The sequence below is a fragment of the Leptodactylus fuscus genome, unplaced genomic scaffold, assembly GCF_031893055.1.
Source record: "Leptodactylus fuscus isolate aLepFus1 unplaced genomic scaffold, aLepFus1.hap2 HAP2_SCAFFOLD_66, whole genome shotgun sequence".
In the NCBI taxonomy this organism is placed as follows: domain Eukaryota; kingdom Metazoa; phylum Chordata; class Amphibia; order Anura; family Leptodactylidae; genus Leptodactylus; species Leptodactylus fuscus.
Genome location: NW_027440693.1, coordinates 69,604 through 213,782, shown reverse-complemented (window position 1 = coordinate 213,782; position 144,179 = coordinate 69,604). Strand labels below are relative to the sequence as shown.

At 47.0% G+C, this 144,179-nt stretch overlaps 3 protein-coding genes across 3 annotated transcripts in view; 2 read left to right on the top strand and 1 right to left on the bottom strand.

Annotated features, from left to right (window-relative positions):
- Positions 1-56,833, top strand: part of PPP3R1 (protein phosphatase 3 regulatory subunit B, alpha) — a 58,851-nt gene extending 2,018 nt beyond the window's left edge. Inside the window, exons 2-6 of the mRNA XM_075261937.1 lie at positions 35,391-35,430; positions 44,471-44,647; positions 46,626-46,685; positions 52,510-52,694; positions 54,915-56,833. Of these exons, the coding sequence (XP_075118038.1) occupies positions 35,391-35,430; positions 44,471-44,647; positions 46,626-46,685; positions 52,510-52,694; positions 54,915-54,962 (510 nt within the window). The 3' untranslated portion in view covers positions 54,963-56,833. The remainder of the gene's footprint in view (positions 1-35,390; positions 35,431-44,470; positions 44,648-46,625; positions 46,686-52,509; positions 52,695-54,914) is intronic.
- A 3,878-nt stretch (positions 56,834-60,711) lies between these two features.
- On the bottom strand, positions 60,712-85,431 carry PNO1 (partner of NOB1 homolog). Its single transcript, XM_075261939.1, has 7 exons — positions 85,198-85,431; positions 73,745-73,894; positions 72,179-72,262; positions 65,298-65,358; positions 64,515-64,632; positions 62,413-62,483; positions 60,712-61,190 (listed from the first exon to the last, which is right to left on the bottom strand). The coding sequence occupies exons 1-7, from the start codon at positions 85,354-85,356 to the stop codon at positions 61,123-61,125; spliced, it is 711 nt and encodes a 236-aa protein (XP_075118040.1). The 5' UTR covers positions 85,357-85,431; the 3' UTR covers positions 60,712-61,122.
- A 317-nt stretch (positions 85,432-85,748) lies between these two features.
- DNAAF10 (dynein axonemal assembly factor 10) lies at positions 85,749-112,427 on the top strand. Its single transcript, XM_075261942.1, has 8 exons — positions 85,749-85,971; positions 96,216-96,316; positions 97,843-97,973; positions 106,988-107,089; positions 107,175-107,290; positions 108,304-108,438; positions 108,774-108,871; positions 110,233-112,427. The coding sequence occupies exons 1-8, from the start codon at positions 85,786-85,788 to the stop codon at positions 110,438-110,440; spliced, it is 1,077 nt and encodes a 358-aa protein (XP_075118043.1). The 5' UTR covers positions 85,749-85,785; the 3' UTR covers positions 110,441-112,427.
- The last annotated feature ends 31,752 nt before the right edge of the window (positions 112,428-144,179 follow it).

Below are 144,179 nucleotides of genomic sequence, written 5' to 3'. Positions count from 1 at the left end.
GTCAGTGTACACGAGACATTATATAATCTATCCTGACTCCCCCAGCCGAGTGTGCATGTGTGTGTGTGTGTATATATATATATATCTCTCTCTCTCCCTCTCTATCTATCTATCTATCTATCTATCTATCTATATATATGAGAGAGAATGTAATGATATCTATCCTCCTGCAGCGCGTCAGTGTACACGAGACATTATATAATCTATCCTGACTCCCCCAGCCGAGTGTGCATGTGTGCTGCCATAGGGAGAGCGATAGAACAGGCCGCCGCCGGCACTCAATGTTGCTTGGTACGTTACGTGCCCAGATCTAATGTCCCGCTCGCTAGTTTTGGGGACCCATTGACTGTTGTCACATTTTTGATATGAGGATCAGACCTGTTGAGTTTTGCTATGTTGGACCCTACAGTTGCACCTTGTCACCTCCTTACCCCCTACACACTTGACCTTGCATATGTCCCTCACAGGGGAATATTCTGCTGCCAGACACCTCTGAGAACTGAAGGATTGGACATGTTGAAATCCGTGTGCCTGATCCTTCTCTCTCCCATTAGCTGCACTTGGGGGACTCTCACATTTCATGGTCTGCCAGTCTTGCCAAAGTCTACGAGTTCAGCCAATGTTGTCCCACTAATGAAGGTAGAGATGACAAATCTAGGGGTCCTGAGCCCCTTCCCCTTTAGGGTAAAGTGGTGGTTGTGCATGCGCGGTTGCTTCATTCATCCCTATAGGACTGCCGAAGAGAAGCCGAGTCCACGCGACCTCCTGTGAATAAAGGGGGGCGGGGGGGGTTAATTTGTGCTGTAACCCTTTAATGGCCTTGTCCCTGCAGTGTTTAGGCTTTATGGCTAAGAGTTGGGCAGCCTGCAGAGGAGGGGGAGAGATTCGGCCTCGCCAGCTGTCTTACACGTAATGGGGTGTACGTTAGTAATAAGACGGGGGGGTGCACTGGCGAGCTTTATTACTCCCTGGGGGTAGGAGGAGGATTGGGATTTTGTGACCTATTGTGTACGGTCTCGCCATACTGCAGGCCTTCGGAGAGATCCTGGCTTAGCATTGGCTTTGACTGACAGGTCTCCCTATTTGTATAGAAGGAAAGACCTGTCAGCCATGTTGGGGTGTCCAGGGGACAGGTCGCCCAGGGCCCGCACTTGCCTGCATGGTGCACTGCATTATTTTGCAGGCCATGTGTCTGCATTTCTATACCGCAGCAAGTAAATCACTACTGAGGGGGGCGGGGAGCGCTCGTCTCGGGAATAAGGGAATCTTTTTTTTTTTTTTCTGCCTCTTTTGGATAATTGGAGAATATAACTGTCCCTGTAATATTCGGCCTCTTATATGGGGTAAAGATTCCCAATGAGGTGGTGACTGCACAACCATCGGGGCCGCCATTGTCATCACTTACATTATTGCTTGTCTCCCTGCTAACAGCTGATACAGAGCATTAGTTAAAGGAGATGGCCTGGATTAAAGGGGTGCACAAAGCATGGAGTGCAAGTTTAAGATTGCTGCTATGGGGCGACTGGGATTGTAATCTCTGGCAGCCCCATAGGAAGTGAATGGAGCTCTTGTTATGCAAGTGGTGCTACAGTCACAATGAGGCTTTAGGGGGGGGGGGGGGGGGGTCCGGCAGTCGGACCCTCAGCGATCTGACCCTTCTCTTGTGGCTTGGGTACAAGTGGTGCTACAGTCACAATGAGGCTTTAGGGGGGTCCGGCAGTCGGACCCTCAGCGATCTGACCCTTCTCTTGTGGCTTGGGTACAAGTGGTGCTACAGTCACAATGAGGCTTTAGGGGGGTCCGGCAGTCGGACCCTCAGCGATCTGACCCTTCTCTTGTGGCTTGGGTACAAGTGGTGCTACAGTCACAATGAGGCTTTAGGGGGGTCCGGCAGTCGGACCCTCAGCCATCTGACCCTTCTCTTGTGGCTTGGGTACAAGTGGTGCTACAGTCACAATGAGGCTTTAGGGGGGTCCGGCAGTCGGACCCTCAGCCATCTGACCCTTCTCTTGTGGCTTGGGTACAAGTGGTGCTACAGTCACAATGAGGCTTTAGGGGGGGGGGGGGGGGTCCGGCAGTCGGACCCTCAGCGATCTGACCCTTCTCTTGTGGCTTGGGTACAAGTGGTGCTACAGTCACAATGAGGCTTTAGGGGGGTCCGGCAGTCGGACCCTCAGCGATCTGACCCTTCTCTTGTGGCTTGGGTACAAGTGGTGCTACAGTCACAATGAGGCTTTAGGGGGGTCCGGCAGTCGGACCCTCAGCCATCTGACCCTTCTCTTGTGGCTTGGGTACAAGTGGTGCTACAGTCACAATGAGGCTTTAGGGGGGTCCGGCAGTCGGACCCTCAGCCATCTGACCCTTCTCTTGTGGCTTGGGTACAAGTGTTCTTAATGGCACAACCCATATAATAACTTTATAGCCCAGCCTTAGGCAGAACGTGCTGTTTCATCACATATCCTCACCAAAAATGGTTGCTCAGCATTAGAAATCCAGACTGCAATCCTCCTGGAGCAGCGCCACTCCTGTCCTTAGCTTGTGTCTGGTATTGCAGCTGAATGTGGCAGAACTGCAATACTAAACATAATGGGGCAGTTTATTACCCCACCCGGCCAGTTTTCTGGTGTAGAGGGGTGACATGGGTGCACATGACCCTTTCTTGTACCAAATCTGCGACACCTGCCCTGTTTTCCTCATTCTGCAGATGTGAGTGGCCAAGGCCAGGGAACATCTCGTCCTGACATTTATTATATCTTGCACCAGTATTAATACATCTGCCCCATCTGTGCACCAGGTTTGGCGCTGTTTTTCTAACCCTGGACAACCTGAAAGGGGCGGCTTTAGTATATGGCTGTATGGAGAGTTACATTGTGAAGGATTTGCCTAGTAAATAATTCTGCTCTCTATTGTGCAGGAGGTTTATAGCGGTGGCTTTTTATGGAAATTTGCTGATGCCGTCGCTCTTTCTACATTGTGTGTAATATCTTTATCTTACTATGTGGTGATAATGTACCGGCCTCAGGCCCGAGCGCTCACTCCTAGGTGCACCCTTGTATACATGTAGTATTGTATATATACTCCATATACCTACTCCTCCATAGTATACATGTGTATTGTATATATATACTCCATATACCTACTCCTCCTATAGTATACATGTGTATTGTGTGTGTGTGTATATATACTCCATATACCTACTTACTCCTCCTATAGTATACATGTGTATTGTATATACTCCATATACCTACTTACTCCTCCTATAGTATACATGTGTATTGTATATATACTCCATATACCTACTCCTCCTATAGTATACATGTGTATTGTGTGTGTATATATACTCCATATACCTACTTACTCCTCCTATAGTATACATGTATATTGTATATACTCCATATACCTACTTACTCTTCCTATAGTATACATGTATATTGTATATACTCCATATACCTACTTACTCCTCCTATAGTATACATGTGTATTGTGTGTGTATATATACTCCATATACCTACTTACTCCTCCTATAGTATACATGTATATTGTATATACTCCATATACCTACTTACTCTTCCTATAGTATACATGTATATTGTATATACTCCATATACCTACTTACTCCTCCTATAGTATACATGTATATTGTATATACTCCATATACCTACTTACTCCTCCTATAGTATACATGTGTATTGTATATATACACCATATACCTACCTACTCCTCCTATAGTATACTTTTATATTGTACATACACCATATACCTACTTACTCTTCCTATAGTATACATGTATATTGTGTATATACTCCATATACCTACTTACTCCTCCTATAGTGTACATGTATATTGTATATATACTCCATATACCTACTTACTCCTCCTATAGTATACATGTATATTGTGTATATATACACCATATACCTACCTACTTACTCTTCCTATAGTATACATGTGTATTGTATATATACACCATATACCTACTTACTCCTCCTATAGTATACATGTATATTGTATATACTCCATATACCTACTTACTCCTCCTATAGTGTACATGTATATTGTATATACTCCATATACCTACTTACTCCTCCTATAGTATACATGTATATTGTGTATATACTCCATATACCTACTTACTCCTCCTATAGTGTACATGTATATTGTATATACTCCATATACCTACTTGCTCCTCCTATAGTATACATGTATATTGTATATACTCCATATACCTACCTACTCCTCCTATAGTATACATGTATATTGTGTATATACTCCATATACCTACTTACTCCTCCTATAGTATACATGTATATTGTATATACTCCATATACCTACTTACTCCTCCTATAGTGTACATGTATATTGTATATACTCCATATACCTACTTACTCCTCCTATAGTATACATGTATATTGTGTATATACTCCATATACCTACTTACTCCTCCTATAGTGTACATGTATATTGTATATACTCCATATACCTACTTGCTCCTCCTATAGTATACATGTATATTGTATATACTCCATATACCTACCTACTCCTCCTATAGTATACATGTATATTGTGTATATACTCCATATACCTACTTACTCCTCCTATAGTATACATGTATATTGTGTATATACTCCATATACCTACTTACTCCTCCTATAGTATACATGTGTATTGTATATATACTCCATATACCTACTTACTCCTCCTATAGTATACATGTATATTGTGTATATATACACCATATACCTACCTACTTACTCCTCCTATAGTATACATGTATATTGTATATATACTCCATATACCTACTTACTCCTCCTATAGTATACATGTATATTGTATATATACTCCATATACCTACTTACTCCTCCTATAGTATACATGTATATTGTGTATATACTCCATATACCTACTTACTCCTCCTATAGTATACATGTATATTGTATATATACTCCATATACCTACCTACTTACTCCTCCTATAGTATATTGTATATACTCCATATACCTACTTACTCCTCCTATAGTATACATGTATATTGTATATACTCCACATACCTACTTACTCCTCCTATAGTATACATGTATATTGTATATACTCCATATACCGACTTACTCCTCCTATAGTATACATGTATATTGTATATACTCCATATACCTACTTGCTCCTCCTATAGTATACATGTATATTGTGTATATACTCCACATACCTACTTACTCCTCCTATAGTATACATGTATATTGTATATACTCCATATACCGACTTACTCCTCCTATAGTATACATGTATATTGTATATATACTCCATATACCTACTTACTCCTCCTATAGTATACATGTATATTGTATATATACTCCACATACCTACTTACTCCTCCTATAGTATACATGTATATTGTATATACTCCATATACCTACTTACTCCTCCTATAGTATACATGTATATTGTATATACTCCATATACCTACCTACTCCTCCTATAGTATACATGTATATTGTATATCAATCAAATCAAAAATGCTTTATTGGCACGTCCGAATAGGTATTTGGCATTGCCAAAGCTAGTAAAGTGGGTGGGTGGGGGGTGGGGGGAGTTGGGGTGGGTGGGTGGTGGGAATGGGGGGGGGGGGTTCGGTTATAACAGTCCATGGAGTCTCATCTTCCTCTTCGTTGGTGACTGCTATATGGGGAGGTGGGGGTGGGGGTGGGTGGGGCGGGTGTTTTGGGATAAATATAACAGTCCATGGAGTCTCATCTTCCTCTGGTTTGGTGACAGCTGGACACGTATTGGGCAGCGATCTCCACAGTGGCCTCTTCTTCTCCCAGTAGGATGTAGAGTTTCCTCTTCTCCCAGTCTGGGATGTGGGCAGAGAGTCTTTGGTAGTAGACGGCCCTCACAGCTGAGTATTTGGTGCAGTGTAGCAGGAAGTGGGTCTGGTCTTCTAGGGCCCCCTGGTCACAGTGCTGGCACAGTCTCTTCTCCCGTGGCTTGTACGTCTGCCTGTATCGCCCCGTCTCTATCTCTAGGTTGTGGGCGCTCAGTCTGTACCGGCTCAGGGTCTGTCTGTGCTTGGGGTGGCGTATTCTCTCCAGGTAGGTGGCCATGGTGTAGTCCCTTTGTAGGGATTGGTACACATTGGTGAGTTTCTTGGAGTTATTTATTTCATTTCTCCATTCTTCAATGTACCGCTCTCTGTTTGCCTCTGTGGTCACCTTTATTTCGGCCTTGGTTATCATCTGTTGGTGTTTTTGGTTTGGTGGTTGGCTGCTGTTTGGTTGTTGAATGTCTGGTTTGCTCAGGTGGCTTAGCCATGCTTGGTGGTGGTAGGAGTCGCTCCCCTGGATGTGTGCCTGGAAAGCTAGCGCCCTCTTCTGTATGGTGAGCCATAGGGGGAGTCTGCCTAGCTCTGCCCTGCAGGCTATGTTGGTGGTGTTGCGATGGACATGGAGCAGGTATTTGCAGAACTCCAGGTGGAAGTTCTCTGTTGGGCTGGAATCCCACCTTGACTGGTCTGGGTAGGTGGCTGGGCCCCAAACCTCGCTGCCATAGAGAAGGATCGGGGTGATGACTGCGTCAAATATCTTCAGCCAGACCCTCACCGGTGGTTTGAGGTGGTACAGTTGTCTTCTGATGGCGTAGAAGGTTCTGCAGGCTTTTGCTTTCAGGGTTTCTATTGCTGCTTTGAAGCTTCCTGATTGGCTGAGCTCCAGCCCCAGGTAGGTGTAGCTGTTGGTTTTCTCCAGTGTGGAGCCGTTCAGTGTGAATTGTGGGGTGGTGGAGGCTTTATTGTGGCCCTTCTTCTGGAATACCATGATTTTGGTCTTCTTCTGGTTGATGGGTAGGGCCCATGTGGTGCTGAATTTTTCCAGCACTGACAGGCTTTCTTGGAGGTCTTTCTCGGTGGGGGCCAGGAGTAGGAGGTCATCGGCGTATAGCAGGAACTTCACCTCTCGATTGTTCAGGGTGAGGCCTGGAGTTGGTGAGGCCTCCAGGGCTGTAGCCAGTTCATTGATATAGATGTTGAAGAGCGTTGGGCTCAGGCTACAGCCTTGTCTGACCCCTCGGGCCTGTTGGAAGTATGCGGTCCTTTTCCCATTCACCTTCACACTGCACTGGTTTCCGGTGTAGGAGCTCTTGATGACGTCGTACGTTCTTCCTCCTATTCCACTCTCTAGGAGTTTTAGAAGTAGGCCTGGGTGCCATACTGAATCAAACGCCTTCTTAAAGTCCACGAAGCAGGCACAGAGTTAGACTACCTGCCTCCTGACGACAACCCACATATGCACAGTAGTGAGATCCACCACCCAGTACCCACACAGACAAGAAGAAACAGCCAAGACAGAATTGTCAACAAGAGTGGGAGACAACTGCTGAACATGTGCCGAAGCCTAGGACTGTACATAATAAACGGACGTACCACAGGCGATCCCAGAGGACGCTTCACACTAAACTCTCAAGTGGGCAACAGCGTGGTGGACTATGCCATTACAGACGCAGACCTGTCAGACATTGAAGACTTCACAATCGCACCTGACTCCCATCTATCAGACCACAACCAGATCCTACTATACATGAGAACCAGGAACAAAACACCCACACATGAGCCCCAACAGTCCGGCCTCTACAACCTACCAAGACATTTCAAATGGGCCAACCAACAGGCGATAGAATATAGCAACGCAACCAACCGACCCGAAATCAAGACACTGCTCACAAACTTCCATACAAACACCTATCAGCCAGACCAACAGGGAGTCACCAGAGCTGTGAAGGATCTCAAGTACATCCTACAGACCACAGCAGAACTAGCAGGCCTGAAACCAACCATACCCATAAGACAAACCAACAAACAGTCCCACAAATGGTTCGACAGCGACTGCAAAGCACTACGCCATACCCTAAGAACAGCCTCCAACCAAAAACACAGGGACCCCAACAACAAGGAGGTGAGGGAAGCCTACAGCAATCTATGCAAGAAATACAAGGGCACCCTCAGAGAGAAGAAACAGAGATACCTCTCCCACAAAATCGAGCAACTAGAGGACTCCCTCCAGGACAGCTCATTCTGGGAGACCTGGCACCACATGGGCACAAAGCCCAAGAAAAACTCTCTCCACATCCAAAATGGCAATATCTGGCTCAACTACTTCAGAGGTCTCTACAAAAACATCCCAGAAGAAGAACTAACTCCAGAACAGCAACAGATAATCACCAAACTGAGGGACATGGAGAAAGTCATCAAAGACTTCCAGAACCCTCTGGACTCACCAATCACCATAAAAGATATACAGGAAAGAATTGTCCTGCTGAAAGGCAAAAAGGCCAGTGGCCCTGACGGCATCCTACCAGAGATGATCAAATACAGCCCTCCAGCAATACACACGGCACTGGCAAAGCTATTCACCCTCGTGCTCAATGCTGGACACTTCCCCGAAGACTGGAACAAAGGGCTCATAACCCCCATCTACAAGAATGGGGACCAATATGACCCCAACAACTACAGAGGGATCTGCGTCAGCAGCACATAGCTGGGGAAACTGTTCAACAGCATCATCAATAACAGAATCCTCACCTTCCTCACACAACACGGGGTCCTCAGCAAGAACCAAGCAGGGTTCATGCCAAACCACCGCACCACAGACCATATCTACACCCTGCACAGCCTCATCAAGACGCACGTCCACAACACCAGAAGAGGCAAGATATTCGCATGTATATTGTGTATATACTCCATATACCTACTTACTCCTCCTATAGTATACATGTATATTGTATATACTCCATATACCTACTTACTCCTCCTATAGTATACATGTATATTGTATATACTCCATATACCTACTTACTCCTCCTATAGTATACATGTGTATTGTATATATACTCCATATACCTACTTACTCCTCCTATAGTATACATGTATATTGTATATACTCCATATACCTACTTACTCCTCCTATAGTATACATGTGTATTGTATATATACACCATATACCTACCTACTTACTCCTCCTATAGTATACATGTATATCCTATCCTATTAATATTATAAATGTGAAAGTTTGTGGGTTTGTGAGTTTGGATGTTCGGATGTTTGTTCCTCAATCACGGAAAAACCGCTCGACCGATTTGGCTGAAATTTTCCACAAACATAGTTAATACACCCGATTGCGCAATAGGCTACTTTTTGTCACAATAGCGCACATACGTTTGTGCCAGGACCCCCACAAAACCCAAACTCACACCACCATCTCTGCAATCTAACACACTTTGGACCATAGCAAGCCACAAAATTCCTATTGCCCTCTTCAGCCTCGCCCCTGACCCCACACAATCACATATACATAGACTTTACCACTTTGCCCCTCACCTTAACGATTCTCCAGGAGGTTCTCTTTAACGCTCCGGAGCAGCCATGTTTGCCGACCCCCACCGCTCTGACAATCCGCGACACCGCCCACCCATGTCAATACCCCTAGGAGGTCTAATAAATGCAAAAAAAAAAGTTTATAAAAAGTAAAAAAATAAAAATAAAAAGGATTAAAAATTCAAATCACCCCCCTTTCCCTTGAACACATATAAAAGTAGTTAAATACTGTGAAACACATACATGTTAGGTATCCCCACGTCCGAAATCGCCCGCTCTACAAAGATATACAAATATTTTTCCTGTTCGGTAAACGCCGTAGCGGGAAAAATGGTCAAAATTGCCAAACCGCCATTTTTTCACTGTTTTGATTCTGATAAAAAATTTAATAAAAAGTGATCAAAGCAATAACATTTCCCGAAAATGGTAGAACTACAAAGTGCACCCTGTCCCGCAAAAAAAGACGCCCTATACATCCCCGTATACGCACGTATAAAAAAGTTACGGCTGTCGGAATATGGCGACTTTTCAAAAAATAATTTTTTAACACAGTTTGGGATTTTTTTAAGGGGTCAAAATGTAAATAAAACCATATAAATTTGGTATCCCCGGAATCATAACGAAGCACAGAATACAGGGGACATGTCATTTTGGTTGCACAGTGAACGCTGTAAAACCAAAGCCCGTAAGAAAGTCGCAGAACTGCATTTTTTCATCAAATCCACCCCATTCAGAATTTTTTCCCTGCTTCCCAGTACATTATATAGAATAAATAATGGCGGCATCATGAAGAAAAATTTGTCCCAGGAAAAATTAAGACCTCATATGGCTCTGGGAGCGGAGAAATAAAAAAGTTATGGGGTTTAGAAGGAGGGGAGTGAAAAACGAAAATCAAAAAAATGCCATCGGCGGGAAAGGGTTAACTTCAAATACTTCTGTCCCAAAGTCACTATGTAAAGTTTCTCACAACACCGTATATATAGCAGCTCTAATACAAAGTAACTGCAACACAAAAGTCTCACGGATTCTCTGAATTACAGCAACAACAAGATACAAAGTTACATTTCATATCCCAGACCTTATACACAGTACGAAATCCTTACCCGCGCCTGTATATACCCACTGCTACAATCACCGCAGACCAAGTCACGGGTAACAGCTAGTACTCCATATACCTACTTACTCCTCCTATAGTATACATGTATATTGTATATATACTCCACATACCTTCTTACCCTTCCTATAGTATACATGTGTATTGTGTGTGTATATATACACCATATACCTACCTACTTACTCTTCCTATAGTATACATGTATATTGTATATATACTCCTCATACCTACTTACTCCTCCTATAGTATACATGTATAATGTGTATACTCCCACCTTCTTACTCTTCCTATAGTATACATGTATATTGTATATATACTCCATATACCTACTTACTCCTCCTATAGCATATTGTATATACTCCCACCTTCTTACCCTTCCTATAGTATACATGTATCCTTCCTATCCTTCCTACTTACTAATACTGAGTGGATTTGAATGAAATTAGCACATAGATTGTAACCTTGATTAAAATATAGGCTACTTTGTATCCTGGTAAATGACATGGCTTCACTACTGTTATGAATTTATGTTCACATACTATATTACACTGCTCTTCTCTCCGCTTCTGAGAAAGTCAGGGCTGTTATCTCTCTGTGTAAACACACACTAACCCTCAGTCCATTGTGTACATTGTGAGATGCCGGAACAATCACAGGCACAGTGCAAGAAAAGGTTCAGCGGTAGGCCAGCTTGAGCTGCCAAAACGCCGGAGCCTGTGGATCATTAGCGCCAACAGCACGCTCATTATATGACGTCCCAGCCAGCTGCTGACATGCTGGAACAATCACCGGCACAGTGTGAGGAACAAGTTCAGCAGCAGGACAGCTTGAGAGCTGCCGAAGCAGGCAAACCATCGACGGCAGCAATTTGCTGAATATAGGTGGATCATCGGCGCCAACAAGCCGGAGACGAGGCCGCAGGCAGAGGCTAGTATTGTGTATATACTCCCCTCATATGGCTGGGTCTTGTAGTTCCACAGCTGTGATTTGTAGGGTGGAGGAGCCTATGTAAAGTCAGCTTATAAGAAGCGCTCCTGCTGCTGGTTAACAGGCAACCAATGCGGCCTAGGCAAATGTTGCGTTCCCCTGAAGCGCTGCGAGCGATCATCCATCGTGCACAGTCCTGGGGACGCTACATCTAAGCTTGCAAAAGGTTTTTTGGGGCTGTAAACTGGAGGACACGTAATAAAGTCCCTGCTCCCCATCTAAACCCCCTCCCTGGTCTCATGACGCTCCTCTGGTTCCTATAAACCCCCCCCCCCCCCCCGCAGAGCAGACATTTATCTAGAGCTGCTGGGGTGGCGAGCAGGGAATCCTTTACACGTCTGCGGGCTGTGCCTTTAAGGTGTGTGTGTGTGTGTGTGTGTATATACAGTATATGTGTGTGTGTATGTATATATATGTGTATGTATATATAATCTATATCCATCACTGCCAGGCCTCCAGGTATTTCCCACCTCCAATAACACTTGGGTAACTGTAATGGGGCCAGATTTTGGCCTGCTCCTCACACTGTTATTTGGAAGGTTTTATGTGTGTGTGCACAGGCCTCTAGGGCACGTCACGTCTTACCATAATTGGTGGCGCGTCGCTTTGCCGTATAATTGTACGTTTTGCTGCCTTGTTAGAACTTGCAGATAAACATGTTAGTGCCCTGCAGTAACCCCGGGCCTTGTGTGTACATTGTGTGCTCTGCCATAGCCGGCCGGCGCTACCAGGACTTACAGCTCTGGATATAAAGCAAACCTGTCCGGTAAACCTGTAAGGTACGAGGTAACGTTATCTGAGCGCAGGATGTGATGGGGGGGAAAGCAGTCAGCCATCGTGTAGCTGGAGGAAGCAGCATGTGCACTGTGTTCTAGCCAAATCCTTCCCCAAATCACACCAACCCCTACATCAGAGCTCAGCTTCTCTCCTCTATCATATACCCCTATATATCACACAGCTCAGCTTCTCTCCTCTATCCTATACCCCTATATATCACACAGCTCAGCTTCTCTCCTCTATCCTATACCCCTATATATCACACAGCTCAGCTTCTCTCCTCTATCCTATACCCCCTATATATCACACAGCTCAGCTTCTCTCCTCTATCCTATACCCCTATATATCACACAGCTTAGCTTCTCTCCTCTATCCTATACCCCTATATATCACACAGCTCAGCTTCTCTCCTCTATCCTATACCCCTATATATCACACAGCTCAGCTTCTCTCCTCTATCACATACCCCTATATATCACACAGCTCAGCTTCTCTCCTATACCCCTATATATCACACAGCTCAGCTTCTCTCCTCTATCCTATACCCCTATATATCACACAGCTCAGCTTCTCTCCTCTATCCTATACCCCTATATATCACACAGCTCAGCTTCTCTCCTCTACCCCTATATATCACACAGCTCAGCTTCTCTCCTCTATCCTATACCCCTATATATCACACAGCTCAGCTTCTCTCCTCTATCCTATACCCCTATATATCACACAGCTCAGCTTCTCTCCTCTATCCTATACCCCTATATATCACACAGCTCAGCTTCTCTCCTCTACCCCTATATATCACACAGCTCAGCTTCTCTCCTCTATCCTATACCCCTATATATCACACAGCTCAGCTTCTCTCCTCTATCCTATAACCCTATATATCACACAGCTCAGCTTCTCTCCTCTATCACATACCCCTATATATCACACAGCTCAGCTTCTCTCCTCTATCCTATACCCCTATATATCACACAGCTCAGCTTCTCTCCTCTATCCTATACCCCTATATATCACACAGCTCAGCTTCTCTCCTCTATCCTATACCCCTATATATCACACAGCTCAGCTTCTCTCCTCTATCCTATACCCCTATATATCACACAGCTCAGCTTCTCTCCTCTATCCTATACCCCTATATATCACACAGCTCAGCTTCTCTCCTCTATCCTATACCCCTATATATCACACAGCTCAGCTTCTCTCCTCTATCCTATAACCCTATATATCACACAGCTCAGCTTCTCTCCTCTATCCTATACCCCTATATATCACACAGCTCAGCTTCTCTCCTCTATCCTATACCCCTATATATCACACAGCTCAGCTTCTCTCCTCTATCCTATACCCCTATATATCACACAGCTCAGCTTCTCTCCTCTATCACATAACCCTATATATCACACAGCTCAGCTTCTCTCCTCTATCACATACCCCTATATATCACACAGCTCAGCTTCTCTCCTCTATCATATAACCCTATATATCACACAGCTCAGCTTCTCTCCTCTATCCTATACCCCTATATATCACACAGCTCAGCTTCTCTCCTCTATCCTATACCCCTATATATCACACAGCTCAGCTTCTCTCCTCTATCCTATACCCCTATATATCACACAGCTCAGCTTCTCTCCTCTATCACATACCCCTATATATCACACAGCTCAGCTTCTCTCCTCTATCCTATACCCCTATATATCACACAGCTCAGCTTCTCTCCTATACCCCTATATATCACACAGCTCAGCTTCTCTCCTCTATCCTATACCCCTATATATCACACAGCTCAGCTTCTCTCCTCTATCCTATACCCCTATATATCACACAGCTCAGCTTCTCTCCTCTATCCGATACCCCTATATATCACACAGCTCAGCTTCTCTCCTCTATCCTATACCCCTATATATCACACAGCTCAGCTTCTCTCCTCTATCATATACCCCTATATATCACACAGCTCAGCTTCTCTCTCTTACATGCCTATATATTTGCTCTCAGATAGGACAGCAAGTTTGGTGATTGCCTGTTAGGTTTGTTTTAAAGGGTTCTTCCCATCTTGGCAGCGCTTGACCTTATTGGAGCCCTGCTGCTCTGCGCTGTCCATAGAACTGCCATGGAGAAGAGTGGGAGGTGCAGAAGGAACGTAGCAGGATTGAGCTTCACTCTTTGCGTTGCTCCTATTCTCCGTTATGGGGACGGTGTAGCAGTGCTCTGCTGTTACTATGAGTTTTGCTAGTAGGGGTCAGTTATTTAATCTGGGCCTCAATTTGCCAAGACCCTTTAGGACCACACAGACTCCCCAGAGATGAAGTTCAGTGGCACTTGGAGTCATATCTTAGAGGACTTTTAGATGTCCAATAATGTTATTAATGTCTGTATATTCTAACCAGGATTCCCAGAATTCCTTCAAAACCTTCACATGAAAACCTCAACATGTAAACACACCCTAAAAGGGTTCTTCAGTTCTTTATAAGATAGACCATCATCTTTCTGACTCTTGGCACAATCCATAATCGGCTGTTTGCCTAGACCGCAGCCCCATTAGTCCCAGTTAAATGGGAACTAAACCGTATTATCAGCCCTAGTAATGGAGTGCTGCGCCTCTGCACCCCGGGACCTGGTTGAGCATCAGAATCATAAATCCAGGCTTACAGATTGCATGGTTGCGGGTTGTTGGCGTCGATGATCCGCCTAGATTCAGCAAATTGCTGCCGTCAATGGTTTGTCTGTTTTGGCAGCTCTTGCGCTGTCCTGCTGCTGAACTTGTTCCTCACAGCATGCCTGTGATTGCTCCGGCAGCTCGCTGGGACGCCATATAATGAACGTGGTGTTTGTGCCTATGATCCCCGTCAGCTCCGCTTGAGGAGAACTCTGTGACTTCTGGCTACGTTCATAGCTGTCGTTTTAGAATTTTGCAACACATTTTCTTTCCCACCATGTTTAAAAGTAGCAAACTGCCAATGTGGAGTAAAGGTGTTTTCCCCTCCAGTGTGTCAGCACTGCCTGGAGCAGATCAGATAATATGCAGATGCTTGTACACAATGGACTGGGGGTTAGCTGAGTGTTACATAGAGATAACAGACCTGGGACCTGAGATAAGCGGCTGCAGGAGCAGTGTAATATAGTATGTGACCATCAATCCAGAACAGTAGTGAAGCCATGTTATTTACCTGGATACAAAGTAGCCGATGTGTTACTCCAGGTTACAGAGTATCTATGGGACATGTAATATAGTATGTGACCATAAATCCAGAACAGTAGTGAAGCCATGTCATTTACCGGGATACAAAGTAGCCGATGTGTTACTCCAGGTTACAGAGTATCTATGGGACATGTAATATAGTATGTGACCATCAATCCAGAACAGTAGTGAAGCCATGTTATTTACCTGGATACAAAGTAGCCGATGTGTTACTCCAGGTTACAGAGTATCTATGGGACATGTAATATAGTATGTGACCATCAATCCAGAACAGTAGTGAAGCCATGTTATTTACCTGGATACAAAGTAGCCGATGTGTTACTCCAGGTTACAGAGTATCTATGGGACATGTAATATAGTATGTGACCATCAATCCAGAACAGTAGTGAAGCCATGTTATTTACCTGGATACAAAGTAGCCGATGTGTTACTCCAGGTTACAGAGTATCTATGGGACAAATCTCATCCAAATCCGCTCAGTGGTTTATGTGATTGAGGAACAAACATCCAAACTGTCACATGTATAATATTAGTAAGATATGGGTAAGTACTGGCAATGTTCTGCCACCCTACATAATTGGGAAATTCATCATTCTCTCTCTGCCGGGATAATATTGAGGTGCAGCTTCGGTACAAGCCCCTTCCCCTGCCATCCACATTGGTGTAGATTACCATGCAAGGATATCCAACAGATGTATGCCGCAGCCTCTTCATTAATCTCTTCTTCTCCAGTTGGGACCTTTATTTAGGGGCTTGGCATATGATCTGCCCCAGTGTGTGGTTGGCATTTATTGACGTAGAGGTAGATGGGACAACAATCTACTTAATGTTGTGTGGTTGCATTGGGGGAGAACTATTACATTTCTGCCCTTGTTTTACTGGCGTGGTTGTGCACCTATAGGCCGCCATGAGTAGTTGGGGCTTTGGTTGTGTCCTTAAAGGGATTGTGGGTAAGACGTCGGAGTAGCCTTTAGAAAGGCTATTCGTCTCTTACCATTAGATGTGATCTCCGCTGCGCCGTTCCTTAGAAATACCGTTTTTTACGGTACGCAAAGGAGTTCTCTCGCAGCGATGGGGATGTCCTCGCCGCTGCCAGAGAAGTGTCTCCATGCGCCGCCTCCTTCTTTGTCCGCAGAGTCATCTTCAATGTCTTCTTCTGGCGCAGGCTTGTAACTTCTAGTCCTTGGGCAGACCAGGCGCACAGGTCACGGGATAATGGCCGCTTGCACAGTATTGTTAACGGCCATTTTCCCGTGGCCTGTGCGCCTGCCCAGTCTGCTCTGCTAGAAGTTATGAGCCTGCGCCGGAAGAAGACATTGAAGATGACTCTGCGGACAAAGGAGGCGGCTCTGGAGACAGTTCTCTGGCAGCGGTGGGGACGCCCCATCGCTGCGAAAGAACTCATTTGCATATCGGTAAAAAAAACGGTATTTCTAAGGAATGGCGCAGCGGAGACCACGTCTAAAGGTAAGAGACGAATAGCCTTTCTAAAGGCTACTCCGACGTCTTACCCACAAAAAAAAAAAAAAAAAACGGTTTTAATGGTAGAATCCCTTTAAAGCTATTGCATTGAAAACGTTGAACTTGTAGCAGCCAGTCAGATATCAATGTTCCCTGGTCTAGAGACTGCGCCCGTCCAGCGTCCATCTGCAGCCCACGTTCCAGGTTATTCTGGGCGCTCAGGTGTGATGGGTTTCCCACATTACTAGTTGGCTCGGCTCTGCGCTTTCATGCTCAGTTTCCTAGGTAGAATATCTAGGAACAGAATGGAAACAGAGCTGTGGCCATACTTGTGCTCATGGCGTCCTGCCAGGAAACAATTAGTGGCGGCCATTGTTATCTCGCACACCTTTCCAGTGTGTATGAATGGTAAGCACAAACATCCCAAGGCTCGGGCTCTGCCGCTTCCTACACTGTTTACATTGCCGGGATAATCCCAAGGTCAGCGCGCTCACATTTCCCTACACAAACAAGGCTGGATGTGCGCAGCAGATGGAGCGGCCTCTACACTTCTCATCATTGGGTCGCCCCTTTTGTATACTGTTTATTGCTGTCTATCCTCTTGTGTAACCCATGTAGTATTAAGATCTTCCATTTTCAGGCCTCTTTAGAACCTGTCACATAGAAACTGCAGACAATGGTTCTCAACCTGCAGCATGCAGACCCCGCCATGGCTAAGAACCTTTAGTCTATATTACATGCTGCATCCTTACTTTAGAAGCAGGGTGAGCGCTGCTGTCACTACTGATTGTAGTCCCAGGCGCCATGGGATGGGGAGCTGCATTCATCACTGCTCCCTATTTCCCCAAGTGCCAGTGTTAGAGCCTAGTAATGAATGCAGCCCACCACTCGCCCCTAGGATGCCGGTGACCACAATGAGCATCTCTGTCAGTTGTGATAGAAGTGCACGTTGCTCTTCTAAAGTAAGGATTGTGGCCGTGGCTGTGCACTGATATCTGGCCTTGGCAGGGGACCTGCAAAATGGGATCTAAGCTGCAGTGACTCAGTTCAGGCACTACAGAGAACAGCGCTGTCTGCTGACTGGTGGGGACGCTATACCAGGAGCCAGACTTAGAATAGGCCCTCAAACCAGAAAATCCCTTAGTGTGCGGGGCCGCTCTTAGTCTCTGTCCAAGTTGCCTTTAGGAGTCTCCACCAGCTATTTTACAAGATGGGGAAGAATACCATTACATATGCTGCTGTCTTCCCCAAATTAATATTTGATACAATGAGAGCGCTCCAGGCCCTATTGTAGATCAGCGGGTTATGTCGTGATGGATCCACCAAAGCCTTGTGACGTATGTGTGTGTGTGTGTGTGTGTGTATATATATATATATATATATATATATATATATATATATATATATATTCACAAAGTGTGAACGTGGCCTTATAATGACTATTTATCTTTTTTGCTTGGCTTGCTGTCTGTTCCCATCCTAGAACACCATACTATACGTCCACTAATATGTATACTGATATACTCATTCTGGGAGACCTGGCACCACATGGGCACAAAGCCCAAGAAAAACTCTCTCCACATCCAAAATGGCAATATCTGGCTCAACTACTTCAGAGGTCTCTACAAAAACATCCCAGAAGAAGAACTAACTCCAGAACAGCAACAGATAATCACCAAACTGAGGGACATGGAGAAAGTCATCAAAGACTTCCAGAACCCTCTGGACTCACCAATCACCATAAAAGATATACAGGAAAGAATTGCCGTGCTGAAAGGCAAAAAGGCCAGTGGCCCTGACGGCATCCTACCAGAGATGATCAAATACAGCCCTCCAGCAATACACGCGGCACTGGCAAAGCTATTCACCCTCGTGCTCAATGCTGGACACTTCCCCGAAGACTGGAACAAAGGGCTCATAACCCCCATCTACAAGAATGGGGACCAATATGACCCCAACAACTACAGAGGGATCTGCGTCAGCAGCACGCTGGGGAAACTGTTCAACAGCATCATCAATAACAGAATCCTCACCTTCCTCACACAACACGGGGTCCTCAGCAAGAGCCAAGCAGGGTTCATGCCAAACCACCGCACCACAGACCATATCTACACCCTGCACAGCCTCATCAAGACGCACGTCCACAACACCAGAAGAGGCAAGATATTCGCCTGCTTCGTGGACTTTAAGAAGGCGTTCGACTCAGTATGGCACCCAGGCCTACTTCTAAAACTCCTAGAGAGTGGAATAGGAGGAAGAACGTACGACGTCATCAAGAGCTCCTACACCGGAAACCAGTGCAGTGTGAAGGTGAATGGGAAAAGGACCGCATACTTCCAACAGGCCCGAGGGGTCAGACAAGGCTGTAGCCTGAGCCCAACGCTCTTCAACATCTATATCAATGAACTGGCTACAGCCCTGGAGGCCTCACCAACTCCAGGCCTCACCCTGAACAATCGAGAGGTGAAGTTCCTGCTATACGCCGATGACCTCCTACTCCTGGCCCCCACCGAGAAAGACCTCCAAGAAAGCCTGTCAGTGCTGGAAAAATTCAGCACCACATGGGCCCTACCCATCAACCAGAAGAAGACCAAAGTCATGGTATTTCAGAAGAAGGGCCACAATAAAGCCTCCACCACCCCACAATTCACACTGAACGGCTCCACACTGGAGAAAACCAACAGCTACACCTACCTGGGGCTGGAGCTCAGCCAATCAGGAAGCTTCAAAGCAGCAATAGAAACCCTGAAAGCAAAAGCCTGCAGAACCTTCTACGCCATCAGAAGACAACTGTACCACCTCAAACCACCGGTGAGGGTCTGGCTGAAGATATTTGACGCAGTCATCACCCCGATCCTTCTCTATGGCAGCGAGGTTTGGGGCCCAGCCACCTACCCAGACCAGTCAAGGTGGGATTCCAGCCCAACAGAGAACTATTTATTGCGCTTCCCACTAATATGTATACTGATTTATATACGTCCACTAATATGTATACTAAAATATATATATATATATATAATATATGAGAGATATGTATACTGATATATAGATATACCCCAAACCACCTCCCCATATAGCGGTCACCAACTAAGAGGAAGATGAGACTCCATGGACTGATACCAAATATCCATTCGGACGTGCCAATAAACCCTATTTGATTTGAGATATATGTATACTGATGGATAGACTAATAGATGTCCACTAATATATATATATATATATATATATATATATATATATATATATATATATATATATATATATATATATATATATAGGCTCTCCCATACTTGCACTGTATTACTTGCTGACATGACATCCTATACGTTCCTTCACTGCACACTGTCTCCCATTGACTGTAATGGTGACCCAATTATGTCTTTGGTTCTAATGTCAGATTTGGACCATTGGTTATAATCCGTCTCTCTCCATTTCGGTGCGCTGCTCAGATCTGCGTATAGAAGTGCTCGCTGCCCCCTTGCTTGACTGCCTGGGGTTATGGACGGACATTGTATATTCACAGACTGTGGTTAAACTGCTTGTGATGTATAGTATGGTGTGTGTGTTTATAGTGTGTGTGTGTGTGTGTGTGTGTGTGTGTATATAGTATGTAGTGTGTGTGTGTGTGTGTGTGTGTGTGTGTGTGTGTGTATATAGTATGTAGTGTGTGTGTGTGTATATAGCGCAGCCTCTAAAGATATGTCTATAGGTAAGTGTTACCCTCCCCCTCTCCTGAAGCTATAATCTGAATTGTAATGTAAGGTGTATCCAGACAAGACGACGCTCAGGTCACACATTGTCAAAGTTTTTTTTTTTTTTTTTTTCTGCTCCTGGCACAGAAAGATCTGCAACCAAAAAGTGCAGCTTTTCCACAAGATGGTGCCTTGGCCTCGGGGTAGGTCTGCGTGCAGGGATATCTGCAGTGTATGTCACTACTAACAATGTGGTTGAGGTTCCCAGGTTTCATCCACATATTGTCCTCTATGGAATCTGACCCGTCATTATAGCATTACAATTTATGAGGCGACTTTCTCAGAATTTGACACTTTGCTATGTATGAGGTAAAGTCTACGAGGCCACCGCTAAATCCCTGACAAGTCTGACAGGAAACCTGTACGAGTGGATGTAAGGTTACGGCCGGCGCTCGCTTAGTGTCAGGCGCTCTCGATGTCTGAAGTGATAAGTCCACAAGGTAGGTTACCTCATACAGGGCTGGGCACCATTAAAGAGCCACTCGCCTTTAAAGGGGTTGTTCCAAAAACTCGCTTTATTACAGTGTTGGCCAAAAGTATTGCAGTTCTGTCAGATAATCCTCGCTGTCCCCCAGATAATGATTACACAGAACAGACTCTTATATAGTATATAAGTGACACAGGGTATATACAGTATAAGTATCGCCCCCTGCAGTCCTGTCAGATAATCCTCGCTGTCCCCCAGATAATGATTACACAGCACAGACTCTTATATAGTATATAAGTGACACAGGGTATATACAGTATAAGTATCGCCCCCTGCAGTCCTGTCAGATAATCCTCGCTGTCCCCCAGATAATGATTACACAGCACAGACTCTTATATAGTATATAAGTGACACAGGGTATATACAGTATAAGTATCGCCCCCTGCAGTCCTGTCAGATAATCCTCGCTGTCCCCCAGATAATGATTACAAGCACAAACTCTTTGGTAATATCTTCATTTATTTTGCTTGCAATGAAAAAACACAAAAGAGAATGAAAAAAAAAAAGTCACATCATTGATCATTTTACCAAAAACTCCAGAACTGGTGCGGACAGAAGTATTGGCGCCCTCAGCCTAATACTTGGTAGCACAACCTTTAGACACAATAACTGCGCACAACCGCTTCCGCTAACCAGCAATGAGTTTCTTACAAGGCTCTGCTGGAATCTTAGACCCTTCTTCTGTGGCAAACTGCTCGCGGTCCCCCCTGAGATGTGAAGGGGGCCTTCTCCAAACTGCCCCCAAGAGATCTCTCCTCCCCCACAGGTGTTCTATGGGATTCAGGGCTGGACTCATTGCTGCCACTTTACAAGTCTCCAGGGCTTTCTCTCACCACCATTTTCTAGTGCTGACCTGAAGTGTGTTTTGGGTCCTTGTCCTGCTGGAAGAGCCCTGACCTCTGAGGGAGACCCCGCTTTCTCACACTGGGCCCTACATGATGCTGCACAATGTGTTGTTCGTCTTCAGACTTCATAATGCCATGCACACGGTCAAGCAGTCCAGTGCCAGAGGCAGCAAAGCAACCCCAAACCATCAGGGACCTCCGCCCTGTCTGACTGTAGGGGGCGTCTTCTTCTCTTTTTTCCTGTAATCTCTATGTTGAGGCCTTCTCCTACTTTTGTCTCCTCTGACCAGAGAACATTCTTCCAGAACGGTTTTGGCTTTCTCGGGTAAGTTTTGGCAAACTCCAGCCTGGCTTCTGTCTGTGGGTAAGAAGTGGGGTCTTCCTGGGTCTCCTACCATACAGTCCCTTCTCATTCAGACGCTGACGCTGGATAGTACGGGGTGACACTGTTGTACCCTCGCACTGCAGGGCAGCTTGGACTTGTTTGGATGTTAGTCGAGGTTCTTTATCCGCCATCTGCACAATCTTGCGGTGAAATCTCTGGTCAATGTTTCTTTTGCATCCACATCTAGGGAGGTTAGCCACAGGGCCATGGGCTTTACACTTCTGGATGACACTGCGCACGGTAGACACAGGAACATTCAGGGCTTTGGAGATGGACTTGTAGCCTTGAGATTGCTCATGCTTCCTCACAATTTTGCTTCTCAAGTCCTCAGACAGTTCTTTGGTCTTCTTTCTTTTCTCCATGCTCAATGTGGTCACACAAGGACACAGGACAGAGGTGGAGTCAACTTTAATCCATTTCAACTGGCTGCAAGTGTGATTTAGTTATTGCCACCACCTGTTAGGTGCCTCAGGTAAGTAACAGGTGCTGTTAATTACACAAATTAGAGAAGCATCACATGATTTTTCAAACCGTGCCAATACTTTTGTCCACCCCCTTTTTTATGTTTGCTGTGGAATTGTATCCAATTTGGCTTTTTGACAATTCTCTTTGTGGTTTTCCATTGAAGACAAATTAAATGAAGAAAATACCAAAGAATTTGTGACTGTAATCATTATCTGGAAGAACACGAGGATTATCTGACAGAATTGCAGGGGAGGGCAATACTTTTGGCCAACACTGTGTGTGTGTGTGTGTGTGTGTGTGTGTATGTATGTGTATATATATATATATATATATATATATATATTTAATTTAATTTGTTTTTATTTTTGTGCAAATATAAATTAAATTTTACAGACCTTTTATAGATTTTTTTGTAACCATCTTAGTGGTGACCTCTCTTGTCCTGGATGGTTACCAATAGATACAACCATGAATGTGTGAACTTTCTATAACCTGAAACCCAGCTATGACTTCTTTGTATTATCTTCTCATACATGTAGTGTCCTCTCCTGATAACCAGCCATGATGTCCTTATTGTGGTCAGGTTATCTTCTCATACATGTAGTGTCCTCCTGATAACCAGCCATGATGTCCTTATTGTGGTCGGGTTATCTTCTCATACATGTAGTGTCCTCCTGATAACCAGCCATGATGTCCTTATTGTGGTCGGGTTATCTTCTCATACATGTAGTGTCCCCTCCTGATAACCAGCCATGATGTCCTTATTGTGGTCAGGTTATCTTCTCATACATGTAGTGTCCCCTCCTGATAACCAGCCATGATGTCCTTATTGTGGTCGGGTTATCTTCTCATACATGTAGTGTCCCCTCCTGATAACCAGCCATGATGTCCTTATTGTGGTCAGGTTATCTTCTCATACATGTAGTGTCCTCTCCTGATAACCAGCCATGATGTCCTTATTGTGGTCGGGTTATCTTCTCATACATGTAGTGTCCTCCTGATAACCAGCCATGATGTCCTTATTGTGGTCGGGTTATCTTCTCATACATGTAGTGTCCTTTCCTGATAACCAGCCATGATGTCCTTATTGTGTCCAGGTTATCTTCTCATACATGTAGTGTCCTCCTGATAACCAGCCATGATGTCCTTATTGTGGTCGGGTTATCTTCTCATACATGTAGTGTCCTTTCCTGATAACCAGCCATGATGTCCTTATTGTGGTCAGGTTATCTTCTCATACATGTAGTGTCCCCTCCTGATAACCAGCCATGATGTCCTTATTGTGGTCAGGTTATCTTCTCATACATGTAGTGTCCCCTCCTGATAACCAGCCATGATGTCCTTATTGTGGTCGGGTTATCTTCTCATACATGTAGTGTCCCCTCCTGATAACCAGCCATGATGTCCTTATTGTGGTCGGGTTATCTTCTCATACATGTAGTGTCCCCTCCTGATAACCAGCCATGATGTCCTTATTGTGGTCAGGTTATCTTCTCATACATGTAGTGTCCTCCTGATAACCAGCCATGATGTCCTTATTGTGGTCGGGTTATCTTCTCATACATGTAGTGTCCTCCTGATAACCAGCCATGATGTCCTTATTGTGGTCGGGTTATCTTCTCATACATGTAGTGTCCTCCTGATAACCAGCCATGATGTCCTTATTGTGGTCGGGTTATCTTCTCATACATGTAGTGTCCTCCTGATAACCAGCCATGATGTCCTTATTGTGGTCGGGTTATCTTCTCATACATGTAGTGTCCTCCTGATAACCAGCCATGATGTCCTTATTGTGGTCGGGTTATCTTCTCATACATGTAGTGTCCTCTTGATAACCAGCCATGATGTCCTTATTGTGGTCAGGTTATCTTCTCATACATGTAGTGTCCTCTCCTGATAACCAGCCATGATGTCCTTATTGTGGTCAGGTTATCTTCTCATACATGTAGTGTCCTCTCCTGATAACCAGCCATGATGTCCTTATTGTGGTCAGGTTATCAGGAGGACACTACATGTATGAGAAGATAACCCGACCACAATAAGGACATCATTGCTGGGTTTCTGACAAGTGGTGGAAAGTTCCGGCATTCTTGGTCATATCCGTTGGCAAGCGATCAGGACAGCAGATGTCACCACTAAGATGTGCAGAGAAAATCTGTCACTTTGCAAGATTTTTTTTTTTTTTTTTTTTTAGCTTCATTGGCCACAAATCTAAATGGTCGTATTTGTGGGAATCCCTTTAAATTGGTTGTCCCATTTAAGACACTTCTGCCCCATCCACAGAACAGGAGAGAAGTGTCTGACCTGGTTTTTTGTTGGGAGCCTGTCCGCTAAAGAAGCGGTTACCAGCAGACCTCATAGACTATGGTGGAACGTCCAGTGCTCTGCTCTCGGCTGGTTTTGGGCAGAGTCTCCTACAGGTGTGAACCTAGCCTTAGGTAATACTTTATATATTCCGGTGTCTGCCGCCTGGACCTCCGAGGACCACAGAGTAAGACCAGCATAGTAGCCGCAGTTTTTAATGTTTGTCCCTCTTGCACTTTAGGTTTTGTCCCCCTTTAGTCCTCTTGGGATAGTTTAATGTTCTCTCCGCTGGAGATTGCCTGTTGCTTTTAGCTGTGTTCTCACATACTACAAGCCCCCTCCCTTCTTTATTTTTGCTGCCCCCATATTTGGCCATATAATGCTGCAGTCTTAGATTGAGCGTGCTGTTCCGTCAGTCGTGTGCGTTGGTGGCACGCTTCCTCTGCGCTGTTCACACAGGCTGCAGTTTATTTTCTCTCCTCCCACCTGCAGGACGGTAACAATAAACTTTGCCCAATGGAGCCGCAGACTGTGTGAAGGAACGCTGAGAACATAAGATGCTTTACAAGGGATGTCATTGGAAATATCCAGATTTTATTTTTTTTTATTCAAATTTTATTCATATTTTCCATAAGAACATAGAAGTACATGACGGCATAAAGAAAAGAGTAAATTACATGTAGAAACCAAATCTCACAACATCGGTATTGGGGTACGGGGGAAACGCCCTCAATCACATCATCGATTACATATGAATCAAAGCTAGAAGAAAAGAGGGGGAGGGGTAAGGCCGAATCCGTCACAATTAGAGGTACTGTGAAGGCAATATCCCCATTTTCAGGCTTATTTTTATTTAAACAATAAGGGTTAACTTTTTTTTTTTTTTCTCTTTTATTGCCAAAATCTTTTAGAAATGTGAGTAAGTTTAGTACATTGCATTATCCCCAGTGACAAGATGGATTGTGGGCCGCTCTCTGTCACCCTGCTGGTCCCCGCTGGCCGAGCCTGTAACCCAAGTCTTCTTCTGACGACCGTTCTCACTTGTTTGACTTTTACACTAAATACAGACAATGTCCCAGCCTAAGGTTTTCTTTCTTTGGGCTTATTTTGTCTCCTCTTACGGCTCCTCATCCACCCACACAGTAAACTCCTTACTTCAGGCACTTCGCGAGGTTTCCACATACTGTTTGTGCAATTTAAAGTGCGCCTCCAATTATAAAACCAGTTTCCGTGACTGAATAGCACAGGTGTAGATAAGAAACTTTGTAATATATCTTAAGAAAATCTGTTTCCTTCTCCACATTTAGGGCTCGTTCTCACGAAGTAACATGGCGCTCATTCTGACACGTAAACACGTCTGAGTGAGCGCTTCAAAACAGAATCCCATTGACTTCAATGGGTGCCGTCTTACACGCGCTACACATTGAAATCAATAGGAGGCTTTTTAACCCATTGAGTTCAATGTGCAGCGCGCATAAGACGGCACCCATTGACGTCGATGGGATTCTGTTTTGAAGTGCTCACTCTGACACGTGTTTACATGTCAGAATGAGCACCTCGTTACTTCTTGGGAATGGGCCCTTAGAGTGCTCTTCTCATCTTCCTCCAAGAGAATCCGTACTCTGCTTCATCCAGAAGTCTATGGAGGAGGCAGCTGTTGGTGTCGCTGCATTCTGAGTGGTGCAATCCTTATTTTGCAGTGTTAGAAGGGCTCTTTCACTAAGGTGACATGCCAACCACCACACGCATGTTGCCAGGCCATGATTAATTGGCACAGATGGCATCCGTGTTTTGCCTGTGCCTCTGTGGCCCCTTCACTGACCGGAACGGACAGGAATAGGACTTGTCCTGAGTTTTGCTCATGGCCTCATAGAGGAGACTGTGAAAATACACGTTTGTGTGTATGGGGCCATAGAGATGAATGGGTCAGCCATTAAAACCCACGGCTGGCACACAGTCATTTGCACGAGACCTTCCAGTTTAGCCGCTTCAGTTATTTGTATGTCTTTTCTTGCAGCCGCCGCCTCCCTCTCTCCTCTCCATAGACTTCCATGTAAAAAGTGACTAGGCCTTATAAATGGAGAAGCAGACGGATTTCTTGTAATAGTCATTTATGGAGTGGAGGTAGGCTTTAAGGTTTGTGTTTATGCAGACTAGCCTCTTGGCACACGGCATGTGATGGCGCAGCTCCTGGTGCACTTGGTGTGCCGCTAACCTCCAGCCAATGTCACATTTACAACACTCTCACGTGTTTCCTACGGTTATGTCTGGAGACGACATGGCTGCTCCTTCTGTAAAATCTCCTGCTTGCTATAGCCAATGTAAGTCTGCCATGTTGAGCAGTATTCTATACTGTGTATGGACAGAAGTGATGTCTTTGTAACGCTCATCTATGTGAGTACCGACACATCTGTACTTCAGGCAATGTCAAGCCGTACTATGAACAAATCCTTATTTGCAGGGTTTCTTATTGTGGCTTGGGCTTTGCATCATGGTTACGATCTCGCTCTGCCCATTGCTATTGTCCAGCTGATTATCTTGTGGTTTTTGTAGACTCTTTTGTACCTTATGTAATATGGAGACATTACAGCATGCTCGGAGAATCTTCCCTGACCGTATAACGCGTGTTACAGATACTCTGCTCTGAAAGGGATACTTAAGAATAGCATGGGGAACCCTGAACGTCTCGCACGCCACAGCTTTCGTATGCTCATTTCTTATGTATTGGACTCTCTGCGTTCCTCAGATTTCAGATGCAAAAGTATTCTCGTGGCTTGGGTGTTATTGTGTAGCTGTATTAAATAACGGCGGCTTCAGCGAGACTTCTCGTTACCTTTCTTCCTTCTCATAGACTTGGAAGGGCGGCAGGGTGCATGCGCAGGACTCCTGTGGTGGTTGGGGGTCCTGTTGGTTGGAGCCCCCTGATCAGATGTCTATGGCTGCACTCGAAATCAATATGGAGCCTCTATTACAAACGCTGTTGCTTTTCATGGTGTCCATTATGTTGGAGACACGGCACAGTATCATGGTCTAATTATTATATATAAACCATGATCCAAATGGAAATGAACCCGAATATGGGAATCGCTCACAGATCTGCTTTATATAGGGAATATGCTCTGCCATTGTTCAGACTTGTCCTAATATTGAATGTCTTGTGTGGATAGCTCATCAGTATTCTAATCCTGTTAAACACTTGCCTGTGCGCCTGCTGGTTTTAAGGGGGTCTCTAGGACATGAATTTTGACAATCAGGAACATATTGGAGGTTGTCTAACTCTTTGCACCCCACTAGTCCGCTCAATGATGCGGCCATGTTGCTTGGGGCACTGCTATCGTCTTTGTTGCCACCTTACATTCTGGCTATGCCTGGGTGTTACATGTGACTCTGTTGCATTCACTGGAATGGGAAGGAACGTAGAGAATGCACAGCTCTGTGCCTGGTGAAAGGGAAGGCTTGTCCGAGCACCGCTGGCCCTTCTAGTGGCTCGTTTAGAAGGTGCCAATTGTTAGAGCCCCGCTGATATCTTAGGTTGTTGAGCAATACGAAGGATAGGCAGTGAATATTCAGGAAATCTCCTTTTGGCTATGGCCACACGTGGCGTCTGCTGTGGGAACCGGCTGGTTTGGGTTGTGGGTTTCATCCCTACAGGGCTTTGTACAGGTTGGAAACCAGAGTGGAATCTGAACCTGCAGCACAAACCTCCTTGTCTTGTGGGATTTGCCATATTCCCATCCATTTCACTGCCATTGTAATTCTCAGCAGGTCTTTCCACCAGTAACTCCAAACCTTTGACCTCCGCCTTAAGTAGCAGGTTGTCTGGCTAGAAGTCTTTGCTTTCTTGTAGGCCTCAGCATGTTTTAACCTTTGGCATAACTTCTAGCATCTAAGGAGGAAGTGTCTGCAAATCTATAGAAAATTCTAACCCAAGATAGCCGTGTATTACTTCAAGGACCTTCCACTCCCCAGCTAGTAATGGTAGTAGATTGCTTTTGTCTTCACATTACTACAGGCTTAGGCCCAGTTCACATCTGCGTGTGGGTTTCCATTGGGGGGGGGGGTGTCTTCCTGAATTGAAACCTAATCCGCGTAAAAAAGCAGTTACCTTAGGCAGCCCACAGACTATAATGGGTGTGCATGTGGTTTCTGCACGAAAAATGCGAAAGAAAGGTTCTACTTGCAGGACGGGGAGCGGAATGGCCTGAACGCTGATGTGACTCGGGCCTTAAAGAGAATATGACATGAGGTTTATGCTGCCTGAACTCTGGGCATTATCAAATCCTGACCAAGAAAGAGGTTTTACTCTACAGCTTTGTGGCCTTTCAAGCAAACATTGGGGTACTGGGGGGGGACATACTAAGGATAGGTCATCTGTATTCAGAGAATGGAACAAGAAGCAGACAGCGCCGTTCTGTGTAGTGGTCAAACCAGGTTACTGCAGCTTCAAATGAATGGGAAAGAGCTGCAATAACCTGATCTGACCACTGAATGGAGAACAGCGCTGTCTGCTTCCTGCTCCAGCAATTATCAGCAATTAAATGGTTGTGCCAGGTGTCAGACCCAACTCGCCTGATATTGCCGACCTCATAATAATTAATAAATTTTATTTCTATAGCGCCAACATATTCCGCAGTGCTGTACAATTTGTAGGGTTCAAGTACAGACAGAGATGCATTACAAAGAGTCATTTCCCAATCTGAGGTAGAGGGGGTGACACGAGGTGAGGGGATCAGTACTATGATAGGTGATGGGATCAGTACTATGGTAGGTGAGGGGGGATCAGTACTATGGTAGGTGAGGGGATCAGTACTATGGTAGGTGAGGGGGGATCAGTACTATGGTAGGTGAGGGGGGATCAGTACTATGGTAGGTGAGGGGATCAGTACTATGGTACGTGGGGGGATCAGTACTATGGTAGGTGAGGGGGGATCAGTACTATGGTAGGTGAGGGGATCAGTACTATGGTAGGTGAGGGGGGGATCAGTACTATGGTAGGTGAGGGGGGATCAGTACTATGGTAGGTGAGGGGGGATCAGTACTATGGTAGGTGAGGGGGGATCAGTACTATGGTAGGTGAGGGGGGGATCAGTACTATGGTAGGTGAGGGGGGATCAGTACTATGGTAGGTGAGGGGGGATCAGTACTATGGTAGGTGAGGGGATCAGTACTATGGTAGGTGAGGGGGGATCAGTACTATGGTAGGTGAGGGGGGATCAGTACTATGGTAGGTGAGGGGATCAGTACTATGGTAGGTGAGGGGGGATCAGTACTATGGTAGGTGGGGGGGGATCAGTACTATGGTAGGTGATGGGATCAGTACTATGGTAGGTGAGGGGATCAGTACTATGGTAGGTGATGGGATCAGTACTATGGTAGGTGAGGGGATCAGTACTATGGTAGGTGAGGGGGGATCAGTACTATGGTAGGTGAGGGGATCAGTACTATGGTAGGTGAGGGGGGATCAGTACTATGGTAGGTGATGGGATCAGTACTATGGTAGGTGAGGGGATCAGTACTATGGTAGGTGAGGGGGGATCAGTACTATGGTAGGTGAGGGGGGATCAGTACTATGGTAGGTGAGGGGGGATCAGTACTATGGTAGGTGAGGGGGGATCAGTACTATGGTAGGTGAGGGGGGATCAGTACTATGGTAGGTGAGGGGATCAGTACTATGGTAGGTGAGGGGGGATCAGTACTATGGTAGGTGAGGGGGGATCAGTACTATGGTAGGTGAGGGGGGATCAGTACTATGGTAGGTGAGGGGGGATCAGTACTATGGTAGGTGAGGGGGGATCAGTACTATGGTAGGTGAGGGGGGGATCAGTACTATGGTAGGTGAGGGGGGATCAGTACTATGGTAGGTGAGGGGGGATCAGTACTATGGTAGGTGAGGGGGGATCAGTACTATGGTAGGTGAGGGGGGATCAGTACTATGGTAGGTGAGGGGGGATCAGTACTATGGTAGGTGAGGGGGGATCAGTACTATGGTAGGTGATGGGATCAGTACTATGGTAGGTGAGGGGGGATCAGTACTATGGTAGGTGAGGGGGGATCAGTACTATGGTAGGTGAGGGGGGATCAGTACTATGGTAGGTGAGGGGGGGATCAGTACTATGGTAGGTGAGGGGGGATCAGTACTATGGTAGGTGAGGGGATCAGTACTATGGTAGGTGAGGGGGGATCAGTACTATGGTAGGTGAGGGGGGATCAGTACTATGGTAGGTGAGGGGGGATCAGTACTATGGTAGGTGAGGGGGGATCAGTACTATGGTAGGTGAGGGGATCAGTACTATGGTAGGTGAGGGGATCAGTACTATGGTAGGTGAGGGGGGATCAGTACTATGGTAGGTGAGGGGATCAGTACTATGGTAGGTGAGGGGATCAGTACTATGGTAGGTGAGGGGATCAGTACTATGGTAGGTGAGGGGGATCAGTACTATGGTAGGTGAGGGGGATCAGTACTATGGTAGGTGAGGGGATCAGTACTATGGTAGGTGAGGGGGGGATCAGTACTATGGTAGGTGAGGGGGGATCAGTACTATGGTAGGTGAGGGGATCAGTACTATGGTAGGTGAGGGGGGATCAGTACTATGGTAGGTGAGGGGGGATCAGTACTATGGTAGGTGAGGGGATCAGTACTATGGTAGGTGAGGGGATCAGTACTATGGTAGGTGAGGGGGGATCAGTACTATGGTAGGTGAGGGGGGGATCAGTACTATGGTAGGTGAGGGGGGGATCAGTACTATGGTAGGTGAGGGGGGATCAGTACTATGGTAGGTGAGGGGATCAGTACTATGGTAGGTGAGGGGATCAGTACTATGGTAGGTGAGGGGGGATCAGTACTACGGTAGGTGAGGGGGGATCAGTACTATGGTAGGTGAGGGGGGATCAGTACTATGGTAGGTGAGGGGGGGTCAGTACTATGGTAGGTGAGGGGGGATCAGTACTATGGTAGGTGAGGGGGGATCAGTACTATGGTAGGTGAGGGGGGATCAGTACTATGGTAGGTGAGGGGGGATCAGTACTATGGTAGGTGAGGGGGGATCAGTACTATGGTAGGTGAGGGGGGATCAGTACTATGGTAGGTGAGGGGGGATCAGTACTATGGTAGGTGAGGGGGGATCAGTACTATGGTAGGTGAGGGGGGATCAGTACTATGGTAGGTGAGGGGGGATCAGTACTATGGTAGGTGAGGGGGGATCAGTACTATGGTAGGTGAGGGGATCAGTACTATGGTAGGTGAGGGGGGATCAGTACTATGGTAGGTGAGGGGGGATCAGTACTATGGTAGGTGAGGGGGGATCAGTACTATGGTAGGTGTGGGAGTCAATGCCACCTGGGGCTTGGGCAGTTATTTCCTGACGGATCTTATCAATGTTATCTTGGAAATACGTGGCCAGGTCATCAGCACTAAGGTCTGTGAATGGCGTCTGCACCTTGGGTGTGAGTAAGGAGTGAAAGGTTTCAAAAAGCCTTTTAGGGTTGCTGGAGAGAGAAGAGATGAGGGCGGTGAAATAGTCTTGTTTGGCGAGGTAAAGGGCAGAGCTATATATTTTAAGCATAAATTTGAAGTGGAGGAAATCTGCAGGTGAACACGATTTTCTCCACAGACGTTCGGCAGACCTAGAGCAGCGCTGGAGAAATCGTGTCTGTGGCGTGTGCCAGGGCTGCTGCCTCCTATGTGGGACTTCACGAGTGGAGGGGGGGGGGGGGGGGCACCTCATCCAATGCATTATTAAGGGTTTCATTATAGTGACTGGTGGCCAGATTGGGACAGGAGATTGAGGAGATGGGGGACAGAGAGGACTGTAGAGTATCTGAGAGGTGCTGGGTGTCGATAGCATGTAAGTTCCTATATGTGTGTTGGGTAGGGGTATCTTGTGAAGGGGAGAGGGCACTGATGGTGAGAGACAGAAGGTTGTGGTCAGAGAGCAGCAGAGAAGAGTTAGAAAATTTAGAAACTGTGAGGCGTCGATGGAAGACGAGATCAATAGTGTTTCCACCTACATGTGTGGCAGAAGAAGAACATTGTGAAAGACCAAGAGAAGTGAGAAACTGAGGCAGCCGGGGAGTGAGGGGGGCAATAGGGATGTTAGTCACCAATGATGAGGGTAGGAATAGACCAGGATAGTAAGAGGGGAAGCCAAGAAGCAAAGTGGTCCAAAAATTGGTAGGGTGAGCCAGGTGGGCGGTAGATCACGGCTACACGTAAGGAGAGTGGGCGGAAAAGTCTGATAGCATGGACTGCAAATGAGGGGAATGTGAGTGAGGGGACCGGGGGAATGGACTGAAAAATGCACTGTGGTGACAGAAGTAATCCTACCCCACCACCCTGCCTGTTGTCAGGCCTAGAGGGATGTGAGAATTGTAGGCCACCATGAGACAGAGGGCTATGGCCCCGCAGATTTTGCTGCAGTTTTATTAGCTAACACCAGGAGTGGATTCAGCAGAAGGTTAGACGTAGAAGAACTTCCTAGATTTCCCATTCCTTTTGCAGCCATTCTTGGTTTTGGTTCCAAAAAACGCAGCAAAATCTGCAACAAAAAAAGCTGCAACGTGGGCCTCAGCCTTGGGCCTTTATGCATGTTTTTGAGCTAGCCACGCTTTCCGCATCGTTTTTTCCCGAAAGGTGGGAGTGATATTAAATCTCATTCACTTTACTGTAAGACGCAGTGGTGTTTGTTTTGTTTTTTTCTGCTGCGCCAGACATTGTGATTCTGCAGTGTGTGGCCTTGGGGGGTTAAGTAAAACCGTGTGCACACGTTGGCCTTCATGTTGAGGTGTGTTTTTGCCGCTATCTTTGTGCAGACATTTTACATGAAAACAATAAAAACCTTCTTGCCTTCCATATTTTGTCTTGTACGTAATGTGAATGGTCAGCAGCGTCGGCTTTAAATAGTCCTGTGATTCACCCGCGGCCGTGTTTATGAAGAGCTTCCATATAGGTGCGGGTCATGTGTCAGGCCCCAGAACTTGCTGTGTATGTGCAATCCCTTGGCCTTTTGCACACATCTGAAAAGTGATCTGCGGAGGGGAATCCTTCACATAAGAGGATCAGTCCTGGCTCTGGGGTGGGGGCGTCTGCTCAGACATCTGTTAAGTCACTTACACAGACGTTACATAGCACAGTCTGGTTCCTGCACGCCTAAGCACAAAGTGGAATCTCGGCCTCCAGATGCAATAGGTCGCCGCAGGTAGAAGCGTAAGCAGCTGACGGGCACAAAGACAATAAGGAGTATGAGAAAACCTTCTAGAATCGCCCCAAGTCCCGCTGATGAGACCCCCCCAGCAGGGGAAGTATTATATGGCGCTCGTGTGATACAGAATGAGCTGCTTTCCATTTTGACTCTCATAGGAGAAATCCTGTGCTATGATGAGCCCTGATAGGTTCTGTTAGAGCGTGCGGTCACGCCTGGGCCCCGGAGCTTTAGGGGACCCATAAGGTGTGTCGCTCTCATAGGAGTAAACCACGACACCTTATAATTGGGCCTGGATCATGTTCTGCACTGGGGCATATAAATGGGGGGTCCTCATGAAACGGCCCTTATGGAATCTAAAAAGGCTGCCCTAACATTCATTAGTATTGTCATCATTTGGTTAAGTGACATGAGAAAATAAAGATCAGGAAATCTGAAGATGTCTTCTCTAAAAAAGGACCCGCTGGTCATCTCCTCTAAGTGCAGCTGTGAATGGCCTACAAAGCTGCAGTGACTTTACATGGTGGCCAATCAGATGAATACCTCATCTCTATGCAAAAAAGCTAGTGCAGGAGCCAGTGATTTTATAGGGGGTTTCCAGGCTAAAAATATCAGATTGGTGGAGTCCTGGATGTCAGACCCCCACAAATCAGCTGTGCTCTGTGAGAATGGAGCAGGAAGCAGACAGCGCTGTTCTCTGTAGTGGCCAGACCAGGTACTGCAGACCTCTATTTGGCCAGTTTTTGTCTGTACATATCGTGTGTGTTGTCTTGTAAAGTCACTTACTAATATTCTCCCAATATGGCTGCTACCATCTGCTAGTGGTCATATCTGGACTGCAGCAATGCACAGCAACAATATATTTAAGACTCCCGCACTGCCCTCCTGCGACAGGATCCAAGATGATGTTTATTTGTCCTTCTAGTCATTTGATGCGATCGCGCAGCGTTTAGGATCGTGGGCCCGGCCTCACAGGGACTTCTAGTTCTTGAAAATTTTTCTTTTGATCAAAATAAATCTTTCAATCTTGACCATTTATTTTTTCTTTTTTTTCAGGGAAATGAAGCAAGCTACCCGTTGGAGATGTGCTCACACTGTAAGTAGTCTTCCTCTTCTCCCAGTCTGGGATGTGGGCAGAGAGTCTTTGGTAGTAGACGGCCCTCACAGCTGAGTATTTGGTGCAGTGTAGCAGGAAGTGGGTCTGGTCTTCTAGGGCCCCCTGGTCACAGTGCTGGCACAGTCTCTTCTCCCGTGGCTTGTACGTCTGCCTGTATCGCCCCGTCTCTATCTCTAGGTTGTGGGCGCTCAGTCTGTATCGGCTCAGGGTCTGTCTGTGCTTGGGGTGGCGTATTCTCTCCAGGTAGGTGGCCATGGTGTAGTCCCTTTGTAGGGATTGGTACACATTGGTGAGTTTCTTGGAGTTATTTATTTCGTTTCTCCATTCTTCAATGTACCGCTCTCTGTTTGCCTCTGTGGTCGCCTTTATTTCGGCCTTGGTTATCATCTGTTGGTGTTTTTGGTTTGGTGGTTGGCTGTTGTTTGGTTGGTGAGTGTCTGGTTTGCTTGGGTGGCTTAGCCAGGCTTGGTGGTGGTAGGAGTCGCTCCCCTGGATGTGTGCCTGGAAAGCTAGCGCCCTCTTCTGTATGGTGAGCCATAGGGGGAGTCTGCCTAGCTCTGCCCTGCAGGCTATGTTGGTGGTGTTGCGATGGACATGGAGCAGGTATTTGCAGAACTCCAGGTGGAAGTTCTCTGTTGGGCTGGAATCCCACCTTGACTGGTCTGGGTAGGTGGCTGGGCCCCAAACTTCACTGCCATAGAGAAGGATCGGGGAGATGACAGCGTCAAATATCTTCATCCAGACCCTCACCGGTGGTTTGAGGTGGTACAGTTGTCTTCTGATGGCGTAGAAGGTTCTGCAGGCTTTTGCTTTCAGGGTTTCTATTGCTGCTTTGAAGCTTCCTGATTGGCTGAGCTCCAGCCCCAGGTCGGTGTAGCTGTTGGTTTTCTCCAGTGTGGAGCCGTTCAGTGTGAATTGTGGGGTGGTGGAGGCTTTATTGTGGCCCTTCTTCTGAAATACCAACTGTAGTGGATGGGGTGATGGTATCTGTACTGTAAAGGTGTTATCTTCTATTGTAATACAGTCTGTGATGTAAATAAGGTGACTGCTACAAGGTAAACCCCTACAGAATCTGTAATTTTTACTTGCTGATTTGGTTTAGTGGCCACAGTGAAAACTGCAGGATGAAGTACTTAGAAAATTGGTTTCAAGTATAGTTCATTTTCCGGTGACACACTTGAGGATTAGCATTATTAACACCAGTCTTCATTTTCACATCTCTGCTAAATTTCTGAAGGGGCCACAGCACTGCCCAACCCCCCCTATGTTCCCTTTCCAGGGAGGTGGAGCACAAGAAAACTGTCCAGAGGGCCGGTATAGGAGGTGTAATGTGCGCCTTTGTCTTTACCAGTGTTGTCACACCTCCTGGAGACCATTGTAACGACCCATCAGCTGAGTGTAGGACGAGCTATGTCACCATGTGCAACCTGTGAATGGGGATGTGGAGATTTTCCAGAATCAGGAGCTGAGCGGTGAAATCTTGGCCCCCTGCCCTTAAGCTATTTGAAGGGACTTGTAGCATTTGGGCAAGCCTTATTACCCCTTTGTTTCCGTTGGTTTCTGCCTGCACTTAGTAGCTGCGGTGCAGAGCATTGCTCAAGTGAACAGGATGAAGCTGCAATATCCTGCACCCGCGCTAACCAGCACAGGACTTACAGGTAGATGGATTGATGATGTGTAAGGACCTCATGTCTGTGACCTATCCTAGACACCAAGCACCTTCAGGCTCGCCATGTTCATTAGTCGGAGGTTAGCCATGTCTTCCTTCCCAGAGTAAAGGTTTCAGTTTCCTTTCACTGCCAGTACAGGGAAGTGGAGAATTGCTCAGTTCTCATTGAAATCTGTGGCCTGTAATGCCTTGACATTTTGGGTTTTATTTATACCTGCTCCCCACTGTAGCTGATGGATAAGAGTCCCGAACAGGACCCCAATACATGATCTGAAAATGGGTCGGCTAATCCAGGCGGCTTCTGGTCCTCGGCTATGTCATGTGACCTCTCATTGTCCAATAGACCCAATGTTGCAGATTTATCATTGAAAACTTACCTGAATTCTAGTTCCGTTTGAGCCCCCCCCCCCCCCCCCCCAAAAAAAAAAAAAAAAACTCATGTTCTATATACGTTTGGGCAGTTTCTGCACTTTTACAACTGGTTGGTGGGACAGAAACTAAGCCGAGTCTTCAGGGCCTTCGCCTTGGCCTAGGAAGTTCACCAATGTGTCAGACTTACCGTTCCTCAGTCGCTGTGAATAATCTGGCACATTATAAAACATATAAGACTAGGTTCACATTGCATCGATGCATCCAGCGCAGATTCTGCTGTAAATTAGTGGAGAGATCCTGTGCAGAGGTTTTAGTATAACCCGGTGGTCACCGCTGTTTTAATGGACTGTCTGTCATTTGGATCCTCTGGAGGACTCTGAGCCCTGCGCAAGTGTGAACCTAGCCTGAACCGTATTCGTAAATGTGCTGCGGTGTCTCGTCCTGACGTGGTCATTTTCTCTCTCCGTTCCTATGCGAGTCTTACACACAGAGAAGTGACTATCTGAGCACAAGATGGTGTCAGGTGGAGTGCGGGTCACATGACACAGCGGAGGACCTTTCGTCACCAGCCAGAGCTCTCTTCAATAGCTGCAAATCCACTGATTTCCCCACAGTTGGAGCTTTTTCTCTTGCCCCCACCACTCGTGAGCAATCAATGAAGTTTGTGTTGCTGGATTATGCCAACTAGAGTCTCAATTGGGCGATGTCAGAGGCAAGTGGGTGTAATAGTGAGCTCTGACCCTCTCACCTCTGGTTGTAGCTCGGAGTTACACTCTTGACATTATCAGGCTCGTAACAGCATTGATTGCTCAGGAACGGTGGGGACTAGAGAAAAATCTCCAACTGTGCCAGAATCGGTGGAGCTGAGACTATTGCCAGATGCTAAGAACTGTAGGTGAAAGGTCTCAAGTACAGCCGCCTTCACTACAGTCATGTCATTTACTTTATTTAAAGGGCCGGTATATAGATTTTTTTTCCTTTACTACTATAAACTTAGTTAGAAACTTTCTTCCAAGTTTCCGCTTTGGTTTGGTTCCTTTTAAGGTTTTATTATGTTCCTATTAATGTTGTTCTTGTCCTTGAGAAATGGTTTTCCGAGGGAAATCCTCATCAACATGGCAGAATGTAAAAGTGTGTCCTTGTCTCTGATTTTGTAGCGTACGCTGAACACAAGTGTCTATGAATATCTTCAAGGGCATTGCCTGTGTAATGTGAGCCGCCCCCCGCAGATGGAAATAGATGCCTTCAGCGTTCAGTGCTGTGCTTATGAATCAGACGTTTCGGCAGCCATCTCTGAGTTGCTCCTCAGCGTCTTACACTTGGACGGTGAGAGCAGAAGGCGCCTTGTACTCGGAATGGCTTCTGGAGGATTTTATTCCTTCTGCAGGATTTATTTCTTTTGCGTCACTGCTGCCGGAACGTTATGTCTGACGCGTGCGGACTAGGTAGCTATTGTCCACTGTTATCAGCCATTACAGTGAAGCTTTAGTGTCTATTAATATGATTGTATAGAGATGTATGCCCCTTACTACTTGGTACACACGTGTCCAGATCTTAGGTGTCACCTCCCCCTCCTGCCAAAAGAAAAGGGAGGGGGGGGACTTTAAAAAGTCAAACAATTCAAGGGGTTTTGTGGAACTTCCTAATTTATGACTTGTCCTTAGAAGATTTGTCAAGATCCAACTACCAGGACTCCCATTTACACGGTGCGCTTCCTTAGCAACAGGTCATGTGAAGGCCCTGACATCAGTCACAGCTCAGTCCCATTCAAGTGATAGGACTGAGCTACAATAGCAAGTGCAGCTGATGCACAAATACGGCTCTGTGCTTGGAGAGGGTAAGTTCATACGGGGTTTTATGGTCTGGAACCTCAGGTGGAGGCCACATCAGCTTCTGGACCAAAAAACGAGTAGCCGCAACTGAAAGCCGGTGCACTGCAGCAGCATCCAGGCGCTCACTCCGCTCCGGGTTACACCCAATGAATGGGCTTAGTCAGGAGGTGGGAGTGTCTTCAGGCTGAATCACGAGGCGAAACAACCTGAAGGAGCATGTCGCTTCTTTTTCCAGGAGCCGGAACAAAGACCTGAGCGGCTTCCATTGATTTCAGTGGGAGCCCTCTGTTTGGTCAGGATTTAGAGGCAGATACGGCTTGCATGATGGCGGTCCTTTGTATAAAAAAGTTTGGAGTACCGCGTCTCGGGTCGTCCTTACAAGCCTCGGTACGTGTGGTATGATGTCTGTACTTCTTGATATCAGGAGTAACATCGTGGTAATCTGCCGTCTTTATTCACGACCATCACCCCCATATACCTCGCTATACGTCCTTGTTAGCTGTCTATTCCACCTTCTCCCCGTATACTGTTGTGTCCGTTTTGTATACTCCTTTTAATGGATACTAATTGTTTTATTATATCTTCTTCTGTGTGGATATTTTTCTCTGTGCATTGGAGTTGGTGGCAGATTACCTGCAGGCGTGTTACCTTCCATACATGACACTCCTGTATACGCCTATATTTACTTCTATGTCTCTATATACCTGCCGGCGGTCTTCACAATTAGTCCTGTAGGTGTATGAGGTGTGTATGTGCTGCCGTGTACAGAGCCAGAAGGTTACAGACGTGTGCACTGCCGGATCGCTCCGCTGCTTGTGGTCCTATATCTTGTATCCAGCTTCTGGCTGATCAGTGCAGCTCCACGTGCCTGTGGTTAGGTTATCAATGTACAGTGCTATAGGCTCTGCTGTGGAGAAGGATGTTCCTCCCCGCTCACACTGTACAGCGCTATAGGCACTGCTGTGGAGAAGGACGTTCCTCCCCGCTCACACTGTGCAGCGCTATAGGCTCTGCTGTGGAGAAGGACATTCCTCCCCGCTCACACTGTACAGCGCTATAGGCACTGCTGTGGAGAAGGACGTTCCTCCCCGCTCACACTGTACAGCGCTATAGGCTCTGCTGTGGAGAAGGACGTTCCTCCCCGCTCACACTGTATAGCGCTATAGGCTCTGCTGTGGAGAAGGACGTTCCTCCCCGCTCACACTGTGCAGCGCTATAGGCTCTGCTGTGGAGAAGGACGTTCCTCCCCGCTCACACTGTACAGCGCTATAGGCTCTGCTGTGGAGAAGGACGTTCCTCCCCGCTCACACTGTACAGCGCTATAGGCTCTGCTGTGGAGAAGGACGTTCCTCCCCGCTCACACTGTACAGCGCGATAGGCTCTGCTGTGGAGAAGTACATTCCTCCCCGCTCACACTGTACAGCGCTATAGGCTCTGCTGTGGAGAAGGACGTTTGGGTCTCAAACAACCCTTTAAAGAGGACCTTTCACCGGTTTGGGCACAGGCAGTTCTATATACGGCTGAATTCAGCATCGGCTTTCTGATCTGTGCCCCGGGTGAAGAGCTATTGGTGCTGGTATTGTAGCTCTTTACAGTCAGTCAGTCAGGAACGTCCTTCTCCACAGCAGCGCCTATCGCGCTGTACAGTGTGAGCGGGGAGGAACGTCCTTCTTCCCAGCAGAGCCTATAGCGCTGTACAGTGTGAGCGGGGAGGAACGTCCTTCTTCCCAGCAGAGCCTATAGCGCTGTACTGTGTGAGCGGGGAGGAACGTCCTTCTTCCCAGCAGAGCCTATAGCGCTGTACAGTGTGAGCGGGGAGGAACGTCCTTCTCCACAGCAGAGCCTATAGCGCTGTACAGTGTGAGCGGGGAGGAACGTCCTTCTCCACAGCAGAGCCTATAGCGCTGTACAGTGTGAGCGGGGGAGGAACGTCCTTCTTCCCAGCAGAGCCTATAGCGCTGTACAGTGTGAGCGGGGAGGAACGTCCTTCTTCCCAGCAGAGCCTATAGCGCTGTACAGTGTGAGCGGGGAGGAACGTCCTTCTTCCCAGCAGTGCCTATAGCGCTGTACAGTGTGAGCGGGGAGGAACGTCCTTCTCCACAGCAGAGCCTATAGCGCTGTACAGTGTGAGCGGGGAGGAACGTCCTTCTTCCCAGCAGTGCCTATTGCGCTGTACAGTGTGAGCGGGGAGGAACGTCCTTCTTCCCAGCAGTGCCTATAGCGCTGTACAGTGTGAGCGGGGAGGAACGTCCTTCTCCACAGCAGAGCCTATAGCGCTGTACAGTGTGAGCGGGGAGGAACGTCCTTCTTCCCAGCAGTGCCTATTGCGCTGTACAGTGTGAGCGGGGAGGAACGTCCTTCTTCCCAGCAGAGCCTATAGCGCTGTACTGTGTGAGCGGGGAGGAACGTCCTTCTTCCCAGCAGAGCCTATAGCGCTGTACAGTGTGAGCGGGGAGGAACGTCCTTCTTCCCAGCAGAGCCTATAGCGCTGTACTGTGTGAGCGGGGAGGAACGTCCTTCTTCCCAGCAGAGCCTATAGCGCTGTACAGTGTGAGCGGGGAGGAACGTCCTTCTTCCCAGCAGTGCCTATTGCGCTGTACAGTGTGAGCGGGGAGGAACGTCCTTCTTCCCAGCAGAGCCTATAGCGCTGTACTGTGTGAGCGGGGAGGAACGTCCTTCTTCCCAGCAGAGCCTATAGCGCTGTACAGTGTGAGCGGGGAGGAACGTCCTTCTTCCCAGCAGAGCCTATAGCGCTGTACTGTGTGAGCGGGGAGGAACGTCCTTCTTCCCAGCAGAGCCTATAGCGCTGTACAGTGTGAGCGGGGAGGAACGTCCTTCTCCACAGCAGAGCCTATAGCGCTGTACAGTGTGAGCGGGGAGGAACGTCCTTCTTCCCAGCAGTGCCTATTGCGCTGTACAGTGTGAGCGGGGAGGAACGTCCTTCTTCCCAGCAGTGCCTATAGCGCTGTACAGTGTGAGCGGGGAGGAACGTCCTTCTCCACAGCAGTGCCTATAGCGCTGTACAGTGTGAGCGGGGAGGAACGTCCTTCTTCCCAGCAGTGCCTATAGCGCTGTACAGTGTGAGCGGGGAGGAACGTCCTTCTTCTCAGCAGTGCCTATAGCGCTGTACAGTGTGAGCGGGGAGGAACGTCCTTCTTCCCAGCAGAGCCTATAGCGCTGTACAGTGTTAGCGGGGAGGAACGTCCTTCTTCCCAGCAGTGCCTATAGCGCTGTACAGTGTGAGCGGGGAGGAACGTCCTTCTTCCCAGCAGAGCCTATAGCGCTGTACAGTGTGAGCGGGGAGGAACGGTTATGGTCCGGGGCACAGGCAGTTCTATATACGGCTGAATTCAGCGCACTGTCGGCTTTCACAATCTGTGCCCGGGTGAAGAGCTATCTGTCCTGGTACCGTAGCGCTTCACAGTCAGTCAGGAACGTCCTTCTTCCCAGCAGTGCCTATAGCGCTGTACAGTGTGAGCGGGGAGGAACGTCCTTCTTCCCAGCAGTGCCTATAGCGCTGTACAGTGTGAGCGGGGAGGAACGTCCTTCTTCCCAGCAGTGCCTATAGCGCTGTACAGTGTGAGCGGGGAGGAACGTCCTTCTTCCCAGCAGTGCCTATAGCGCTGTACAGTGTGAGCGGGGAGGAACGTCCCCCTCCCTCTGCTCACAGTGCTCGTTCATAGACCAGTATTATCAGGAGGGGAGGGCGCGTTCCTCCCCGCACACACTGTACAGCCCTATAGGAGAAGGACGTTCCTGACTGACTGTGAAGAGCTACGGTCCCGAGACAGCCCTTCACCCGGGCACAGATCAGAAAGCCGACAGCGCGCTGAATTCAGCCGTATATAGAACTGCCCCGGGCCATGAAAGGTCCTCTTTAAATGTAGATAGAAAGACAGCGAGAACCTTTTTATTTTCACTAAAGCGGCAGCACTCTAATATGATGCCCATTGGTATAACTCTAGGGGTGGCATCTGCAACCAAGCCCTGAAGCCAGCGGGGCCCACGGGTCACTCCATAGACTAGGGCTGGATAAACTCCTGATTTCCTTTGCTGCCTGTGTCATAAATGTTTTACCTCTGGTGCATTGGGGCAATAAGATTTATGATCCGTGGCATTCCACTGTCAGAAAGGAGCAAATAACCCAATTTAGTGTATTGGGGGATTCTATGGCTATTGGCTGATCGGAAGCTGGAGTGCACAGACTTGTGAATGTCGTGGCGAGAAGGAAAGGGAAATGGCGATACTTCTACAATGTGTGCGTGGGAGGCCCGCGAGCCTTTAGTGACCCCCCAGGGTGATACGAGGCCATACTGTATATCTAAACACACAAGTCTCTCCTTGTGGATTCTTACAGAATTGTTGTGAAAGAGATTGCGGTATGTTTCCTGATATTCTGTAGATATGGCGCCCTTCTCCCAGCGAACCCCTTACCCGTGGCTTATGGAGTGGGGAGGCTTCCATTTTCCTTTGAACCCTTTTCGGTGTCTGATCCAGATTTTGTGTGAGATGTATAAACCCCAATTGTGCCCCTCCCTGCTGTGGAGCAGAATATGTGAGGACCCCGCTGATGCCGCCCAGTTGGTGTCATATTTACCAGGTCCAGCCGTGCGTCTTCTAGAAGCTTCTGCTCATCTTACATCTCCTGTCCTGACTCGTCTAACATTTGGGAGGGCGATGGTCACTTGGAGCCCGTGGGTGTGCGGCCAGCTTAGGGTTAGCTTGACGTGCCAGATCTTGATAGCACTGCTTTTTTTTTTTGTAGGTCACAGATTTTCATTTTGCCATTTTGTAGGTCTTTTATTTTGGGCTGTGCGCTTGTCTCCAGCTGCGTTTTCCCTTTGGGCATGGAATAGATGAGTTTCTGCTGCACTCCTTCACTACCGTGTGCGTGAAGTGACCGGTGATCTGCTTAGCGTGTCCACATTAGTGATGCCATGTGATGGGGCGGCATTAGGCGAGCATTAGCAGCTCCTTTCTGCTTAGTTTGGGATTCAGCAGCCTCACATTGGACGGTGATGGCGACTGCTGGCAGAAAGCTGGGTAACCGCACGCGTTAGTTCACATTTTCTCTGCACAGGACTCTCCAGAATTGGCCTCATTTCTTCTTGTGCTCCTCCTAATAATTGTCTCCTTTTCCTTCCAGTTGATGCGGATGAGATCAAAAGACTGGGGAAAAGGTTTAAGAAACTCGATTTGGACAATTCCGGCTCTCTGAGCGTGGAGGAATTCATGTCGTTACCCGAGCTGCAGCAGAATCCTCTGGTCCAGCGAGTAATAGACATATTTGATACTGATGGGAACGGAGAGGTTGACTTTAAAGGTAAGAATACTGCCGGCGTCCTTATATGACATTGATGCACACGTGTCATCCTAGAATCCCATTAGTCTTATGTACTAGGTTCTCTTTACGTGCTGGGATTTTGGTTTTCCCTGATGTCTGTGCCCTATTAATAAGCATTGGCAGCTAAACGGAGCAAATAAGTGTCACGACCTCCTTCAGATTAAGTTGGAGGAAAAGGGCCAAGGTGATTTGCAGCTTTAAGACTCTTTAGACATAAGACCTATTTGCTACTTTGAATGCGTCCATCTTGGTTATGACATCTGCCTGTAAACACGAAAAACCTGGAACCAAGTCCTCGGCATTTATAGAAACCAATAAGTCCAAATGTTATTAATCAATAAATACGAGCGAGGACACCCAGACCAAAAGGGAGGTGCGGACATTAGTAAGATGTGTATTCCAATGGGACGCACGAAATCTGACACAAGGGTGAACATAGAAATAAAGGCAATGGTAAAATGCCCCCCGGAAGACTGCACGGTGCTGAAACACGCGTTGGGGTGCGCCATCTGAGTCAGCTGTAGATCGTATTGTTACACTATGGGTATGTTCCTTATATGGTTGCACATTTTACTTACCGATCCTCTAGTTGCTAACCTATCATTAATTCAGCGTTCTGTACGGACCAATTTATTTTGAGTCCATTTTAGTTAGGTCCTCGTTGTTCTGTTACTCGGCAGCATTTACTGATTTCTATCCTATCCTACTAATATATTTATATTATTATATTATAAATTATTATAGATTGTGGGTTTGGAGGTTTGTTCCTCAATCACGCAAAAACGGCTGAACGGATTTGCATGAAATTTGCCACATACATAGATAGGAACCCCGATTAAAACATAGGCTACTTTTTATCCCAGTAAATGACGTCACTGCACGACCCCAGTGAAGGAATAATAATACATTTTATTTCTATAGCGCCAACATATTCCGCAGCGCTGTACAATTTGTAGAGTTCAAATACAGACCGAAAGACTCTTTACAAAGAAAGTCATTTCACACAATGGGACTGACAACACTAAAGGACCTGTGATGACATCATTATGTGCGTGGACTAGTGAGAACCTGGACGTCCTTGTCAGGAGATTTAGGCTCAACGTGAAGGCTCATGTAGTGTCTAACCATGAAAGGAACACTCCAGGCCCATCTCAGACTAGGTTATAGGCCTAGCGCCATCTTAGAACCTGCGACGGGGTTTTCGGGGTGTCCTGTTTATGAAGTTGTTGTACATTTTGGAAGTGAAATTTCACGCGCGTTAGATGGAATATCTCGCCTTGTAAATATTGTGTGATCCTCTATTGGCAGATTGAGATCTAGTTGTGTGGGAAAAGACTCCATAGAACAGACTGAAATCTCTGCTCATTCTTTGCTTCGGAGTCCAGTGGGCGGTCCTGCTCTGTGACAGACACTTCAGTATGACCATACATACACCTGGCTGTGCTTCACCGCACAGGACGGGGATTTCATTCACTTATACGGAGTCCTTTCCCACTTCTCAATAAAAGTCTGTCCAGCAACCATTGAATAAAATAGAACTTTTACTATATCAAAAAATAAAAAGGAAACCTCTTACCTGCTCCAGGAACAAGACAGAAGAAAAAATATCTGCTTACGCGTTTCGGGCCATGTTGTTGCGTCCCTTAGTCATAGCACACTAAAGTATCTGACTACCCATATATAGTGTGTAACCACAGCCGCAACAATTAACCCCGTCACTACCTCCAAGAAAAGGAAGCCGATATGTGAAAAACCACTACATGTGAATACAGCCCTAACATATATACTACGGTCACAGTTCTCAAATACAAATATATGCCTGACCAAATTCCATAATACAGGAACACAGATACATATGTGGAAACCGTGGCAGGCTGGTGTCCGGGATTATTATGTGGTGCGTGGCTGGGACTTCCAGATCTTACTAACTTGTCGTCTTGTTTTTCTCTTTGTGCAGAATTCATTGAAGGAGTGTCACAGTTCAGTGTTAAAGGTGACAAAGAACAGAAACTGAGGTGTAAGTGTTCTTCACGTAATATGTTGGTCTCACCCCAGACCCCCCATAAGAGGAGCGGACTCCCTGCACCACTGTAGCACATTGTCCTGGCACATGGTCTGAACTTCGTCAGGTTAGAGTCCCTTAAAATGGCCTGTCCAGGAACCGATCGGAGGATGTGCCCTCTTTTCGTTACATTCGCCCTCCAGCATTGGCGCTCCCGGTGTCCCCGGCAGGGCGTTATATGGCAGCTGTTGTATAGGCACAGGCCTCTCTATGGCCGCCTAGGACACAGCACTGTCATTGACTCCATGGTAAGGGTTTGAGATCACTTAGAAATGTTTGGCCTGGTGTACGAGCAGCAATGACTCCGACCTGCCATGTTCTGGGGAAGCCCCTGTACAAAGAGGTTCCTTAATGTGCGCAAGACCTTTACCGTATGTGTCCGACCTGTACGAGAGTCCTGGAAACATCAGGGTGTAGAGGTGGCTGTAAAATGGACAAAATAGGAGAACAGGGGAGCTCTGTCTCCTGCTGGATAAACTCCTTCAAAATACCGATCAGTCAATTTTTGCAAAAACTGCTCCTCAAAAAAAATCCAAAGTCTTGAAAAGGCCACTGCTGGGTGTTTTTTTTTTTTTTTTTTTTTCCCTCCCATTAACTTCAATGGGGTTTGCAAGGTGGGATCTACCCAAAGATCCTGCCACGTCATTATTTATTTGCTGATCTATCGCCATCATATACCGCAGCACTTCAGACATCCGTCACTGTCCCATATGGGGCTCACAATCGTCCTGCCCTATCAGGATGTCTTTGGAGTGTGGGAAGAATAGTCAAGGTATACTGACATTTAAGGGGGGGGGGGGCGCTAGATGAGCTGTGACCCTCACCTATACTGAATGGTGGATCTATTATCTGTATGGAGATGTTACCTGCTATTGGAATGAGAGGACTATGGAGAAGTGATCTCTACAGAACAGGAAGGGTATGGGGGGGGGGGGGGGCGTAGATGAGCTGTGACCCTCACCTATAGTGAATGGCGGATCTATTATCTGTATGGAGATGTTACCTGCTATTGTAATGAGTTGACTATGGAGAAGGGATCTCTACAGAACAGGAAGGGTATGGGGTGGGGGGCGTAGATGAGCTGTGACCCTCACCTATAGTGAATGGCGGATCTGTTATCTGTATGGAGCTGTTACCTGCTATTGGAATGAGAGGACTATGGAGAAGTGATCTCTACAGAACAGGAAGGGTATGGGGGGGGGGGGGGTAGATGAGCTGTGACCCTCACCTATAGTGAATGGCGGATCTATTATCTGTATGGAGATGTTACCTGCTATTGTAATGAGATGACTATGGAGAAGTGATCTCTACAGAACAGGAAGGGTATGGGGTGGGGGGCGTAGATGAGCTGTGACCCTCACCTATAGTGAATGGCGGATCTATTATCTGTATGGAGATGTTACCTGCTATTGTAATGAGAGGACTATGGAGAAGTGATCTCTACAGAACAGGAAGGGTATGGGGGTGGGGGGGGGGTAGATGAGCTGTGACCCTCACCTATAGTGAATGGCGGATCTGTTATCTGTATGGAGCTGTTACCTGCTATTGGAATGAGAGGACTATGGAGAAGTGATCTCTACAGAACAGGAAGGGTATGGGGTGGGGGGCGTAGATGAGCTGTGACCCTCACCTATAGTGAATGGCGGATCTATTATCTGTATGGAGATGTTACCTGCTATTGTAATGAGGGGACTATGGAGAAGTGATCTCTACAGAACAGGAAGGGTATGGGGGTGGGGGGGGGGCGTAGATGAGCTGTGACCCTCACCTATAGTGAATGGCGGATCTATTATCTGTATGGAGATGTTACCTGCTATTGTAATGAGAGGACTATGGAGAAGTGATCTCTACAGAACAGGAAGGGTATGGGGGGGGGGGGGGGTAGATGAGCTGTGACCCTCACCTATAGTGAATGGCGGATCTATTATCTGTATGGAGATGTTACCTGCTATTGGAATGAGGGGACTATGGAGAAGTGATCTCTACAGAACAGGAAGGGTATAGGGGAGGGGGGGGGGCGTAGATGAGCTGTGACCCTCACCTATAGTGAATGGCGGATCTGTTATCTGTATGGAGATGTTACCTGCTATTGTAATGAGATGACTATGGAGAAGTGATCTCTACAGAACAGGAAGGGTATGGGGGGGGGGGCTAGATGAGCTGTGACCCTCACCTATAGTGAATGGCGGATCTATTATCTGTATGGAGATGTTACCTGCTATTGTAATGAGATGACTATGGAGAAGTGATCTCTACAGAACAGGAAGGGTATGGGGGGGGGGGGGCTAGATGAGCTGTGACCCTCACCTATAGTGAATGGCGGATCTATTATCTGTATGGAGATGTTACCTGCTATCGGAATGAGAGGACTATGGAGAAGTGATCTCTACAGAACAGGAAGGGTATAGGGGAGGGGGGGGGCGTAGATGAGCTGTGACCCTCACCTATAGTGAATGGCGGATCTATTATCTGTGTGGAGATGTTACCTGCTATTGGAATGAGGGGACTATGGAGAAGTGATCTCTACAGAACAGGAAGGGTATGGGGGTGGGGGGGTAGATGAGCTGTGACCCTCACCTATAGTGAATGGCGGATCTATTATCTGTATGGAGATGTTACCTGCTATTGTAATGAGGGGACTATGGAGAAGTGATCTCTACAGAACAGGAAGGGTATAGGGGAGGGGGGGGGGGGTAGATGAGCTGTGACCCTCACCTATAGTGAATGGCGGATCTATTATCTGTATGGAGATGTTACCTGCTATTGGAATGAGGGGACTATGGAGAAGTGATCTCTACAGAACAGGAAGGGTATGGGGGGGGCTAGATGAGCTGTGACCCTCACCTATAGTGAATGGCGGATCTATTATCTGTATGGAGATGTTACCTGCTATTGGAATGAGGGGACTATGGAGAAGTGATCTCTACAGAACAGGAAGGGTATGGGGGGGGCTAGATGAGCTGTGACCCTCACCTATAGTGAATGGCGGATCTATTATCTGTATGGAGATGTTACCTGCTATTGGAATGAGGGGACTATGGAGAAGTGATCTCTACAGAACAGGAAGGGTATGGGGGGGGCGTAGATGAGCCGTGACCCTCACCTATAGTGAATGGCGGATCTATTATCTGTATGGAGATGTTACCTGCTATTGGAATGAGAGGACTATGGAGAAGTGATCTCTACAGAACAGGAAGGGTATAGGGGAGGGGGGGGGGCGTAGATGAGCTGTGACCCTCACCTATAGTGAATGGCGGATCTGTTATCTGTATGGAGATGTTACCTGCTATTGTAATGAGAGGACTATGGAGAAGTGATCTCTACAGAACAGGAAGGGTATGGGGGGGGGGGGGGTAGATGAGCTGTGACCCTCACCTATAGTGAATGGCGGATCTATTATCTGTATGGAGATGTTACCTGCTATTGTAATGAGAGGACTATGGAGAAGTGATCTCTACAGAACAGGAAGGGTATGGGGGTGGGGGGGGGCTAGATGAGCTGTGACCCTCACCTATAGTGAATGGCGGATCTATTATCTGTATGGAGATGTTACCTGCTATCGGAATGAGAGGACTATGGAGAAGGGATCTCTACAGAACAGGAAGGGTATGGGGGGGGGGGGTAGATGAGCTGTGACCCTCACCTATAGTGAATGGCGGATCTATTATCTGTATGGAGATGTTACCTGCTATTGGAATGAGAGGACTATGGAGAAGTGATCTCTACAGAACAGGAAGGGTATGGGGGGGGCGTAGATGAGCCGTGACCCTCACCTATAGTGAATGGCGGATCTATTATCTGTATGGAGATGTTACTTGCTATTGTAATGAGAGGACTATGGAGAAGTGATCTCTACAGAACAGGAAGGGTATAGGGGAGGGGGGGGGGGGGCGTAGATGAGCTGTGACCCTCACCTATAGTGAATGGCGGATCTATTATCTGTATGGAGATGTTACCTGCTATTGGAATGAGAGGACTATGGAGAAGTGATCTCTACAGAACAGGAAGGGTATGGGGGGGGCGTAGATGAGCTGTGACCCTCACCTATAGTGAATGGCGGATCTATTATCTGTGTGGAGATGTTACCTGCTATTGGAATGAGAGGACTATGGAGAAGTGATCTCTACAGAACAGGAAGGGTATGGGGGTGGGGGGGGGCTAGATGAGCTGTGACCCTCACCTATAGTGAATGGCGGATCTATTATCTGTATGGAGATGTTACCTGCTATTGTAATGAGAGGACTATGGAGAAGTGATCTCTACAGAACAGGAAGGGTATGGGGGTGGGGGGGGGCTAGATGAGCTGTGACCCTCACCTATAGTGAATGGCGGATCTATTATCTGTATGGAGATGTTACCTGCTATCGGAATGAGAGGACTATGGAGAAGGGATCTCTACAGAACAGGAAGGGTATGGGGGGGGGGTAGATGAGCTGTGACCCTCACCTATAGTGAATGGCGGATCTATTATCTGTATGGAGATGTTACCTGCTATCGGAATGAGAGGACTATGGAGAAGGGATCTCTACAGAACAGGAAGGGTATGGGGGGGGGGGGGGTAGATGAGCTGTGACCCTCACCTATAGTGAATGGCGGATCTATTATCTGTATGGAGATGTTACCTGCTATTGGAATGAGAGGACTATGGAGAAGTGATCTCTACAGAACAGGAAGGGTATGGGGGGGGGGCTAGATGAGCTGTGACCCTCACCTATAGTGAATGGCGGATCTATTATCTGTATGGAGATGTTACCTGCTATTGTAATGAGAGGACTATGGAGAAGTGATCTCTACAGAACAGGAAGGGTATGGGGTGGGGGGCGTAGATGAGCTGTGACCCTCACCTATAGTGAATGGCGGATCTATTATCTGTATGGAGATGTTACCTGCTATTGGAATGAGAGGACTATGGAGAAGTGATCTCTACAGAACAGGAAGGGTATGGGGGGGGCGTAGATGAGCCGTGACCCTCACCTATAGTGAATGGCGGATCTATTATCTGTATGGAGATGTTACCTGCTATTGGAATGAGAGGACTATGGAGAAGTGATCTCTACAGAACAGGAAGGGTATGGGGGGGGCGTAGATGAGCTGTGACCCTCACCTATAGTGAATGGCGGATCTATTATCTGTATGGAGATGTTACCTGCTATTGGAATGAGGGGACTATGGAGAAGTGATCTCTACAGAACAGGAAGGGGGTGGGGTAGATGAGCTGTGACCCTCACCTATAGTGAATGGCGGATCTATTATCTGTATGGAGATGTTACCTGCTATTGGAATGAGAGGACTATGGAGAAGTGATCTCTACAGAACAGGAAGGGTATGGGGTGGGGGGCGTAGATGAGCTGTGACCCTCACCTATAGTGAATGGCGGATCTATTATCTGTATGGAGATGTTACCTGCTATTGGAATGAGGGGACTATGGAGAAGTGATCTCTACAGAACAGGAAGGGTATGGGGTGGGGGGGGGGGCGTAGATGAGCTGTGACCCTCACCTATAGTGAATGGCGGATCTATTATCTGTATGGAGATGTTACCTGCTATTGTAATGAGATGACTATGGAGAAGTGATCTCTACAGAACAGGAAGGGTATGGGGTGGGGGGCGTAGATGAGCTGTGACCCTCACCTATAGTGAATGGCGGATCTATTATCTGTATGGAGATGTTACCTGCTATTGGAATGAGAGGACTATGGAGAAGTGATCTCTACAGAACAGGAAGGGTCTGGCGACTTTCTTCAGATCAGTTGATGACTTGCTCTCTTCTTTCTACAGTCGCTTTCCGTATCTATGACATGGACAAGGACGGTTACATCTCCAATGGCGAACTCTTCCAAGTATTGAAGATGATGGTTGGAAACAATCTGAAAGACACGCAGCTGCAGCAGATAGTAGACAAAACCATTATCAATGCAGATAAAGATGGCGACGGAAGAATATCCTTTGAGGAGTTTTGTGCTGTAAGTTGGAGATCTGCTCGCTCTTTTTCTATGTCCTCGCTGGGGTAAAGTCTCTCGGCTTCCCGTCCACTTACCCCATGACTGAGGGGGGCGCTAGAGATGTTCTCCAGAGGAATTTGCAGAGTCTCTGGTTTCAAGGACCAGGCTCAAGTGATTTAGTTGCAAAATGATGGCAATAAAAATAAAGGTTTCTTTTACCTTAATCTGCCGACTCTGCAAAAAAACTGGAACTTGAGTATTAAAGGGGGTTTCTGGGATTAATATTGCGGATAGGTCATGTATAGCACATAAGTGGGGGCATTCTCCTGACACTTCCACTTTGCAGCATCTGCCATTCCTGGGAGCCGGGAACAAACCCGTACACGGTGTCCTGACCAGCAGCACAGCGCCATATACTTGTAGTGGCTGTGCTTTGTTACTGCAGCTCAGTCCTATTAGAGTGAATGGAAGAGGCTTCAGCTTGTGACACAGCTTCTCAGCTTCTCTCCTCTATCCTATACCCCTATATATCACACAGCTCAGCTTCTCTCCTCTCTCCTATACCCCTATATATCACACAGCTCAGCTTCTCTCCTCTATCCTATACCCCTATATATCACACAGCTCAGCTTCTCTCCTCTATCATATACCCCCTATATATCACACAGCTCAGCTTCTCTCCTCTATCCTATACCCCTATATATCACACAGCTCAGCTTCTCTCCTCTATCCTATACCCCTATATATCACACAGCTCAGCTTCTCTCCTCTATCCTATACCCCTATATATCACACAGCTCAGCTTCTCTCCTCTATCCTATACCCCTATATATCACACAGCTCAGCTTCTCTCCTCTCTCCTATACCCCTATATATCACACAGCTCAGCTTCTCTCCTCTATCCTATACCCCTATATATCACACAGCTCAGCTTCTCTTCTCTATCATATACCCCTATATATCACACAGCTCAGCTTCTCTCCTCTATCCTATACCCCTATATATCACACAGCTCAGCTTCTCTCCTCTATCCTATACCCCTATATATCACACAGCTCAGCTTCTCTCCTCTATCCTATACCCCTATATATCACACAGCTCAGCTTCTCTCCTCTATCATATACCCCTATATATCACACAGCTCAGCTTCTCTCCTCTATCCTATACCCCTATATATCACACAGCTCAGCTTCTCTCCTCTATCCTATACCCCTATATATCACACAGCTCAGCTTCTCTCCTCTATCCTATACCCCTATATATCACACAGCTCAGCTTCTCTCCTATTATATACCCCTATATATCACACAGCTCAGCTTCTCTCCTCTATCATATACCCCTATATATCACACAGCTCAGCTTCTCTCCTCTATCATATACCCCTATATATCGCACAGCTCAGCTTCTCTCCTCTATCATATACCCCTATATATCGCACAGCTCAGCTTCTCTCCTCTATCCTATACCCCTATATATTGCACAGCTCAGCTTCTCTCCTCTATCGTATACCCCTATATATCACACAGCTCAGCTTCTCTCCTCTATCCTATACCCCTATATATCACACAGCTCAGCTTCTCTCCTCTATCCTATACCCCTATATATCGCACAGCTCAGCTTCTCTCCTCTATCCTATACCCCTATATATCACACAGCTGAGCTTCTCTCCTCTATCATATACCCCTATATATCGCACAGCTCAGCTTCTCTCCTCTATCCTATACCCCTATATATTGCACAGCTCAGCTTCTCTCCTCTATCGTATACCCCTATATATCACACAGCTCAGCTTCTCTCCTCTATCCTATACCCCTATATATCACACAGCTCAGCTTCTCTCCTCTATCCTATACCCCTATATATCACACAGCTCAGCTTCTCTCCTCTATCCTATACCCCTATATATCGCACAGCTCAGCTTCTCTCCTCTATCCTATACCCCTATATATCACACAGCTGAGCTTCTCTCCTCTATCATATACCCCTATATATCACACGGCTCAGCTTCTCTCCTCTATGGGTTCCACCTCACCACTGATTTCACCACAAAGTGGGCGCTGGATTCTTTAGACTTCATCCACTTTGCCCTGACTGTAAAACGCTGGAAATCGCGCCGTTTACGTCCTGTGTGGCTCCGCCCTTCAGCAGCTGTCCCCGTTTAACGCTTTTGTTTTTCAACCAGTTTGTTTTTTTCTATTACTGATACAATTGCGGCTTCTGATCTTCGTCTTCCTCTTCCAGGTGGTCGGAGGTTTAGATATCCACAAAAAGATGGTGGTGGACGTGTGACTCCTCCGAGCTGCACCCAACACTTCTGCTTTCTTCTCCATCTCTGAAGATCTGCTCAAGACGTCCAGCAACGCTCTCTGTGTATTTAATGGAAGTATTTTTCTCTGTGAAGCCACATTTTCCAACATGAGCCTCATGAAGCCAACCTAAGTGTTATTGAACTTATTAACCCTCTCAATAACTTCGTGTAGCACTTTATAGTCTGAAGGACAGCGCAAGGGGAGGAGCATATCGGCTTGATGGAGAAAAAGAAGGGAGTTGGCTTTTTGATGTTTTTTTTTTTTATTTTTTTTTTTTTTTTTTCTTCTTTTCTGACCAGGAGTCTATAAATCGCTTTCTACGTCGTCATTAGATCGGCTGTAACTTCAGTAAAGAAAACAAATCTAGAGTAAAAAAAAGGTGCCAAGCAGAACATAAAGCCGCTCCATCCCCAAATAAAAATCCTTACTTTTATTTCACACAGTTTTATATATATATATAGTAGAATGTAAACTTTCTGCCGGGGTCTGGTCGCGCGCGTGTTGTTTTTTGTGAAAAGTGCGTTTTTTTTGTTTTTTTTTGTTTTCTTTCTGAATGTTTTTGTACATTGACTGGATGATCAGCGCCGTCGCTTCCGGTTAATCTACTTTATATATATTTTTGAGTGTTTTTTTTTAAAGACAGGAAATTTGTGTGTTTAATTTATACATGTTACTATATTACCAGGGAATGTCTCTCGCTTCTCGAAACGTAGTTGGATGTTACTGCCAAGTGAAGAATCCTTCGTAGCGCGTCTTAGCAGTTGCACAGAACCCGCTTTATGTAGTTGCCACTACCCCATAGCGTTCCATCGGGCGCACCCGAACAAGGACTTGATCCTTTTATATATAATACAAAGCGACAATAGTCAAGGTGGAGAAAACTTTGGAGTCGGCTCTTCTCTCCTTCCCACCAAACTACTGCAGGCAGCGAGACTGGTAATATGTCAGTGGATATCTGTATATTGGTAATGGGAGAGGAGATTTTTATTCTTTGTGTAATCCTATATCGTTTGCTCTTCTTTATTTACTACACGTGTGATATAAAAGTAGCAATTTTTTTTTTTTTTTATTTTCCTTTCTTTTCAGAAAATTTGCCTCTCCTTTTCTGCTGTGGTACTATTGGCTGCAAATATTACTATACAAACACTCCTAAACACAGAATATTTTTGAAGCATATCTATGGTGGTTTTATATCGGGGGCTGGGGGGGGAAACAAGCGTCTGCCTGCCATAGCTGTTCCTTCAACTGAGTGCTGCACATCATGGGCTCTGTCTGTGCGAGAGAAATCGAGGTGCTTGGTGTCCTTGCATGACATGGAGTTTTGCATGTAGATCGATTTGAAATGTTCCTCTTGTTTACATAATTTGCATTATATATAAATATATATAAATATTAAAAAAAAAGTTGCCAAACTTTGGTACATGTTGATGTTAACAATAAAATAAAAAAAAAAAAATCTCCACTTCTTCTTCTTCACGTAAGTTTTCTTTTGTTCCTCTGGATCGGTCCGTGGTTCGTTATCCCAGCCAGTGGTCTCCTGTTCCAGTGTCGGCTGCCATGTGCTCTGCTTTCTAAGGGTTCTAGTCATTCTGTGAATTTCTTCTAAGTTTTGTACATACATTGTGTTATAAGACGTTTTAGCATCTGCTTTCTACTTCTAATGCTTGTGCATATCTTGGCTGACATTAATCATTTCCTTATTGGAGATTTTTTTTTTTTTTTTCTCTTCTTTTTTAGGTTTGCGTGGGGAAATGGTTATTGTTGAATGTTTCTTTTTTTCCCTCTGCATGCGAATATAAATTGTAGGAAATTAGACTTCATACTGTATGAATAAAGAAATGGAACTTGTTACCCTGTGTCTGGCCTGCGCTTACTCCTCTGGAAGCGGCGAGGATTTTGTCACGCACTCTACCTGCTGTGCGGCAGGTTTGTTATAGTTGATCACTATTAAGGCCATGTTCACTTCTGTGTCGCAGTCTGACTTTTTCGTCTGGTGGTTTCAGTTAAAAGGAATGGACACACAATGGATCCCATTATAGTCGATGGCTTCTGTATGTGTCCTCTGTTCTAGCATCCACCTGCCCTCCGATAGACCAGAACAACGGACACTACGGCACAGAAGTCAGCACATAGCCTAAGATGTCCAGACATAACAAGTCGGCTGACATGAACTAGAGGAGTCCAACTCTAAACTGGAAATAGATTGGGGAAGAATAGATCCATTTTCACTGAGGAGTCGGAGGGAGCGTCTTATAAATGAGGCCGACTCTCTGCCGCATCGTTTGGAGGAAAAATCTGTCTGATTCCTATGTCATTTACACTAGACTTCTGTCGTAAATGCTAATCTGCTGGGGCCGGCGGCCTTGCCCCCCCTATATGCCTTTACCCGCTCCCTCGGAAAGTGGTGATAGCGCAGAAATGAAGGAAGGGAATTTTTGTGCAAAACTCTGCAACTTTCTATGGACAGAGTTTTGGGCCAATATATTTGGTTGTTGGCTAACATTTAGCAGCAGTTTGTAGCCATCAGCTTCCTCAAATTCCTCTTCTATTTATGGCACCCTTAGTTGACTCCTTTATGGACCAGTACACGCATTATTAGCCGCAGCAAAAAAGGGGAGTCTACAAAAAAAATTTAAAAATTAAGCTCTTAAGAAAACGACCCGTTGCTTTATCTTGATCTCCGCTGCCTCTTCTCACACCAGTGACTTCAATGTCCGCTGGTCACATGGTCAGGGGCGTAGCTATAAAGGTGCAGAGCTAATAGTTGCTATCAAACTTTTTGCAAAATTGGTGCATTTTTGGTAAATGGCAACACGTGCCACGTTGTAATATGACTCCTGATACTTTGGAGTACATGTGCAGAGCAGGAGCTCCTTGACCTGACACTAACGTCTATCAGAAAACTAGTGAGTTATCCCTAAAATCTATTCTAGTCCTTGCCTGGCTCAGATGTTATTTGTGGAACAAAAGCCCTCTATGCTGGAGCCTCTGAATATTTTGTATGTTGGCCGAAGCCATGCCAAAATGTATAAATTCTCAGTGTTCTGTGCTTGGTAAGTAGTGAAGAGGCCACAACAATTGAAATCATAGTCCTTAACAACCCCCTTTAAGTTCGTGACTGCTGTAAAGCAAATCTCTGGAACTGCTGCTCACAGCCGGGGCTCGATGGCTGCCCCCCTAAATCTATAATCCTCTAATCTAAAAACAAACCAGAAAATATATCTCTAGTAGAATATCCATAAATTTATGGCCAATTGGCAGATTTGAATATTTGATGAGGTTGAATGAAGAGGCGTTTATCAAGCTGAACCGAAAACCCTACAGTGATGATCCAGAAGAAGGAAGGAACTCCATGAAGCGGAAACCAATCATGTAGGGGGAAAAAAAAATTCCTTCCTGACTGTAAATCAGTCAATTTACCAAGAAACTAAAACCCATATCCAGTAATATTTTTTCATTGAAGACGACATCCAGGCGGCCTTTGACCTTACACCATCACCACGTCCATCGCCTCACTGCTCTTACACTAAAGAATCCTCTTCTATGAGGCTGCTGAAATGTCCTCCAGACGTAGAGAATGTTTCCTTGTCACTGGAACAGGAGTGAAGATCATTAGAACGTTCCGGGTGCTGTTGTGTATGTACTCTGAGGACCCAAACAGTCAAGACAGGGACACAAAATGAGCAGCAAACTGGTTTACATAGGAAAAAAAACCCAGGAAAATAAATAAACCTTCAGGTACAAAATGAACAAAACTAAATCCAGCCTTAACGTCAGGCAAAAAAATAATCCCCTGCTCGTCTGAGCCACTAAGCAGAATTATAACCTAACTATACATGAGGCTTATTACCAGCCACACCAACACAACAGGAGCAATACAGTGTCACCGCACTCAGGGTTACAGGACAGACCCGGCGCCTCCTCTCACATCATGGACCTGCCCTGCAATGTAAGAGCTGCAGCCTTTTCTGGCCCAGTAATGAGCCCGGGATCTGCCCCTGTGCCGAGGCTCCTCCAGATCTGCCCCCTGTGCCGAGGCTCCTCCAGATCTGCCCCTGTGCCGAGGCTCCTCCAGATCTGCCCTGGACCTCACATATAATAAAATGATATACATTTTTTGAGAATACTACACTACAAGCTGCTCAGTGTTCTTTTCTTTTGGAGATTCTGGACCACACATATATCAGAGACCTAGGGGAGATATAGCGGGACCCCAGCACTCTGCCTGTCACCTTCGGACCAGTAGGGGCGGACACTTTTGGCCCACATACAATGGGTCCTGGATAGGACATCGGCATTCTCTTGCCTTGTGTTCCTCAGGGTCAGAGACCTCCTGGTGACACCAGGGTTCCTCTCCTTAGTGCGGCACATCCATGTTAGTGGGGAGTGGTCAGTGACCGGCTTATAGTGGCGGCCAGGAGGTTGTACCTTAGGGATTCCCGAGCCCACTTATGGCTGAGCCCTCCCTCTCCACAATGCTATCATGTCTCTCCGGGGGTGGAAGCTTCCTACTCAGGTCAGTGACTGGGGACTTCACCCCCACACCATTTGGGACAGCCCTGCCCCTAACCCTACATCAGAGGGGTCAGTCTGTACCACAAACTCTATGGTAAAGTCAGGTGTGACCAAAATCTACTGTTTACAGAGGCCTGACCTTCCCTCCTGGATGTCCCCTCGGCCTCCTCACCCCATGTGACCAGGACAGAATTAGTCCCTTAGTCAGGTCTCTCAGTGCGGCTGCAATAGTAGCAAAGTTTTTTGTTCTTCCTGTAGTGAGAGGCCGTGCCCTAACAGCGCAAATCTCCTGAGGGCGCAGGCAGCCATGTTTTACTGCACAATGCCAGGAAACTGAATCACAGGCTACAGCTCTGGAGGACAAAAAAGTTGGCAAGTATAATTATAAAAAAAAAAAAAAAAAAAAAAAAAAAAAAGGACAACCCCTAAAAAAACTGCCCCAAAATGTTTAGTGACCGCTATGGGTCGGTGCAATTTACTACGTTGGTCCCCGCCTTCTGTCACAGGTTAGGGCTGGTGGGATTTGGTCAGTTTTGGCCTTGCCTGCAGCGTCTCCAGTCTCTGACACAACCATTGGCCTCCAACTATCCAGCAGAAGACAAGACCATTGAGAGGGGTCCAACTACTTAGCACTAGGGTCATTGGGAGTTGTCTAAAATGAAAGACTGATGGGGAGGGGGGGGGAGGGATTTATTAGGGTTGGTGTTTGCTATGGCTGGCAGGGGGCGCGCCTGAATTATTAGGAGGCTTCTTAGTACATCAGGAACTCCTGTGCGCCACCATGTTCATCAGTCTACATCATAGATTTACTATGTAACTTATGCCAATCTATTTGCTAGGCCAAGGTGTCCCCGTCACTTTGCACCCCACTTTCACAAAAAGAGCAAGGCACAGAGCGAGGGGTGCGGCGAATCTTTGGCGGTATTCCCCCAAGGGCAAAGATGGATGTATCTAGTAGTCGTATCTGTACAAGGCTGCAGTGTAAGTCGCCACTAATATATATATATATATATATATATATATATATATATATATATATATATATTATATATATATATATATATATATACATACATATATATATATACACACACACATATATATATACACACACACACACACATACACACACACACATACATACACACACACACACACACATACACACACACACACATACACTTTGTCCCAACATGTAGAATATTCAGTCAGAGAAATCTGAAAATAATTTATTCTAATTAACCTGCAGAATTGACATTTGCACCGTTTCCCCCCCCCCCAGATATGGGCTTGTCCATATAAGATGGCGGGTTCACCCTCTGGAGTACGTGGCACTTGGGTCTTCTGTGCTGGCCACAGCCTCTAAGGTAGATCACAAGCCATAAGGTCATTGGTTTGCACAGTTACAGCCCCAGGGGTACAAAACGCATGGTGTCATCTCCAAGTCGTCCATCAGCTTCAGCCATCCCCTATAGCGAGTCGCAAATTTATTTGTATGGAAGGTTAGAAAAATGTAGATGGGGCCCCGAGGCTCCAAACATCACCAGTAGGGCACAGTTATATTGGTAAGGGGTATCCATGGGGTATCTGCAGTATATCAGTCATTATGGTGGTTCATTACAGGGTTAAAATCGATCTGCCGATCTGCTGGCCACTGCTCGGATATTTCCATAGACTTTTGATGGAGGGCTCCCTGTTGGGACAAGAAAACATGTCAAAGTATCACAGAATTAAACAAAGTACCAGAAATGGAAAGAGGTGGGAGAGGGGTCGGGGGCCAGTCCTAATCCACGGACTGTCATGTAGGAATATTGTGCTCATAAAAGCCCTGCTATAATACAGTCTGACCAGGAAACGGGAGTGAGGGGGTGATGGGGTGTGATGGTTTGGTCACCAACTTACAAGGCGTCTTGTACTACAGACAAGCCCATCTCTTGCAGTCGCCCTTACACTGGGCTGCAGGTCCTCACCAATGCTGTAAATACCAGGGCGCAGCACCATCTGCCAGGACTTACTGGAACTTATAGTTACTCCCAAAGCTCAGCTACATCCAGAAACCAAAAGGTGAACCCAGACATACACGGCCCCCCAATACCAGCAATAGCCCCTTCACACGATCCCTTTAGTCCAGAGGAGAATGTCCATAGCAAGTCCAGGAGCAGAGAAGATGGAGGTCAGTAAACTGAAGGGCTGCCAGTATCTAATATGTATGTAAGAAGAAGATAAAGCAATGGGAGAAGAGGGGAGACATCAGCAAGCTCAGAGAACTCCATCCTGAACAGGTCACACCCAGCACCTTGCCCAAGTCTGCAGCACCGTAGCCGGTGACTTACAATCCTCAAACCTCCAACTCCCAGCAGGCCCTGACACCTGCAGATCTTCCAAGCAAAGAGAAGCAAAGAAAGGCCACAAGTAGCTGCTGCGGTGCAGGGTCAGGTGCTGTATTGTAGTAGATCCTGCTGGGAGGGCGGCATACTGGCACAGCATGGTAATATCTGACACCGGCGAGGCTTCAGCACCATGGATTGCCTGGTTAGACAAGTGTAGGGACCCCAAAAACCCCTCAGTCAGGACTGGGCCTTATACTGGGGTCACAACACTTCCTAATCAAACGGACAATCTGATGCAAAGCACAGTACGATGTAGGGCCCCAATGGCGGACAGTAACGTGGTAGCTATATACTATCAACGCCCGTCCAGAAGGTAACCCCTTTAAGATAGCGGTACAGAAACCAAACCTGCAGGGCCTCCTGGCTCATAGAAATGCAAGTGGACCAATCACACAACCATAGGGTGCAATGGGGGCTTTATAGTGCCCGCTGCAGAAACACTCAGTCCCCAATGCATTAGCTGGAGTCCAATGTGAACAGCGTGTAGACAGGACATTTATGGTGTGTAATGGCGGCTGCACTTACCCAGAATAAGGTTACAAATCGCTGTCCTCGCCATCTTGATGTTTTGAAATGATCCCAAAAGATGTATTTTACTATATTTATATAAAAAGAGAAAAAACCTGTTATAATGTAACCTGATAATGTGACCTGTCCCCAAATAATGCAGTTTAATACGGTCCGACGTGCTGCAGGTTTCTATATACATCATATGTAACGCGTATGTAACACGTATGTAACCCCATTAGAAGCGGCCACTACTGCCTTCAATAAGGAGAGGGGTCCTGTATAGAACAATCCAGGGGCTGTGATAGCTGAGAGACCCCAATGAAGTGGAAATTCTACCCAAATACATCATCATTTATAAGGAAGGGGTCAGGACTAGCACGGACTCTGCCATATACAGTGTTGGCCAAAAGTATTGGCCCCCCTGCAATTCTGTCAGATAATCCTCGTGTTCTTCCAGATAATGATTGCAGTCACAAACGCTTTGGTATTTTCTTCATTTAATTTGTCTTCAATGGGAAAACCACAAAAAGAATTGTCAAAAAGCCAAATTGGATCTAATTCCACAGCAAACATAAAAAGGGGTGGACAAAAGTATTAGCACTGTTTCAAAATCATATGATGCTTCTGTAATTTGTGTAATTAACAGCACCTGTTACTTACCTGAGGCACCTAACAGGTGGTGGCAATAACTAAATCACACTTGCAGCCAGTTGAAATGGATTAAAGTTGACTCCACCTCTGTCCTGTGTCCTTGTGTGACCACATTGAGCATGGAGAAAAGAAAGAAGACCAAAGAACTGTCTGAGGACTGAGAAGCAAAATTGTGAGGAAGCCTGAGCAATCTCAAGGCTACAAGTCCATCTCCAAAGCCCTGAATGTTCCTGTGTCTACCGTGCGCAGTGTCAGTAAGAAGTGTAAAGCCCATGGCCCTGTGGCTAACCTCCCGAGATGTGGACGCAAAAGAAACATTGACCAGAGATTTCACCGCAAGATTGTGCGGATGGCGGATAAAGAACCTCGACTAACATCCAAACAAGTCCAAGCTGCCCTGCAGTGCGAGGGTACAACAGTGTCACCCCGTACTATCCAGCGTCAGCGTCTGAATGAGAAGGGACTGTATGGTAGGAGGCCCAGGAAGACCCCACTTCTTACCCACAGACAGAAGCCAGGCTGGAGTTTGCCAAAACTTACCTGAGAAAGCCAAAACCGTTCTGGAAGAATGTTCTCTGGTCAGAGGAGACAAAAGTAGGAAAAAAGAGAAGAAGACGCCCCCTACAGTCAGACATGGCGGAGGTCCCTGATGGTTTGGGGTTGCTTTGCTGCCTCTGGCACTGGACTGCTTGACCGTGTGCATGGCATTATGAAGTCTGAAGACGACCAACACATTGTGCAGCATCATGTAGGGCCCAGTGTGAGAAAGCGGGGTCTCCCTCAGAGGTCAGGGCTCTTCCAGCAGGACAAGGACCCAAAACACACTTCAGGTCAGCACTAGAAAATGGTGGTGAGAGAAAGCCCTGGAGACTTGTAAAGTGGCAGCAATGAGTCCAGCCCTGAATCCCATAGAACACCTGTGGGGGAGGGGGAGAGATCTCTTGGGGGCAGTTTGGAGAAGGCCCCCTTCACATCTCAGGGGGGACCGCGAGCAGGAGCCAAAGAAGAAGGGTCTAAGATTCCAGCAGAGCCTTGTAAGAAACTCATTGCTGGTTAGCGGAAGCGGTTGTGCGCAGTTATTGTGTCTAAAGGTTGTGCTACCAAGTATTAGGCTGAGGGCGCCAATACTTCTGTCCGCACCAGTTCTGGAGTTTTTGGTAAAATGATCAATGATGTGACTTTTTTTCATTCTCTTTTGTGTTTTTTCATTGCAAGCAAAATAACTGAAGATATTACCAAAGAGTCAGTGCTGTGTAATCATTATCTGGGGGACAGCGAGGATTATCTGACAGGACTGCAGGGGGCGATACTTATACTGTATATACCCTGTGTCACTTATATACTATATAAGAGTCTGTGCTGTGTAATCATTATCTGGGGGACACCGAGGATTATCTGACAGGACTGCAGGGGGGCCAATACTTTTGGCCAACACTGTAAGACATACCTAGACTGTCTATACTTACGTGTCAGCCAGAACTATCCTCGTCCTCGTCACATTCTCAATGGTGAACTTTGTCTTTCCTCCTTTTCCAGCTATTCTGCCGATCGCCCGTGAGAGATGGTCGCCCTTTAAGGGCTTAACTGTGGAGACAATAAATTGGGATATGATATACAGAAAATTCATTCAATTGAAAATCAATGGTAGACAAATTTAGGGATCCCCATGTCAGATTAAAGTATCTTCTCCTCAGACTCAGGACCTGACACTCAGAACACATGGCCACGTTCACATCTGCGTTGGAGTCTCCGGGTGAAAGTCTTTTTGGTCGGACAGTTTTGAGTTTTATAGATCGGACACCCATTCTAAATAATCGTGCTCCAGCTCCCCGATGTGCACCGGCCGCTCCGACACGCTCAGATTTGTTTTCTGATGATTTTTGAAGCCAAAACCAGGAGCGGATGATAAAAGGCGAGAACCTTAAAGGACAATCCAAGACTTCATTCTGCTTCAAAAACCACAGAAAATACCTGAAGTGGAGATCACGTGGTTTCCACAAGGGGATCTGCTGCCCACGACAAGCACCAGGATACGAGAACGTTCAGACGTCACAGAAGTACTTGGACAAATCCTGCAAATATCAGTGACTTGTGCCGAGGCTATAATGTGCCTGGCCCCCTATAGAATAGATCCCCCCCCCAGAATATACCGGACACGTGATTATAGGAGCCGGACAAGGGCTGGGATAACATGTGATGGGTCAAGTCCAAGATCCTCCCCCACACGGCCCATTGTATGTGCAACTCACCGTCTGTCACTTCAAAGGTTTCTAAGAAGAGATCGTCAAGTCGTATCAGAGCCAAAGCGTCCTGGGAGAGAAAGAGACAAATGATTATTAGAGATGAGCGAACAGCACGCCCCATAGAAATGAATGGAAGCACCTGGCACGCAGACTGACGGCGGCCGGCCACTTGACCCCCCGCGTGCCGGCCGCTTCCATTCATTTCTATGGGAGCGTACTGTTCGGAACGGCTGATCCAAACAGTGTTCGCTCATCTCTATTATTTATATATCACCATTAATCCCATGGTTCTGTACATTATTATATTAATCCCATGGTGCTCTGTACATTATTATATTAATCCCATGGTGCTCTGTACATTATTATATTAATCCCATGGTGCTCTGTACATTATTATATTAATCCCATGGTGCTCTGTACATTATTATATTAATCCCATGGTGCTCTGTACATTATTATATTACTCCCATGGTGCTGTACATTATTATATTAATCCCATGGTGCTCTGTACATTATTATATTACTCCCATGGTGCTCTGTACATTATTATATTAATCCCATGGTGCCGTACATTATTATATTAATCCCATGGTGCCGTACATTATTATATTAATCCCATGGTGCTCTGTACATTATTATATTAATCCCATGGTGCTCTGTACATTATTATATTAATCCCATGGTGCTCTGTACATTATTATATTACTCCCATGGTGCTGTACATTATTATATTAATCCCATGGTGCTCTGTACATTATTATATTAATCCCATGGTGCTCTGTACATTATTATATTACTCCCATGGTGCTCTGTACATTATTATATTAATCCCATGGTGCTGTACATTATTATACTAATCCCATGGTGCTCTGTACATTATTATATTAATCCCATGGTGCTCTGTACATTATTATATTAATCCCATGGTGCTCTGTACATTATTATATTACTCCCATGGTGCTGTACATTATTATATTACTCCCATGGTGCTCTGTACATTATTATATTACTCCCATGGTGCCGTACATTATTATATTAATCCCATGGTGCCGTACATTATTATATTAATCCCATGGTGCCGTACATTATTATATTAATCCCATGGTGCCGTACATTATTATATTATTCCCATGGTGCTCTGTACATTATTATATTAATCCCATGGTGCTCTGTACATTATTATATTATTCCCATGGTGCTCTGTACATTATTATATTAATCCCATGGTGCTCTGTACATTATTATATTAATCCCATGGTGCTCTGTACATTATTATATTATTCCCATGGTGCTCTGTACATTATTATATTAATCCCATGGTGCTCTGTACATTATTATATTAATCCCATGGTGCTCTGTACATTATTATATTAATCCCATGGTGCTCTGTACATTATTATATTAATTCCATGGTGCTCTGTACATTATTATATTAATTCCATGGTGCTCTGTACATTATTATATTAATCCCATGGTGCTCTGTACATTATTATATTAATCCCATGGTGCTCTGTACATTATTATATTAATCCCATGGTGCTCTGTACATTATTATATTAATCCCATGGTGCTCTGTACATTATTATATTACTCCCATGGTGCTGTACATTATTATATTAATCCCATGGTGCTCTGTACATTATTATATTAATCCCATGGTGCTCTGTACATTATTATATTACTCCCATGGTGCTCTGTACATTATTATATTAATCCCATGGTGCTGTACATTATTATACTAATCCCATGGTGCTCTGTACATTATTATATTAATCCCATGGTGCTCTGTACATTATTATATTAATCCCATGGTGCTCTGTACATTATTATATTACTCCCATGGTGCTGTACATTATTATATTACTCCCATGGTGCTCTGTACATTATTATATTACTCCCACGGTGCCGTACATTATTATATTAATCCCATGGTGCCGCACATTATTATATTATTCCCATGGTGCTCTGTACATTATTATATTACTCCCATGGTGCTGTACATTATTATATTACTCCCATGGTGCTCTGTACATTATTATATTAATCCCATGGTGCCGTACATTATTATATTAATCCCATGGTGCCGTACATTATTATATTAATCCCATGGTGCCGTACATTATTATATTATTCCCATGGTGCTCTGTACATTATTATATTAATTCCATGGTGCTCTGTACATTATTATATTAATCCCATGGTGCTCTGTACATTATTATATTAATCCCATGGTGCTGTACATTATTATATTAATCCCATGATGTCTTGGTAAGGAGTTCCAGAGTATGGGGGATGCACAGGAGAAATCTTGGAGACGGTTGTGTGAGGAGCGGATGAGAGAGGAGCGGAGTAGGAGGTCATTGGAGGATCTGAGGTTACGTGTGGGCAGGTAGCGGGAGATGAGGTCAGAGATATATGGAGGGGACAGGTTGTGGATGAGGTCAGAGATATATGGAGAGGACAGGTAAGGTCAGAGATATATGGAGGGGACAGGTGAGGTCAGAGATATATGGAGGGGACAGGTGAGGTCAGAGATATATGGAGGGGACAGGTGAGGTCAGAGATATATGGAGGGGACAGGTGAGGTCAGAGATATATGGAGGGGACAGGTGAGGTCAGAGATATATGGAGGGGACAGGTGAGGTCAGAGATATATGGAGGGGACAGGTGAGGTCAGAGATATATGGAGGGGACAGGTGAGGTCAGAGATATATGGAGGGGACAGGTGAGGTCAGAGATATATGGAGGGGACAGGTGAGGTCAGAGATATATGGAGGGGACAGGTGAGGTCAGAGATATATGGAGGGGACAGGTGAGGTCAGAGATATATGGAGGGGACAGGTGAGGTCAGAGATATATGGAGGGGACAGGTGAGGATGAGGTCGGAGATATATGGAGGGGACAGGTGAGGATGAGGTCAGAGATATATGGAGGGGACAGGTGAGGTCAGAGATATATGGAGGGGACAGGTGAGGTCAGAGATATATGGAGGGGACAGGTGTGGATGAGGTCAGAGATATATGGAGGGGACAGGTGAGGTCAGAGATATATGGAGGGGACAGGTGAGGTCAGAGATATATGGAGAGGACAGGTGAGGTCAGAGATATATGGAGGGGACAGGTGAGGTCAGAGATATATGGAGGGGACAGGTGAGGTCAGAGATATATGGAGGGGACAGGTGAGGTCAGAGATATATGGAGGGGACAGGTGAGGATGAGGTCAGAGATATATGGAGGGGACAGGTGAGGATGAGGTCAGAGATATATGGAGGGGACAGGTGAGGATGAGGTCAGAGATATATGGAGGGGACAGGTGAGGATGAGGTCAGAGATATATGGAGGGGACAGGTGAGGATGAGGTCAGAGATATATGGAGGGGACAGGTGTGGATGAGGTCAGAGATATATGGAGGGGACAGGTGAGGATGAGGTCAGAGATATATGGAGGGGACAGGTGTGGATGAGGTCAGAGATATATGGAGAGGACAGGTGTGGGTGAGGTCAGAGATATATGGAGGGGACAGGTGAGGTCAGAGATATATGGAGGGGACAGGTGAGGTCAGAGATATATAGAGAGGACAGGTGAGGATGAGGTCAGAGATATATGGAGGGGACAGGTGAGGATGAGGTCAGAGATATATAGAGAGGACAGGTGAGGATGAGGTCAGAGATATATGGAGGGGACAGGTGAGGATGAGGTCAGAGATATATGGAGAGGACAGGTGTGGATGAGGTCAGAGATATATGGAGGGGACAGGTGAGGATGAGGTCAGAGATATATGGAGAGGACAGGTGAGGATGAGGTCAGAGATATATGGAGGGGACAGGTGAGGATGAGGTCAGAGATATATGGAGAGGACAGGTGAGGATGAGGTCAGAGATATATGGAGGGGACAGGTGAGGTCAGAGATATATGGAGGGGACAGGTGAGGATGAGGTCAGAGATATATGGAGGGGACAGGTGTGGATGAGGTCAGAGATATATGGAGAGGACAGGTGTGGGTGAGGTCAGAGATATATGGAGGGGACAGGTGAGGTCAGAGATATATAGAGAGGACAGGTGAGGATGAGGTCAGAGATATATGGAGAGGACAGGTGAGGTCAGAGATATATGGAGGGGACAGGTGAGGATGAGGTCAGAGATATATGGAGGGGACAGGTGAGGATGAGGTCAGAGATATATGGAGGGGACAGGTGAGGTCAGAGATATATGGAGGGGACAGGTGAGGTCAGAGATATATGGAGGGGACAGGTGAGGTCAGAGATATATGGAGAGGACAGGTGAGGATGTGGTCAGAGATATATGGAGGGGACAGGTGAGGTCAGAGATATATGGAGGAGACAGGTGTGGATGAGGTCAGAGATATATGGAGGGGACAGGTGAGGATGAGGTCAGAGATATATGGAGGGGACAGGTGAGAATGAGGTCAGAGATATATGGAGGGGACAGGTGAGGTCAGAGATATATGGAGGGGACAGGTGAGGTCAGAGATATATGGAGGGGACAGGTGAGGTCAGAGATATATGGAGGGGACAGATGTGGATGAGGTCAGAGATATATGGAGGGGACAGGTGAGGTCAGAGATATATGGAGAGGACAGGTGAGGTCAGAGATATATGGAGGGGACAGGTGAGGTCAGAGATATATGGAGGGGACAGGTGAGGTCAGAGATATATGGAGGGGACAGGTGAGGTCAGAGATATATGGAGGGGACAGGTGAGGATGAGGTCAGAGATACATGGAGGGGACAGGTGAGGATGAGGTCAGAGATATATGGAGGGGACAGGTGAGGATGAGGTCAGAGATATATGGAGGGGACAGGTGAGGATGAGGTCAGAGATATATGGAGGGGACAGGTGAGGATGAGGTCAGAGATATATGGAGGGGACAGGTGAGGATGAGGTCAGAGATATATGGAGGGGACAGGTGTGGATGAGGTCAGAGATATATGGAGGGGACAGGTGAGGATGAGGTCAGAGATATATGGAGGGGACAGGTGTGGATGAGGTCAGAGATATATGGAGAGGACAGGTGTGGGTGAGGTCAGAGATATATGGAGGGGACAGGTGAGGTCAGAGATATATGGAGGGGACAGGTGAGGTCAGAGATATATAGAGAGGACAGGTGAGGATGAGGTCAGAGATATATGGAGGGGACAGGTGAGGATGAGGTCAGAGATATATAGAGAGGACAGGTGAGGATGAGGTCAGAGATATATGGAGGGGACAGGTGAGGATGAGGTCAGAGATATATGGAGAGGACAGGTGTGGATGAGGTCAGAGATATATGGAGGGGACAGGTGAGGATGAGGTCAGAGATATATGGAGAGGACAGGTGAGGATGAGGTCAGAGATATATGGAGGGGACAGGTGAGGTCAGAGATATATAGAGAGGACAGGTGAGGATGAGGTCAGAGATATATGGAGGGGACAGGTGAGGTCAGAGATATATGGAGGAGACAGGTGTGGATGAGGTCAGAGATATATGGAGGGGACAGGTGAGGATGAGGTCAGAGATATATGGAGGGGACAGGTGAGGATGAGGTCAGAGATATATGGAGAGGACAGGTGAGGTCAGAGATATATGGAGGGGACAGGTGAGGATGAGGTCAGAGATATATGGAGGGGACAGGTGAGGATGAGGTCAGAGATATATGGAGGGGACAGGTGAGGATGTGGTCAGAGATATATGGAGGGGACAGGTGAGGTCAGAGATATATGGAGGAGACAGGTGTGGATGAGGTCAGAGATATATGGAGGGGACAGGTGAGGATGAGGTCAGAGATATATGGAGGGGACAGGTGAGGATGAGGTCAGAGATATATGGAGGGGACAGGTGAGGATGAGGTCAGAGATATATGGAGGGGACAGGTGAGAGGTGAGGTCAGAGATATATGGAGGGGACAGGTGAGGATGAGGTCAGAGATATATGGAGGGGACAGGTGAGGATGAGGTCAGAGATATATGGGGGGGCAGGTGAGGATGAGGTCAGAGATATATGGAGGGGACAGGTGAGGATGAGGTCAGAGATATATGGAGAGGACAGGTGAGGATGAGGTCAGAGATATATGGAGGGGACAGGTGAGGATGAGGTCAGTGATATATGGAGGGGACAGGTGAGGATGAGGTCAGAAATATATGGAGGGGACAGGTGAGGATAAGGTTAGAGATATATGGAGGGGACAGGTGAGGATGAGGTCAGAGATATATGGAGAGGACAGGTGAGGATGAGGTCAGTGATATATGGAGAGGACAGGTGAGGATGAGGTCAGAGATATATGGAGGAGACAGGTGAGGATGAGGTCAGTGATATATGGAGGGGACAGGTGAGGATGAGGTCAGAAATATATGGAGGGGACAGGTGAGGATAAGGTTAGAGATATATGGAGGGGACAGGTGAGGATGAGGTCAGAGATATATGGAGAGAACAGGTGAGGATGAGGTCAGAGATATATGGAGGGGACAGGTGAGGATGAGGTCAGAGATATATGGAGAGGACAGTTGAGGTCAGAGATATATGGAGGGGACAGGTGAGGATGAGGTCAGAGATATATGGAGGGGACAGGTGTGGATGAGGTCAGAGATATATGGAGGGGACAGGTGTGGATGAGGTCAGAGATATATGGAGGGGACAGGTGGGGATGGCTTTGTGTGTTAGCGTTAGTAGCTTGAACTCAATTCGCTGGGCTATGGGTAACCAGTGAAGGGACTGGCAGAGGGGAGCAGCCGATGAAGATGGGGGAGGGGGGGGGGGGGAGGTGAATTAAACGAGCAGCACAGTTTAAGAATAATCATATACAAGGCCAAGGAGCCTCAAGAGAACTCAGAAATAACCGGCTGGGCCCCGAGTCCCCCACTGTCCCCGCACTGGCGCTGGGATCCATCTTACCTCCACCTGGAAACCCATGATGAACGCTTTCACAAAGTCTGCAGCTTTTGTTAATGCCGCAACGTCTGTTGTCTCCTTACAAGTCTGGAAAGAAAGCGTAAAACATCCAATAAGACCTACGACGTGCACAGACCACCCAACCCTGGGCCAAGGACACTGTACAGAAATCCTTGGTTAAAGAGGTGAGCCAGCTGGTGCAGCCAATGCAGCATATTGGGGCGCAGTCAGTAAGGGGGGGTCTGTCAGACTCTGCAGATCCAGATCACCTGAATTGCAGTAAAAGATGTTTTCTCCTTATTAGTCGCTGCCTTCATTGCTGAGATAGCGATCGCTGCTTTTGTCAATATGCAAATTATCTCTTTGGAGCAATGGGGGTGTAATTATTCCACCTCATTATTCCAAAGAGCACATTTACATATTGACAAAAAACGGGGGCAGTGATTCACAAAGGGAAACCAATGTGGGATTCAGGTGACCTGACCTACCTGCGGGGCTGGCTTCATATACTTGGCTCTGTGTGGAAAAGTGCAGACTTCCGGACACGACAGATTTTTGGTGTGCGCGCCTTCTGAGACGCTGCACAATTATTACAAGGCTTCTTATTTGTGACTTTATTGATGCCAATGGACACCAAAAGCAAGTTATCGTCTGTTCATAGGATAGGGGATACCTCACAAATCAGTGGGGTCCGACCAGAGGCGTAGCTCCTGGGCCACAATGCAAAATTTGTAATGGAAACCATTGAGAATATTGGTAAATTTTATGGGGAAGTGGGACATTTGGGGCTTCCTCAGGTGCAAGGCTCTGCTATCTTTGCACCCCCTATAGCTCCACCACCAGATCCAACTGCTGAGATCCCCACTTATAAGGGGGAAAAGGAGTGGGGGGTCCGGCAGCAAACTCATGGCTTCATTCAGCTCAATGGGAGTGCAAGAGATAGACAAACTACAGCTCTCAGCCATCTCTGATGCTGCCATTGAAGTGAGTGGAGAAATGCACACACTGACCCACCACCACCCCAATCAGAATGGGGGACACAAGTTCCCAGATCTCCTTATCAGTGGGGGGTCTGAGCGATCTGCACATTATCACCTATCATATGGGGATCATTACCTATTGTGAGAAAACCCCTTTAAATGTCTTGTCCAGGAAAAGCTTTTCTTTGCAAGTGGGCCAGTGAACAAAGAAACAAGCCATGCACCCCCCCCCCCGCTCTCCCACCGGTCCTGCTGCTGCCCCCCCCCCCTTTTCCAACGGTCCTGCTGCCCATCTCCCCCCCCCCCCCCCCAGGCCGACCCCCCCTTCCCCAGTCTCCCACCGGTCCTGCCGCTCCGGGTCTTTTGGTGGAAGTCTCTGCCACATGTGACAAATGATTGGCCTCAGTGTTCCTCTGTAGCAGGGATTTGCCCCCAAAGTAGCAGGACTGCCCCGTGGTAGGAGACAGCGAGGACACAAAAAACCGCATATCCCGGGCGACACCTTTAAGACCAGCAGGTAACATGCCGATATTAATGGTGGCCCCCATTATCCAGCAGGGCCTCCTCTAGTTCTCCAGATCCCTCTTACCCTTATTTCTACGTTTCTCGTCTTAAGGTTAAAGCGGACTTGAAGCTGTAAGTGTTCTACGATGGGAGTGAAGATCTTCATCCAGTTTTCTTTCAGAGGCGTGTATCTGTTAGACGGGACCGGGATTTTCCTCATTTCATCTTTGTCTCCCTGCAAAAAGATCTCACATATAGTAATAGAATCCAGAGAATGGAGCAAACTATAGACTAATGCAATGTATTATACAGCAGATCTAACGCCATCACAGGCCCGGGTCACATCTGTGTATGGGGGGGGAGGGGGAGGGGAGCTTTGGGGACACACAGAAAGGTAAGCAGTTACCTCAGGAAACCCTCGGACCCCATAGACTAGAATTTGGCTGCCTGCACAGCTTTTCTCTTTTCATTTTTCATGTGGAAAGGGGAACAGAAACCCCAAACACAGACGTGAACCAAAACTCAATGTACAAAAAAACCCCAAGAGTGACAAGTTTAACATTAAAAGAAAAGCAAAAGTTTAAAAAAAGTTTTCCACAGAATTAAACTTCCAAAGAATTTCCAGCCAGGAAAGGGTGCGATGTCTCTCGAGCTCTATTCACACAGCACATTCATTACAGTAGGGGAATAACGAAAATCAATAAGTGATAAATGAGGAGGGTTTTGGCTGGGGGATGGGATGGCAGCATCGTCTCACTCCTGCTGCCACTACCTCCCTGCAGTGCAATGTGCGGCCCCCTAAGCTCTGAGGACAGGGAGTCCCACTGAACCCATTCCCCAGTATCTGCCATGCTATTACAGACATTGTTTTACACCTTTTCTGGCACCAAATCTCAGGAATATGGTGGTCAGCAGCTCACTGTCACCTCCTACCACAACAGGAACCGTCCGTGCAGACAGAAAAGGTGCAAAACCTGCCCTCACCTACCGACCACCGACAAGATCCCGGGGACCTTCACCTGCAGCCACCTAATGTGGGGTATGTAATATTATGCACCAAATATCCCACTGGGGTCTTCTGTATATAGGAGAGACGGGTCAGAAACTCAGAATGCGGATGAACTCGCACCGCACACAATTACAGAGCAGAGACTGGACCTCCCGCTGCCGGAACACTTCTGCAATGAAGAGCAGACTATCACCAATCACATGAACGTTCGGGTTTTAAGGGGAAACTTCAAATCCAAGAAAGAGAAGGATTTAAGAGTATAAGCTGATGACCCCGAACAACACACTCCAGGAGGGGCTGAATCTGTCACACGCGTTTATGGCATCTTACAGGAATCATTGACCACTCATTGTACTGATAAGGAGCCTGTGACCTGTACCAATGACCATTCCCCCCTCCCCCACCTGACATTGTATTCCTATATAAATCTGCAGCCTTCAGAAATTGTCTTATACTTCACCTGAGGAAGGGGCCGAGAGCTTCAAAATCTTCTGTAACCTGCCATCACTATTAGCTAGCCATCAAAAAAGGGATCAACTACTGAAGACCCTCAAGTTTTTTGTCTTTTTATATATCCTGTACCAGACATGACCCCAGTGACTATCCTGTACCAGACGTGACCCCAGTGACTATCCTGTACCAGACGTGACCCCAGTGACTATCCTGTACCAGACGTGACCCCAGTGACTATCCTGTACCAGACATTACGTGACCCCAGTGACTATCCTGTACCAGACATTACGTGACCCCAGTGACTATCCTGTACCAGACATGACCCCAGGAACTATCCTGTACCAGATATGACCCCAGTGACCATCCTGTACCAGACATGCCCCCAGGAACTATCCTGTACCAGATATGACCCCAGGGACTATCCTGTACCAGACATTACGCGACCCCAGTGACTATCCTGTACCAAACATGACCCCAGGAACTATCCTGTACCAGATATGACCCCAGGGACTATCCTGTACCAGATATGACCCCAGGGACTATCCTGTACCAGACATTAAATGACCCCAGTGACTATCCTGTACCAGACATGACCCCAGGAACTATCCTGTACCAGATATGACCCAAGTGACTATCCTGTACCAGACATTACCCCAGTGACTATCCTGCACCAGACATAACGTGACCCCAGTGACTATCCTGTACCAGACATTACGTGACCCCAGGGACTATCGTGTACCAGACATTACGTGACCCCAGGGACTATCCTGTACCAGACATGACCCCAGTGACTATCCTGTACCGGACGTGACCCCAGTGACTATCCTGTACCGGACGTGACCCCAGTGACTATCCTGTACCGGACGTGACCCCAGTGACTATCCTGTACCGGACGTGACCCCAGTGACTATCCTGTACCGGACGTGACCCCAGTGACTATCCTGTACCGGACGTGACCCCAGTGACTATCCTGTACCGGACATGACCCCAGTGACTATCCTGTACCGGACATGACCCCAGTGACTATCCTGTACCGGACATGACCCCAGTGACTATCCTGTACCGGACATGACCCCAGTGACTATCCTGTACCAGACATTACCTGACCCCAGTGACTATCCTGTACCAGACATTACCTGACCCCAGTGACTATCCTGTACCAGACATGACCCCAGGAACTATCCTGTACCAGATATGACCCCAGTGACTATCCTGTACCAGATATGACCCCAGTGACTATCCTGTACCAGACATTACCTGACCCCAGTGACTATCCTGTACCAGACATGACCTCAGTGACTATCCTGTACCAGATATGACCCCAGTGACTATCCTGTACCAGACATGACCCCAGTGACTATCCTGTACCAGACATGACCCCAGTGACTATCCCGTACCGGACATGACCCCAGTGACTATCCTGTACCAGACATGACCCTGGTGACTATCCTGTACCAGACATTACCTGACCCCAGTGACTATCCTGTACCAGACATGACCTCAGTGACTATCCTGTACCGGACATGACCCCAGTGACTATCCTGTACCAGACATGACCCCAGTGACTATCCTGTACTGGACATGACCCCAGTGACTATCCTGTACCGGACACGACTCCAGTGACTATCCTGTACCAGACATTACATGACCCCAGTGACTATCCTGTACCGGACATGACCCCAGTGACTATCCTGTACCAGACATGACCCCAGTGACTATCCTGTACCAGACATGACCCCAGGGACTATCCTGTACCAGACGTGACCCCAGTGACTATCCTGTACCAGACGTGACCCCAGTGACTATCCTGTACCAGACATTACGTGACCCCAGTGACTATCCTGTACCAGACATTACGTGACCCCAGTGACTATCCTGTACCAGACATGACCCCAGGAACTATCCTGTACCAGATATGACCCCAGTGACCATCCTGTACCAGACATGCCCCCAGGAACTATCCTGTACCAGATATGACCCCAGGGACTATCCTGTACCAGACATTACGCGACCCCAGTGACTATCCTGTACCAAACATGACCCCAGGAACTATCCTGTACCAGATATGACCCCAGGGACTATCCTGTACCAGATATGACCCCAGGGACTATCCTGTACCAGACATTAAATGACCCCAGTGACTATCCTGTACCAGACATGACCCCAGGAACTATCCTGTACCAGATATGACCCAAGTGACTATCCTGTACCAGACATTACCCCAGTGACTATCCTGCACCAGACATAACGTGACCCCAGTGACTATCCTGTACCAGACATTACGTGACCCCAGGGACTATCGTGTACCAGACATTACGTGACCCCAGGGACTATCCTGTACCAGACATGACCCCAGTGACTATCCTGTACCGGACGTGACCCCAGTGACTATCCTGTACCGGACGTGACCCCAGTGACTATCCTGTACCGGACGTGACCCCAGTGACTATCCTGTACCGGACGTGACCCCAGTGACTATCCTGTACCGGACGTGACCCCAGTGACTATCCTGTACCGGACGTGACCCCAGTGACTATCCTGTACCGGACGTGACCCCAGTGACTATCCTGTACCGGACATGACCCCAGTGACTATCCTGTACCGGACATGACCCCAGTGACTATCCTGTACCGGACATGACCCCAGTGACTATCCTGTACCGGACATGACCCCAGTGACTATCCTGTACCAGACATTACCTGACCCCAGTGACTATCCTGTACCAGACATTACCTGACCCCAGTGACTATCCTGTACCAGACATGACCCCAGGAACTATCCTGTACCAGATATGACCCCAGTGACTATCCTGTACCAGATATGACCCCAGTGACTATCCTGTACCAGACATTACCTGACCCCAGTGACTATCCTGTACCAGACATGACCTCAGTGACTATCCTGTACCAGATATGACCCCAGTGACTATCCTGTACCAGACATGACCCCAGTGACTATCCTGTACCAGACATGACCCCAGTGACTATCCCGTACCGGACATGACCCCAGTGACTATCCTGTACCAGACATGACCCTGGTGACTATCCTGTACCAGACATTACCTGACCCCAGTGACTATCCTGTACCAGACATGACCTCAGTGACTATCCTGTACCGGACATGACCCCAGTGACTATCCTGTACCAGACATGACCCCAGTGACTATCCTGTACTGGACATGACCCCAGTGACTATCCTGTACCGGACACGACTCCAGTGACTATCCTGTACCAGACATTACATGACCCCAGTGACTATCCTGTACCGGACATGACCCCAGTGACTATCCTGTACCAGACATGACCCCAGTGACTATCCTGTACCGGACATGACCCCAGTGACTATCCTGTACCGGACATGACCCCGGTGACTATCCTGTACCAGACATGACCCCGGTGACTATCCTGTACCGGACATGACCCCGGTGACTATCCTGTACCAGACATTACATGACCCCAGTGACTATCCTGTACCGGACATGACCCCAGTGACTATCCTGTACCAGACATGACCCCAGTGACTATCCTGTACCGGACATGACCCCAGTGACTATCCTGTACCGGACATGACCCCAGTGACTATCCTGTACCGGATATGACCCCAGTGACTATCCTGTACCGGACATGACCCCAGTGACTATCCTGTACCAGACATGACCCCAGTGACTATCCTGTACCGGACATGACCCCAGTGACTATCCTGTACCAGACATGACCCCAGTGACTATCCTGTACCGGACGTGACCCCAGGGACTATCCTGTACCGGACGTGACCCCAGGGACTATCCTGTACCGGACGTGACCCCAGGGACTATCCTGTACCGGACGTGACCCCAGGGACTATCCTGTACCAGACATGACCCCAGTGACTATCCTGTACCAGACATGACCCCAGTGACTATCCTGTACCGGACATGACCCCAGTGACTATCCTGTACCAGACATGACCCCAGTGACTATCCTGTACCGGACGTGACCCCAGGGACTATCCTGTACCAGACATGACCCCAGTGACTATCCTGTACCGGACGTGACCCCAGGGACTATCCTGTACCGGACGTGACCCCAGGGACTATCCTGTACCGGACGTGACCCCAGGGACTATCCTGTACCGGACGTGACCCCAGGGACTATCCTGTACCAGACATGACCCCAGGGACTATCCTGTACCAGACATGACCCCAGTGACTATCCTGTACCAGACATGACCCCAGTGACTATCCTGTACCAGACATGACCCCAGTGACTATCCTGTACCGGACATGACCCCAGTGACTATCCTGTACCAGACATGACCCCAGTGACTATCCTGTACCGGACATGGCTCCAGTGACTATCCTGTACCGGACATGACCCCAGTGACTATCCTGTACCAGACATGACCCCAGTGACTATCCTGTACCGGACATGACCCCAGTGACTATCCTGTACCGGACATGACCCCAGTGACTATCCTGTACCGGACATGACCCCAGTGACTATCCTGTACCAGACATGACCCCAGTGACTATCCTGTACCGGACGTGACCCCAGTGACTATCCTGTACCAGACATGACCCCAGTGACTATCCTGTACCAGACATGACCCCAGTGACTATCCTGTACCGGACGTGACCCCAGTGACTATCCTGTACCGGACGTGACCCCAGTGACTATCCTGTACCGGACGTGACCCCAGTGACTATCCTGTACCGGACATGACCCCAGTGACTATCCTGTACCAGACATGACCCCAGGGACTATCCTGTACCAGACATGACCCCAGGGACTATCCTGTACCGGACATGACCCCAGTGACTATCCTGTACCGGACATGACCCCAGTGACTATCCTGTACCAGACATGACCCCAGTGACTATCCTGTACCAGATATGACCCCAGGGACTATCCTGTACCAGACATTACGCGACCCCAGTGACTATCCTGTACCAAACATGACCCCAGGAACTATCCTGTACCAGATATGACCCCAGGGACTATCCTGTACCAGATATGACCCCAGGGACTATCCTGTACCAGATATGACCCCAGGGACTATCCTGTACCAGACATTAAATGACCCCAGTGACTATCCTGTACCAGACATGACCCCAGGAACTATCCTGTACCAGATATGACCCAAGTGACTATCCTGTACCAGACATTACCCCAGTGACTATCCTGCACCAGACATAACGTGACCCCAGTGACTATCGTGTACCAGACATTACGTGACCCCAGGGACTATCCTGTACCAGACATGACCCCAGTGACTATCCTGTACCGGACGTGACCCCAGTGACTATCCTGTACCGGACGTGACCCCAGTGACTATCCTGTACCGGACGTGACCCCAGTGACTATCCTGTACCGGACATGACCCCAGTGACTATCCTGTACCGGACATGACCCCAGTGACTATCCTGTACCGGACATGACCCCAGTGACTATCCTGTACCGGACATGACCCCAGTGACTATCCTGTACCAGACATTACCTGACCCCAGTGACTATCCTGTACCAGACATTACCTGACCCCAGTGACTATCCTGTACCAGACATGACCCCAGGAACTATCCTGTACCAGATATGACCCCAGTGACTATCCTGTACCAGATATGACCCCAGTGACTATCCTGTACCAGACATTACCTGACCCCAGTGACTATCCTGTACCAGACATGACCCCAGTGACTATCCTGTACCAGACATGACCCCAGTGACTATCCTGTACCAGACATGACCCCAGTGACTATCCTGTACCAGACATGACCCCAGTGACTATCCTGTACCGGACATGACCCCAGTGACTATCCTGTACCAGACATGACCCCGGTGACTATCCTGTACCAGACATTACCTGACCCCAGTGACTATCCTGTACCAGACATGACCTCAGTGACTATCCTGTACCGGACATGACCCCAGTGACTATCCTGTACCAGACATGACCCCAGTGACTATACTGTACTGGACATGACCCCAGTGACTATCCTGTACCGGACACGACTCCAGTGACTATCCTGTACCAGACACGACTCCAGTGACTATCCTGTACCAGACATTACATGACCCCAGTGACTATCCTGTACCGGACATGACCCCAGTGACTATCCTGTACCAGACATGACCCCAGTGACTATCCTGTACCGGACATGACCCCAGTGACTATCCTGTACCGGACATGACCCCAGTGACTATCCTGTACCAGATATGACCCCAGGGACTATCCTGTACCAGACATGACCCCAGGGACTATCCTGTACCAGACATGACCCCAGGGACTATCCTGTACCAGACATGACCCCAGTGACTATCCTGTACCAGACATGACCCCAGTGACTATCCTGTACCAGACATGACCCCAGTGACTATCCTGTACCGGACATGACCCCAGTGACTATCCTGTACCAGACATGACCCCAGTGACTATCCTGTACCGGACATGGCTCCAGTGACTATCCTGTACCGGACATGACCCCAGTGACTATCCTGTACCAGACATGACCCCAGTGACTATCCTGTACCGGACATGACCCCAGTGACTATCCTGTACCGGACATGACCCCAGTGACTATCCTGTACCGGACATGACCCCAGTGACTATCCTGTACCAGACATGACCCCAGTGACTATCCTGTACCGGACGTGACCCCAGTGACTATCCTGTACCAGACATGACCCCAGTGACTATCCTGTACCAGACATGACCCCAGTGACTATCCTGTACCGGACGTGACCCCAGTGACTATCCTGTACCGGACGTGACCCCAGGGACTATCCTGTACCGGACGTGACCCCAGTGACTATCCTGTACCGGACATGACCCCAGTGACTATCCTGTACCAGACATGACCCCAGGGACTATCCTGTACCAGACATTACGCGACCCCAGTGACTATCCTGTACCAAACATGACCCCAGGAACTATCCTGTACCAGATATGACCCCAGGGACTATCCTGTACCAGATATGACCCCAGGGACTATCCTGTACCAGATATGACCCCAGGGACTATCCTGTACCAGACATTAAATGACCCCAGTGACTATCCTGTACCAGACATGACCCCAGGAACTATCCTGTACCAGATATGACCCAAGTGACTATCCTGTACCAGACATTACCCCAGTGACTATCCTGCACCAGACATTACGTGACTATCCTGTACCAGACATTACGTGACCCCAGGGACTATCGTGTACCAGACATTACGTGACCCCAGGGACTATCCTGTACCAGACGTGACCCCAGTGACTATCCTGTACCGGACGTGACCCCAGTGACTATCCTGTACCGGACGTGACCCCAGTGACTATCCTGTACCGGACGTGACCCCAGTGACTATCCTGTACCGGACATGACCCCAGTGACTATCCTGTACCGGACATGACCCCAGTGACTATCCTGTACCGGACATGACCCCAGTGACTATCCTGTACCGGACATGACCCCAGTGACTATCCTGTACCGGACATGACCCCAGTGACTATCCTGTACCAGACATTACCTGACCCCAGTGACTATCCTGTACCAGACATTACCTGACCCCAGTGACTATCCTGTACCAGACATGACCCCAGGAACTATCCTGTACCAGATATGACCCCAGTGACTATCCTGTACCAGATATGACCCCAGTGACTATCCTGTACCAGACATTACCTGACCCCAGTGACTATCCTGTACCAGACATGACCTCAGTGACTATCCTGTACCGGACATGACCCCAGTGACTATCCTGTACCAGACATGACCCCAGTGACTATCCTGTACCAGACATGACCCCAGTGACTATCCTGTACCAGACATGACCCCAGTGACTATCCTGTACCAGACATGACCCCAGTGACTATCCTGTACCGGACATGACCCCAGTGACTATCCTGTACCAGACATGACCCCGGTGACTATCCTGTACCAGACATTACCTGACCCCAGTGACTATCCTGTACCAGACATGACCTCAGTGACTATCCTGTACCGGACATGACCCCAGTGACTATCCTGTACCAGACATGACCCCAGTGACTATCCTGTAACAGACATGACCCCAGTGACTATCCTGTACCGGACACGACTCCAGTGACTATCCTGTACCAGACATTACATGACCCCAGTGACTATCCTGTACCGGACATGACCCCAGTGACTATCCTGTACCAGACATGACCCCAGTGACTATCCTGTACCGGACATGACCCCAGTGACTATCCTGTACCGGACATGACCCCAGTGACTATCCTGTACCGGACATGACCCCGGTGACTATCCTGTACCAGACATGACCCCGGTGACTATCCTGTACCGGACATGACCCCGGTGACTATCCTGTACCAGACATTACATGACCCCAGTGACTATCCTGTACCAGACATGACCCCAGTGACTATCCTGTACCAGACATGACCCCAGTGACTATCCTGTACCAGACATGACCCCAGTGACTATCCTGTACCAGACATGACCCCAGTGACTATCCTGTACCAGACATGACCCCAGTGACTATCCTGTACCGGACATGACCCCAGTGACTATCCTGTACCAGACATGACCCCGGTGACTATCCTGTACCAGACATTACCTGACCCCAGTGACTATCCTGTACCAGACATGACCTCAGTGACTATCCTGTACCGGACATGACCCCAGTGACTATCCTGTACCAGACATGACCCCAGTGACTATCCTGTACCAGACATGACCCCAGTGACTATCCTGTACCGGACACGACTCCAGTGACTATCCTGTACCAGACATTACATGACCCCAGTGACTATCCTGTACCGGACATGACCCCAGTGACTATCCTGTACCAGACATGACCCCAGTGACTATCCTGTACCGGACATGACCCCAGTGACTATCCTGTACCGGACATGACCCCAGTGACTATCCTGTACCGGACATGACCCCGGTGACTATCCTGTACCAGACATGACCCCGGTGACTATCCTGTACCGGACATGACCCCGGTGACTATCCTGTACCAGACATTACATGACCCCAGTGACTATCCTGTACCGGACATGACCCCAGTGACTATCCTGTACCGGACATGACCCCAGTGACTATCCTGTACCGGACATGACCCCAGTGACTATCCTGTACCAGATATGACCCCAGTGACTATCCTGTACCGGACATGACCCCAGTGACTATCCTGTACCAGACATGACCCCAGTGACTATCCTGTACCAGACATGACCCCAGTGACTATCCTGTACCAGACATGACCCCAGTGACTATCCTGTACCGGACATGACCCCAGTGACTATCCTGTACCAGACGTGACCCCAGTGACTATCCTGTACCAGACATGACCCCAGTGACTATCCTGTACCGGACATGACCCCAGTGACTATCCTGTACCAGACATGACCCCAGTGACTATCCTGTACCGGACGTGACCCCAGGGACTATCCTGTACCAGACATGACCCCAGTGACTATCCTGTACCGGACGTGACCCCAGGGACTATCCTGTACCGGACGTGACCCCAGGGACTATCCTGTACCGGACGTGACCCCAGGGACTATCCTGTACCGGACGTGACCCCAGGGACTATCCTGTACCAGACATGACCCCAGGGACTATCCTGTACCAGACATGACCCCAGTGACTATCCTGTACCAGACATGACCCCAGTGACTATCCTGTACCAGACATGACCCCAGTGACTATCCTGTACCAGACATGACCCCAGTGACTATCCTGTACCGGACATGACCCCAGTGACTATCCTGTACCGGACATGACCCCAGTGACTATCCTGTACCGGACATGACCCCAGTGACTATCCTGTACCGGACATGACCCCAGTGACTATCCTGTACCGGACATGACCCCAGTGACTATCCTGTACCGGACATGACCCCAGGGACTATCCTGTACCAGACATGACCCCAGGGACTATCCTGTACCGGACGTGCCCCAGGGACTATCCTGTACCGGTTTGATCCTCTATCTACAGACTATAAGCAGCCGGTGCATTCAGCTACAGAACAAACACGTCCCGACTACACCAACGTGACCCGCACTGCTGATGTCATGATGTATTAATATGACGTCACCTTCTTCCCAGTCCTGTATACGTACCATCAGCTTGTCTCCAGATATCGGTGGGAAATCCGGCCTCTTAGTGGGCTGCTCCCCGGTATCCATGGCTTTCTCGTCGGCTGCCCGCCTCTTCCTGCTCCTCTTAGCCGTGACACTGGTGAAGGCTTCTCCGGCAGCGGCTGCGCTTTCTGTCTCCATGACTATTACGGTAATACCGGACGATTTGTCTCCCAGCACGTGTAAGATGGAGGAACCCGGGAGAAAGAGGCGGAGCTAAACCAACAGGCCAAATAGAAGAGTTTCACAATGACGTCACCAGCAAAGGCCCCACGAGCGCCCTAGTGGCTTACCACGTGATCAGGCTGTCTTAGCTCTGCCTGTTTACCAATACAATCTATAATAATACCGAATAATTAAACATGGAAGAATCTTATGTTATTTCCCTCATTATTTATGTTTAAAATAGATTACAAATGACTTGGTGTCGCTCCTTTTAGTTGATTTTGGTCAGGCAGCAGCACGGACAGCTCTCAGCCTTAGCGTTGCTAGTGGCAGCTGGGGGAGGAGCCTGTGTGTTTGGGGCACGGAGTGGCAGCGCCGGTCACACACACTTGTCGGCCTGCGATCATGTCGTCGCCTATGGAGAAGCCGCAGATTATCGCGCACGTGCAGAAGTCGGTGAATTACACCTTGTTCGACTGCAAATGGATCCCGTGCAGCGCCAAGTTCGTCTGCCTGGGCAACCTGGCGAGGGGCAGCGGCATCATGCAGATCTATGAGATCCAGCACGGGGAGGCCAAGCTCATCCGGGAGGTCAGCGGCGAATAGTCCGGGGATGCAGGGCCTGCAGCAGGGCCATCCGCCGAGATCTGTCCCCGATAGGATCGTACAGTATATGTGGATGTGTAGCCGCCTGTGTGTGTGTGTGTGTGTGTGTGTGTGTGTGTGTGTACATGTTGTCATGGAAACCGGGACCAGTAACTGCTACCAGGAGATGAGAATACCGGTGATAATACTAGTGATCATAGTAACACTAGTGAGAATACTGGTGATAATACAGTACTAGTGATCATAGTAATACTAGTGAGAATACTGGTGATAATACAGTACTAGTGATCATAGTAATACTAGTGAGAATACTGGTGATAATACAGTACTAGTGAGAATAGTAGAATAGACCAGTAACTGCTACCAGGAGATGAGAATACCAGTGATAATACTAGTGATCATAGTAATACTAGTGAGAGTACTGGTGATAATACAGTACTAGTGAGAATAGTAGAATAGACCAGTAACTGCTACCAGGAGATGAGAATACCGGTGATAATACTAGTGATCATAGTAACACTAGTGAGAATACTGGTGATAATACAGTACTAGTGAGAATAGTAGAATAGACCAGTAACTGCTACCAGGAGATGAGAATACCAGTGATAATACTAGTGATCATAGTAATACTAGTGAGAATACTGGTGATAATACAATACTAGTGAGAATAGTAGAATAGACCAGTAACTGCTACCAGGAGATGAGAATACCAGTGATAATACTAGTGATCATAGTAATACTAGTGAGAATACTGGTGATAATACAGTACTAGTGAGAATAGTAGAATAGACCAGTAACTGCTACCAGGAGATGAGAATACCACTGATAATACTAGTGATCATAGTAATACTAGTGAGAATACTGGTGATAATACAGTACTAGTGATCATAGTAATACTAGTGAGAATACTGGTGATAATACAGTACTAGTGAGAATAGTAGAATAGACCAGTAACTGCTACCAGGAGATGAGAATACCGGTGATAATACTAGTGATCATAGTAACACTAGTGAGAATACTGGTGATAATACAGTACTAGTGAGAATAGTAGAATAGACCAGTAACTGCTACCAGGAGATGAGAATACCAGTGATAATACTAGTGATCATAGTAATACTAGTGAGAATACTGGTGATAATACAATACTAGTGAGAATAGTAGAATAGACCAGTAACTGCTACCAGGAGATGAGAATACCAGTGATAATACTAGTGATCATAGTAATACTAGTGAGAATACTGGTGATAATACAGTACTAGTGAGAATAGTAGAATAGACCAGTAACTGCTACCAGGAGATGAGAATACCACTGATAATACTAGTGATCATAGTAATACTAGTGAGAATACTGGTGATAATACAGTACTAGTGATCATAGTAATACTAGTGAGAATACTGGTGATAATACAGTACTAGTGAGAATAGTAGAATAGACCAGTAACTGCTACCAGGAGATGAGAATACCGGTGATAATACTAGTGATCATAGTAACACTAGTGAGAATACTGGTGATAATACAGTACTAGTGAGAATAGTAGAATAGACCAGTAACTGCTACCAGGAGATGAGAATACCGGTGATAATACTAGTGATCATAGTAACACTAGTGAGAATACTGGTGATAATACAGTACTAGTGAGAATAGTAGAATAGACCAGTAACTGCTACCAGGAGATGAGAATACCAGTGATAATACTAGTGATCATAGTAATACTAGTGAGAATACTGGTGATAATACAATACTAGTGAGAATAGTAGAATAGACCAGTAACTGCTACCAGGAGATGAGAATACCGGTGATAATACTAGTGATCATAGTAATACTAGTGAGAATACTGGTGATAATACAGTACTAGTGAGAATAGTAGAATAGACCAGTAACTGCTACCAGGAGATGAGAATACCGGTGATAATACTAGTGATCATAGTAATACTAGTGAGAATACTGGTGATAATACAGTACTAGTGAGAATAGTAATACTAGTGAGAATACTGGTGATAATACAGTACTAGTGAGAATAGTAGAATAGACCAGTAACTGCTACCAGGAGATGAGAATACCACTGATAATACTAGTGATCATAGTAATACTAGTGAGAATACTGGTGATAATACAGTACTAGTGAGAATAGTAATACTAGTGAGAATACTGGTGATAATACAGTACTAGTGAGAATAGTAGAATAGACCAGTAACTGCTACCAGGAGATGAGAATACCGGTGATAATACTAGTGATCATAGTAATACTAGTGAGAATACTGGTGATAATACAGTACTAGTGAGAATAGTAATACTAGTGAGAATACTGGTGATAATACAGTACTAGTGAGAATAGTAGAATAGACCAGTAACTGCTACCAGGAGATGAGAATACCACTGATAATACTAGTGATCATAGTAATACTAGTGAGAATACTGGTGATAATACAGTACTAGTGAGAATAGTAATACTAGTGAGAATACTGGTGATAATACAGTACTAGTGAGAATAGTAGAATAGACCAGTAACTGCTACCAGGAGATGAGAATACCGGTGATAATACTAGTGATCATAGTAATACTAGTGAGAATACTGGTGATAATACAGTACTAGTGAGAATAGTAATACTAGTGAGAATACTGGTGATAATACAGTACTAGTGAGAATAGTAGAATAGACCAGTAACTGCTACCAGGAGATGAGAATACCGGTGATAATACTAGTGATCATAGTAATACTAGTGAGAGTACTGGTGATAATACAGTACTAGTGAGAATAGTAGAATAGACCAGTAACTGCTACCAGGAGATGAGAATACCACTGATAATACTAGTGATCATAGTAATACTAGTGAGAATACTGGTGATAATACAGTACTAGTGATCATAGTAATACTAGTGAGAATACTGGTGATAATACAGTACTAGTGAGAATAGTAGAATAGACCAGTAACTGCTACCAGGAGATGAGAATACCGGTGATAATACTAGTGATCATAGTAATACTAGTGAGAATACTGGTGATAATACAGTACTAGTGAGAATAGTAATACTAGTGAGAATACTGGTGATAATACAGTACTAGTGAGAATAGTAGAATAGACCAGTAACTGCTACCAGGAGATGAGAATACCACTGATAATACTAGTGATCATAGTAATACTAGTGAGAATACTGGTGATAATACAGTACTAGTGATCATAGTAATACTAGTGAGAATACTGGTGATAATACAGTACTAGTGAGAATAGTAGAATAGACCAGTAACTGCTACCAGGAGATGAGAATACCAGTGATAATACTAGTGATCATAGTAATACTAGTGAGAGTACTGGTGATAATACAGTACTAGTGAGAATAGTAGAATAGACCAGTAACTGCTACCAGGAGATGAGAATACCGGTGATAATACTAGTGATCATAGTAATACTAGTGAGAGTACTGGTGATAATACAGTACTAGTGAGAATAGTAGAATAGACCAGTAACTGCTACCAGGAGATGAGAATACCACTGATAATACTAGTGATCATAGTAATACTAGTGAGAATACTGGTGATAATACAATACTAGTGAGAATAGTAGAATAGACCAGTAACTGCTACCAGGAGATGAGAATACCAGTGATAATACTAGTGATCATAGTAACACTAGTGAGAATACTGGTGATAATACAATACTAGTGAGAATAGTAGAATAGACCAGTAACTGCTACCAGGAGATGAGAATACCAGTGATAATACTAGTGATCATAGTAATACTAGTGAGAATACTGGTGATAATACAATACTAGTGAGAATAGTAGAATAGACCAGTAACTGCTACCAGGAGATGAGAATACCAGTGATAATACTAGTGATCATAGTAACACTAGTGAGAATACTCGTGATCATAGTGAGAATAATAGTGAGAATAGTAATACTGGTGATAGTAATAGAGAGAATACCGGTGATAATACTAGTGATCATAGTAACACTAGTGAGAATACTGGTGATAATACAGTACTAGTGAGAATAGTAGAATAGACCAGTAACTGCTACCAGGACAGCGGCGAATGGAGAGACAACCTGGAGATGAGAATACCAGTGATAATACTAGTGATCATAGTAACACTAGTGAGAATACTGGTGATAATACAGTACTAGTGAGAATAGTAGAATAGACCAGTAACTGCTACCAGGAGATGAGAATACCAGTGATAATACTAGTGATCATAGTAACACTAGTGAGAATACTGGTGATAATACAGTACTAGTGAGAATAGTAGAATAGACCAGTAACTGCTACCAGGACAGCGGCGAATGGAGAGACAACCTGGAGATGAGAATATTGGTGATACTACTGGTGATCATAGTAATACTAGTGAGAATACCGGTGATAGTAATAGAGAGAATAATAGTGAGAATACCGGTGATAATACTGTAGTAGTGAGAATACCGGTGATAATAGAGAGAATACCGGTGATCATAGTGAGAATAGTGATCGTAGTAATACCGGTGATAATCATAGAGATCATAATAGAGAGAATACCGGTGATAATAATAATGAGAATAGTGATCATAGTGATACTGGTGATAATACTGTAGTAGTGAGAATACCGGTGATAGTAATAGAGAGAATAGTAATACTAGTGAGAATACCGGTGATAATACTAGTGATCATAGTGAGAATAGAGATCGTAGTAATACCGGTGATAATCATAGAGATCAGAATAGTGAGAATACCGGAATTAATCATAGTGAGAATAGAGATCATAATGATGAGACTGGTGAGAATATTCGGGTTCGTGCTGGAGACTGATAATTGCAGTTTATTATTGATCCGCTCGGTGCCCGATACTGAGGCCGTGGAGGTGAAGTCGGATTTAGTTCTGGGCTCCGGATTCTTGATATAAGGAGTCATCTCCTGAAGTTCCACAAGTCTTCTTATATAATGAATGAGATAAATGTTTCTTGACTTCTGTAGGATCCGTCATTGGATGTTCAATGAATTTTCGAATCTTTTCTGCTTCTGTCTGACGGGTTTTCTGCCTTTTGTGAAGGTGTCAGAGTCGGCCTATTGTTATATGAAGGTGTCAGAGTCGGCCTATTGATATATGAAGGTGTCAGAGTCGGCCTATCGCTATAGGAAGGTGTCAGAGTCGGCCTATTGATATAGGAAGGTGTCAGAGTCGGCCTATTGATATAGGAAGGTGTCAGAGTCGGCCTATTGTTATTTGAGGGTGTTAGAGTCGGCCTATTGTTATATGAAGGTGTCAGAGCCGGCCTATCGATATATGAAGGTGTCAGAGTCGGCCTATCGCTATATGAAGGTGTCAGAGTCGGCCTATTGTTATATGAAGGTGTCAGAGCCGGCCTATTGTTATATGAAGGTGTCAGAGTCGGCCTATTGTTATATGAATGTGTCAGAGCCGGCCTATCGATATATGAAGGTGTCAGAGTCGGCCTATCGATATATGAAGGTGTCAGAGTCGGCCTATCGCTATATGAAGGTGTCAGAGTCGGCCTATTGTTATATGAAGGTGTCAGAGTCGGCCTATTGTTATATGAAGGTGTCAGAGCCGGCCTATCGATATAGGAAGGTGTCAGAGTCAGGGCTTTGGCCTTTACTCTCCACTTCTCCTTTTCTAAAGTTCATTTGCCACAGAATAAATATCTAGCGGCGGTCTGCTAATCTCTTATTGCTCTTTAGCGCCCCCATATTGCGCAGGACGTTGCCATCACTTACTGCCCCAGCAGGGCTCACAATCTAAATTCCATCTTAGTCAACAATGAAGAAAATAAAAAGCATCGCCCATAGGGAATGTAAGGGGAGAGGTAGAGGAGAGTGCGAGTCTGGGGGTTTCAGTGACTGCGGGGGGTGTCAGTGACTGCGGGGGGTGTCAGTGACTGCAGGGGGGTGTCAGTGACTGCGGGGGGGTCTGCGACCACTGAGACACTACAGCACTGGCAGCAAAGCCTCAGGCCCCCCCTCTACACATGCATTGTGTGAGCTGACCCATTATGTTCGATGGCCCCGTGCACATGACCTTGTACTGGGGCAATTCCTAGGACCCCATTCCTGTCCATTCTGCAGCCGGGGCTCACTGAAGTTAATGAATCGCCCATGGAGATCCTAAACTGTTTGCTGAAGGGGGTGACATGACGTCATGTTATATTAGGGTTCACTTACCCCCTCATTTACTTGTTTTTGGGTCTTTTCTGCCCCCAGGTTCACACTGGTGTGGCCTCTCCATTGTTCATGTCCTTCAGAAGACCAGAACAATGGTGAGGCCGCCAAATTAGTGGTAACAGAGAGTGCGACAGACCCCATTGTCTACAACAGGGCCCTCCTTCAGGAGATTTTTCCTCTGCTGATTTTCAGGCGGACACTACAGATGTGAACATGGCCCTGGATTTTAATGTGGTTTTAGTTGTCGACCTCCGGGTACTTGAGATATTTTCGATGTTCTTATATTGGTCTCAGTTTAGGTGGCATTTCTTAGCGCCCATGAAGGTGCTGCCACTTATTCTTAGGGCTTAAAGGGGGTGTCCAGGGACTGGTTGGTTCAGACCCTGGGTCATGTGATCACTACCAGCCCCTAAGTAGACCTGCCCCTCCTGTGCTCATCACTATCTACCTGTATTGTGGGGGGGCTCAGGTAGACGGGATTGTTAGAATAGCAAAGTCAGACCCCCCCATAATACCCGCAGGAGAGGAGGGGGGAGGTGCCTCAACTCATGTGCTGGTTTGAGAATGTGACCCAGGATCTGAACCAGTTTGGGAACCCTGCAGGAAGGAAGTGGTTAAACAACAGTCCATGGATAACCCTGCGAAGCCTGTGGAGTTTCCACCTGTCCCAATAAAAATGAATGACCTGCAATATTGGGGGAGGGGTACAATGACTAAAGCCTATGAAATCTACCTAGAACATTTGTAAACGTTTCGGACGCCTTATTTATGTAACAATTTATCAAGTTTCTTAATATCAGGCGCAGATTTACTGAAAACCATCCGTAAGTCGCCGCGTTCGATTTCTCTGTTTAGCAGCCGCAGCACTAAATCCACGTTCACACAAATTAGGAGAAGTTTCGCTGATCGGCCACTTCCTACAATCGCGTCGTTTATCAAAAACTTGTTCATATTTGATGGCTCGCAGGCGACATACGGAATCCGTGACATACAATCACACAGGGCAGGAATAATCGCTGCAGCGCAGGAGGGAGGTTTAGATTTTAGTTTTAAATAATAGAAAAACACAAATCGGCCATCACCCCCCTAAACCACTTCAACACCCCCCGTACAAGGCCTTAGTAGGAGCTCTGTCACTGAGGAGAGACCGTACGTTGTGTCTTCTGCCTCCAGCGTGTTCTCTCTTAACTTGAGTCGTATACCAGGGGGTCGTATACCAGGGGGTCGTATACCAGGGGGTCGTATACCAGGGGATCGTATACCAGGGGGTCGTATACCAGGGGATCATATATTAGGGGGTCGTATACCAGGGGATCGTATACCAGGGGGTCGTATACCAGGGGGTCGTATACCAGGGGGTCATATATTAGGGGGTTGTATACCAGGGGATCGTATACCAGGGGGTCATATACCAGGGGGTCATATATTAGGGGGTCGTATACCAGGGGGTCGTATACCAGGGGATCGTATACCAGGGGGTCGTATACCAGGGGGTCATATACTAGGGGGTCGTATACCAGGGGATCGTATACCAGGGGGTCGTATACCAGGGGGTCATATACCAGGGGGTCATATATTAGGGGGTCGTATACCAGGGGGTCGTATACCAGGGGATCGTATACCAGGGGGTCGTATACTAGGGGGTCGTATACCAGGGGGTCGTATACCAGGGGGTCGTATACCAGGGGGTCGTATTCCAGGGGGACTTATACCAGGGGGTCGTATACCAGGGGGTCGTATACCAGGGGATCGTATACCAGGGGGTCATATACCAGGGGGTCTTATACCAGGGGGTCTTATACCAGGGGATCGTATACCAGGGGGTCTTATACCAGGGGGTCGTATACCAGGGGGTCGTATACCAGGGGATCGTATACCAGGGGGTCTTATGGTCTTATACCAGGGGGTCATATACCAGGGGATCGTATACCAGGGGGTCATATACTAGGGGGTCGTATACCAGGGGGTCATATACCAGGGGGTCTTATACCAGGGGGTCGTATACCAGGGGATCGTATACCAGGGGGTCGTATACCAGGGGATCGTATACCAGGGGGTCTTATACCAGGGAATCATATACCAGGGGATCGTATACCAGGGGGTCTTATACCAGGGAATCATATACCAGGGGATCATATACCAGGGGGTCGTATACCAGGGGATCGTATACCAGGGGGTCTTATACCAGGGGGTCATATACTAGGGGGTCGTATACCAGGGGGTCGTATACCAGGAGGTCGTATACCAGGAGGTCGTATACCAGGGGGTCTTATACCAGGGGATCGTATACCAGGGGATCGTATACCAGGGGATCGTATACCAGGGGATCGTATACCAGGGGGTCTTATACCAGGGGGTCTTATACCAGGGGGTCGTATACCAGGGGATCGTATACCAGGGGGTCTTATACCAGGGGATCGTATACCAGGGGGTCTTATACCAGGGGGTCGTATACCAGGGGATCGTATACCAGGGGATCGTATACCAGGGGGTCTTATACCAGGGGGTCTTATATCAGGGGGTCTTATACCAGGAGGTCGTATACCAGGGGATCGTATACCAGGGGGTCGTATACCAGGGGATCGTATACCAAGGGGTCTTATACCAGGGGATCGTATACCAGGGGATCGTATACCAGGGGGTCTTATACCAGGGGGACTTATACCAGGGGGTCTTATACCAGGGGGACTTATACCAGGGGGACTTATACCAGGGGGTCTTATACCAGGGGATCGTATACCAGGGGGTCTTATACCAGGGGATCGTATACCAGGGGGTCTCATACCAGGGGGACTTATACCAGGGGATCGTATACCAGGGGGACTTATACCAGGGGATCGTATACCAGGGGGTCTTATACCAGGGGATCGTATACCAGGGGATCATATACCAGGGGATCGTATACCAGGGGATCGTATACCAGGGGGTCTTATACCAGGGGGTCGTATACCAGGGGGTCTTATACCAGGGGGTCGTATACCAGGGGGTCGTATACCAGGGGATCGTATACCAGGGGGTCGTATACCAGGGGATCGTATACCAGGGGGTCGTATACCAGGGGGTCTTATACCAGGGGATCGTATACCAGGGGGTCTTATACCAGGGGGTCTTATACCAGGGGATCGTATACCAGGGGATCGTATACCAGGGGATCGTATACCAGGGGGTCTTATACCAGGGGGTCTTATACCAGGGGGTCTTATATCAGGGGATCGTATACCAGGGGATCGTATACCAGGGGATCGTATACCAGGGGGTCTTATACCAGGGGGTCTTATACCAGGGGATCGTATACCAGGGGGTCTTATACCAGGGGGTCTTATACCAGGGGGTCTTATACCAGGGGGTCTTATACCAGGGGACTTATACCAGGGGGTCTTATACCAGGGGATCGTATACCAGGGGATCGTATACCAGGGGATCGTATACCAGGGGATCGTATACCAGGGGGTCTTATACCAGGGGGTCTTATACCAGGGGGTCTTATACCAGGGGGTCTTATACCAGGGGACTTATACCAGGGGGTCTTATACCAGGGGATCGTATACCAGGGGATCGTATACCAGGGGGTCTTATACCAGGGGGTCTTATACCAGGGGATCGTATACCAGGGGGTCGTATACCAGGGGGACTTATACCAGGGGGTCGTATACCAGGGGGTCTTATAAGTTATATCTTTAACTCATGAAGCAATGCAGAGATAATCATCTTGTTATGGATATGCAAAGCAGCCTGCAAGTGCACTAGGGGCGGGGCTGACTTAGCAGAAAGCTATGATATAGGCAGGTAGGAGCGGAGTTGGACAGCGGTACCAGAAGAGAGTCAGTGCACTTTAGGCTTTCTGTAGGTAAATCTGGAAAATCGGGACTCCACCCCCAGTGCACTTGCAGGCTAATTGGCGTCACCTCTCAACTCACAGCAACTGCCCGGCAGCTTAGGGGACCCCATTCTTGTGATAGATACCTGTCCTGGGAGTTGTGCCCCACTTTTAGGACATTTATCCGGTGCCTGGTGCACTTACTATTGTCAGATATTTTATTCTTTGTCATTTCTTATCTTTATTTCTATGTATTAAATAGATTGAAAAGACAAAGCCCATGAAATGTGGAACGTTTGGGGCCAGCTCGCTCCAACAGAGATTCTTGGCCACAGGTGACTTTGGAGGAAATCTCAATGTCTGGTAAGAAATTACTCCTCTCATCTTTTCTCTTATTTGCCCTACAGAAGTGATGTACAGATGCAACAAACTTTAACTTCACATTGATCAAAATGAGGCAATAAATCAATTTTTACAAGGCTCCCCCTCCCCTCTCTATAGACTTCTAGAGACTAAAGATGGGTATAGATGCTCAGTGATAAGAATGTGATTGAGGAGGAGGAAAACCACCTCTTTTTGTTTTGTTTTTTTTTGAATATATATATATATATATATATATATATATATATATATATATATATATTTTTTTTTTAAATGTAGATTGTGAGCCCCACATGGAGCTCACCTGTCACTTCTCCGGGGTGCCCCACATAGAGCTCACAATGTACATTTTCCCCTATTTTCGGAATATGGGATGGAAATCCACGCAAACACGGGGAGAACATACAAACTCCTTGCAGATGGTTTTTTGCCCTTGGTGGGATTTGAGCATCGGGACTCCAGTGCTGCAGGGCTGCAGTGCTAACCACTGAGCCACCGTGGCCCCCCCGGAAAACGACCTCTTTAATAAGTTTCTAGCATTCACCTGTACAATTGGTTGTGTAACTAGGCTTCATGCAGACGTCAGACTGTGCCCTCTGGGGGGCATCCGGGGGTCTGTTCTGATGACCATAGGGCAGATTCAGAATGATTGGAGCCCCCCTAGAGGTAAGTACATAACGGAATATCACAAGTGTCATCTGTCTGCATTCTGCTGTAAAATCGGCCCCAACGTGGTCGTGTACGTGGGGTCTTAGTCTTTATATTTTAGTTTATATTTAAAGTCACAAGTACGGGAGTCCTTTGCAGTGAATGGGTTAATATTCATGGCTTAGAGACCTCCCGAACACACTAAAGCAATAGGAAGTGCGATGACATTGCATACTGGGATGTCAGGGTTAGATTGTTTCACCATGTACCTGGTTCAGATGTCATTGACTGCGGCTGTATCCGGTCCAGCACATGCACAGTCTGCAGCGTATACTATATACTGTAATGGGAGGTTTTACATCGCCATCTGCTGGCAGAACTGGAGTAAACGTGCAGCGATGACGTGCGGGCTCCCATACAATGTCACTGATCGATACTTTGGGTATTTACTGCCAAAAAAGGCAGGACAGCACCTGTATTATATGAAAGGGGAATCGAATATCACATTAAGGGTCACGTTTATTTTTTCAGAAATGACTGTAGTTTTCTCCATGGCCTGGTGCTATATATGCTGCAGTTCAGACTAGTGTGGTGCTGTATCTGGGAGGATAGAAAAAAAACATATTTTAATTCAAGACAATCCCTTTAAGGTGCCTTAAAGCTGCGGGTAAGCTGCCTCTGATCTGGTGATGGCAGAATTTGTCTTACTTGGAGGATTTCTCTTTCCTGTGTCCTCGTGGCTTTCACTCTTATAGGAGAATATATAGGAGTCTCTGTATATGTGGAATCTAAAGAACTGCTTATAGAAAATCTCCGCGGGGGACTCCGTATCAGTTTTGAGAAACGTTTATTTTTTCTAGGAACCTGGAAGCTGCGGATACTCCGGTGTACTCTGTGAAAGGGCACAAGGAAATTATTAACTGCATTGATGGAGTCGGAGGCTTAAACATTGGGGAAGGAGCTCCAGAGATTGTGACGGGAAGCCGGGATGGTAAGTCTTCTGTAAGACGGGAGAGCATAGCACGAAACGCTAACATTCTGACTGCAGCCACCACCTGGGATACCAGCCGGCATTGATAGTCATGTATACATTTACAGGAGGAATAACAGAGGAATAACACAACGCCGAGATCTAATAGATAACTAGAAATGAAGGGATTGTATCGTAACAGAACGAGTATGACCTCAGTTCTACAAATTGTTTATTTTTTTGCCAAAACCGAATAATTAGGAAATCGTCTTGTACGAACTAAAATGACAGATGCAAGTAGAGGACAGCGGGACCACCGCTCCTATTATCAGTAGTGATCCCACTGCCATAGAAGAGCCACCTCCGCCATTGAATTTAATAGCAGGTGCAGCTTTTTCTCTGATTGGTCCACAGGAGCTTCAGGTTTCTCTAGGAGCCCTGACAGTGTCATAAACTATGTATTATAGATATATATTGTCCTAGGAGCCCTGACAGTGTCATACACTATGTATTATAGATATATATAGTCCTAGGAGTCCTGACCGTGTCATACACTATGTATTATAGATATATATATAGTCCTAGGAGCCCTGACAGTGTCATACACTATGTATTATAGAGATATATAGTCCTAGGAGTCCTGACAGTGTCATACACTATGTATTATAGATATATATAGTCCTAGGAGTCCTGACAGTGTCATACACTATGTATTATAGATATATATAGTCCTAGGAGTCCTGACAGTGTCATACACTATGTATTATAGATATATATAGTCCTAGGAGCCCTGACAGTGTCATACACTATGTATTATAGATATATATAGTCCTAGGAGCCCTGACAGTGTCATAAACTATGTATTATAGATATATATATAGTCCTAGGAGTCCTGACAGTGTCATAAACTATGTATTATAGATATATATATAGTCCTAGGAGCCCTGACAGTGTCATACACTATGTATTATAGATATATATATAGTCCTAGGAGCCCTGACAGTGTCATAAACTATGTATTATAGATATATATATAGTCCTAGGAGTCCTGACAGTGTCATACACTATGTATTATAGAGATATATAGTCCTAGGAGTCCTGACAGTGTCATACACTATGGATTATAGATATATATAGTCCTAGGAGTCCTGACAGTGTCATACACTATGTATTATAGATATATATAGTCCTAGGAGTCCTGACAGTGTCATACACTATGTATTATAGATATATATAGTCCTAGGAGTCCTGACAGTGTCATACACTATGTATTATAGATATATATAGTCCTAGGAGTCCTGACAGTGTCATACACTATGTATTATAGATATATATAGTCCTAGGAGTCCTGACAGTGTCATACACTATGTATTATAGATATATATAGTCCTAGGAGCCCTGACAGTGTCATACACTATGTATTATAGATATATATAGTCCTAGGAGTCCTGACAGTGTCATACACTATGTATTATAGATATATATAGTCCTAGGAGCCCTGACAGTGTCATACACTATGTATTATAGATATATATATAGTCCTAGGAGCCCTGACAGTGTCATACACTATGTATTATAGATATATATTGTCCTAGGAGCCCTGACAGTGTCATACACTATGTATTATAGATATATATAGTACTAGGAGCCCTGGCAGTGTCATACACTATGTATTATAGATATATATAGTCCTAGGAGTCCTGACAGTGTCATAAACTATGTATTATAGATATATATAGTCCGAGGAGCCCTGACAGTGTCATACACTATGTATTATAGATATATATAGTCCTAGGAGTCCTGACAGTGTCATACACTATGTATTATAGATATATATAGTCCTAGGAGTCCTGACAGTGTCATACACTATGTATTATAGATATATATAGTCCTAGGAGCCCTGACAGTGTCATACACTATGTATTATAGATATATATATAGTCCTAGGAGCCCTGACAGTGTCATACACTATGTATTATAGATATATATAGTCCTAGGAGCCCTGACAGTGTCATACACTATGTATTATAGATATATATAGTCCTAGGAGCCCTGACAGTGTCATACACTATGTATTATAGATATATATAGTCCTAGGAGCCCTGACAGTGTCATACACTATGTATTATAGATATATATAGTCCTAGGAGCCCTGACAGTGTCATACACTATATATATATATATATACATATATATATATATATATATATATATATAGTCCTAGGAGTCCTGACAGTGTCATACACTATGTATTATAGATGTATATAGTCCTAGGAGCCCTGACAGTGTCATACACTATGTATTATAGATATATATAGTCCTAGGAGCCCTGACAGTGTCATACACTATGTATTATAGATATATATAGTCCTAGGAGTCCTGACAGTGTCATACACTATGTATTATAGATAGGAGCCCTGACAGTGTCATACACTATGTATTATAGATGTATATAGTCCTAGGAGCCCTGACAGTGTCATACACTATGTATTATAGATAGGAGCCCTGACAGTGTCATACACTATGTATTATAGATGTATATAGTCCTAGGAGCCCTGACGGTGTCATACACAAATCAAATCAAATCAAAAATGCTTTATTGGCACGTCCGAATAGGTATTTGGCATTGCCAAAGCTAGTAACGTGGGGGGGGGGGGGAGTTGGGTTGGGTGGGTGGTGGGTATGGGGGGGGGGGGTTCGGTTATAACAGTCCATGGAGTCTCATCTTCCTCTTCGTTGGTGACTGCTATATGGGGGGGGTTGGAGGTGGGGGGGGGCAGGGCGGTTGGTTTGGGGTATAACAGTCCGTGGAGTCTCATCTTCCTCTTCGTTGGTGACTGCTATATGGGGAGGTGGGGGTGGGGGTGGTCTGCCTAGCTCTGCCCTGCAGGCTATGTTGGTGGTGTTGCGATGGACATGGAGCAGGTATTTGCAGAACTCCAGGTGGAAGTTCTCTGTTGGGCTGGAATCCCACCTTGACTGGTCTGGGTAGGTGGCTGGGCCCCAAACCTCGCTGCCATAGAGAAGGATCGGGGAGATGACAGCGTCAAATATCTTCAGCCAGACCCTCACCGGTGGTTTGAGGTGGTACAGTTGTCTTCTGATGGCGTAGAAGGTTCTGCAGGCTTTTGCTTTCAGGGTTTCTATTGCTGCTTTGAAGCTTCCTGATTGGCTGAGCTCCAGCCCCAGGTAGGTGTAGCTGTTGGTTTTCTCCAGTGTGGAGCCGTTCAGTGTGAATTGTGAGGTGGTGGAGGCTTTATTGTGGCCCTTCTTCTGAAATACCATGACTTTGGTCTTCTTCTGGTTGATGGGTAGGGCCCATGTGGTGCTGAATTTTTCCAGCACTGACAGGCTTTCTTGGAGGTCTTTCTCGGTGGGGGCCAAGAGTAGGAGGTCATCGGCGTATAGCAGGAACTTCACCTCTCGATTGTTCAGGGTGAGGCCTGGAGTTGGTGAGGCCTCCAGGGCTGTAGCCAGTTCATTGATATAGATGTTGAAGAGCGTTGGGCTCAGGCTACAGCCTTGTCTGACCCCTCGGGCCTGTTGGAAGTATGCTGTCCTTTTCCCATTCACCTTCACACTGCACTGGTTTCCGGTGTAGGAGCTCTTGATGACGTCGTACGTTCTTCCTCTTATTCCACTCTCTAGGAGTTTTAGGAGTAGGCCTGGGTGCCATACTGAATCAAACGCCTTCTTAAAGTCCACGAAGCAGGCGAATATCTTGCCTCTTCTGGTGTTGTGGACGTGCGTCTTGATGAGGCTGTGCAGGGTGTAGATATGGTCTGTGGTGCGGTGGTTTGGCATGAACCCTGCTTGGCTCTTGCTGAGGACCCCGTGTTGCGTGAGGAAGGTGAGGATTCTGTTATTGATGATGCTGTTGAACAGTTTCCCCAGCGTGCTGCTGACGCAGATCCCTCTGTAGTTGTTGGGGTCATATTGGTCCCCATTCTTGTAGATGGGGGTTATGAGCCCTTTGTTCCAGTCTTCGGGGAAGTGTCCAGCATTGAGCACGAGGGTGAATAGCTTTGCCAGTGCCGCGTGTATTGCTGGAGGGCTGTATTTCATCATCTCTGGTAGGATGCCGTCAGGGCCACTGGCCTTTTTGCCTTTCAGCCGGACAATTCTTTCCTGTATATCTTTTATGGTGATTGGTGAGTCCAGAGGGTTCTGGAAGTCTTTGATGACTTTCTCCATGTCCCTCAGTTTGGTGATTATTTGTTGCTGTTCTGGAGTTAGTTCTTCTTCTGGGATGTTTTTGTAGAGACCTCTGAAGTAGTTGAGCCAGATATTGCCATTTTGGATGTGGAGAGAGTTTTTCTTGGGCTTTGTGCCCATGTGGTGCCAGGTCTCCCAGAATGAGCTGTCCTGGAGGGAGTCCTCTAGTTGCTCGATTTTGTGGGAGAGGTATCTCTGTTTCTTCTCTCTGAGGGTGCCCTTGTATTTCTTGCATAGATTGCTGTAGGCTTCCCTCACCTCCTTGTTGTTGGGGTCCCTGTGTTTTTGGTTGGAGGCTGTTCTTAGGGTATGGCGTAGTGCTCTGCAGTCGCTGTCGAACCATTTGTGGGACTGTTTGTTGGTTTGTCTTATGGGTATGGTTGGTTTCAGGCCTGCTAGTTCTGCTGTGGTCTGTAGGATGTACTTGAGATCCTTCACAGCTCTGGTGATTCCCTGTTGGTCTGGCTGATAGGTGTTTGTATGGAAGTTTGTGAGCAGTGTCTTGATTTCGGGTCGGTTGGTTGCGTTGCTATATTCTATGGCCTGTTGGTTGGCCCATTTGAAATGTCTTGGTAGGTTGTAGAGGCCGGACTGTTGGGGCTCATGTGTGGGTGTTTTGTTCCTGGTTCTCATGTATAGTAGGATCTGGTTGTGGTCTGATAGATGGGAGTCAGGTGCGATTGTGAAGTCTTCAATGTCTGACAGGTCTGCGTCTGTAATGGCATAGTCCACCACGCTGTTGCCCACTTGAGAGTTTAGTGTGAAGCGTCCTCTGGGATCGCCTGTGGTACGTCCGTTTATTATGTACAGTCCTAGGCTTCGGCACATGTTCAGCAGTTGTCTCCCACTCTTGTTGACAATTCTGTCTTGGCTGTTTCTTCTTGTCTGTGTGGGTTCTGGGTGGTGGATCTCACTACCGTGCGTATGTGGGTTGTCGTCAGGAGGCAGGTAGTCTATCTCTGTGCCTGTCCTTGCATTCAGGTCTCCGCATATTAGTACTCTGCCTTTGGGTTGGAAGTGGACGGCTTCCCTTTGTAGGACCTCGTAAGTGTCGGGGTCGTGGTAGGGGGACCCTGGTGGGGGCATATATACTGCACAGAGATAGATGTCCTGCTGGCCGCTGAGGATGGAGCTGCTTATTTTTATCCATATGTGATTAGTTCCACGTTTGGTAGCTTTTACGTGTTCTTTGAGCTCCTCCTTGTACCATATTAGTATGCCTCCTGAGTGGCGGCCATGTTTGGTGGTCTTATTTTTCTGGGCGGGCACTGAGAATTCCTTGTAGCCCATGGGTGTTAGGGACTCGTCATCTGCCCGGGTCCATGTCTCTAGGAGGATTTGAATGTCTATGTTTTTTAGTCTGTCTATGAAGTCTGGATCTTTTGGGTTAGATCTATAGGCTGAGGCGTTCAGCCCTTGTATGTTCCAACTACTGATAGTTAGTGATTTCATCTTCGGTGTGTAAACCTTGTAATGAGCTGTCCTGCAGAGGACGGGCTGGGTTCTTGGTTGGTAGCAGTGTGGCCAGGTATTGGTTTATGTGCATTGCTGTTGTGGCCATTGTAGTGACCGCATGCTCTATTCTCTTTATTGTCTCTATGTCGGTGCTCTGGGTTGCTCTGATTGGCTTTTTCTTGATAGGTGGCATCTTTGGGGGGTACACTATGTATTATAGATATATATAGTCCTAGGAGCCCTGACAGTGCCATACACTATGTATTATAGATATATACAGTCCTAGGAGCCCTGACAGTGTCATACACTATGTATTATAGATATATATAGTCCTAGGAGCCCTGACAGTGTCATACACTATGTATTATAGATATATATAGTCCTAGGAGTCCTGACAGTGTCATACACTATGTATTATAGATATATATATAGTCCTAGGAGCCCTGACAGTGTCATACACTATGTATTATAGATATATATAGTCCTAGGAGCCCTGACAGTGTCATACACTATGTATTATAGATATATATAGTCCTAGGAGCCCTGACAGTGTCATACACTATGTATTATAGATATATATATAGTCCTAGGAGCCCTGACAGTGTCATACACTATGTATTATAGATATATATAGTGCTAGGAGCCCTGACAGTGTCATACACTATGTATTATAGATATATATAGTCCTAGGAGTCCTGCCAGTGTCATACACTATGTATTATAGATATATATAGTCCTAGGAGCCCTGACAGTGTCATACACTATGTATTATAGATATATATAGTCCTAGGAGCCCTGACAGTGTCATACACTATGTATTATAGATATATATATAGTCCTAGGAGCCCTGACAGTGTCATACACTATGTATTATAGATATATATAGTGCTAGGAGCCCTGACAGTGTCATACACTATGTATTATAGATATATATAGTCCTAGGAGTCCTGCCAGTGTCATACACTATGTATTATAGATATATATAGTCCTAGGAGCCCTGACAGTGTCATACACTATGTATGTATATATATATATATATATATATATATATATATATATATATATATATATATAGTCCTAGGAGTCCTGACAGTGTCATACACTATGTATTATAGATGTATATAGTCCTAGGAGCCCTGACAGTGTCATACACTATGTATTATAGATATATATAGTCCTAGGAGCCCTGACAGTGTCATACACTGTGTATTATAGATATATATAGTCCTAGGAGTCCTGACAGTGTCATACACTATGTATTATAGATATATATAGTCCTAGGAGCCCTGACAGTGTCATACACTATGTATTATAGATATATATAGTCCTAGGAGCCCTGATAGTGTCATACACTATATATTATAGATATATATAGTCCTAGGAGTCCTGACAGTGTCATACACTATGTATTATAGATATATATAGTCCTAGGAGCCCTGACAGTGTCATACACTATGTATTATAGATGTATATAGTCCTAGGAGCCCTGACAGTGTCATACACTATGTATTATAGATATATATATAGTCCTAGGAGCCCTGACAGTGTCATACACTATGTATTATAGATATATATAGTCCTAGGAGCCCTGACAGTGTCATACACTATGTATTATAGATATATATAGTCCTAGGAGTCCTGACAGTGTCATACACTATGTATTATAGATATATATAGTCCTAGGAGCCCTGACAGTGTCATACACTATGTATCATAGATATATATAGTCCTAGGAGTCCTGACAGTGTCATACACTATGTATTATAGATATATATAGTCCTAGGAGCCCTGACAGTGTCATACACTATGTATTATAGATAGGAGCCCTGACAGTGTCATACACTATGTATTATAGATGTATATAGTCCTAGGAGCCCTGACGGTGTCATACACTATGTATTATAGATATATATAGTCCTAGGAGCCCTGACAGTGTCATAAACTATGTATTGTAGATATATATATATAGTCCTAGGAGCCTTGGCAGTGTCATACACTATGTATTATAGATATATATAGTCCTAGGAGCCCTGACAGTGTCATACACTATGTATTATAGATATATATAGTCCTAGGAGCCCTGACAGTGTCATACACTATGTGTTATAGATATATATAGTCCTAGGAGTCCTGACAGTGTCATACACTATGTATTATAGATATATATATAGTCCTAGGAGCCCTGACAGTGTCATACACTATGTATTATAGATATATGTAGTCCTAGGAGCCCTGACAGTGTCATACACTATGTATTATAGATATATATAGTCCTAGGAGTCCTGACAGTGTCATACACGATGTATTATAGATATATATATAGTCCTAGGAGCCCTGACAGTGTCATACACTATGTATGTATATATATATATATATATATATATATATATATATATATATAGTCCTAGGAGTCCTGACAGTGTCATACACTATGTATTATAGATATATATAGTCCTAGGAGCCCCGACAGTGTCATACACTATGTATTATAGATATATATAGTCCTAGGAGTCCTGCCAGTGTCATACACTATGTATTATAGATATATATATAGTCCTAGGAGCCCTGACAGTGTCATACACTATGTATTATAGATATATATAGTCCTAGGAGCCCTGACAGTGTCATACACTATGTATTATAGATATATATAGTCCTAGGAGTCCTGACAGTGTCATACACTATGTATTATAGATATATATAGTCCTAGGAGTCCTGACAGTGTCATACACTATGTATTATAGATATATATAGTCCTAGGAGCCCTGACAGTGTCATACACTATGTATCATAGATATATATAGTCCTAGGAGTCCTGACAGTGTCATACACTATGTATTATAGATATATATATAGTCCTAGGAGTCCTGACAGTGTCATACACTATGTATTATATATATATATAGTCCTAGGAGCCCTGACTGTGTCATACACTATGTATTATAGATATATATAGTCCTAGGAGTCCTGACAGTGTCATACACTATGTATTATAGATATATATAGTCCTAGGAGCCCTGACAGTGTCATACACTATGTATTATAGATATATATAGTCCTAGGAGCCCTGACAGTGCCATACACTATGTATTATAGATATATATAGTCCTAGGAGCCCTGACAGTGCCATACACTATGTATTATAGATATATATAGTCCTAGGAGCCCTGACAGTGTCATACACTATTTTTTATACTATTTAAGGTGTGGTTGATTCTGAACTTGTTCGTCCCCAAATGAATCAGGGATTTGAACTGGCCAGACTTGAAACAAATCTTGAGGGTTTTGCCCATCTCTGTAGGTAACCCTGTAGAGTTTCTATTAGATATAAGTAATCTTCATACAGTCTTTGTTCTTCTTTCCAGGTACTGTGAAGGTTTGGGACACGAGGCAGAAGGACACCCCAGTTGCCAACATGGAGCCCGTAGAAGGTGAAGCCAAAAGAGATTGCTGGGCTGTAGCATTTGGTAAGCGCTCGTGACCCTGTAGATTACTATGAGAAGATCCCGCCGGTCCTGATTTTCATGGCTTTCTCTCTCGTTTATGCTGAAGGTCACGCTTACAACCAGGAGGAGCGCGTCGTGTGTGCCGGCTATGACAACGGGGATATCAAGCTGTTTGACTTGCGCAACATGTCTCTAAGATGGGAGACCAATATCAAAAATGGGGTATGTTGTGTATTTGGGGTTTTTGTATTTGTTTTTCCCTTTGGTCCTCCTCTATGGGTTTCTTTGGCATCAATCACTGAGTAGGACGGCGATCCAGAGAATTCTTCCTTCCAGGCTCAGTAGTGATACTCAGATCCTATTAGTCCTCGCTGAAGCCAAGAACATGAAATGGAATTTCGTCCTAGTTTAGGGGCACAGCCGAATATTGTGGGAATCTGAGCAGTGACAGAACAGAACCTGGTGTACGCCTGGATATATCGTTTCATCTGTATCGTTTATGTCATTCTTTATTTTCAGAGCTTACAATGGCCGATCTGTTATAGTTATCGGATGAGCGGTTTGTATCCGCCGCCTGTCACACACTGATCATAGTGGTCGTGCGACGAATAGGAAAGTCTGAATTACCTGTGCAGTGTAAATGGAGAGGGGGTCCATGTGTCCCGGGGTTCTGAGGGTCCGACCACCCTCTTCCCCCACTGTTTTTTCAGTTACAGCATATCAATCACCGGATCATTTTAGATAAATTTTGCAAGGTAAAGCTAGTTTTAGTTTCCCTGTTTTCCGTCTGGTAACAGAAAGAACAGTTACTTGTCGAGTGCCCAGAGATATTCCGAATATTCCCTCTTATTGTGTCAGTGAGTGTCCCCTGCAGTGCTCTGACAACCTTCTATGTGTCTGACACCATGGTCCTGCCTTGCTGTATATGGTTATCCAGGTTATACACTTTTCTGGAGTCTTGTTCTGGCGGAAGTCCTCGCTGCATGTGACCGCTGCGGCTGATCAGCGTCCTCAGGAAAGGACACGTATGTGAGCGATATCCCCGATCCTAATTGGCCTCAGCGGTCACATGACACAAGGACTGGAACAAGCACTGGGATGCTGCGGAACGGAACATCGGAGCACTGAAGACAGGAGAGTAAGGGGGGGGGGTTGTTTTTTAACTTTGCTCAGCCTTCTTGTGGAAAATTCTATAATCTGGACATCCCCTTTAAGTATTTCTACGTTTATTTCAGGTCTGCAGTTTGGAGTTTGACAGAAAGGATATCATGATGAATAAATTGGTCGCCACATCCTTGGAAGGAAAATTTTATGTTTATGACATGAGGACCCAACATCCCACCAAAGGGTTTGCGTCCGTCATAGAAAAGGTAAGGATCTGTTCTGCTGATTAGGTGGGCACCGACATACCCGACATTCATGGCAGAAACATCTGAAAAGTGCGGGGCCAGTATGGGGTCGCCTGTCAGAAGAAACAAGGGCATCTCCACCATGATGTGTGTATGCGCCATGTACAGGGGATCTGCGTGTCAAAGGAACTGATAAGCAAATCCATGTGTCCTGCCTGGTATCGTGGTGTCCTGCGAGCTGCACTCTATACCCTTTATGTAATGTACTATTATACTGTCGTCTGTTCCATGGTCAATCTGCTTCTTGATCTACAATTGTAGCTAAAAATGACGACAATTTTTTTTTTTTTACTTAGGCGCACAAGTCTACCATCTGGCAAGCCCGGCATCTGCCACAGAACAGAGACATCTTTATGACCACAGGAGGAGCTGGAAGTCTCCATCTCTGGAAATAGTGAGTAGAGTCGTCTTATTCCGGGATAGCCATTGGCTTCATCTACTGTCAGGTCTTGTATGTTCCATTGTTTGGGGCCGCACAGGAGAGAGATGGAAGTAAATGCTGCCAAGCCTGCCCTGCTGGCCATACACAAACCTTGTATACATGGAGAGCTGTCAGTCACTTTGTGTGTTGGTGGAGGGAAGGGGGAAAGGCGACAAAAAACTTGCAGACACTTAACTTTAAAACTGTATAAGCCGCTCCGATCGGATGACTGGACAGACCTGCTGGACCAAGGTGGTCATATACTCATATCCTTAGTCACGTTGCAGGGCTGGTTTAAGGGTCAGATTTTGACTCATAGAGTAGCTAAGTCCACGATGGCACTAGAAAGATGTCTGTCCTCATCTGTCCAGGCCTATAAGGTTCCCTCATTACTGACAGTCCCCACAAGTACAGACCTACATCATAGACCACCATAGAGCAGCCATCTGCCCCCCTCCTCTATACTGACAAGGGGCCCGGATGTGGACACTTCTGTTTACAGATGGGTCTCGTCTTCTTTTGGAGAGGACTCTGGTCTCACTAAGTCATGTTGTAACATCTGTTAAAGGGTCGGACCCTGACGTACAGAGGAGCTTCCTCCAATAGGGGGCATTACAGAGATGGCTGATTTTCCTCCTGGAAGCTAGACGCTATACCTGTCGCCTGGCCTGTGAGCCGGTGTCTCTGCAATGACAACTTGTACTCCCTTTAAATAAGAAGTAACTCCTTTCCATGTTCCTCACTCAGGACCCTCTTCTTTTGGCCATTGTGGAGACCCTCAGATCACCATTCATTTAAGCGGACGGCATGTAATATATTTCCGCTCATGGCCGCCCAGAGCTTCCTTGGTGATGGGAACTGATCAGCGAGGGGATTTCTGAAACTGAATCTCCAGGCCTGGACCTTAAATCTCCAAATAATAGGTTATGTCTGTAATAACGAATGAAAAGGGTTAACGGCATCAACGTTAATGACATCTAAACCAAAACGGCTAAGTCGTAGGCTAAGAAACCGAAATATGTAGGTGGAAGGGTTAATGTAGTGGAGTGATGTCCAATGGAACATAAGTCATCAGTCTTAGATTGGAGTGTAAAAGTGAAGCTTGCAACGCCGCTACGAATAGTAAGGTGTTAGCGGGTACAAACCAGCCTGTGACCCAAAGTAAGGAGTGAAAAGGCTACAGTATTCGCATAAGTGCCGCAGCCCCTTCACACGACTGATCAGCAGCAGCGCCCGGGGTCTGACCCCCATCAATCCCCCCCATTGATGTAGAATGCAGCCATCCATTGTGTTCAGTCCTCCATTGCTGACGGCCTCCTTCTTCTTCCTCTTAGTGAATATCCTGCTCAGCGATCTCGGAAAGACTCTGATGGTGTGGACATGGGGGTGGCGGGAACGGTCAGTCTGCTGCAGAACGCTACTCTATCCACACAGCCCATCTCCAGCATAGACTGGAGCCCCGATAAGAAGGGTTTGTGCGTTTCCACCTCGTTCGACCAGACTGTCCGGGTTCTTATCGTCACCAAGCTCAACAAACTGTGATGTCCGGACTTTGCCGCAGACACAGCCGGGATCCATTTTCTACAAATTTCTCTCTGTTTCGGTGAAGCTTTCATATCTGTGAGGCCAAAAAAAATCTGTCTCCGTTCCTTGTGATGTGCGACAAAACCTGAAGATTCTGGACCTTAAATCATCAGAAGATGCCGTGTTAATTCCTGACCAGGACCCTTCACCACCTCTTTGCATCTTTTATTATGCACCGCTCTACTGATTCTGACATTGATTTTTATTTTTCCTCTAGCCCCCGTTACAAAACACTCAGTGCTTTTTGTTTCAGCTCACAACATGTTAATTAATGTCTCTGCCAGGTGGGTGGTCTTGGATGATCTGTTAGGACCTAGGACTGCCCACCTAACAGTAGAGATACTTACCGGCATACTGGGTGCTGAAACTAAATGTATTGATTGCTCAGGAATGGTGGGGGCTAGAGCGAAAACTCCTACAGTACCAGAATCTGTGGAGCAGAGGCCATTAAAGGATGCAAAAAGGTGGAGGTGGTGAAAGGTCCTTTCAATGGGTAGTCCAGGAATTACAGTTCTGGGCCAGGAGGCCATGGAAGGTGAGACATAAGAACATACATACTCGCCTGTGCCTGGAGCGATTCCGCCCGCACCCCGGGGTTGTTCCCTGTGGAATTACTCACCACACTTTGGCACTGAGGATAAGCAGTGGTCACATGATAGGCCCTAGATGTCTGATAGGTCCCAGAGGTGGGGGCCCATCTACCTGTTGTCCGGCTCTATCTCACCAAAACCTCACGGACTCTTCCTAATTATCTTATGATTGGGATTTACAGTCAGTGTGTGTCTGAGCTACGAGGGTTGTATAATTCTAATCCACTACTAAAATACTTATGGAAACTGCAGATCTCAGGACAACAAGCTGTAAAACTGCGGCAGCGAGGACAGTCAGCAAGAGTGCCAAGAGATGGAGCCTGGGGGATGGGCTCACGTTAGAGATTGGTGCAGTCCTGGAGGATCTATCAGAACGTTACGGGATATCGTGTGGATATGTCATAATGGTCTGTCATGGAAAAATCCTTTTAAATTGGTGTGAACAGCTCACTCAGCATCTTAGTCCCAGTGGCTCTGTCTGCTAGGTCTGTGAATATTTGCATTATCCAGTTCCTCTGTTATTCCTCCTGGAAACGTATACATGAATACACAACCTAGTATTGGATCAGTCTGGACATCGTCTACATTTATTCTGAATGTTTCCAGAAGGAATAAAGGAGGAAATGTTTTACTTCATGTGAATACTATTAAAAGACACCGGGAGAGGTGACGGGACCTTCCGATGTGAAGCAGAAATTCACCCCAAAATGTAAAAATGAAGCTGTTGTTAAGGGAGCAGTCAAGGAAAACCGGGTGCATTGTGCTATGCCGAGTGCAGGCTGGTACGTGTCATCCCAAAAAAGTCTCTCATAGAAAAGTCAACCATGTCATGGAAAATAAGGGAAACCTCATGCACCCCATTAGGGTCAGTGAGAATCCTCAGGGTCGGTTTGATTGTTTGACCTGTTTCTCTGCTTCTATGACGGTTTAAATAACGTAGGTGTGAACACATCCAAACTCTAAGTCATACATCACCTTTCAGGTAAAGCTCATGTTTCTGGAATGTTCCTTTAAGGTCCTGTGCACACAGCCAAGTATATAATGATTGACATGCGTGTGTATTCCATGATGTTCTGGCCTCTATGGGGCTTCGCGTCCGTTCTGTTCTGATGACTCTGTGCAGGATAGGACCTGCTGTAATGGCGGAGCATCAGGTGCTGCTGGGTGATGTGTATGGAGCTGAAGGAATGTATAGGATTCTATAGGAATGATCTCCATTGTTATCCTCTGATAATACGTCTCTTACTATACAAGTCCCACTGGCAAAGTGAAGCGGGACCATCGAGAATCCCTCCCTCTATGAAGAGCCGGGGGCACCGAGCCTTGCAGAAAGCACATTTTTATTTTATATGAATTTCCATGGTTTACTTTTTATTATGAAATAAATCTGTTTTACAAATGAGTCGTGTAATTACTTTTATGTGCTGAAAGTGCCTGAAACGCCCCAGAACGCCGGAGCCCTACAAAGCACAGTATAGAATATAGAGCATGCTACCATATAGAGAGACGTATACGACCTCCTGATGTGTCTGGGGAAGGAAATGTAACATCATCAATGTCAGTGCAGGGCTGTACGGAAGGATCCAGAGAGCTGCTGAATGATCCCCTGCAATGGATTGTGTCACATAATAAGGACAATCTCGTTCCTGATGATCGGATGTTCTTCATAATAAAAACGTTCATCGTGTCAAATCCAGCATTTAAACCAGAAGAATTCCTGCAGATCTTCATCGTCCTTATTGTAGATGCCGGCGTAGACATCGTCTTGAGAATTGTAGTTCTGAATTTTGCTTCTAGAATGGTTCTAAACTTCTCCAGAGAGCCTGGAAGGGGAGACAAATAATTAGGAAAAATAATGAAAGGGGTTTCTCATCTTTCACATAAGTCACATTGAAGATCCATTCCATGTAGACTCTATAGACTATAATGGAGAGGGCCAGTCCATGGGACCAGCGGCCGCAGAGAATGAAATCTTCAAATTCTATTCTGTTAATGGAATAGGCCAAGAGAAGAAACTACAGATACACCAAATATAAAGCAGCGGCTGGAGCAGAGATCCGTGTCCTAACGTCTAAGCTCGGCCGTTCTCTTCTATGGAGAGTCTGATCTCCATACTGAGCACCGCAGCCACGCTCCCAGCCCTCTGGACCTTCTAGGACATCTATAACATCTCCATTTCCAGGTCTATCAACAGATGTTCTTTGTTCTTCTGGCCCTTGATCCCCTCCCTATTATTAGGGGCTGTTCACATTAGACTTGTTTTCTATGAAGATGCTTTACATTGGAGTAACAGATAATGTTATGTAAATATTCACAATCGCCATTTGATGGTCCAAGGAATGAGAATCGTATTATAAGTCTGATTTCCGTCTCTGTTAATTGTGATTCCTTTATAAGAATACGCCATTAACATATGGAATGAGTGGAGGTGAATGGACCATCTGATGTCCTGAAAGCCGCCATTACAGGAGACAACAGATCCCATAGAAACATTGGTAACACCATTTCTAAGAAAAACATTGACTATGAAGACTGAAGATTTGTATAACCCCGAAAATCCCTCCCGTCCCTGTCCAGCGTCTGCCCGTACGCTCCAGACCAACATCGTACAAACCTCTACATACAGTGGTCGCAGGGTTTGTAGGATTGAGCGACCAGATGTGCTTGGTATCCAAATATACAGTTTGACTTTTAGCTTACCGGTGTCTTAAAGGGGCTGTCCATTATAGAAGACTCAAGGATGAGCAGTGTGAATGGAAAACAACAAAAAAGTCCCACTCGCCCATCCCCGGCACTCCATTATACACTACAGACCCGATCCCAGTTCTCTTCAATGCAGGGACTTGTGGGGTCCCAGAAACCAATCATTGGCCTCAGTGGTCACTGGAAGGGCCCGGTATAACGGACATATCTGGGCCACTGGTTGGTCTCAGCCTCATGCGAGTCCAATACTCAGCATGGGAAGGAAAGGGGCCTGAGACTGTACAACGGAGCCCGCACCCCTTTCTCGACTCTCCTTACATGCTGTTTCAGTAAATACTTGTATTTTCCATGAAATCTTCTGGAGCATCTTCTCTTATAGCTCTATGTTATTTTGTTCCTCTGTTAATCCTCCCTGGTATTGCCAGGTGGGTTGTCCCTATACGCTCTGACACTGTCCAATCAGCGCGATGCACAGACGCATCCCTTGCACAAGGAGATCGGGAAGATCATGTTGTCAATTTATTCCAAAATTTCTAGGAGGCCTAACAGAGGAACAAGCTTACAGAGAGTTACACAGGATTCTCTGCTGTTCCAGGGGTAACACTATGTCAGGAGGGGGGAGAGGTCCTCCTGAAATTGTGGTTGTTACTATAAGAGACTTGATGTGATGATGTCATCATATTCATAGGAGTGTGGGATTTGGGTTGGGGGATACCGGGAGAACAAAATCTGTGTCTTTCCTGCGTTCCTTGAAGCAGAAATGACTGATAACAATGATTGCTGAATATCTAAGAGAGCAGAGAACTTGTATAAAGAAACTATTACAAAGAAGCCTAAAATGGCGACCATTCCCATAAGGCTCGGTTCACATGGCGTAATCTGGAGAGGAATTTGAGACAGTTTTCTGCTCGGATGTCTCTCCAAACTCAAGTCCTGAAGAACCCGAAGGCGTAAAACCAAAGGAAGGTTCAGCCTTGTTTGTCGATGATCCCCAGACACAATGGGGCCAATGACGCCGCCGTAGGCTCAGGCTGTGGGTTTTATTACAGGAACCAGGAACAGGTCTTGCAATGGCTGTCGGATAACTCTTACAGCACATTGTCCACCAGCCAGTCAGCCTCTACCTCCTCTCCTCCTCCTACCCAACAGTCTTGTCCTCCTTCCTCCCAATCTTCCCAGAACAATAACCCCAACTTTCCCAGCTCCCCGGAGCTGTTCTCCGCTCCTTTCACTGTCCCTCAACTTGCCCCTCCATTTTGCGATTCCACGGAGCTAGCAGACGAGTATCTGTGTCCAGATGCTCAAACACTGGAGCCTCCTCCATCTCCAGTCGATTTGGTGGCGGATGACCAGCAACCCACCCTCATCGACGACGACGAGACACAGTTGCCGTCAGGGCAGCCAGTTGACATGAGCGTTGTGCAGGAGGAGGAGGTGAGACGGGAGTTGGGAGAGGAGGTGGTGGATGATGAGGACACTGACCCGACCTGGACAGGGGGGATGTCAAGCGGGGAAAGTAGTGTGGATGTTGAGGCAGGTGCAGCACCAAAAAGGGTAGCTAGAGGCAGAGGTCAGCAGCTTAGGTGAAGCCAGGCCACACCCGGAATCTCCCAAGATGTTCCAGTTTGTACCCAGCCCCAAAAAACTCCCACCTTGAGGGCACGTTTCTCGAAGGTGTGGAGTTTTTTCGAGGAATGCGCCGAGGACAGATATAGTGTTGTCTGCACCATTTGCCTCTCGAAATTGACTAGGGGCTCTGAGAAGAGCAACCTGTCCACCACTTCAATGCACCGTCATTTGGAATCCAAGCACTGGAATCAGTGGCAGACTGCAACGGCAGGACAAACGTCGCCCGCTGTTCACGCCACTGCCTCTGCCACTGCTCACAGTGCTGGCGATGCACTCCAGAGGACGAGCCAGGACACCACTTCATCTGCCTCCGCCACTTTGTTGACTTCTCCCTCATCCTCCCCTGTTCCTGTCTTATCTCCTTCTCCTGCACCTTCAAAGGCACCATCAGGCGCTTCTTTACAACAACCCACCATCTCTCAAACATTGGAGCGCCGGCAGAAATACACCGCTAACCACCCACGCAAGCCTAGAACGCCAACATCGCTAAACTGCTGGCCCAGGAGAGGTTGGCGTTCCGGCTTGTTGAAACTCCCGCCTAACTGGACCTGATGGCAACTGTGGCACCTCGCTATGCCGTCCCTAGCCGTCACTACTTCTCCTCCGAGGTGAGGGATGCCGTCCTCGATGAGACGGCAATATGGTTTGAGCCGCTGCACCTGGGCCCAGGCATGGTCGTTTGTGATAACGGCCGGAACCTGGTAGCAGCTCTGGAGCTTGCCGGACTCCAACATGTTCCATGCCTGGCCCATGTCTTCAACCTAGTGGTGCAATGTTTTTTAAAGAGCTACCCAAATGTTCCAGAGCTACCGGTTAAAGTGCGGCGCATGTGCGCCCACTTTCGCAAGTCAACAGTAGCCGCTGCTAGCTTAAAATCACTCCAGCAATGCCTGCATGTGCCACAACACCGGCTTTTGTGCGACGTCCCCACACGCTGGAACTCAACGTTTCAGATGTTGAGTAGAGTGGTTGAGCAGCAGAGACCTTTGATGGAATACCAGCTACAAAACCCTAGGGTGCCACAAAGTCAGCTGCCTCAGTTTCTCAGCCATGAGTGGCCATGGATGAGAGACCTTTGTGACATCGGGTGTTTGAGGAGTCCACAAGGAGGGTGAGCTCTGAGGATGCGATGGTGAGCCTTACAATCCCGCTCTTGTGTGTTCTGAGAGAATCCCTGATTGACATCAGGGATAACTCAGATCACACAGAGGAGTCAGGGATAGCATCCGATCCGTCACAGCTGGAGAGTAGGTCCACACATCTGTCCGCTTCACTGCGTTTAATGGAGGAGGAGGAGGAGGAAGAAGAGTTGTCCGATGATGTGATGGTGATACAGGAGGCTTCCGGGCAACTTCGAATCGTCCCATTGTTGCAGCGCGGATGGGTAGACATGGAGGATGAGGAGGAAATGGAGATTGAACTTTCCGGTGGGGCCAAAGGAGTCATGCCAACTAACACTGTGGCAGACATGGCTGAGTTCATGTTGGGGTGCTTTACAACTGACAAGCGTATTGTTAAAATCATGGAGGACAACTCTGCTGGTTAGAGGCTCCCTCCACCATGAATTTCCCAAAACACCTTGATGGCACCCCCTCACCAAAGTACCGCCACTGAGGGTCCTAGTGTCACCAGGCGTGAGTATAGGCGCATGTTGCGGGAATACCTTTCCGACCACAGCCCTGTCCTCTCTGATCCCTCTGCGCCCTACACGTATTGGGTGTAGAAGTTGGACCTGTGGCTTGAACTTGCCCTATATGAATTGGAGGTGCTGTCCTGTCCTGCCGCCAGCGTCCAATCTGAGAGGGTGTTCAGTGCAGCCGGTGGCATCATCACTGACAAGCGCATCCGTCTGTCAGCTGAGAGTGCCGACCGGCTCACTTTGATAAAAATGAACCACCACTGGATAGAGCCTTCATTTTCGTGCCCACCTGTGTAAAGCACCCCAACATGAAACTCCATGTCTGTGTCAACCTCTCCAATTCCTCCTCATCCTCATACTCATCCACCATAAGCGTTGCACAATTCTGCTCCTACTAGGCTCCCTCCACCCTGATTTCCAAAAACTGCTGGTTAGAGGCTCCCTCCACCCTGATTTTCACCAACTCTGCTGGTTAGAGGCTCCCTCCACCATGAATTTCCCAAAACTCTGCTGGTTGGAGGCTACCTCCACCCTGATTTCCCACAACTCTGCTGGTTAGAGGCTCCCTCTACCCTGATTTCCCACAACTCTGCTGGTTAGAGGCTCCCTCCACCCTGATTTCCCACAACTCTGCTGGTTAGAGGCTCCCTCCACCATGAATTTCCCAAAACTCTGCTGGTTGGAGGCTACCTCCACCCTGATTTCCCACAACTCTGCTGGTTAGAGGCTCCCTCTACCCTGATTTCCCACAACTCTGCTGGTTAGAGGCTCCCTCCACCATGAATTTCCCAAAACTCTGCTGGTTGGAGTCTACCTCCACTATGAATTTCACAAAACTCTGCTGGTTAGAGGCTCCCTCCACCCTGATTTCCCTAAACTCTGCTGGTTAGTGGCTCCCTCCACCCTGATTTCCCTAAACTCTGCTGGTTAGAGGCTCCCTCCACCCTGATTTCCCACAACTCGGCTGGTTAGTGGCTCCCTCCACCCTGATTTCCCTAAACTCTGCTGGTTAGAGGCTCCCTCCACCCTGATTTCCCACAACTCTGCTGGTTAGAGGCTCCCTCCACCATGAATTTCCCAAAACTCTGCTGGTTGGAGGCTACCTACACCATGAATTTCCCAAAACTCTGCTGGTTGGAGGCTCCCTCCACCCTGATTTCCCACAACTCTACTGGTTAGAGGCTCCTTCCACCATGAATTTCCCAAAACTCGGCTGGTTAGAGGCTCCCTCCACCCTGATTTCCCACATCTCTGCTGGTTAGAGGCTCCTTCCACCATGAATTTCCCAAAACTCGGCTGGTTAGAGGCTTCCTCCACCATGAATTTCCCAAAACTCGGCTGATTAGAGGCTCCCTCCACCATGAATTTCCTAAAACTCTGCTGGTTAGAGGCTCCCTCCACCCTGATTTCCCAAAACTCTGCTGGTTAGAGGCTCCCTCCACCCTGATTTCCCAAAACTCTGCTGGTTAGAGGCTCCCTCCAACATGAATTTCCCAAAACTCTGCTGGTTAGAGGCTCCCTCCACCCTGATTTCCCAAAATTCGGCTGGTTAGAGGCTCCCTCCACCATGAATTTCCCAAAACTCGGCTGGTTAGAGGCTACCTCCACCATGAATTTCCCACAACTCTGCTGGTTAGAGGCTCCTTCCACCATGAATTTCCCAAAACTCGGCTGGTTAGAGGCTCCCTCCACCCTGATTTCCCACATCTCTGCTGGTTAGAGGCTCCTTCCACCATGAATTTCCCAAAACTCTGCTGGTTAGAGGCTCCCTCCACCATGAATTTCCCAAAACTCGGCTGATTAGAGGCTCCCTCCACCATGAATTTCCTAAAACTCTGCTGGTTAGAGGCTCCCTCCACCCTGATTTCCCAAAACTCTGCTGGTTAGAGGCTCCCTCCACCCTGATTTCCCAAAACTCTGCTGGTTAGAGGCTCCCTCCACCCTGATTTCCCATAATTCGTCTGGTTAGAGGCTCCCTCCACCCTGATTTCCCAAAATTCGGCTGGTTAGAGGCTCCCTCCACCATGAATTTCCCAAAACTCGGCTGGTTAGAGGCTCCCTCCACCCTGATTTCCCATAATTCGTCTGGTTAGAGGCTCCCTCCACCCTGATTTCCCATAATTCGTCTGGTTAGAGGCTCCATCCACCATGAATTTCCCAAAACTCTGCTGGTTGGAGGCTACCTCCACCATGAATTTCCCACAACTCTGCTGGTTAGAGGCTCCCTCCACCATGAATTTCCCAAAACTCGGCTGGTTAGAGGCTCCCTCCACCATGAATTTCCCAAAATTCGGCTGGTGAGAGGCTCCCTCCACCATGAATTTCCCAAAACTCTGCTGGTTACAGGCCCCCTCCACCCTGATTTCCCAAAACTCTGCTGGTTAGAGGCTCCTTCCACCATGATTTTCCCACAACTCTGCTGGTTAGAGGCTCCTTCCACCATGAATTTCCCAAAACTCGGCTGGTTAGAGGCTCCCTCCACCATGAATTTCCAAAAACTCTGCTGGTTACAGGCTCCCTCCACTCTGATTTCCCAAAACTCTGCTGGTTAGAGGCTCCCTCCAGCCTGATTTCCCAAAACTCTGCTGGTTACAGGCTCCCTCCACCATGAATTTCCCACAACTCTGCTGGTTAGAGGCTCCTTCCACCCTGATTTCCCATAATTCGTCTGGTTAGAGGCTCCATCCACCATGAATTTCCCAAAACTCTGCTGGTTGGAGGCTACCTCCACCATGAATTTCCCACAACTCTGCTGGTTAGAGGCTCCCTCCACCATGAATTTCCCAAAACTCGGCTGGTTAGAGGCTCCCTCCACCATGAATTTCCCAAAACTCGGCTGGTTAGAGGCTCCCTCCACCCTGATTTCCCAAAATTCGGCTGGTTAGAGGCTCCCTCCACCATGAATTTCCCAAAACTCTGCTGGTTACAGGCCCCCTCCACCCTGATTTCCCAAAACTCTGCTGGTTAGAGGCTCCCTCCACCATGATTTTCCCACAACTCTGCTGGTTAGAGGCTCCTTCCACCATGAATTTCCCAAAACTCGGCTGGTTAGAGGCTCCCTCCACCATGAATTTCCAAGAACTCTGCTGGTTACAGGCTCCCTCCACCCTGATTTCCCAAAACTCTGCTGGTTAGAGGCTCCCTCCAGCCTGATTTCCCAAAACTCTGCTGGTTACAGGCTCCCTCCAGCCTGATTTCCCAAAACTCTGCTGGTTACAGGCTACCTCCACCATGAATTTCCCACAACTCTGCTGGTTAGAGGCTCCCTCCACCCTGATTTCCCATAATTCGTCTGGTTAGAGGCTCCATCCACCATGAATTTCCCAAAACTCTGCTGGTTGGAGGCTACCTCCACCATGAATTTCCCACAACTCTGCTGGTTAGAGGCTCCCTCCACCATGAATTTCCCAAAACTCGGCTGGTTAGAGGCTCCCTCCACCATGAATTTCCCAAAACTCGGCTGGTTAGAGGCTCCCTCCACCCTGATTTCCCAAAATTCGGCTGGTTAGAGGCTCCCTCCACCATGAATTTCCCAAAACTCTGCTGGTTACAGGCCCCCTCCACCCTGATTTCCCAAAACTCTGCTGGTTAGAGGCTCCCTCCACCATGATTTTCCCAAAACTCTGCTGGTTAGAGGCTCCTTCCACCATGAATTTCCCAAAATTCGGCTGGTTAGAGGCTGTCTCCACCATGAATTTCCAAAAACTCTGCTGGTTACAGGCTCCCTCCACCCTGATTTCCCAAAACTCTGCTGGTTAGAGGCTCCCTCCAGCCTGATTTCCCAAAACTCCGCTGGTTACAGGCTCCCTCCAGCCTGATTTCCCAAAACTCTGCTGGTTACAGGCTACCTCCACCATGAATTTCCCACAACTCTGCTGGTGAGAGGCTCCCTCCACCATGAATTTCCCAAAACTCTGCTGGTTGGAGGCTACCTCCACCCTGATTTCCCACAACTCTGCTGGTTAGAGGCTCCCTCTACCCTGATTTCCCACAACTCTGCTGGTTAGAGGCTCCCTCCACCATGAATTTCCCAAAACTCTGCTGGTTGGAGTCTACCTCCACCATGAATTTCACAAAACTCTGCTGGTTAGAGGCTCCCTCCACCCTGATTTCCCTAAACTCTGCTGGTTAGTGGCTCCCTCCACCCTGATTTCCCTAAACTCTGCTGGTTAGAGGCTCCCTCCACCCTGATTTCCCACAACTCGGCTGGTTAGTGGCTCCCTCCACCCTGATTTCCCTAAACTCTGCTGGTTAGAGGCTCCCTCCACCCTGATTTCCCACAACTCTGCTGGTTAGAGGCTCCCTCCACCATGAATTTCCCAAAACTCTGCTGGTTGGAGGCTACCTACACCATGAATTTCCCAAAACTCTGCTGGTTGGAGGCTCCCTCCACCCTGATTTCCCACAACTCTGCTGGTTAGAGGCTCCTTCCACCATGAATTTCCCAAAACTCGGCTGGTTAGAGGCTCCCTCCACCCTGATTTCCCACATCTCTGCTGGTTAGAGGCTCCTTCCACCATGAATTTCCCAAAACTTGGCTGGTTAGAGGCTCCCTCCACCATGAATTTCCCAAAACTCGGCTGATTAGAGGCTCCCTCCACCATGAATTTCCTAAAACTCTGCTGGTTAGAGGCTCCCTCCACCCTGATTTCCCACATCTCTGCTGGTTAGAGGCTCCCTCCACCCTGATTTCCCAAAACTCTGCTGGTTAGAGGCTCCCTCCACCCTGATTTCCCAAAACTCTGCTGGTTAGAGGCTCCCTCCAACATGAATTTCCCAAAACTCTGCTGGTTAGAGGCTCCCTCCACCCTGATTTCCCAAAATTCGGCTGGTTAGAGGCTCCCTCCACCATGAATTTCCCAAAACTCGGCTGGTTAGAGGCTACCTCCACCATGAATTTCCCACAACTCTGCTGGTTAGAGGCTCCTTCCACCATGAATTTCCCAAAACTCGGCTGGTTAGAGGCTCCCTCCACCCTGATTTCCCACATCTCTGCTGGTTAGAGGCTCCTTCCACCATGAATTTCCCAAAACTCTGCTGGTTAGAGGCTCCCTCCACCATGAATTTCCCAAAACTCGGCTGATTAGAGGCTCCCTCCACCATGAATTTCCTAAAACTCTGCTGGTTAGAGGCTCCCTCCACCCTGATTTCCCAAAACTCTGCTGGTTAGAGGCTCCCTCCACCCTGATTTCCCAAAACTCTGCTGGTTAGAGGCTCCCTCGAACATGAATTTCCCAAAACTCTGCTGGTTAGAGGCTCCCTCCACCCTGATTTCCCATAATTCGTCTGGTTAGAGGCTCCCTCCACCCTGATTTCCCAAAATTCGGCTGGTTAGAGGCTCCCTCCACCATGAATTTCCCAAAACTCGGCTGGTTAGAGGCTCCCTCCACCCTGATTTCCCATAATTCGTCTGGTTAGAGGCTCCCTCCACCCTGATTTCCCATAATTCGTCTGGTTAGAGGCTCCATCCACCATGAATTTCCCAAAACTCTGCTGGTTGGAGGCTACCTCCACCATGAATTTCCCACAACTCTGCTGGTTAGAGGCTCCCTCCACCATGAATTTCCCAAAACTCGGCTGGTTAGAGGCTCCCTCCACCATGAATTTCCCAAAATTCGGCTGGTGAGAGGCTCCCTCCACCATGAATTTCCCAAAACTCTGCTGGTTACAGGCCCCCTCCACCCTGATTTCCCAAAACTCTGCTGGTTAGAGGCTCCTTCCACCATGATTTTCCCACAACTCTGCTGGTTAGAGGCTCCTTCCACCATGAATTTCCCAAAACTCGGCTGGTTAGAGGCTCCCTCCACCATGAATTTCCAAAAACTCTGCTGGTTACAGGCTCCCTCCACTCTGATTTCCCAAAACTCTGCTGGTTACAGGCTCCCTCCAGCCTGATTTCCCAAAACTCTGCTGGTTACAGGCTCCCTCCAGCCTGATTTCCCAAAACTCTGCTGGTTACAGGCTCCCTCCACCATGAATTTCCCACAACTCTGCTGGTTAGAGGCTCCTTCCACCCTGATTTCCCATAATTCGTCTGGTTAGAGGCTCCATCCACCATGAATTTCCCAAAACTCTGCTGGTTGGAGGCTACCTCCACCATGAATTTCCCACAACTCTGCTGGTTAGAGGCTCCCTCCACCATGAATTTCCCAAAACTCGGCTGGTTAGAGGCTCCCTCCACCATGAATTTCCCAAAACTCGGCTGGTTAGAGGCTCCCTCCACCCTGATTTCCCAAAATTCGGCTGGTTAGAGGCTCCCTCCACCATGAATTTCCCAAAACTCTGCTGGTTACAGGCCCCCTCCACCCTGATTTCCCAAAACTCTGCTGGTTAGAGGCTCCCTCCACCATGATTTTCCCACAACTCTGCTGGTTAGAGGCTCCTTCCACCATGAATTTCCCAAAACTCGGCTGGTTAGAGGCTCCCTCCACCATGAATTTCCAAGAACTCTGCTGGTTACAGGCTCCCTCCACCCTGATTTCCCAAAACTCTGCTGGTTAGAGGCTCCCTCCAGCCTGATTTCCCAAAACTCTGCTGGTTACAGGCTCCCTCCAGCCTGATTTCCCAAAACTCTGCTGGTTACAGGCTACCTCCACCATGAATTTCCCACAACTCTGCTGGTTAGAGGCTCCTTCCACCCTGATTTCCCATAATTCGTCTGGTTAGAGGCTCCATCCACCATGAATTTCCCAAAACTCTGCTGGTTGGAGGCTACCTCCACCATGAATTTCCCACAACTCTGCTGGTTAGAGGCTCCCTCCACCATGAATTTCCCAAAACTCGGCTGGTTAGAGGCTCCCTCCACCATGAATTTCCCAAAACTCGGCTGGTTAGAGGCTCCCTCCACCCTGATTTCCCAAAATTCGGCTGGTTAGAGGCTCCCTCCACCATGAATTTCCCAAAACTCTGCTGGTTACAGGCCCCCTCCACCCTGATTTCCCAAAACTCTGCTGGTTAGAGGCTCCCTCCACCATGATTTTCCCAAAACTCTGCTGGTTAGAGGCTCCTTCCACCATGAATTTCCCAAAATTCGGCTGGTTAGAGGCTGTCTCCACCATGAATTTCCAAAAACTCTGCTGGTTACAGGCTCCCTCCACCCTGATTTCCCAAAACTCTGCTGGTTAGAGGCTCCCTCCAGCCTGATTTCCCAAAACTCCGCTGGTTACAGGCTCCCTCCAGCCTGATTTCCCAAAACTCTGCTGGTTACAGGCTACCTCCACCATGAATTTCCCACAACTCTGCTGGTGAGAGGCTCCCTCCACCATGAATTTCCCAAAACTCTGCTGGTTACAGGCCCCCTCCACCCTGATTTCCCAAAACTCTGCTGGTTAGAGGCTCCCTCCACCATGATTTTCCCACAACTCTGCTGGTTAGAGGCTCCCTCCAGCCTGATTTCCCAAAACTCTGCTGGTTACAGGCTACCTCCACCATGAATTTCCCACAACTCTGCTGGTTAGAGGCTCCCTCCACCCTGATTTCCCATAATTCGTCTGGTTAGAGGCTCCCTCCACCATGAATTTCCCAAAACTCGGCTGGTTAGAGGCTCCCTCCACCATGAATTTCCCAAAACTCGGCTGGTTAGAGGCTCCCTCCACCCTGATTTCCCAAAACTCTGCTGGTTAGAGGCTCCCTCCACCATGATTTTCCCACAACTCTGCTGGTTAGAGGCTCCTTCCACCATGTATTTCCCAAAACTCGGCTGGTTAGAGGCTCCCTCCACCATGAATTTCCAAAAACGCTGCTGGTTACAGGCTCCCTCCACCCTGATTTCCCAAAACTCTGCTGGTTAGAGGCTCCCTCCAGCCTGATTTCCCAAAACTCTGCTGGTTAGAGGCTCCTTCTACCCTGATTTCCCACAACTCTGCTGGTTAGAGGCTCCTTCTACCCTGATTTCCCATAATTCGTCTGGTTAGAGGCTCCCTCCACCATGAATTTCCCAAAACTCTGCTGGTTAGAGGCTCCCTCCACCATGAATTTCCCACAACTCTGCTGGTTAGAGGCTCCCTCCACCATGAATTTCCCAAAACTCGGCTGGTTAGAGGCTCTGTAATGATACTCCTTAATCTGGGGATACCTTGAGCCACCGGCCCGTAAGCAGACTAGCACAACAATATACAGTCAATAATGTTCTTTATCTTGTGCAGGTACAGAGTTTAGACACAGGCTCACACAATATGTAAGAACAGAGTTCAGACAATGCTCAAATGGTATGTAGGAACAGAGTGCAGACAACTTATCCAAGTCCATGCAGGTGTTGTAGCGATGTCATGGATTCCAGGAGCCAAGAGAGGGAGAGTTCAACTGCCAGAGTCCAAAAGCCAGGAGAGAGAGTTCCACTGCCAGAGTCCAGGAGCCAGGAGGGAGAGGGGTTCTGCAGTCAAGGTCCCAAAGCCAGAAGAGGCAGGTTCAGCAGCCAAAGTCCAGAAACCAGTGCTGATACTGAGGCACTAAGCAGCAGCAGGTGAGGCTTTTTAAGCAAAGTCCAAGCAGGAACTGGGTGTGCCGAAAGAAGCAGTCTTCTCCATCTTGGAACAGGGCAGATAAAAACAAAATGGGCAAAGCAATACACCTGGATCCTGACACTACTCCCTCCCTAGGAGTGGCCTCTGGACGATCCCTGGAGCCGGTTTGCTGGGGTGCCTTAGGTGGAAACGTTGGACCAGCTGTGGAGCGCAAAGGTTACTCACCGGCTCCCAAGAGTTGTCTTCAGCAGGGTACCCCTTCCACTTGACCAGGTACTGTAGGTGCTTTCGATAGAATCGGGAATCCAAGATGTCCTCCACCTCATAATGTTCCTGGCCATCAACCATGATGGGATCGGGGGGTGGGGAAGACCGACCTAAAAAGGAATTAGGAACAGTGGGTTTCAGCAAAGAGACATGGAATACCGGGTGTATCCTAAGGGTCTTGGGAAGTTGAAGTTTGCAGGCCACGGAGCTTACAATACTGCAAACCTTGAAAGGACCGATGTATTTCTGGCCCAACTTGGGCGAAGGCAGCTTCAATCTTAAGTTCTTAGTAGAGAGCCATACCGAATCTCCGAGCTTGTAAATGGGAGCCGGCTTCCGGAACCGATCAGCCGCCTTCTTATAGCGGGTCTGGGCCGTGGCCAGGGTCTCCTTTAAAGTTACCAGGATACCTTGCAAGGCTATTATTCTCTCCGCAACGGCAGGAACCGAAGTGTCCACAGGGAGCTGCGGTTGGATCTGCGGATGGTAGCCTAGGTTGGCATAAAATGGAGAAAGTTTAGTGGTCGCGCTCTGAGAGTTGTTAAAGCAGAACTCAGCCAGGGGAAGCAGCTCAACCCAATCGTCCTGCTGATGACTGATGTAGCACCGTAAATATTGTTCCAAGGTCTGATTTGTCCGTTCCGTCTGGCCATTTGTCTGGGGATGATAAGCGGAGGACAACCGAACTGAGATGCCTACTGCTCACAGAACGCTCTCCAGAATCGGGAGGTAAACTGCACTCCTCGATCTGAGATGATCTCGTCAGGAACACCGTGTAGCCGGAAGACTTCCCGTATGATCAAAGTGGCGGTGGTGGTAGCCGATGGGAGACCTGCGCACGGGATGAAATGGGCTGCTTTAGTTAAACGGTCTACCACAACCAGAACTGTGGTTTGTCCCTGAGAGGGCGGCAAGTCTACAATAAAATCCATGGAGATTGAGCCCCAAGGCCGAGATGGAACAGGCAGGGGCTGCAGGAGACCGGTGGGCAAGGCCCTAGGTACCTTACACCTGGCACAGACTTCACAGGAGCGAACATAGTTCTTGACGTCCTTTTGAAAACCGGGCCACCAGTAGAAACGAGACAGGAACTCTTGAGACTTCTGGATCCCCCTGTGACCTGCGAGTTTAGAATCATGGATTAGCTTGAGTACCTTAAGCCTTGCAGCTTCCGGGACATAGAGGCGACCGTCGCGAACCCACACACCATGGAAAGTCAAGGAGACGTCTTCCGGGGGTGAAGACAGAAAGGCATCCAATTCATACGCATCCTTAATATCGGCAATCAGGTCCTTGTTGTGTATGACACCTAAAAAACAAGAATTAGGAAGAATAGGCTCTGGCAAAGGGGCAGAACTTGGTTTGGAGGAATACATTCGGGAAAGAGCGTCTGCCTTGCCATTGCGGGAACCTGGTCGGTAAGAAATGATTAAATTGAATTGATTGAGAAATAAAGTCCATCGGGCTTGTCGGGTAGTCATATTTTTCGCGGACCGGAAGAATTCCAGGTTCCGATGATCTGTAAGAACAACAATTTGCTGCACTGCCCCCTGAAGATGATGTCTCCATTCCTTAAAAGCAGAAACAATAGCTAATAACTCCTTATTGCCTATATCATAGTTCCTCTCTGCGGTAGACATCTTTCGGGAGAAGAAGGCACAGGGGTGGAGCAACCCCCTTATCCCGCTTCGCTGCGAAAGAACAGCCCCTATAGCACAGTCTGAGGCATCTGCTTCCACAATAAAAGCAGATTCGGGGTCAGGGTGTATCAGGAGTGGAGCGGTAGTAAATTCCTGCTTCAGTTGATCGAATGCGCTCTGGGCTTGTGGGGACCAGTGAAAAACTGCAGTCTTTTTTGTCAGTGAGGTAATAGGCGACACAATTGCAGAAAAATTCTTTATGAAGCGCCGGTAGAAGTTTGCAAAACCTATGAATCGTTGTACCTCCTTGCTGTTTTTTGGGGTCGGCCATTCCTGGACAGCTTTCACCTTGCTGGTGTCCATGCTCAGTCCCTGGGGAGAAATGACATATCCCAAGAATTGTATTTCGGATTTATGGAACTCACACTTCTCCAGTTTGATGTATAGGTGATTTTCTCTTAGACGCTGTAATACTGCTTTCACCTGATCCTGGTGTTCTTGCATATTGTTCGAGTAGATCAGGATGTCGTCCAAGTAGATTACCACAAACCTGTCCAGGTAGTCTCGAAATATATCATTGATTAGATGCTGGAAAGTGGCAGGGGCATTAGTGAGTCCGAAAGGCATGACAAGGTATTCAAAATGACCATACCTGGAGCGAAAAGCCGTCTTCCACTCATCCCCTCGCCGTATCCGAACCAGGTTGTAAGCCCCTCGTAGATCCAGCTTAGTAAAAATGGACGCCTGTCGAACTCTTTCCAATAGCTCGGGGATCAACGGTAATGGGTAACGATTTCTCACCGTCACTTTGTTGAGCTCTCGATAGTCAATGCAGGGCCTCCGAGAACCGTCCTTCTTCTTTACAAAAAATATCGGGGCTCCGGCTGGGGAGGAAGAGGGACGAATGAATCCTTTGGCTCGGTTTTCGTCTATGTATTCTTTTAGTGCTTTGAGTTCCGGACCGGCCAGGGGGTAAATATGTCCAAATGGTATCGGGGCCCCAGATAATAATTCTATCGGACAATCATATGGACGATGAGGGGGAAGTACATCCGCATTCTTCTTGTCGCACACATCTGCAAATTTTTTATATACCACAGGAAGCCCAGTTTCCGACAACCCGACACCCGAAGCAGAGGAGGGTCCAGGCTCCTGCTTATGTGCAGGAGGGAAATCTTTCAGGGAATGGCAAGAAGCAGCGGCCCTTTTTGGGAAAACAATGTCTTTAGTCTCCCAATTGATGGTTGGGTTCTGTGCTTGAAGCCAAGGTAGGCCAAGGATGAGTGGGAAGTGCGGGGATGAAATGATCATGAATGTGATGACTTCTTCATGCTGAGGTTCGATGCGGATCTTCAGGGTCTCAGTTTCGTGATCCACGGGACCCGATGTCAACGGAGAGCCATCAACGGTTTCCATAATTATGGGGGAATCTTTCTTCCTGACAGTGATGTCGTGACGCTCTGCAAACGCACCGTCCATGAAGTTACCCCCCGCTCCCGAATCCACCATGGCCAGACACTGGAGCCACTGAGTCCCCTTCCAGATCTTAATGGGCAGGAAGAAGTGTGAATTCTTATCCTTGAGTTCTATGTGTGGAACGACTGATGTTAGGGATTGGACAACCATATTCAGCGAAGGAGCAAGTTCTGATGTATAAGACTCCATGTCTGAACTGGGCTCCTCATCCTCATTCTCAGCTAATGCTGCGATAGTCCTGGGGGGTCTCCTGGGGCAATTCATCAAAAAATGGTTTTTAGCTCCACAGTACAGGCAAGTTCCTTCCCGAAGTCTCTGCTCACGTCGTTCTGCATTTTCTCTCTTGCGGAGCGAATCCACTTGCATGGGTTCTGCTATCAGTTCCTGCATCACCTGATTTTGGGACCCCCGGCTGGAAGAAAAAGGTAAGGGGTTATTACCTCGGTTTAATGAAGTCCATCTCTCTAGCTTGCGTTCCGAGAGACGGACATCCATACGAATGCAGAGGTTAATGAAATCGGAGAGATCCGTAGGAGGTTCAATTCGGGCCAGTTCATCTTTAATAGGGCTGGACAAACCTCGGCGAAACAAGGGGAGCAGACCCTCTTCAGACCAGGCAGTATCAACCGCCCATCGCCGGAACTCCGTAACATACTCTGCGACTGAGCGTTTACCCTGTCGTAGTGCCAACAGGGCGTTTTCTGCGGTAAAGGACCGGTTTGAGTCATCGAACAGTTGGGCCATAGCTGCGATGAAACTGTCAAAGTTATGTAAGCAGGGATCATCAGTCTCTATTAAAGGATTTGCCCAGGCCAGTGCCTTATGGGTAAGGAGCATAAGCACACAATTTATTTTAGTTGTATCTGTGCAGTAATGGGCGGCGTGGGCCCGAAAAAACAGACGACACTGATTGACAAATCCCCGGAACTTATCCCGTTCACCTCCAAAACGAAAAGGCGGCAGCCTTGGTGTACTCTGGGAGAGCGGAGTCGATCCTGCAGTCTCCAGTTGGGTGCAGCGTTCTGCCAAAGCAAGCACAGCCTCATTTATCTCAAGCCGAAAGGTGTGCAATTCCTGCTGGGAGATTTGCAGAGCTGCTTGTAGTCCTTGCTGGGATGTGCTCACCTCCTGCAGCATCTGACTGACTGTTTGCAGATCACTAGTGGACCGATTATCCACTGATTCAATCTTTAATCCCAGTGCGTGCACACTATCGCTGGTTGTCTGCACCTGTCCATTGAGCTTTTTAATGCGGATGTCAAACGCCTGCACGGCAGCGGTATCCATAATGGCCTCAGTATCTTGTAATGATACTCCTTAATCTGGGGATACCTTGAGCCACCGGCCCGTAAGCAGACTAGCACAACAATATACAGTCAATAATGTTCTTTATCTTGTGCAGGTACAGAGTTTAGACACAGGCTCACACGATATGTAAGAACAGAGTTCAGACAATGCTCAAATGGTATGTAGGAACAGAGTGCAGACAACTTATCCAAGTCCATGCAGGTGTTGTAGCGATGTCATGGATTCCAGGAGCCAAGAGAGGGAGAGTTCAACTGCCAGAGTCCAAAAGCCAGGAGAGAGAGTTCCACTGCCAGAGTCCAGGAGCCAGGAGGGAGAGGGGTTCTGCAGTCAAGGTCCCAAAGCCAGAAGAGGCAGGTTCAGCAGCCAAAGTCCAGAAACCAGTGCTGATACTGAGGCACTAAGCAGCAGCAGGTGAGGCTTTTTAAGCAAAGTCCAAGCAGGAACTGGGTGTGCCGAAAGAAGCAGTCTTCTCCATCTTGGAACAGGGCAGATAAAAACAAAATGGGCAAAGCAATACACCTGGATCCTGACAGGCTCCCTCCACCATGAATTTCCCAAAACTCGGCTGGTTAGAGGCTCCCTCCACCCTGATTTCCCAAAATTCGGCTGGCTAGAGGCTCCCTCCACCATGAATTTCCCAAAACTCTGCTGGTTACAGGCCCCCTCCACCCTGATTTCCCAAAACTCTGCTGGTTAGAGGCTCCCTCCACCATGATTTTCCCAAAACTCTGCTGGTTAGAGGCTCCTTCCACCATGAATTTCCCAAAACTCGGCTGGTTAGAGGCTCCTTCCACCATGAATTTCCAAAAACTCTGCTGGTTACAGGCTCCCTCCACCCTGATTTCCCAAAACTCTGCTGGTTAGAGGCTCCCTCCAGCCTGATTTCCCAAAACTCCGCTGGTTACAGGCTCCCTCCAGCCTGATTTCCCAAAACTCTGCTGGTTACAGGCTACCTCCACCATGAATTTCCCACAACTCTGCTGGTTAGAGGCTCCTTCCACCATGAATTTCCCAAAACTCGGCTGGTTAGAGGCTCCCTCCACCCTGATTTCCCACATCTCTGCTGGTTAGAGGCTCCTTCCACCATGAATTTCCCAAAACTCGGCTGGTTAGAGGCTCCCTCCACCATGAATTTCCCAAAACTCTGCTGGTTACAGGCTACCTCCACCATGAATTTCCCACAACTCTGCTGGTTAGAGGCTCCTTCCACCATGAATTTCCCAAAACTCGGCTGGTTAGAGGCTCCCTCCACCCTGATTTCCCACATCTCTGCTGGTTAGAGGCTCCTTCCACCATGAATTTCCCAAAACTCGGCTGGTTAGAGGCTCCCTCCACCATCAATTTCCCACAACTCTGCTGGTTAGAGGCTCCCTCCACCATGAATTTCCCAAAACTCGGCTGGTTAGAGGCTCCCTCCACCATGAATTTCCCACATCTCTGCTGGTTAGAGGCTCCCTCCAGCCTGATTTCCCAAAACTCTGCTGGTTAGAGGCTCCCTCCACCATGAATTTCCCACAACTCTGCTGGTTGGAGGCTCCCTCCACCATGAATTTCCCAAAACTCTGCTGGTTAGCAGCTCAATCCACCCTGATTTTCTAAATCAATACTGGTGCCAACCTCAACTCACTCCAAGTACCCAATACAATGCTGGTGACAGGCTCTTCTCACTCCAAGGGCCAAATACACATGTTTCAAGGTGTTTTCCTACTGTCAGAGAGGTTGTAGTGAGTGTGTATAGTGTGTAGTTGTTAGGCTGTGATGTTGGGGTAATAGAGGGTCTTTGGTGTGTTAGATGCCCCCAGACATGCGCCCCCTGCTGTCCCAGTGTCATTCCAGGGTGTTGGTATCATTTCCTGGGGTGTCATAGTGGACTTGGTGACCCTCCAGACACGGATTTGGGTTCCCCCCTTAACGAGTATATGTTCCCCATAGACTCTAATGGGGTTCGAAACCCTTTTGAACACTCAAACAGTGAGCGGCTGTTCGAATCGGATTTCGAACCTCGAACATTTTAGTGTTCGCTCATCTCTAGTCATTATGCTTTAAAAGTTAAAAACCCAGAAATCTGACAATAAATGGCGTCACCGACTACTGACCAGGAGGGGAGAGGGGGTTTGTGTTACCTTCATAATCTCTGAAAAAAGGCCAAAGAATCTGCGGGGGGATGGGCACTTTTTAGGCCATCTGTATATAGATATGAGAGGAGTGACCTGCGTTCCTGCGCAGCCGGCTTGTCCATGGAATCCTCTAGGCCTCGCCGCAGATCCGCCATTGCTTCTTGCCCTCTCGCTCTGGGCCCATTTTCTTGTTCTAGTAGAGCCAGACCAACATAACACCTAAAGCCCGACACAAAGACATTAATCTCCAGAATTTCTTCTTCTTCTTGTCTATTCTCTTTACATTGTAAAACATTTCCTGACAATCTCCTTATAGCAGTGGCTGTGCCTATGACAGCGGCTAGACGGCCACCCACCATATTGCCAGGGGTGAAGGATGGGGGCGCTATGGCTAACTCTGCTATGGAGCCACTTACTAGAGCAGGAGACATGGGGACAATGACTATAGACACATGGACTGAGGAACGCTGGCACTTGTGTGGTGGACATTGATGTACCTTGTCTATGGCGTGTATATGGCGCTGACCACAGCTACTTGACATGGCACATACACTGGCCAATATACACGGCCTACAAAACCATTGCACCCGTACTGGGAAGACGCGTTTATTTATTCAGCTGCCAATCTAATCTCTACTTGCTTTGGCTGACTCAAGCTCTTTGCATATTACAAGGGCAGCCATTGATTTAGATGGTCGTCGTGTAATACCGCACTTCCCCTATAGAGGCGCCCATTTATATTTGCTGTTATTTCGAGAAATCCCAAGCAGTTTCCAATGGAAATCAAATACTTGGCACTAAGAAAACAAATAATGACTCAATTCTGTCCCCGCGGAGCCTTGTTTATGCGGCAATGTCATCGTAATAAAATGTTCCGTCCCTCACAGCGCTTCATTCGTGCGTATCACCGCCGGACACTCATAATGCTATAAATGTGCGATGGATCAGGCCAAATATAACGATACTTGATAAATAGATGACAAAATCGTGTCACGCAGAAGAAGATCTGAAGGAAAACATCGCGTCACCTGGCAATGGGCGAAGCTGGTCGCAGTGCCAGGGAATTCTGGAGGAACTTCAGGGCCTCAGTGTTTTGTTTCTGTAGCAACAAGTGTCTGCCCACGTGAAAATTGTATTGCCAGTTATTAGGATCCAGAGAAAGAGCATCTTTATACTTGAGGAACGCCCGCGTTACCGGAGACTCCGCACCCGAGGACGAGACGCCCGCCTGCAATAAATAAGAAGGATGAGAGAAAATGTGAAAAAAACCTCAAAACACTCAAATAACGTCAACTAACACTCAGGGGTCACGTCTGCCGCCATACAGGGCCTCATGCAATAGTGGGGGGGGGGGGGGTGCGCCAATTCCAGTCAGTTACTGTTATTTACACGCTGTCAGGACTGACTTGGCGGCACTTCGCAAATAGCTTTGGTTATGAAACAAGTGAAATTTTATCAAGGCAACGAAATTCACTAAAAATTACAGTCAATTCACTGACAGAGTCTGAAAGGTGTCCGAGAGGGGAAGCTGCGCTCCTATAGATCCCACAATATATGCACTAGATATACGCTATATACTATACGAGATATACTAGATACACTATATATACACTATACACACTATACAAATCAAATCAAAATCAAAAAATGCTTTATTGGCACGTCCGAATAGGTATTTGGCATTGCCAAAGCTAGTAAAGTGGGTGGGTGGGTGGGGGGGAGTTGGGTTGGGTGGGTGGTGGGTATGGGGGGGGGGGGTTTGGGTTATAACAGTCCATGGAGTCTCATCTTCCTCTTCGTTGGTGACTGCTATATGGGGGGGGTTGGAGGTGGGGTGGGGCAGGGCGGTTGGTTTGGGGTATAACAGTCCGTGGAGTCTCACTTCCTCTTCGTTGGTGGCTGCTATATGGGGAGGTGGGGGTGGGGGTGGGTGGGGCGGGTGTTTTGGGATAAATATAACAGTCCATGGAGTCTCATCTTCCTCTTGTTTGGTGACAGCTGGACACGTATTGGGCAGCGATCTCCACAGTGGCCTCTTCTTCTCCCAGTAGGATGTAGAGTTTCCTCTTCTCCCAGTCTGGGATGTGGGCAGAGAGTCTTTGGTAGTAGATGGCCCTCACAGCTGAGTATTTGGTGCAGTGTAGCAGGAAGTGGGTCTCGTCTTCTAGGGCCCCCTGGTCACAGTGCTGGCACAGTCTCTTCTCCCGTGGCTTGTACGTCTGCCTGTATCGCCCCGTCTCTATCTCTAGGTTGTGGGCGCTCAGTCTGTACCGGCTCAGGGTCTGTCTGTGCTTGGGGTGGCGTATTCTCTCCAGGTAGGTGGCCATGGTGTAGTCCCTTTGTAGGGATTGGTACACGGTGAGTTTCTTGGAGTTATTTATTTCATTTCTCCATTCTTCAATGTACCGCTCTCTGTTTGCCTCTGTGGTCGCCTTTATTTCGGCCTTGGTTATCATCTGTTGGTGTTTTTGGTTTGGTGGTTGTCTGCTGTTTGGTTGTTGAATGTCTGGTTTGCTTGGGTGGCTTAGCCAGGCTTGGTGGTGGTAGGAGTCGCTCCCCTGGATGTGTGCCTGGAAAGCTAGCGCCCTCTTCTGTATGGTGAGCCATAGGGGGAGTCTGCCTAGCTCTGCCCTGCAGGCTATGTTGGTGGTGTTGCGATGGACATGGAGCAGGTATTTGCAGAACTCCAGGTGGAAGTTCTCTGTTGGGCTGGAATCCCACCTTGACTGGTCTGGGTAGGTGGCTGGGCCCCAGACCTCACTGCCATAGAGAAGGATCGGGGAGATGACAGCGTCAAATATCTTCATCCAGACCCTCACCGGTGGTTTGAGGTGGTACAGTTGTCTTCTGATGGCGTAGAAGGTTCTGCAGGCTTTTGCTTTCAGGGTTTCTATTGCTGCTTTGAAGCTTCCTGATTGGCTGAGCTCCAGCCCCAGGTAGGTGTAGCTGTTGGTTTTCTCCAGTGTGGAGCCGTTCAGTGTGAATTGTGGGGTGGTGGAGGCTTTATTGTGGCCCTTCTTCTGGAATACCATGATTTTGGTCTTCTTCTGGTTGATGGGTAGGGCCCATGTGGTGCTGAATTTTTCCAGCACTGACAGGCTTTCTTGGAGGTCTTTCTCGGTGGGGGCCAGGAGTAGGAGGTCATCGGCGTATAGCAGGAACTTCACCTCTCGATTGTTCAGGGTGAGGCCTGGGGTTGGTGAGGCCTCCAGGGCTGTAGCCAGTTCATTGATATAGATGTTGAAGAGCGTTGGGCTCAGGCTACAGCCTGATACACTATATATACACTATACACACTATACTAGATACACTATATATACACACTATACTAGATACATTATACTAGATACACTATATATGCTACACACACTATATACAGTACATAGAAGTATAGATACAAATGAATAAAAGTATAGTAAATGTACACAGAGTAACAGCATTATATCTACCATATAATAGTAATCATTATATATATATATATATATATATATATAGTGAGGTGATTATATATATATATATATATATGTATATAGTGAGTTGACAAGCAGAGTGCTGGAGTAGTAATATAGTTATTATTTTCTGTTTAGTTAGCGCTCGGACGAGCAGGATTTTGTTTGATGTTATTTTGCCTGACATTAAGGCTGGAATTTATTTTTCTCATTTTTGTGCCTGAAGGTTTATTTATTTTGCTGTTTTTCTTAAAGGGATTCTACCATTAAAATGCTTTTTTTTCTCGATGACACATACGAGTGGCCTTAAGAAACGCTATTCTTCTCCTCCCTTTAGATGTCTTCTCTGCGCCGCCATTCGGTAGAAATCCCGGTTTTCATCAGTATGCAAATGAGTTCTCTTGCAGCACTGGGGGCGTCCCCAATGCTGCGAGAGAACTCTCCAGCGCTGCCTCCATCTTCTTCAGGAACGGGGTCTTCACGTGTCTTCTTCCGGAGCTGGGTTTCAATCTTCTAGGCCTTGGGCCTCGGGCAGAGCAGACTACGCATGCCCAAGATAACAAGAACAATGGCCACTTACACAGTAAGTAAGCGGCCATTTTCTTGTGGCCTGTGGGCATGCGCAGTCGGCTCTGCCCGAGTCTTAGAAGTTTGACCCCCAGCGCCAGAAGAAGACGTGGTGAAGAGGCCGTTCCTGAAGAAGATGGAGGTGGCGCTGGAGAGTTCTCTCGCAGCATTGGGGACACCCCCAAAATAATACATGTATGGAAGTGTTTATGAATATATGACTTTCTAATATTCTGTGACTCAGAGATGGATTTCAGTGGCCTCATGGACTATATCCAGGGGTGTTCATTATTCAGATCATATGTACTCAGACATTTAGGGTATGTTCACATATCAAAGAGGAATTTAGGCAAACTTCCTCCTCCTATTCTTCCATTTCTGCCCCTCCGGATTCCTGTGTCGTTGTCACCTGCTCAGTCGGCTCAGATGACGCCATTGGTCGTTGACCAAACACTGAATCCCCAATGAGATTGAGCAGGATTCTTATTTTTATTCAGCATCCGACTTCCATCTCTACCGCCCATTGAAAAAAAAAGGAAGACACATTCACTACGAAATTTGTCACTTATATGAAGCAGAATCTGACTCAAAATCAGTGTCAAATTCCGCTATGTGACCCTCCCCATAACGTTGCAGAGGACTTCAGGTTCCCATAGATGTGCAGTAGTGCACCGAATTCTGTGCGCTGTCAGCTTTCCCATACGCCCCAGTGCTTAAAATATCGGTGCCATAAATTTTGTCACTGATATCTCCCCGGTGTTAGAAGGGCAGGCCTTACCAGTGACATTGCTTGGCTGTAAGGAAGGTCCCCGCTGACAGTACAAGTCTATGGAGGAGCTCAGTGTGTGTGTGTGTGTGGGGGGTCCTTACAGCAATGATACTGAGCCGTAGGCCTTTCTGACTGCCACTGATATCTCCCCGATGTTAGAAGGGCAGGCCTTACCAGTGACATTGCTTGGCTGTAAGGAAGGTCCCCGCTGACAGTACAAGTCTATGGAGGAGCTCAGTGTGTGTGTGTGTGTGTGGGGGGTCCTTACAGCAATGATACTGAGCCGTAGGCCTTTCTGACTGCCACTGACATCTCCAGCATTGGGGCTCATACTGGGGAAGCTCGTGAGGACGTGAAAGGTCCCCTTTAAGTGTTGGACCTCATAGAACTGCGACACTGTAAAGAAATGTTGTTAAGAGTCTGGTGAGACCCAGAACGCCGCTGTAGTGAGTCTCAGAAGGATGGATATCCCCTGGAACTACAGATTATATGTCAGCCCCAGGCGCAAGGAAAATCGGCAGTAAAAAAAAAAAAGTAATTCTGAAATGCCCCATAAAGAGCTTTGATGAGCACAATGTGTAAAAATATCATAAAATATCAAGTAAGACAAAATCTAATTAAAAAAAAGAATGGCACCACAGGCCAACATGGCAGCTCCAAGCCAGAATCCCTCCGGCTTGTGGTACTGTGTGCAGACGTGCGTATCTAATGCTCTGGCGTGTGATACTGTTTGCGGTGACATAATAACGTACCGTAAATGGCATAGCACAGATCACACTAGCACATTAGCTTCACATTAGCGCTGACATGCCATTATTTGGGTCAGTCAGCAATGACACTCGGAGCCTGGGGCCCCCCACTCACTATAATGGGGTCCGTCAGGTGTACGTCATTTGGAACTGAAAGCGCCAGAGAAAGAATCCTCCGTACAGGACTTTTTTTCTCAGAGGATTTTCGGCGGCCTCTGTGACAGAGTCTCCCCTAGTGCAGACGTGAGCCCGGCCTTGTACAGAATCTGATTTTACAATCTTTTTACCTTCCTTTGATAGAGACTGGTCTGTATAAAGCAGCTAAGGAAATAGGACACTCGTATTCTATCTGCTCCTGAGCATCTGCAAACTGCACCCAAAATGGAAGCTGCGCTCGCGTCACGATAATTCTGTAAAGCGAAACATCAGAAGATGACGTGTAGAGAACATTAAGGCTGCATTCACACAGAGTAACGCCAGGCGTCATTTGTGTGTAATTTGTGTGTCTTTTACGGCCGTCATAAAACGTTTACATAGAATTCTATAGGAAAAGACGGCCGTCATTGTAATGACGGCCGTAAATGACGGCAGTAAATTACGGCCGTCTTTTCCTATAGAACTCTATGTAAACGTTTTATGACGGCCGTAAAAGACACACAAATTACACACAAATGACACCTGGCGTTACTCTGTGTGAATGCAGCCTTATACAGTCCTATGAAAAAGTTTGGGCACCCCTATTAATCTTAATCATTTTTAGTTCTAAATATTTTGGTATTTGCAGCAGCCATTTCAGTTTGATATATCTAATAACTGATGGACACAGTAATATTTCAGGATTGAAATGAGGTTTATTGTACTAACAGAAAATGCGCAATATGCATTAAACCAAAATTTGACCGGTGCAAAAGTATGGGCACCTCAACAGAAAAGTGACATTAATATTTAGTAGATCCTCCTTTTGCAAAGATAACAGCCTCTAGTCGCTTCCTGGAGCTTTTAATCAGTTCCTGGATCCTGGATAAAGGTATTTTGGACAAACAATTCAAGTTCAGTTAAGTTAGATGGTCGCCGAGCATGGACAGCCCGCTTCAAATCATCCCACAGATGTTCAATGATATTCAGGTCTGGGGACTGGGATGGCCATTCCAGAACATTGTAATTGTTCCTCTGCATGAATGCCTGAGGATTTGGAGCGGTGTTTTGGATCATTGTCTTGCTGAAATATCCATCCCCGGCGTAACTTCAACTTCGTCACTGATTCTTGAACATTATTCTCAAGAATCTGCTGATACTGAGTGGAATCCATGCGACTCTCAACTTTAACAAGATTCCCGATGCCGGCATTGGCCACACAGCCCCAAAGCATGATGGAACCTCCACCAAATCTTACAGTGGGTAGCATGTGTTTTTCTTGGAATGCTGTTTCTTTTTGGACGCCATGCATAACGCCTTTTTTTATAACCAAACAACTCAATTTTTGTTTCCAAAATGAAGCTGCCTTGTCCAAATGTGCTTTTTCATACCTCAGGCAACTCTATTTGTGGCGTACGTGCAGAAACGGCTTCTTTCTCATCACTCTCCCATACAGCTTCTATTTGTGCAAAGTGCGCTGTATAGTTACCGATGCACAGTGACACCATCTGCAGCAAGATGATGCTGCAGCTCTTTGGAGGTGTCTGTGGATTGTCCTTGACTCTTCTCACCATTCTTCTTCTCTGCCTTTCTGATATTTTTCTTGGCCTGCCACTTCTGGGCTTAACAAGAACTGTCCCTGTGGTCTTCCATTTCCTTACTATGTTCCTCACAGTGGAAACTGACAGGTTAAATCTCTGAGACAACGTTTTGTATCCTTCCCCTGAACAACTATGTTGAACAATCTTTGTTTTCAGATCATTTGAGAGCGGGCTGTCCATGTTCGGCGACCATCAAACTTAACTGAACTTGAATTGTTTTGTAGAAAGAAATTGTCCAAAATCCCTTCTTCCAGGATCCAGGAACTGATTAAAAGCTACAGGAAGCGACTAGAGGCTGTTATCTTTGCAAAAGGAGGATCTACTAAATATTAATGTCACTTTTCTGTTGAGGTGCCCATATTTTTGCACCGGTCAAATTTTGGTTTAATGCATATTGCGCATTTTCTGTTAGTACAATAAACCTCATTTCAATCCTGAAATATTACTGTGTCCATCAGTTATTAGATATATCAAACTGAAATGGCTGCTGCAAACACCAAAATATTTAGAACTAAAAATGATTAAGATTAATAGGGGTGCCCAAACTTTTTCATAGGACTGTAGAACAGAGTTCACAACTGGCTGCATGAATGTATGTAGAACACTTGGAGAAAGATCGCGCCTTGTTCTTACAAGTACTTTATAGATTTACTTCCATTTCTGCCTTTTTAAGAAGGAAACAGTGGGAGACTTCCCTCGCGGTAGGTTTTGTTCTCATCACATCGGGGACCTATCAGAAGGTCTGACATTGCTTTGTACATAAGAGATCCTCCCCCGAGCAGGAGAGCAGCTGTCTGCTATTGGTGTAGCTAGCACGCCCTGAAACAAGCCCATGCGTCTAATCGTGCAACTATGAGATCAGTCCTGCTGCTTACACGCAACCCCAAACAGCTGCAGGAAAGAAAGCTGCAGGGTAGAAAAGCAATGATAGAAAATAGAAGAGACAACGACTTTGGAAGGGTCGCACCATGACAGAAACCTCATCTCCTATCCTGGGTATGAAAACAGAAGCAAACAAAATGTCCTCCAGCATCCCATGCAGAAATGGAATCAACTTTTTGGAATCAAATCCAATAAATTGATTCCATTTTTGCATCTGGACTATGCCCTCAAATGAAATATTCACAAATCTTTAAAGCGAACCTGTTAGGCCGATCCAGGACACTAAATCACCCAGGGGTCCTTATAGATTGGGGGTTTAGTGTCCTAAATCGTCATAAATCCATCCGTGTCCACATTTTAATAAAGGAAATAAACTTTTATACTTAGCTGGAGATGAGTCTGCTGAGCTGGGCTGTGACAGTACAAGGCTATGGAAGAAGACTGTCAGAGGGGCGTTTTCCGTTTACTTTTATAATATATTGCGCTACCTATCTAGTGCAACGGATTATACTACCAGTTATTTATGACAGGCAACCCTGGGGGCCTCCATTAGACTCCCAGCTGCCATGTTCAGGCTTTTGACTCCTGTGATCTTGTTCGCAGAGGTTCTGATGCCTTCAGGAGGAAGCCCCCTCTCCCCAAAACCCCTTAGATGCTATGGTTGCTATTGACTGTGGCATCTAAGGGGTTATATGCTGGGGATCAGTGGTTTGCCGATCCTGGGCGTTAGGAGGAGGTGCCTGGATGTGACTACATGGCCGAGCTCAGGCGCCTAAAGGTGAGACTCCACATTATTCCTTGGCAAGAGTCAATAAGACAAACTGTACGTTAGGTGTCTCTTAATATAACAGACGTTTACTGGGACACAGAGGAACTCTAACTCTAATACAGGAACTCTGTGTAACCAATAATCTCAGGTGACTTGTCTTATCTATATAGAAAGACTAGCAGGAGGACGCGGCTTCACACGGGTATATTTCATATTTTGTTTGTGTAGTGGCCCCATAAGAATTGGCCAGTTTGTGAATTGGTGTATTTTGTATATTGTATGTGTGTGTCCATAAGCATCATGTGATCATGTGAATCTCATTTCGGATATTAGTGACAAACCAGGGTTCGGTTGTTCTGGAGATCTGGAGTGAAGCTATATTGCACGTATCTAATTGTTTGGCATGTGGTATTGTGTGCAGACACGCATGTTTAATCCTGCGGCATGTGGAACTGTGTATACACGCACGTATGTAATCCTCCGTCATGTGGAATTGTGTGTAGATGCATGTATGTAATCCTGCAGTGTGTGTAACTGTGTGCATTGTCGAGTATCCAATCCTACGGCGTGTGGTATTGTGTGCAGTGGCGCGTATGTAATCCTGCGGTGTGTGGAACTGTGTGCAGATGTGCGTTTCTAATCGTCTGGCATGTGGTATTGTGTTAAGACGTGTATGTAATCCTCCGGCTTGTGGTACTGTGTGCAGACGTGCGTATGTAATCTTTCGGCACGTGGTACTTTGTGCAGATACGTATATCTAACTTGTGGCCCCTGGTCCGCGTGGCTCTGGCCCATCCAAACCCCTGTAGTGCGGCCCCCTCCTCCCATGCGCACCTCCAAACCCTACCGCCGGCACCCCTCTGGCTCCCCAAACCACTGTTGCGTGGCCCCCTCCCCTCCTGTGCGACCCCCTGGGCCCCCAAAGTCCTATACCGTGGCCCCGGCACCAAACACTACAGCCCCTGTTGTTACTCACACAGCCGATCCACTTGCCCTGCCACAGCGAGTGAGGCCGCGTTTCCGCTTAACTCCGCAGCTGTGGGTATGCACCGTTGTGTCCGGAGCGCAGGCTGTGCACACCCGAGCGGCTCGTCCTGCACCGCACAGCGAGTAGCATGTCAGTGTCGCGCCGGAGCGGCGAGCTGCTGCCAAGTTTTCCGGCTCGCACTTCGTCCACTGGGCCACCCACAGGATGCAGCAAACCTATCGGAGCCCTGCTGAAGCCAGGGATGGTGTCATCTTAGGTCCTGCAGCGTAGCATGACCATACATTCTCCGGTAGCGGTCGTGATGTCGGGGGATGGAGCGGCCTATGAAGTAGCCTATGTTTCCTTCCCGGTCACCATACAGGTGTGTGTGCAATCTCAGACAAATCCCTGCAGCGGTTTGGCCGTGATTGAGGAACAAACAGACAAACTTTCACATTTATAATATTAGATAGATTAGATTAGATTTAGTAGGATTAGTAGGATGGATGACCTGGGAATTGGAGCTGTCAGCAGAAAACACAAGAACTTCTATTACTGTATCTCCAACCGCGATCGGGACCAGTTTAGTGTCATGGCGTCCGTTCACCGTCACCTTCATCTGACTGTCTGAGATTAACGGTAATACAGTTATGGAAATATGGCACAGCACCTAGTGGGAAAGAAAAGAGAAAAATCTAAGACGTCAGAGGATAAGCACAAAGGCCAAGAAGTGACAAGTCCTGAGATATTTCACACACACACAAGCTACAATAACAGACAAGACCGCGCGAGCTGCCGCCATATCTGATCCGGCCAACAACATTCAGCCTGGTAAAGCTTTGAAGAACTGGAGCATTAGCTGTGATTCCCTGGCAAAGATACTTGACTGCGCCTGCTGGACTGGACATTTAGTGCTGGGCTGGAAATTTAGTGTTGGACTGGACATTTAGTGCTGGACTGGACATTTAGTGCTGGGCTGGACATTTAGTGCTGGGCTGGACATTTAGTGCTGGACTGGACATTTAGTGCTGGGCTGGACATTTAGTGCTGGGCTGGACATTTAGTGCTGGACTGGACATTTAGTGCTGGGCTGGAAATTTAGTGTTGGACTGGACATTTAGTGCTGGACTGGACATTTAGTGCTGGGCTGGACATTTAGTGCTGGGCTGGACATTTAGTGCTGGACTGGACATTTAGTGCTGGGCTGGACATTTAGTGCTGGGCTGGACATTTAGTGCTGGACTGGACATTTAGTGCTGGACTGGACATTTAGTGCTGGGCTGGACATTTAGTGCTGGACTGGACATTTAGTGTTGGACTGGACATTTAGTGCTGGACTGGACATTTAGTGTTGGACTGGACATTTAGTGCTGGACTGGACATTTAGTGCTGGACTGGACATTTAGTGCTGGACTGGACATTTAGTGCTGGGCTGGACATTTAGTGTTGGACTGGACATTTAGTGCTGGACTGGACATTTAGTGCTGGACTGGACATTTAGTGTTGGACTGGACATTTAGTGCTGGACTGGACATTTAGTGCTGGGCTGGACATTTAGTGTTGGACTGGACATTTAGTGCTGGACTAGACATTTAGTGCTGGACTAGACATTTAGTGTTGGACTGGACATTTAGTGTTGGACTGGACATTTAGTGCTGGGCTGGACATTTAGTGCTGGGCTGGACATTTAGTGCTGGACTGGACATTTAGTGCTGGACTGGACATTTAGTGCTGGACTGGACATTTAGTGCTGGACTGGACATTTAGTGCTGGACTGGACATTTAGTGCTGGACTGGACATTTAGTGCTGGACTGGACACTTAGTGCTGGACTGGACATTTAGTGTTTCCCCTTCCCAGGGTTTCCATAATTCATGGACAAACCCTTGAAGCACTACAGTATATGCAATTGTGCAATTTTCATTTTTCGCCCAAAAAACTCTTTCAATTTTAGTTGTTCAGAAAGTACTATAGACATA

Coding starts and splice junctions, on each gene's coding strand:
- PNO1 (XM_075261939.1), bottom strand. CDS start 85,356: ATGGAGACAGAAAGCGCAGCCGCTGCCGGAGAAGCCTTCACCAGTGTC. Junction 73,895..85,197: donor TATCTGGAGACAAGCTGATG/GTACGTATACAG, acceptor ATCTTTTTGCAG/GGAGACAAAGATGAAATGAG. Junction 72,263..73,744: donor CGAGAAACGTAGAAATAAGG/GTAAGAGGGATC, acceptor CTTTCTTTCCAG/ACTTGTAAGGAGACAACAGA.
- DNAAF10 (XM_075261942.1), top strand. CDS start 85,786: ATGTCGTCGCCTATGGAGAAGCCGCAGATTATCGCGCACGTGCAGAAG. Junction 108,439..108,773: donor TTGCGTCCGTCATAGAAAAG/GTAAGGATCTGT, acceptor TTTTTTACTTAG/GCGCACAAGTCTACCATCTG. Junction 108,872..110,232: donor AGTCTCCATCTCTGGAAATA/GTGAGTAGAGTC, acceptor TCTTCCTCTTAG/TGAATATCCTGCTCAGCGAT.